The sequence below is a fragment of the Amphiura filiformis genome, chromosome 19, assembly GCF_039555335.1.
Source record: "Amphiura filiformis chromosome 19, Afil_fr2py, whole genome shotgun sequence".
NCBI lineage: Eukaryota > Metazoa > Echinodermata > Ophiuroidea > Amphilepidida > Amphiuridae > Amphiura > Amphiura filiformis.
This window is the reverse complement of record NC_092646.1, coordinates 25,574,655-25,718,833: the sequence shown is the minus strand read 5'-3', so window position 1 is coordinate 25,718,833 and position 144,179 is coordinate 25,574,655. Positions and strand designations below refer to the sequence as shown.

The 144,179-nt window shown below is 36.4% G+C and overlaps 1 protein-coding gene across 1 annotated transcript; it reads right to left on the bottom strand.

The window, feature by feature from the left end:
- Positions 1-24,721: 24,721 nt before the first annotated feature.
- LOC140140466 (uncharacterized) lies at positions 24,722-139,881 on the bottom strand. Its single transcript, XM_072162225.1, has 43 exons — positions 139,774-139,881; positions 132,618-134,341; positions 123,286-123,476; positions 121,048-121,207; positions 118,887-119,204; positions 114,691-114,792; positions 111,979-112,044; positions 106,246-106,314; positions 103,152-103,172; positions 100,049-100,090; positions 97,764-97,865; positions 94,396-94,419; positions 89,016-89,051; positions 87,454-87,471; positions 84,297-84,350; positions 81,908-82,012; positions 79,628-79,651; positions 77,659-77,709; positions 74,371-74,460; positions 72,024-72,056; positions 70,457-70,489; positions 67,851-67,874; positions 65,472-65,528; positions 63,896-63,958; positions 62,988-63,029; positions 60,943-61,023; positions 60,003-60,050; positions 58,795-58,875; positions 57,865-57,897; positions 55,519-55,551; positions 54,011-54,052; positions 50,477-50,560; positions 46,110-46,148; positions 43,559-43,612; positions 42,275-42,340; positions 41,311-41,337; positions 38,086-38,115; positions 35,257-35,318; positions 31,949-31,984; positions 30,113-30,196; positions 28,889-28,924; positions 27,146-27,193; positions 24,722-24,748 (listed from the first exon to the last, which is right to left on the bottom strand). The coding sequence occupies exons 2-40, from the start codon at positions 134,290-134,292 to the stop codon at positions 30,167-30,169; spliced, it is 4,146 nt and encodes a 1,381-aa protein (XP_072018326.1). The 5' UTR covers positions 134,293-134,341; positions 139,774-139,881; the 3' UTR covers positions 24,722-24,748; positions 27,146-27,193; positions 28,889-28,924; positions 30,113-30,166.
- Positions 139,882-144,179: the final 4,298 nt, after the last annotated feature.

Genomic DNA, 144,179 nt, shown 5'->3' with positions numbered 1-144,179 from the left:
GATCCTCGCTCCGCCTATGTTTAATCATGAACTGAAATTGGAAGCTCACATCCAACATGCTCACTTATGATTCATTTATAACTTTTTATAACTTTATAAAATGATTTCTGTATCTTTATTCTTGACAATTTCTTCAACATTCATTGAAATTTAGGGTAAGGAATAAATAATGAACAACAACAGAAAATCATATCTTTTTCTTCAGGTCTCGACAGGTCTCGAACAAAAGAACGTTCGAGACCGAGACTTTGGAGGTCCGAGACCGAGACTTTTGGGTTCCGAGACCGAGACCTTGACATCCGAGACCGAGACACTGCAAAAACAGGTCTCGAGATGGTCTCGAGACCGAGACCTGGTCTCGAGACCTACAACACTGATATTTACCATTCGGATTGTTCTGGCTACATGCACAACCTGTTCTGGCTGAGTCCACACCGCCCCAATATTCCCGTTTGGTACCATCAATTGATTCCCAATGTACTACAGTATTGGCGCCATTCCAGTGGCGACTTCGAACGCATGTACGCTTGATCTCCTGGGAACATTCGTTAGAATTAGCACTCATGGCCTTTAACTGCTCTTCATTAGCCATGTCATAGATAATCGGTTTTTCATATCTGTATGGTATATGGAAAATATACAAAGTGAAAAATAGCACAAAAATGGAGGATAGATGAAAAAATGAAGAACAATTTATATCGTTGCATTCAAGTCAACTTGGGATCTGGGAGTGACACAGATCAAGTCATTAGTAATGACTAAATGGTCGGTAGCATCTGATAATTGCATATGACCTTTTCGGTAAATCCCATAAGCCTTTACGAGAACACCTGAGATGTCGTCATTTTCAACTGGAATAGCGCATTTGATCACAAGCAATTTGTCTCTAAATCCCAGTGACCATTACCGTATCGTATTTCCTCAATTAAACGTCCCTGGGGTGTTGCATTCCAAAAGGGGGGCGTTTATTAGAGGTCATTTTTAGAATGATAATTCTCATTAAAATCATTAGGTAAGCTTAAAAACTCACACTGAAATGACGAACTATGACCTTAGGACGAATGAATTCCAGTTCACTTTCAGTTTACCATCAGACTTTTCATCACAGAAACTGTTGGGGGCATTTATTTGAAGGGGAGCGAGTATTCAAGGAAATACGGTAGTATTGTATGATACAGGTATAACAAAAATTTAATCATTTTAAAGCCTTAATGTACAATCTTTTTCAGAATATACCTTTATTTTTTTCAAAACCGATTTTTGGCGTAATACTTACACATGTTCCAACATACATCTATGAGCAAACTGCCCTCCGCAAATGTGGAGCCAGTAACCAAACTGGCTGCGTACGAGACTAACTCTGAGGCCGCACTTGGTGTCCTAATCCAAAGAGTGCAAGATATTTCGAGTGATAGAGGTGAAGTTTATGATTTTGTTTCTTTGCAAATTTACAATGTTTTTCACGTCCAAACGTATTGGGAACTTTCATAATGATTGCATATTAACCTGAGACCATAATACCTATCATCATTTTGGAAGAAAAAAAGGAAAATCTAAAAATTTAAAAAGAATGTACATTAAGGCTTTAATCCAGCTACGTGAAATTTAGCAGACCTACATACCTTGCTTGTGTATTAGGTACAGGAGTTGGATCCATAAGATCGTGACCTATCTCAGTTGATCCTGTTGGGTCAAAGTATGCAACAATTAAAATTATCAATGAATAGGAGGGGTCACACCCCTTGGGTGATAGTGTTCACGCTCAGCGTTCGAAATAGGGCCGGTCAGCCGGCCATTGGCCAGTAACTTTTTGGCCTGGCCGGTAACTTTTCTGACTGGCATCTAGTTGCCGGCCCAGCTGGCCAGTAACTTTTTAAGGTCAAGCTCAGCTGGCCTGTAACTTTTTGAGGCATATTTCGAACACTGTTCACGCTCCTGGCTCCTCCTGGCTAGCCTACCGGGACAATCTTTTATAATTTTTATTTTATGGCATGCTTTGTATGTGTATCTTTGATGTATTTTAGCCAGTTATGTAAATATCCATCAAAAATATATCAATTACTAACTGTATAGTATAGTTTATAGTACAGTAGTGTTTTTGATGAAATCTGAATTATTACAAAACAGCTGTAAATATGCCAATACAATAGATTGTTATGTATTTGCTCAAACTTAATAATGTTATACATTATCGATATGGCACTGGTATTAAATTAGCTTTCATCCAAAGCATTCTATATGCTTGTAGACAAGGTTTTACGGTGTATATAATAGGTGCAAAAAATAAGACTCAAAACAGCTTTTGTATTTATATAGAATGGTGTGAAAACTTTAGTCTCTTCTTGTTTTGAGTTCACAGAACATATTCAAGCATTATTTTTAGAATTTAGCATATGCCACAGCCATATTATATCCCAGGAGCAAACTACCCATCCAAAATGACATGTGGATGGGTGGCTAGCTAACACTTTGCTTCTGACCGGTCCACCCAAAGGATAAGGATGACCCCATTTATGCTAGGCTATATACAGTCTGTCCACCTCGAAGTACAAACCAAATCTGTGGCATTGGGGGTCGATGCTTTGCGTCACACGCACTGCGTGTTAAAAAACGTGACGCGTAAAGAGCGTGGTGCGCTCGGCAAGTACAAATCGCGCAGCAGTTGTCGCGTGAAAGAAGCATTTACACACGCATTGCACTCTCATACCTCCAGTTTCCGAGGTCTATTTACTTTGTACTTCGAGGTGGACAGACTGTAGTGAAGTAAAAAAAAAAAAAACCAGGGGCGTAATGATCAGCCCTCATGAATATGCAAGAATTCACAGCATATAAAGCATGGGAACTTCACCTGTTGATGAATGGTCTGTATCTCACAGGGGTTGATGTACATAGACCGCTTGATCACTTGTTCAAAAAAGTTAAAAAAAAGATAACTAAGTCGAAGCCAACCAATTTGCATGTACTATATGAACGATAATTGTACAAGGATTACTTGGCGACTTGAAAATTTGAAGAAAAAATTAAGCGCCGACTTAAAAATCCGGTAAAACTTGAAAATTTATGCAAATTCAGCCCAAAATCCAAGATGGCGGCCATAAAGTGAAAATTGTCAGAAGAAGAAAACTAAATCGAAGCCAAGCCATTCAGTTCAGTTCAGTTCAGTTAAGGATTTCCCGCCTTTTATTTCAGGCGCACCACCAAAAAGGTGTAGAAAGCTGATGATAAAACATCAGTAGTTTACATCAAAAACATGTACACAGATGGTCACGACTGAGCACAATTTACAAATTCACAGGTTGTGCCAGTACATAACAAATTACGTTCACCAATTGAAGCACGATGATGACGAAACCACAAATCAATATAACTGACGTAAATCACAAAAATCCACCAATCAATACTATGCAAATTATGACAAACAACAAGTGATAAAGTTGCAGTTCAGCGAGTTTACATGAAAGAAGACAAAAAATTATGGATTCTTTCTGCAAGCAAAACGATGGGCTGCTTTCCAATGCTCTGCTTGGCAATCTCGGCTGCAATAAGCTGCTATGTTACACCTTGTGCACCTTTTAAGTCCTCCAGAAACTTGGGTTTCTGGCTTTAGACACTTAGCGTTATAGCACCATCTTGCGTAGATAGCTTCATTAATTTCATCACTATCATATTCCTCCTCGGCTTCTCTTTCAACAGCTTGATACAAATCAAGCAACTCAATTTGGTTGTTCTGGATTGAAGCTAAGAGAGATTTAGTCGCGTTAGGTTCAGCTAAATATTCCTGCTCAGCTTCTTTTTCCAGTTCAACTTCCAATGCCTCCTTTTGTCTTTCATTACAGTCAGAAGAACAAGACCGGGGAGTAAAAGGATAATCCAATTCCAATTCCTTGTCGGGTTCCTTGTCTATAACTTCAGTCCTCCTCAGATTCAGTTCTACATGAGATGAAAATATCTCGGGTTCAATGTCTTTACAGCTATCATTACTAGGTGGGGTTTTGTCTCAGTAAAATCTGGCGCACGATGTGGAGACATTTTAAGTTTCTTTCCTTCTTTCCATTTGTTGTATCTTTCCTTATCTCTCTTTCTAGCTGATGGTGACTTTCTTTTCTTCCTTTTTTCGTGCTTTTTACCGACAGTAACAGTACCTTTTTCTTTAATCGTAGTCGTAGCGATAGTTCCTGGGGAAGTAGTTGGTTTAGTCTCCTCACTCCTACGCCCGGTAAACCCAAGTTGATTGCTTGGTCGCTTCGCTACCGCTGGTTCCTTTGTTTAGATGATGCGCGTGGAAATTTGAACTGCGGTTTGTTCCATACTATATCCAGACGAATATTTCCTCTGGTTTCCTTTAAAGTCCAAACTGGTTCCAAGTGATGTGTATCCAGAGCATTTAGAACTTGGTTTAGTTGTCGGCTCAGTCCTAAGAAATTCTGGGATGATTTTTCCATAATTTCTTGGCATTTTCCTGGAGCTCCAACAACGTACGTCTTATCACATCGCCATCATCATATAGTGACCTGTAGTATGTGCACTCACTTAAACAATCTAAATCCACAAACTTCGCAGAATAACATGTCTCACATGATAGGTAATTGCATACAGATTAATTGGGGACTTTAAAAAATGAAGAAAAAATTGGTCTTTGGTTTCAAAATGCACAAAATGGCAAAAATCCAAAATGGCGGATATACGAACAAATGATCAGGGCCAACACCTGTGATCTCTTTAGTCTATGATCAGCCCTCATGAATATGCAAGAATTCTCAGCATATAAAGGAACTTCACCTGTTGGTGAATGGCCTGTATCTCTTTAGTCTATGGTCACAGTTTACTCCCAATTCTGGTTCTTCTTTATTGACCTCATCTGGATTTATTTTATAATTTGAATGACCTTTAACCCATATTCTACCATCTTCCCTGTCACAGTTCACTATCATAGCAGTCTGAAATGAAAAGACTAGTTTGTGTCTGGCGTCACTGTTAATCAAATTCCCAACGATCCTTGATTGGTTAATAGTGCGTAAAAAGGAAGGTCGATTTATCTGGTGCCGATCAGGAGAAAAGGAATAAGAGAAAATGGTGAACAATGACTTACTTTTACAAGGCAGAACGCAACTTTTCTAGGCATTGTTGACATGGTGCCTTTGGGAAAAAAGTTTCCGACTATAAAGACTCAACTTTTCAGATGGTTTGTGTGTTTGAAGGTGCAAAATTAACAATAAGGCGCCCGGTTTTACCGCTGCATTCAGCAACTCATCATCACGACACTTGTAAGTAAACAAACTGTGCTCGAGTTTGATGGACAGATGACATCACACGCAAACTAGTCATTTTATCTTTATCTTCAATTATACAAATGTTGGTTCTCCTTCAATAACCTCCTCTGGATCTATATATTATACAAATGACGTTTAACCTATTACCTACCATCTTCCATGTCACAGGTCACTGGTAATGCTAGTTCTCCTTCACTGACCTCATCTGGATCTAGTATATACTTGCCCGATTCCTTCAGCATACCCATTGTTTGCATCATAGCACAGGAAGTGGGAGCTATCAAATTCAAAAAACAAGGTCAAAGATCAGCAATCACAATTGACAGTTTTACCAACTTCTCAAGAAGAAAAAAAACCCTGTTCTATGGGCGGACGGACCTTTCAAGTAGGGTCGGTTGATCAGGCTTTTTGTTCAAAATCTGGGTCGGTCGGGTCGGTTTTCATTTTTCATCGCCTTATGGATATAAATTTCGTAAGTAGTGTGACAACTCTATGTGGTGTGCATATAGGTAGCAAAAATTCCATTATGTGTACATGTATAATTGTATTTATTGATTTGTTGTTTGAAGTATGAGTGTTTTATTTATAACCCTCACTATTACATAGAAAATGGGAAAAATAATGATATACGATATACTTGTTTGGCTTATAGTTGGCGTAAATTGTTCAGTTATTGTTATTGTGTGCATCAATAAAGTACCAACTTAGCTAAAAGTACGCTTTACAATAGGTGTGCCGTGTGACGCGTTATGCATTCGAACAATTTACGCCGACGCCCTGCGCCATATATAGACATTGTATGATTGCGCGCTAGTGTGATTGGTTGCTAGCGGTATTTCCTTATTAGGTTATTTGATTTTTAACAGGGGAAACCAAAGATATAGTTGTGCTGTTTTCAAATTTAAACGAAGAGATTGTGATGAAAATTGAATTAAAAAAGTGAAAAGTGATGATTAGGAATGAGGTTAATAACTTTGCCACAGTTATTTTTCCGGGTATTGTGAAATACCTAAACATTGTGCTTTGGACCTCGGAATATCCCTCGGTCCCAAAGTACAATGTTTAGATATTTCAAAATACCCTAAAAACAACTGATATGCAATCATTAACCTCTAAACAAAACTGTCTGCACCATTACTGCTCATTTGGATCCTTGAATGGGTGTTTAGCAGTTCTGAAACCTGAACCAGAACCAGGTGCTGCACCCCAATGAATGCACACTGTTCTAATGATTTGGTATCAATCCACAATGTTATTATAAATTTCATTTGAATGAACACAGCTGCCAACAGCTGTATGCGATCTGATCATGATCGTATGTCAAGTGTTTCAAAGTACAATGCGAACACACGATCGTGGATACATAATGAAAATACTAACCAATCATGAGTGAATGGGCATGGTTGGATTCACTTCTGTATTTACGCACATGCAGGCGATCATCACACAGTGTACGCGGAGAATTGTCACGCTGTTGGCAGCTATAGTTACATACATACATACATACATATACAATTTATACCGCGCATTTTATCTAATTAAAGGTCAAAGCGCCATTACAAACTACAGCCAAGGCTGGAATAGAAACAAACAAAAAAAAAAAAAAAATCGTCTTCAATAATTATAAAGTAAACAAAATATAATATGCAGAAAATTTTAGGACTTACTCAAAAATGTATAGCTTTCTCCACCCCTCACAAACCGGGTGAAAGGCAGATACAAGATTGTGTTTAATACTCCATTAACCAGCATATTGAAATCTAATCTAAACTGTTGTTGTGTGAATGGATCTGAAAAGGATAAGACGATGTGAAAACATAAGATGAATTTATTATATTATCATTAACACACACCCTCAAAATTAAGTGACACTACTTATTGAGTTCAGTATCAATATATATGATATGGGAAATAACATAATGACACTGGACCAAAAGGCAAATTTATTACAAATTTACGTAATTCTGTTTGTATAAAGAAACAAAGTGGGTAGAACTTCATTTTGAGATGACCGTGTGATCGGCGAATACACCATCTGACAAAAGTAATCATTATTTATTATCATTTATATGTGAAGTTGGTGTTTTGGATCAGCAGCCAACTAAGAAGTAACACTATAATGTTTAAGATTTTCTGAAAAATGACTGCATGTAACCATTGCAAACACAACACAAAAAGATACTCCTCACTTACATAAGGCCAAGAAAAAAAAATTGTTTGCTTGCCCTCAATTGAATTTTAACAATTGGGTCGGTCGGTTGGGATTTTTTTTTTTTTTTTTTTTTTTTTAAATTACTAACCAACTCTACTGTTTGTAATTAATTAAGGCTCAAAATATGAAAAATCAGACAATTTTGGTGTCAAAATTAATCAACTAACATTACAAAACAACTAAAATGTTGAACAAAAACTCTAAAATACATTTTTTTACATCTTCAGAATGCAAAAATTTGAAAAGAAAAAAAAAACTTTTTCAGGAATTTCCAAAATTAGGGTCGGTATTCTTTTGTACAGTAAATAGAAAAAAAAACCTTTTTTCTGATTTCCAAAATTAGGGTCGGTCGGTTGAGGGCAAGCAAACAACTTTTTTTTTTGGCCTAACTCGTCATGAATCTAAACCTGCTTATGTTATGACTATTTGTTTGACACGTTTGTGTGCAGTATCTTGTTAGCTCCAGTTTGATACCGCATTGGAATTTTGAGTAATGTTAATTCAATGCATTGAAATTTGAATTTGAATTGAAATGAATTTTTGGGCTTTTCATTTCAATGCATTGGAATTGAATTGGAATAAAAATAATTTGGCTTGGTCATGAATTGAATCGGATTGGAATTGAAATAATTCTGAGCAATGAAGAATTGAATTAACTGGCATAGTGCACGTTAGAATATGACCGTTATAGGTCAACTGGCTCACGCTTTCATTGTTGCGAGCCACTGATCGAAATGATCACAACACAAAGCCTATGGCATATCAAAATTCGGAACAGGTGTATGAGTCTGGGCTTGAACTAGTAACCAATGGGTACTAACATGCACTACGGCAGCAAATCGAATTGGAATTGAAATCAATTTCCTGGAGTGAAATAACATAACTTACTAGTTTTACTGAAGAGAACGTCCACTTTTACGCCATACACTGCAGCATCAAACGGCATTCTAATCACATACATCTTACCATCGGCACCTTGGATAGTGAGAGGGATACTGAATGCACTGTTTGTAACACTGCTCATATCTGTAAAAAATAAAAGAAAACAAAAGTGCAGTGATTTATAGTGTGCTTCACACAGGCCTCAGCATATTCTACATGAATTCGCTGACCACTGTGGCCCGATATTCCTAAACTATTTAGCAACAATCAAGGAGCCACAATGAAGAACATACCTTAATCAAACCATAAAGCTGAATTTATACTCGATCGCCGAGTGATTGTGATTAAACGCTTTTGGAAATCGATGGGCAATTGCCAAATTTTGCGATGCATCGCCCGTCGCTTTTGCATTTATACTTATCACAGTGATAGCGATTGCAGATGACAATTAAAATATTCTAAATGCCACAAAATACATTTTTAAAACATCAGTTGCTGTCAATAATTATTGCTTTGAATTAATTCATCATCAAAAGTTAATAATCGAGAAAGGTAAATTAATTAGCAAAATAATAGATCCAGTTGGTTGAAAATGATTGGTTGATGCAGTCACGTGTCAAGCGATATCGCTGGGAAGTTGAGATTTCTTCAACTTTCAAAAGCGATGTCGTTTTTGCCTCAGCGATTTGAATTGATTAATCGGCTTGACGCACTGGAAATGTAAGTAAACGCTGAGCATGTGTGAGAATCGCTATTCTGCAAAAGCGATCGAGTATAAATTCAGCTTAATACACCATTGGCAGCTACGAGAAGCTGATGATTTCTAGTTTCTTGTCCAAGGGAATTTTAATTTAGTTCAATTATATATGAGAATAACCAGAGACTGCACCAGACAGGGTTGCCAAAAGATTTCAGCCCGAATCGCGGGTCAAATAATCGAAAAGTCACCCAATTTTTCTCTTTACCATTGGTTTCTATGGGGCTGGAAACTATCGGAAGTCGCGGGAGCTAAAGTTGAAAAGTCGTCCAATTTTTTTTTTATCATTGGTTTCTATGGGACAGGAAATCGTCAAAAGTCGTGGCAAAAATCTTCAAAAGTCGCCCAATTGGGCTACCAAATCGCGGGTTTGGCAACCCTGTCACCAGGTGCTTGCAATGCCACACAGCAATGCACCAATGTCTTACGCATTAACGATTGAGCTATCTTAACGGCTTTAAATAAGCAGAAACAAACATAATGTCTTAGGACAAGAATTGGTATCTTTTCTAACTCAACTATTGCTGCAGTCAAGGCTGCAATGTAGGCCTATATAAATGTATATATAAAGCAAACGGACAGAATATTTGTACCTTATTGTAAAGTCAGGTTTGGGTCGATCCTTCATATAATTATTGCATGTAAGTTAAAGCTAATCCTAACTCTGAGCCTAATCCGAACCTTAACCCTCAAAATGTAAGAAAACAACAAAATATTTTGACAAAATACTTTTTTTAGCCCATTTTTAATGTGACAACATAACAAAATATGTAATCATTAGTCATGGGAACCATACAAGTGATTTGCGCGGACCTTTTTTCTACGCAATTGGCTATATTTTTCCTAACGGCAGAGATACATGATTTGCACTGAATGAAGTTCTGTGCAATTGGCTATTTTTTTTTTTTAAAGTTTTTTAACCCAAACAGCTACAAGAAGCAACTAGATAAGATTACATTAGGTGGAATTAGAAAATAAAATAAAAAATGAGCATAATTAGGCTGATAGCCTGTTATTATAGTAGGTATATCACCCCAAAAATAAGCGCAGCAGAAACATGTTATTTGACGCTTCTAATTGAATCATCGTTATGAATGCTTCAAAAAACAAAAAACAGAATTGAAATCGGATAATGCAAAGTGATGTAACGTCAACTTGAAGATACCCGGAAATCGGGTGAAAACCTGCCACAAATGGCTATAAATGGCAAAATGGTAATTTTTGGGATTTGTAATGCTTATTCGGACACTTACTTGAAAAGGTAGCATTGATTTAAGTATCACAGATTAATTGCATATCTTTCCGGACTTCGTTAAAGAAAACAAGATTAAAAAATCTCTCCTCGAATAAATGTAATAAATCCACCAAATATACAATTTTAGCCATTTTGACCAATCTGCAGACAAATAAAAGCTTAAAAATTGACTAAGTCCAGCTAATTAATATGCAAAAATAATGCCAACAGAGAACCGTACATGATATGAGGATGCGGTTTTTTGCACACATAAGTACCCAAAGTTCTTTCATTTGGTAACAAAAATACACAAAAAGTCATTAATTATGCAAATTAGCTAATTACATCTAATTATATATTTATGCCATTCTTATGTTAATTAGGCATATGTAATTTTTACTTTTTTCAATGTTTTATTTATGTTTTATTCATACAGCATGATTTTGTCAAATATGAACCTGCTGTGATGTTGAATAAAGAAACTGCAGTTAATTGCCTAAGTGCATCGAGTTTTCAATTGGTAAAGGGAAGTGTTTCACTCATTGTCCAAGGAAAAAAAAATACATGATAACAAACACTGGTATTTCAGACCGGTGGTACTAGGTCCTCTATTTCGAGAGACCTATATTTATTGATTTATGGACGATCTAAAAAATCCATAAAACAGGTCTTAACTCTTAAACTAGGCAGTGTTTAATTTGGCGGAGTTGATAGTGATTTAGGAAATGTTTCACCTACCATATATTAAAAAGACAAATTATTGTGATCAATGAAACATAACGAGGAAATCGTTTTTTTGACATGTATGTTTTCAAAATTGGCCAACTTTGATCCATGCGCTTTTTGATTCACTGTTATGTATGCGTGCACAGTATGACAGAATTATTGTGCAGCCACTGTGACATACCTAATTATAGCATGGAGGTATATAAATAAATGGAGAATGATCTAGCCAAGCATCTTTTGTACTACGTTGGTTATGACCAATTATTGTTGAATAGGCAATTTCAGGGGATATTGATTATGTTAAGCTGATTACATTGTTAAGTCTGTTTCACTGGTCATTTATTTCATTGGGGTGCTAAATGCAGTTACTTATAATGTTTATTGGAAAGTGCTCATGTTTCAGAAAATTTAATATCAAAATGTCATTTTCGCCAAAAAATTGCATTGAAATCAGTCTTTTGAATAAAATAAACACCCTATCTGTAGGCCTATATCTGTGGTCATATTGTGACCCCTACATTTGGTCATGATTCTTGACAAATTAAATTAGGCTATGACCCCTATTTTTCTTTCCAAAAAGTTATGACCCCGGTATAGGCCTATTTGGAACCCCCCTCCAAAGAAAATGATGGCCCCTAATTAATTATATTAATAATCATTTAGGCCTAAATACTGATAATTATTTATTATAAAATGAGAAGTTTAATGATGATGAAAAGATTTTAGCTGAATTCGAAGTACTTCCGTAAATTTTACTCGCTCTTAACTCAATTGGCCCAAATTGGCCCAACATAATTTTTTCACAATCGGAAGGTAAAAACGCGTTTTGCTTTCATTTGCACTATATTTGAACTCCCTCAGACCCCTTAAAAGCTTAATATATGAACATGAAAACTAAGTATATTTGTCAAGTTACGGCACAACTAGTGTTGAAAACAGTTTCATAACTTGAGAACAGAACATCCAAATTTCATCGGGTTTTCGCACAATCATACATTGAAACTATAAGCTATCAAAACTGGCGACTTTGAACAGCTAATTGACTAGCTGACGTCATTATACAGTCTCTTTTACAAGCCTTCCGCACGGGTCAATGTAGGGTCAATTCCTATGAGGAAATTTTGGGAGTGACGATCAATGAACCATGGTAGAGTCTCATAACCATCGTGGAGATCAATAGCTTGGCTGAAGTGGCTAGTCATTCAAGTTTGGTGACTCATTGAATAGAGGTAATCGGATAATCTCCACTTAAGAGATTAGAATTCTGGCGATCATTCTCCATTTATTTATATACCTCCATGATTATAGTAATAGTCAATGACAGAATATGTACATGCCTGCATTTTCCAGTAGGATTAGCCAAAATAATCAACCAATTTTCTTCATGAGAGTGGCTATAGTGTGAACAGATTTTTTTTCAACCCGGGACCCCGGTAAAACCCGGGTTAACTCGGGTCCCGGGTAAAAAATTTATATGTGAACATGACCTTAGTGTTCTTTTTATGGACCACCAAGTTGAAAAATATACTGTGGAGGAGCAAAGCCATATTTTAGTTCCCATTTGTCAATTTGTTGCCCCATGGGGGGGGGGGGACATGTCAAATTTTTGTCCCCACCTGTCTATTTTTTCATCCCATTTTAGTCATTTAATGGCACTTTATTTACTCTTTGCCATCCCCATTTTATCCCTAAAAATTTTCTGTGGGGCAATTTGCCCATGGCTTGCCCCTAGCTACGTCACTGGGGAAATTGTCCATAAGCTGGTGACACCACCGAGTAAATGCACTGATTCAAATCTGCAACTGCAAAATCCAACATGGTGTTACTCTCAACTTGAGATGAGACACACTATATCCGAACAACACCCAGTACTACAATCAAGATTGTCACCTAACTTCTTTCTGAAACTGACTGTAACATACTTTAACTCTCTTCAGGCGGGTGTCGACTGCAGACGACAAGTTTCAAAATTTTTGTAAAAATTCAAAAATTTTAGAAATGTAAATTTTCATGACCATATTTGGAATCAGCGTGAAAAATGCATTAAAATGAGTACAAACAAGCCTAGTATTGGTTCAGTGGTTTTTGAGATAGGTCCTGATATTTTGATAAAATATCTCAAAACTTGGGACTTCTTATAATGTTGAAGCCTATGGCTAGCATGCAAAGCATTAACATCCATTCCAAAGGATGGAATACTCTCTGCATATTGAAAAAGTGCACCTTTTTGAATTTGGAACTTTTGGACTTGGAAGGGGGGGCAGATTTTTATAGTAGAACATAATTTCTGTCACTAAATGTTAGCATAGGCCTCATAATGCGATAATAGACATTGCATTTTCCATTTTTAGTGAAAAACTCTGTCACTAGAAATGGACCAAATTGCCAATGTCAAAAATTTAGGCATTTTAGTTAATTAGCTATGCAGATTTATGTTTCTACTGTGAACAAATATACCAAAATACTAGGTGATCTTAAAATTAAAGCCATAATGTGTGATTTGCTTCACAACAACGCCCTCAATTTTATTCGGATTTCTACTTTTTGCATAATTTTAATGTCCAGTGGTATACTAAAATACCATGTAAAAGACTAAGCCTGAAGTGGTTTAATAACAGTAAAATTTAACTTTTTGTATTAAAACCGGGCCCGGTTTTATTCAGAGTTCAACTATCGAGTACTTGATAACATGTGCCGTGGATGTCAGCTTTTATGTACACATGTCGAGCGCGATGCTCCGTGCAGTTACATGTAATACGATCGGCGAGCGTAGTACACACATTGTAGGCGTTGGAATGAATCGCAATTTTCTTCGTTATACCTCATTTGTTTGGCTCGAAATAAAAAGGGGATAATGTGATCAGTGAAAACAAACATTTAAATAAGAATCTATTCTTTATGCAAATCACACATTATTGCTTTAAGCTGAGCAAAATGTAGCTGATGAGATTAATAAAAAGATTAACTAAATCTTAATTACCATTAATCGAAACGCGTCCTACGATAGCTTTCTATAGTTTCTCAAAAATAGAGAAACTCAACTGTACCCCTTTTTTACATCAGTAAGTCAAAAAAAAAAAGGTTTGTCTCAAAGCTCACGAGTGGTTTGAAAACAAATGCAAAATGCGATTTTTTTTTTTTTTATTCCGACTTTTTTACGGTATTTTGAGGAAAAAGTCTGATTTTCGCTGATTTTTTTTTTTTTTTTTTATTAAAAAAATTTTGAAATAAAAAAAATTCCGCATTTCTTTTTTTGTCAAATTGTGCGATTTACAAATCGCGCGTGCAAGCTTTGAGACATTTTTTTTTGGCTTAATGATTTTATCTCTTACCTTGTTGATCTATTTGTTGCGCTTTCAAATGTCTGATGTGATTTTGTCCATTTTGATTGACACCTAGTTGGTAGTCACTCGTTGTTGTAGCTTGGTTTCCTGAAATCATAAGAATTAATGTCAATAGACCTTTTCAAATCAGGGTTGTTGATTTTTTTGATTTTTTAAATTTTTAAACTAAGCAACAGAGGAAAGAATTTAAATTGAGTTTGGTCAAACCTGACTTTTTTGGCATATTTGTAATTGGATTTAGCATTGTTTAGGACAACGGAACAAATTTGAATTAAAGTCATAATTATGACTTTAAGAGAACACCACACTTAAGCTGTTAAGGTACATTTGTAGTAATTGAGTTTTCTTTCATACTGCCCCATCAGTTTGGCTTGACCCCAAGAGCACTACCTGCTGATCTAACATTGCCTCTGATTGGTCAATTATGTGATATCTTCCCTTAAATCACCGATCAGAATGGAGCGTTGCAAATAATTCACCCCAATTTTTTTTGTGTGGTGAAATTATTCTAACGATGTTGCTGATTGGTCCAATTGATAATGAAAATATCTTTTTGGCTAATCAGCAGGTAGTTCTCATGGGGTTAAAATGACCAGAAAACTATCCTAACAGTTGTAACTAATAATATTTTATAATATTTGGCAAAGAATAACCAAATTAAAATTTGCAAAATATTTCAGGGACAAATCATCAATGTTCATTCTCAGTTGAAAAATTAATTTAATAAGTAAATTATGTATATCCACCCCTTATTCTAAACTGAATGAAACTTGACATCTTCCTTTGCAACTACTGTAATCGTGTAAGCATATTACACACTACGCATGCAGCTACAATGCGCTACATATGTGACATGTCATGTCAAAAGCATACACTTTTGGGCAGGATCGTAAATGGAGAAATAGCCAAAAATCTGCCCGGGAGTGATTTTTTCACAATTTGGGTTTGTTGCCAATTTGTGATGTTATTAATGTTAAAAATATTGTCTGATAGTTTCAGACCGGAATATAACTGGCATCTTGTATTTTTGAGACATTTTTCAAGGTAATTCCTACTCTCAACATTGTCAATAATATTTTTAAAGGCCGATATCTCAATTTCCAATTTTATATTACCATAACTTATTTAACTCATTATCTTCCCTTAGGAATGTCCGATTTCATTGGGGAAAATGGCGTTATGGAGCAAAATATCTCTATATTTAAGATATGTAAAAACCAAAAAATTTATAACCTGCCTAAAAGTGTCTGATTTTGACATGACACATCACATGTAAACACACATGCCTCAACAAGCATGTTCAGTGACAACGTGGCTACTGTCGTCTATCACCTGATAGTTAACCTCTATGAACCAATGAAATTTACTGCTTACAGGCTAAACCAATGCAACTGACTTAAGCAGGGTTCAAATTCATTTAAAAATTTTGTGTAGCAGTTTTTGGCTAATTCATTAATTCCATATACTAAAGCACTATACAAATGCAAAATTGGGTAGCAGTTACTTCAAAATGTGGTATACAGCCAAATTTGAACCCTGGACTTAAGCATTGCCAATAATATTTTGAGCCCTATTTAATTCAATTACAGGCATTATTTAGAGGTTGTGCATGTGAAGGACCTCTCAAATGCATTTCAACAAAAACATAATTGCAATCTACCGTGACAGTTCGTCTCACACACATAACAAATGCACTACGATCAAATAGGTTGATGACAACATTTGATTGAATGGACTGCACTGCGCCATGATTACGGTGAAGGACACCGGTTCAAATCCTTTGCTTGGAGCCAATCGATAAAAGCATGCAGGGCCTCTATTATAAGAGCAAATGCAGTCAAGTGTGACACAATCACTCACCTTGCATATTGTATGGGAACATCCGACTGACTTCCACGCCATTAATTAGATATGGCCCCATTTCTATTTTTCTATTTACATCTGTATGTGAAGACAAATATGTGTAAAAAGTCAATTAACGTAATATAAATAATATACTGTTTAATATAAATAAGCAGACATGGATATGCTCATGTAACTTTCCACTTACAGTGATATCACTGGAAGTGGTCGCATATTTCTTTGCGAAAATAACAACTGTGTTGACTCTAAGGCTGGCATTTTTGGGCGGGCTAGCGGGTACCCGCCGAGATTACATTACCCGGTACCCGAAATTTAAAAAAAAAAAAAATGTGGTTTTTTTTTATTTGTTTTTTTAAGTTTTTTATTTTTTAGGTTTTGTATTGTCCCTGGACCTAGACCTAAATGCTAGGATCATTCATGGTTGACCTAAAAAAAAATTTCAAGATGTTTTGTATTTTTAATATGAAAACTGATAATTTGTATTCATGTCATAGTCTATTAATGATTTCAAAATGCATTGAATTTGATTTTTTTTTTGCAATTGCGGTACCCGTTACTCCGCCCGAAAAATGCACGGGTACCGGGTAAAAAATTACCGAAAATGCCAGGCCTAGTTGACTCAAGACTTCCATGTACAGGTACAGCCTCTTTGTCATGTTCAGCATGCTGTTTTCTAAGTTTTATATTGATTTGGACCTGTACAAGCATAGATAGATTATAGACCACTTTACAGTCTATAATATCGAATTGATTAATTCGAATTAAACAATTTGTTGATGTTAGCACTGGGTAGTAGCCATTACTGCCAGTAGACAGGAAGTCTAGAAAGTTGACCTCAATGCTGTGGGTGGTCTTCCTGTGCTTTTGAATAGGACAGCAGTAACCGTGGCCAATTTTTAGACCAAAATGTTGGATTTTTCAGATTTTTTTGTAAGTTTGTGAGAGCTTAACAAGACTATCCGTCGATGGATTTTTATTTCCGTTCGTGAATATTTTCTAAATTAAGTTTCTCGTAACATATTAAAAGGGCAGAGACCCCTGCTGTATAATAAATTAGCTAGGTAAGTTTTGAGTAACCTTGGTGAAAATTATCAAAAAAGTGCCTATTATATTGTGTGTGTACGGTCCATCACCTGTCACTTGGTAGTCTTGTAACATGTCTAATGGCGCTGCCCATGGCCACTCGATGAATTGTTTAATTTGAATTAATCAATTCGATATTATAGACTGCTTTATGTGCTGTTTCACTATATGAAGAGCTTATTTCCAAACCGTGTAAGTCCACAAACACATGTTTCTTATTTACCTGTGCGATATTGCAATGTGTTGTGATGCTATAGGTATAGTAATTTCAGTTGGATGCACCATTACAAAGCAAACAGTGGATGGATGCACACTAACAATACTGTGTGAGGCCTTGGATTTCATTGCATTGTTATTCTTGTTGATGGTACAACTCATTGTTGCTAATGTCAAACTTGTCAAAGTAATTGTGATTGTATCACACAAGTAATGAGAAACATGTGGTTGTGGACTTATAGATTTGGAAATAAGCTCTTCATATGTAGATCACCTGAAGTGGTGTATGAAGTAAATTCGGCACCTGATTAACATATAAATGGTATACGCACTTATCTCCTGAGATTGTTACTTTACATACCACCTTAGGTGATCTAATGGGTATGTAATGTAACTTGTATGACCATTCAACAATTGAGAAAATATACACTTTTATTGCAGGAAAACCTGAGACTAAAACAGTCTCTGGTAAAACCATTTCTATTATCTGTTCCAACTTTGATGACATCTCTCGATTTCAAAGAGGTATTAGAGTGGTTTGATGAGACAGGTGCCCTGTTCAATCCCTAGCAAATCAAGGCTGTATTGATTGCAGATTGAATACTTCCATTTCTTTTACAACCACAAATCTCCTCTGACAGTGAATGGAATTTGTCCAATGTGACGTCAAGACGTGTTACTGTAGCTGGAACGTATAGATGAGTTAACCTCAATGTTTATCAACAAAGGCAAGGGACTGGTATATCGATATGCTTGAGTGAACCCCATGCAACCACTACACAGTTCAATAGTGGCGGGAGTTTTGAAAACACAAGCCCTGAACAAAATATGATGCGCGTGCATACTGACAGGCAAAAAACAATGGAAATTGTGATGATGCGTGCGTATACTGCCAGGCATTGACGTCAGATGTCAACTCATCTATAGGGTCCACAACTTATAAGTTTCCCCCTAATACTTTTTAAAATAAATAGACAAATATAGTACAAAATTTAAAAATGTAAAAAGTTAGGTGTAGCCTTATTTGCTTTATACAAATGTGGACCAATTTATAGAGTCACACATCATTGCACTCGGTCACAATAGTTAATTGTGTAAAAAACAACACCGTTTTAAAAGTTGAATCTGAGTCCATATGCTTGCTAAGTGATGTAACAACCAGATTAACTACCATAGCAATAGGTGAGAACAATTTTTAAACAAAGATAAACCATGCTGCACTGGTACGTTCATGCGGTACCTCTGCATTGAACCATTATCATGCCGGTCACTTGCACAGGCCTGTAAGATTAGTATCTTTGAAAAGATCTGTATTATATTCAATCTATGATTGCAGACATACACAGGTGGTGAGTGCAACCTGCTTGTAGTGCAGGGTGATAATTTCAAAAATTGTATTTATCTATTGCTATGGTAGTTAATCCTCTTATTACGTCACTTATACAGCGAATTCATATTTACCTGTGTTATAATTGCTTAAGATGTTACCCAGGTTCAGATTGTTGCCACCTACTTGCCTATCCGTACGAATGTTAACCTGTTGATTGACCACATTCTGTTGATTGACCACATTCTGTTGATTGACCACATTCTGTTGATTAACTAAATAATTATTTAAAAAAAACACAATTAGATTTGAGCTTTTCCATTTGTAATCCAAACTCCCCCCTGTGGATGATTAAGCTAAAGCCTTCCTATGAGGGAGTATGGGTTTCACATTCAGTTTAAGAAACATAATTTGGTAAATCATTTAAATGAATGAGAAAATTCGGGGGTCACTTTCGATACCAAAGTGGTATACATGCTCGTCCCCAAAAACATCGAAAAAGGGTTGATTTTTGGCCTTGTGGCGGCATCGACTTTTTTAGAAAAAAGGGTGCTTTTCAAGCTTTTTCAGGTAAAGTTTCGATGTTTAGAGTATATTTTTCAACTTCAGTGGGTTTGTTTAAGAATTTACACCATTTAGGGGTCCATTTTAATTTCTTACACCGAATTACTCCATATTTTAGGGGTAAGGGGATTACGCCATTTAGGGTCCATTTTTAAGGTGCTGGGACGAGCATGCATACCACTCTGGTATGCGAGTGACCCTCCCCCCGGGGTGGCATACCACAAACAGTTTCAGTAAAGTCTCAAATACTAGTAGTCCCATGCATTCACTTAAGTATATTGGGTGCGACCAGGAAGATAAGTAAACCATTTCATACAATATTCACCTAATTTATACATTTTAAGCTTACTCCGTAAGATATTATTGTTCACAGTGTCAAATGCTTTCTTACATAATCCAATCAAATCACCTTTAATCAATTTCATTATACCAGTCCTTTGTAAGGGAACAAACCAAAAGATTGATGACGTCCTATAAACTAGTTTCGTTTACGGGGGAGGGGGTAAAAACATCGGCCTGAAGAATGTGTCATTATTATTATCATTATGCCAAAATTTGGGAGAACAGAGTCTGACATTGAATGATTCACCCAAGTTAAATAATTGAATACATGAATACAAAAGCCACCTAAGTCCATAGGAAGTGATTTTGAGAGAAAAACCTGTGTATCATTTTAATTCCTTCAGTTAGATTTACCTGGTCAATATGGTAAGTTTTACGTGCAAATGAGTGGATTAACCTGTATTAGGTATGACGATTAGCATTTCAGGGACTTCGTGGGGTTCATTTTAAATTTTGGACTTAGGTGGTTTTTTGAATCATATACAAAGACAACAATGTTAGAAAGAGATTACCACTAGTAAGATAATACAAAATAAAGCACACAGGTATGTATAATGTTGATAAGCATTCTGCCATGTAATATAAACCACACACTTTCCTTTATTAAACCCATTTTTTGTTCAAAAGTCACTCTCTAGCAATGAATGTGTTACAAGTGGACTTTTATACATACTGGATCTCAATCAATGTGTTACAAGACTCAAATCATGGAATTGGGTGATTCTTTCATACATGCTATTTTTCACATGCTTAATAGACACAGAGAATGAATTTGAGTTGTTCTTTCATACATATGACAGGCCTATGTATAGCAACAATTTCCCATGCTTAACTCAATTTGGCGAAGTATGGACTTAGGTGGCTTTTGTATTCATATATTCAATTGGTAAAAAACATAAGGACTATTCTGATTGTAGACAATATGTGACCAACTCCAACAAAACTTGGAACAAGTCACCAGGAATGTTTTTGCGTTATAGACCTTTAAAAATGACATTCCCGTAAAAAAAAAATTTTGGAATTCTTAATTTTGTAGTATTTGACTGTGGTACTTAGTGGCCTTCCAAATCCTTGAAAGTAGTTATTAAAAAGAGGTTAAATTTAATCAATAATTAACAGTTGAATTATGATAATTCCTATTCAATCACGTAAGGCAGGAAACTAACCAGAGATAGTCTTATTCACTACCAATTCGGAAAAAATATCAAGGTATCATTTACAAAATTATTTTTTGAAAAGTATTGATGCTATATGTATATAATTTTGGTATCGTTTTAAAGCCTTGTACTTACATTTTTATTCAAATCATGAATGTCAAAAATGCGACTTGTTCCTGGTTTTGTCAGAACGGGTCACATATATCGTCACAGCATCACCATTTGCTGAAGATGCTATATGTGATTGAACACCACGAATCAGCCGTAAACTCGGCCCCCGGTCAATTTTGTTTTATTTCGTGTTTAGAAAATATATATCATAAGCTTTAAAATTGTAAATCATTTGACTTCAAACGATATCCAGAAGCGGGGTTATGGTTTGTTGAACTCTGTTGCTTCAACAAAATTGTATTTTTTTCGGTTCTACGTGAATCTCTTTTTCCACATTTCTGGTAATAAATATCAAACAGTCATAATTGGCGGTCATTTCAAATCATCCCCAAGTCAACGAGGTTCAGGAATGTCCTCTCATTGTTAATTGTTGGTTATACAGACCTAGACAAAATACAATGCTTTGTTATCCACCACTTGAGCAGGATTTATCCAAAGCAAACAAAGACAAGATCCATTTCTATAGAAATAGGTAGAAGCTTATTATCCTCTTCAGCAATAGCATTATTGATTGGTTTAAACAGTGTTTGATAAGATACTTGTCGCACCGAATTGAGATACCTATGAATACGACTTTCACACATATTTTACACTGTAACTCAGAATACAATTTGCCGAGTTTACGGCTCATTCGTAGTGTCCAATCACATATTACACATAGCTAGCGGAAACATTCCAGGTGAGCAAAAAAGTTAAACGCTTTAATTATTTTCATCTACCATTATACGTAGGAATCTACTCGTATGGCAAAGATAGTTTTTCAAAACAACATAAATGTCAATCTTTCACTTCACACTAACCTGATGTTTGTTGTCCTGTTTTTCTTGTAATTGTTGTTTCTTTTCTCACAGCTGAATATCCTGGTCCGGCTGCAAAGGAAACATGATACTTTGATTATTCAACCCCCTGAGCACTACCTGTCGATCTAACATTGCCTCTGATTGGTCAATTACATGATAACTTCATTTTAATCACCAATCAGGATGGAGCTTTGCAAATAATTTACCTCAATTTTTTTATGTGGAGAAATTATTCTAACAATGTTGCTGATTGGTCCAATTGATAATGAAAACAATTAGTGGGTTTTTAGCGGGTTTGTCGTCGGACAAGTTTAGAACTGTCAAGCTTTTGTCAGGATTAGCTCAGACTTCTTCAGGACAAAGTACCTAAGAATGAGACATGTAGACTGCCCCTGAAGACTGTCCCTTGTCAACAGAGAACAAGCAGATCTCGCCTACTTGCTAAATTTAAAGGTTTGGTGGCTCTGAAATGAGCCGTTCACTGAAGACAGCCCCTTGTCAACAGAGAACAAGCAGATCTCGCCTATCTGCTAAATTTAAAGATTTGGTGGCTCTGAAAAGAGCCGTTCACTGAAGACTGCCCTTTGTCAACAAAAAAACAAGCAGCTCTTTTCAGAGACACCAAATCTTTAAATTTAGCAGATAGGCGAGATCTGCTTGTTCTCTGTTGACAAGGGGCAGTCTTCAGTGAACGGCCCTTTTCAGAGCCATCAGTAGACAAGGGGCGGTCTCTTTCTTAGGTACTTTGTCCTGAAGATGTCACAGCTACTCCTGACGAAAGCTTGACAATTCTAAACTTGTGTGACGGCAAACCCGCTAAAAACCCACTAATTGTTATGAATTCCCGTCGTTGAAAGTCTAGCCCACAATTTGATAATGAAAACTTTTTTTTTTTTGGCCAATTTGGCAGGTAATTCTCATGGGGTTAAGTTCCATACAGTATTTGACCTGTACACCCTGATATTAGGGTTAGTACTTATTTTATTGTCAGCATATTTGCAAATGACAAATGTGCTGCGATCAAGCTAAATGAGTCTGATGTCAATCAAAATCAAAATTCAGTCTTTAATTTCATTACATGAGCTATTCTCAGAGCTTTATTTGCTGACAAACCCCATCATAATTAGACTTACCATATACCAGAGATAAGACCATTTTAGTGTTGCTCAGTACAATAAAATACACAGCAAGTTGAATACTATTAACCCCATGAGAACTACCTGCCGATTGGCCAAAAAGAAGTTTTCATTATCAATTGGACCAAACAGCAACATTGTTGTAATTTCACCATGCAAAAAAAATTGAGGTGAGTTATTTGCAAAGCTCCATTCTGATTGGTGATTAAAGTGAAGATATCATGTAATTGACCAATCAGAGGCAATGTTAGATCGGCAGGTAGTTCTCAGGGGGTTAATATTGGCTATATCTCAAAATCAAAATTTCCAACATGCTCAATCGCATCACAAATTTGGAACTGAAAACCAAGATAAAATTTGACAACGAAAATAGAGTTATAATGAAAGTACAAGAGAGGGGCAAGTGTGAGAGAGGGCGGTATACAAGGAGAGAACAGAAGACAGATAGATATTTTGGTGGTCATTTTGAAACCGCCCTCTATAGCGGGAGTTTCCCATATTTCCCCAAGGTTGGACACAAATCTTCTTACTCAGCACCCTCGAAAGTACAAAAGCTCAGTCGAAATGTCCCATAAGTGAACTATTTTATGGCTTGTCATTTAATGATATTTTGGTGGCCATTTTGAAAAAGGTCCTCTAGCCGGAGTTAATTCCCCACATTTCCCTGAGGATGGACCCAAAATTCATGTTCAAAACTTCTTCACCTCGTTAGTCTCATGGGGTCCCATAGCAGAAAGAGAAGACAGGGAAATAGAGTAAGCAGAAAGAAGGTAGAGACAAAGAGACAAAAAAAACCCCATGAGATGGAAAAAGAAAGGCAGAGAGTAGGAACCACAGAGAGCACAGAGTGAGAGAAAGAGAAAGGACATACATCAATGTACCTTGATTTGTCTGACTTCCTATTGCTTGACCCGCAAGCCCCTTTCGACCTGGAAAGGAATGCAAACAAAAAATAAACAAATTAAATTACTATGATGCAGTGGCAAAGATCATGCAATAAACACATCATATACCAGCTGATTATCTAGAAAACCTTGGGATGGCACTGTTCCTATACCTTGTGTTTTTGAGATTCTGATGGGTAATTAGTGCAATTGTTTTGGGGCAGGCCAGCCCCTGTCAACTTTCTTAATATATATTTTTGATGTTTTCCTTTATAAACTGCAATAATATTCTGTTGTATTGTGCTGTTGTTTAAAATGCCTGCGGATGCGGTCGCACCCCAAATTTGAGAAAAGTTTAGGCAACACTGGAGAAAAGTTTTGGCAACACTGGAGAAAAGTTTTGGCAACACTGGAGAAAAGTTTGGGCAAAACTGGAGAAAAGTTTGGGCAACACTGGAGAAAAGTTTGGGCAACACTGGAGAAAAGTTTGGGCAACACTGGAGAAAAGTTTAGGCAACACTGGAGAAAAGTTTAGGCAACACTGGAGAAAAGTTTTGGCAACACTGGAGAAAAGTTTTGGCAACACTGGAGAAAAGTTTGGGCAACACTGGAGAAAAGTTTGGGCAACACTGGAGAAAAGTTTGGGCAACACTCGAGAAAAGTTTAGGCAACACTGGAGACAACAAGAAGTATCATAATATATTTACATACCTCGTCCAAGTTGAAACTTTGTGCTGCCAATTTTATTTTGTATATTTTTGGTAATTGTCATCATGTTATCTATGGAAAAAGCATACATACAGGTTATTTAAACAATAAATGATACAAATTTTTATTGTTTAATATGTATGTTGTCATAGGGGATGGGCAGGTCCAATATTTTGGCGATATCCACTACAATGAAACAATGGTCATGCCTATGCATGGTGCAATATAAATGCGTGTTGAGTTGGAAACTTAATATTTGTGTGCATCTTAATGAAGTGCATGCAGCTATTTTAATTTGAATGCACTTCTGTTTATTTTTGTTAAGACTTTCCCGCTTCAGTATCTTATGTGAAATCCGATACGAGAAGGCACCATTGTTTTATATAATTATAATGCATGGTACACAACCAGCTTACGCTGGACAGATAGTGGCTGTCTTGCTGGGGGGGACTCATATATAAAAGTTGTAAGCATGGGTGTGAATGCACTTCAGAAAAGAACCCTTAACAAGGACAACCATTGTGTCTTCAAAATGACCCTTGGTTTGTTAACCATACCCGTCCCTTAACAAGGACAATGTTACAAGTGGATTAAAACCCAACCCTTTTCTCATAATTTATAACCTCATTAATATACGTAGCAAGTGCGATCCAATCAAAAGATATTGATTGCCTGACCGCTCACTAATTGCGCGGCCATTAATAACTCACAATGACTCCTGACGCGCTACAATGACTTCTGTGTGTGTGTGTGTATACACTAAGCGTTATCGCAACGAACACGCCTACGCAATGCCTCGCACTTCTGTGATTGGTAGCTCTTGTTGTCGGCACAAATGGTAATCGGCCTAGTCGATTTTTTTGTAGGGTAGGTAATAACAATAATTAAAACTGGTTATATTTAACAACGTTTTATGACATAAAATGCCATTTTGATTTGTTCAAAATATCAGATACGATGATAATGAATGTCAATAATAACTTTGCACCATCTATTTTAAGTTCATTGTGTGAAATTGTCAAGTTTCTTTTTGGGCCTCGGAAAAATACCTCTGCCCAAAACAAACTCTCCGATTTCACAAAATGACCTCAAAATAGATGGTGCGCAGTAATTATTGTCTAATTTTTGCCTGCTTTATTGGGCAATATTATCTTATTATGACGATTGCAGGGTAAGAATGTGATTGGATTTAACTACCTTTAGCATGGACACATGGTGTCAAAAAAGACACCCTTATTTGCTATAATCAATGATTTTGATACCCTTAACACGGGCTTGCATTTCAGTAGAAAAATCCACCCTTATTCTATGTTTTTGTTCACATGCATGTTTACAACTTTTTATATGAGTGGCCCCTGGGACATGTTGTAGCTAAATCAGGAAGATTGTTAATACAGCGATTCGCAAACTGTGGGTCACAACCCTTGTGGGAGTCGCTGCCTCTTCCAAAAGGGGTCGCGGGACTTGCGGGAAAAATAATATATCTCTGTGCATTAAAGTGCAGGGTACCCTTGTATTGGTCATGTGACCCCATTTTGACACATTTTAGCATTCAAAATTTTTGCGCACGAAATAGTGGGACGACTCGGAAATTGTACCACCCCATCCATTTGGACATTTTTCCCAGTATACCACTGATCAGATTCGGTAAGTAACAGCATCTCTATTATGCTGTGGGTCGCGCCATATTTTTCTTACAAAAGTTGGGTCACAATAGGTAACCTTTTGACATTTTTCCTATGACCTTTCACCTGCAATATGGCACCTATTGTTTATTTTAGACTAAAGTTTACTGTTTACGCAAAATGGAAAAATCACACAAAATTGGCAATTTTGAAAATGGAAAATGGAAATCTGCAATATGATAAAGTGGTAAAAATAATAATTAAAAAAAATATTGGACCAATAAAAAAAAAGAAAAAATCAATATAGGAATAAAACAAGTGTCGCGTCTATTATTTAAAATGCAATTTTAAAGGATATACAATGTGAATAGTTATTTGCCCATAGACCCATAAAAATATTATTTCTAACATATTAGGGCTGACTTCAGTAAATATGTTACTATAGTTTTCAGCACAGAATTTCAGCAGTCGCCAAATTGGCACAGTTTATGGCGTATACGGAAGTGTGGTTCTGATTGGCTAATTGAATCACGTCATCATCACATCGGCACCTCATTTGCTGGTCAAGCTGTGCAGCAACGCGTGACCTAGTTCTTTTTACGCGATAATCAGACAGGGGAGATGATCACTGCTGAAGTAATTTGCTGAATTGTATAGATACTAAGGTTTGGAAATTGTTTTGTCATTATGTATGCACCGCCACAAGGAAGGACTTTTGTTGTATTGGGCCTCTGTGTTGAAATAAAGTCTATTGAGCAGTCAAGTAAACAACTTTCCACAAAATACTGATCTCTGCATGTCAGGTTTTTTTTTCATAAAAAAAATGTGTTTGAATAAAACTTACTTGAGAAAGCATCCTTATCAGCAGTTGGAAACGTCAATGCTGGTATAGCTGGAAGGGAAAAACCAAACAAGTGATGAGTCCCAGTTCAAAATGCAATATATACCATCTTTGGGCATCAATCCGGGGTGTGGAGGCAGCAGGGAAACATGTTGTTCCAACTTTTGGCAAAATTACACATTTTTTTGTTCTTTTCAGCCAATTTTTGACAATTTATGCCCCCCCACATTTGAAGCCGGATTGTGTTGCCGTAATTAAAAAAAAATCTTATTCTAGAAACACTAAAAAACTATACAAAAACACAAAAAATATCCAGAAAGACATATCTAGAAAAATCAACACCATCCGGTGTGAAGGCAGTCAGCTAGTCACTACTGCCTGATGATGATAACAGGTCGTTACAGAAGGTAAATGGAAAGACTGTTGTGGGTTCGAATCCCCAGTGTCAACGTGTTGGAAGGCTCTTCACCCCTATAAGCCCAATCGCAATTCTAACTTCCAGTTTTTGAGAGCAGTTTTGGGACACTTTGACCTCTGACAAATTGACATAATTGTTATTAATTTTCTTGTTATTGTCATAATGTTGATCATTAAAAATACTAAATAATTAATTCATAAAATACTAATATCGTATAATATTGTTTTAATCATTGTAAAACATTTTAGATTATATTTTGTACATACAAAAACCCAATATTTCTGAATTTTCTGATAGGTCAAAGTGTCCCAAAACTGCAAAAACTGTCCTACAATGCATTGCAAACTTCAAATGCTGATTTGGCATATTGCCTCTCCCCACCCAGGTGTACACGTTAAGTGGGTCCCAGCTCATCCCCTTTACCGTTTTTATGGGTTATGTTTTTTTTTAAATAGTAAAACAAGCTAAAATTGCAGACTCATGATTATTCATCCATTTATTTTTAATTGTGTCTTTAGCACACTCTTTTCTTGTATTGTTTTTCTGATAATAACTAATAATAAATAGGATGGCTTTCACATACTAATGCGCAGAGGGGTGTCATAGGGGCACATGCCCCTCCCCCAATCAATTTAAAAATTTAGAAAATCACATAGGAAAATTTCGGAAAAACAACTTGTTCCCCCAAATCAGGTTCGGTGCCCCCTCCCCCCAATAAGATGACTCAAGCTACACGACTGCTAATGCACATGAGTTTATTAACCCTAACACCCCAAAAATTTTACAAAAGTCATATATACACACAGAATCACTGGCTGGGCCAGCGAAACCCCAGTAGCTAAGGAGACAAGTAGATGGGCTATTTGCAGGGAGGAGATAAGTTTATGACCACTTATAGGTTCAAATACCAGCCTAATCATGAATCTCACATGGCCGAGTGGTGAAGGCATGGGTCTCATAAATTCAAGGTCCTGGGTTTGATTCCCAGCTGGGATCACTTTTGCTACTTGTCTCCTTTATTATTTGTGATGGTGAACCTGGTGAAAAATGATGCTTATTAGACAGACATACAGTTGAAAAAAGACAAACAGCAAGACAGACATTTAATCCCCTGAGCACTACCTGCCGATCTAACAATCCTTCTGATTGGTCAATTACATGATATCTTCACTTTAATCACCAATCAGAATGGAGCTTTCCTAATAATTCACCCTAATTTTTTTGCATGGTGAAATTATTCTAACAATGTGGCTGATTGGGCCAATTGATACTGAAAACTTCTTTTTGACCAATCGGCAGGTAGTTCTCATGGTAAATACAGAGCATACCTCCTCCACCTGGTTGAGACAGACTTGTCATTTGTGCTGAAATTAGATATGCAATCAAAAAAATTGTTGAAAGAAAATTAAAATTTTCATAATGAAGGAAATTAAAAAAAAAGAAGCAAATATTCTGTCTTACAAACAGTGAAATCCATTTGCCTTGATGAAGCTTCTATCATTTATGATCAGCTCATATTAGGTGAGAATTTTTCGTTTTTTTAAAGTCCTTGCGTAAATTCACAAAAGAATCAAAACAAATGTTGAAAGAAAATATGTAATTCTTTTCATATATGAAGGTAATAAATACACAACTATACTCTGTCTTACAAGTACAACAAAATCCGTTTGCCTTGGTGAAGCTTTTTATCAAGGTGAATGACATGACAAAAGTTGCATATTTTCTTATATCGATCACATTTTGGAATGTTTGTTTTTCAGTTGTCACCAAGACCCAGTCCGCATTTTTTGTCATTGTGTTGTAATTACCAGATTATGACACGATTATGATAAATGTATGATGAGAGCATAATCAGCACCTCGTCAATGTGTCATAATAAATTCTGGTTATACACAAGCTACGGCAATTATGAAGTCCATTGAGTAAACATGAATAAAATGACTAAATGTGTGTACACAGGTAATTTGCATTGGCAATTATGACAACATCATGCTATAATACCGGCCCAATAATGGAAATTTTCATCATTTGCCAATGATGACACGATTGTTGTATGCCGACGACATTGGGCGGATACACAAGACTAATATCATAATACGATTATGATACAATTGTAATAGACAGGAAAAAACACATTTATGTGGACCGGGTCTAATGCCGGTTTCATACTTTCCTGCCGCTTGCCGCTTTGAAGATGATTTTGCTTCACTGTGCAGTCCCACCAGGAATGCTAACAGTGACCAGCAGCAAGTCGATATATCGATCACTCCACCGCTTCGCCCAAGCGGCAGTATCGCTGGGAGTTGAGTTCAAGTCAACTTGGAGTGCAGGTGCAGCTCTGATGTATTAGAACAAAATACGCTTTTGGAGTGGTACTGAGCGGCAACAGCAGCTTTCAGATGCCGCTGCTGCTCAGTGGTGTGCTGCTCCGCTTGCACGGCATAAAGCGTCACGCCACTCAGCGGCAAGCGGCAGAAAGTATGAAACCAGCATAACACAAAAATGCTTAGTCGATATATGATTGAAGGATGGAGTCTAGCTCTGGAACTTACCTCCCATTGTGAATCTTGCAGCACCGAATTTGCCCTTCGCTTTTTGTCCCAAATTCATCTTTCCTCCTTGATTAGCTGCCTTATCTAATTAATGAAAGATATTTCAAACTCATTATACCAAATGTTGTTGGTATTCATGATATTGTTTATATGTGACCCCTCGGCACAACTGAGCCCTGAAGTCGCCAATCATCATTTTTGAGATATTCAACCAAAATATTCTGCTTGAAATTAGCTTTAAAATGATGTATATCATGTCTATAGTACTTGACATTTAAGTAGTGAAAAATCAATAAAACAGTCAATAAATCCTTTGTTTCCTATTGTTTATTGTTAAGTTTGATGGAGCATATCTCAATAGTGGCACTGGCGACATCCGGGCTCAGTTGTGCCGAGGGGTCACATATAGCATGTCAATAAGGCCTAAAAAAATTGTTTGATTGGCGTAAGGCCAATGAAAGTCAATTCTTTGTTTCCCGTTACACAATATTTCATGACTGTGTAGGTGACCATTTCATTTTTCATTATTCATTATTTCATAACATTTCATTATTGCATCTGTTACAGGTGTAAAACAATAACTACCCATGTATACATGTGATAAATCACAGTTTGTAGTTTACAGATGTAGTTTACAACCACATGAAGGTGATTGTACAACTATTATCAAAACTTTCACAATATTTTTTACGGGATGAGATCAGAGCAGATCAAAAAGTGCGGGACAGAGAAGTGAGTAGGTATTCATTATTAATTCATTATTAACCATATACCATGCTCCTACTGCAAAGAAAATCCCTGAAAATCAACAAAAAGAGATTTATGATATATTTAAAACCACAATTATTTATTGGTATGTTAAAGTTTGTTAGAAATCAATGTTTTATTCAAAATAATGAAATATTTGGCCAGCAATTGGTTTTGTGCGGAGTAGGGTAACGGGAAACAAGGAATCAACTTTCATTAGCCTAACATAAATTTCTTTTTTATTATTATTTTTTTACACACACATTTATAAGCTGTAAATTGCATATGATATATAGGCCATGGAACTTTCTTCTTTTTTTTTTAAATTTTAATTATTTTGTTTTAATTATGGAAATATTTTTTACAAAAGGAAAAAAAAGTCTAGGGTTGGGCCTATTTTTAGGGTCGGTTGGGTTACGCCGATCAAACAATTTTTTTTCAGACCTAAGTTTTATTTGTAAGGGACGTTTTGTAGATTTGGTATGTGTTGCTTGCATTTTCGTTCTTTAGACCACATGGCCTACTTTAATGACTTCATGACATGCACTTCGTGACTTGCACTGTGCTGTGTGTCAACTCTAATGTTTGTCAACCCTATAAAGCAAGTGTTTCCCCTGAAGTGGGGCAGTAGTGGCCATGAACAACACCTCCAAACAAATCCAGCAGCGTAACCAAGAGGGGAGGGGACAGAGTGCCCCCTGACACACAATGAAAGAGAAAAGTGGCCCCCTAAAAAAAAATTGTGAAGGCAAAAGGAAAGAAAAGAGCAAAGGAGCCCATTTCCCACCAAAAGTTACCCCCCCCCACCATGGGCCAAAATAGTGTAAAATGCCAATGTGCGCACACTGTCCTAATAAAGCCTTTTTTGGAAGCTCAGAGACTTTACATGTACAGTCTCTCTAAAAAAAACCAGGATATGTATATATCCTATCAAAAATACAGAGTAAAAATGATGCAACCGGGAATATTTTTTTGTTCCTTGACCCCAAATTCTTATTTTGCCCCTTCTAACCAAGAAAGCTGTCTACACCCCTGAACAAACCACTCCTGCACATTATTTATATTTAATAACAATTTTTTTCCACTTACCTTTACCAAATTGGGCACCAACACCACCTCTAAAACCTTTAAGAACAAAGGAAAACAAAAGCTTTAATTTGTTTGTATACTTTTAGAATCTACGTTCCAAATATGGTTATAGGTTACACCTATTTTATCACAAATATAAACTGAGCTCAAAAAGAAACTTATAATTTTTCACAAGGTCATATCTTGAAATCCTGTCCATCAAATTGAACCAAAATTTTGCACAGGTTTACTTCAATACTCTACTCTTGACACATGTCAGTAACCAAGCAGTTATCCAACTGACACAACAGCAAAATGCACTGACATGGAACAGCTTCCTGGACCACATTCACAGCCCAGCCCTGTTTCATGAAAAAAGTGTATGAAAAGCAGAAAGCAGCACCGTTTTATCATCTGTGCAAGGATCTTGTGTGCATTCTCACAGATTTTTTTGTGCTGTGTGTCAAATGTTGGGCTGTGAAAGTGGAGGAAGTCCAGGAAGCTGTCCCATGACAGTGTATTTTGCTGTTGTGTCAGTTGGACAACTGCTTGGTTACTAACATGTGTTTTGAGTAGAGTATTAAAGTAATCATGTGTGTAATTTTGGTTCATTTTGATTGACAGTATTTTAAGATATGACCTTGTGATTCTAAGTTGTAAAAATATAAGTTTCAAATATAAGTTTCTTTTTGAGCTCAGTTTATATTGTTGTTGGCAGGGTTGTCACCAGGACCAAAAAAGTACTGGTTAAAATATAATTATATTGAAGGCGAAGCATAGCGAGCGAAGCTCTCGCGCCTGGCACTATCTTTTAGTGAACGCTTGAGATCGGGAAAAAGGCTTTGAGGGTACCACCCCCCTAAAAAAAGAAGATTTTTCCCGCAACTTTTGACAACCCCTGTCCCATAGAAACCAATGGTTAAGAAAAAAAATGGGTGACTTTTCAACATTGGCTCCCGCGACTTCCGATAGTTTCCTGTCCCATAGAAGCCAATGGTAAAGAGAAAAATTGGGTGACTTTTCGATTATTTGACCCCGGTATTTGACCCGCGATTCGGGCTGAAATGTTTTGGCACCTCATTGCAGAATTTGTACCTGTCGATAGGTTGTAAGAGGGGATAGTCTTCTGCTTGATAAATCAATATAACCTGCCAGGAGTGAACGAGGCCATAATATAAAAAGGTTTTGATACTCCACAACGCAATATAGGTAACAAACTTAACCAATGAATTAAGAAAAATATAGGCCTAACAAGTATAGGCTATTTTGGGACTTTTTTCTGTTGTTGTTTTTGTGCCTGTTTGTATGTCCACTCATAAAATTTGCGTAAATAGAACCCTCGTAAAACAGCAGCGCATATAATAATTGACATTTGTAGGAACAGGATAAGTCTAGAAATTTCTCATTAAGTAATTATTTCATATGATAAATTAAGGGGGAAGAAACCAGCAATTTTGGAAAAAATGTAAAGCAGCATGCATTTCCCAGTTGCTGTAGTCCATCTGCTTGAGCATGGATTTTTTCATGTGTCCTGTTCCAAATATAGAATAGAAAAGGTGGTTCTCGCACCACAAGTGCAATGAACTTTGGCAACAGAAGTGTTGTTGGCAGTATGAAAAACTGCAGTCATAATTGGCTCAATTGGGCGACTTTGAAGATTTTCCCCGCGACTTATGACAATTTTCTGTCCCATAGAAAGCAATGGTTAAGAAAGAAATTGGGTGACTTTTCAACATTGGCTCCCGCAACTTATGATAGTTTCCTGCCCCATAGAAACCAATGGTAAAGAGAAAAATTGAGCGACTTTTCGATTACTTGACCCGCAATTCGGGCTGAAATTTTTTGGCAACCCTGAACACAGTGGACCAGATGAGGCCGTAAGTGGTGAAAGTGTAAGTAGTGAGTACTCATTGGATTAGGCTATTCAATTTGAAATCCACACACCCCCTATGGAAGACATGACCTTAAAGCCATAATGTGTGATTTGCTTCACAGTGACGCCTTCAATTTTCCTCGGATTTCTACTTTTTGCATAATTATAATGCCCAGTGGTGTACTAAAATACCGCGTAAAAGACTAAGCCTGAAGTGCTTTAATAACAGTAAAATTCAACTTTTTATATAAAAACCGGGTCGACCGGTTTTATTCAGAGTACATCGATCGACTGCTTGCTAATATCTCCTGTGAATGACAGCTTATATGTACACACAACGAGCGTGATACTCCGTGCAGTATTACATCTTATGATCGGCGAGCGTACGTAGTACATGCATTGTAGGCGCCGAATGAAATCACAATTTTCTTTGTTATACCTCATTTGTGCCTGGACACCTCGAATAAGCAGTAAAGCCCCCCTCTGGTCATTTTTACTTTTTTACATATTAGCAGAGAGCATGTTTTAGGGATTAAAATGACACCTCAATGAACTTCATATGACAATCAGAAGCAAAGTTATGGCTTGTTATAGGTTGTCATGAATCAAAACGCGAAACCGAGAAAAACGCGTTCAAAGTTAGGGAAGCATAATGACCATTCATCAGATGGACCTCAGAAAATGTAGATTATTTCATATTTCCACTTATTTCTTTAAAATAAAACTTTGTATGTGTTTAGAAGAAAGCTTAAACATTTCAAATCTGCAAAAATCTCAACTTCGCCAAAATACGAGATTTGCATATATTTTCACCTGTAGCTCGAAATGAAGTTTGCCGAGTTTACGGCTCATTTGCCGCGTCCAGCCACATTTGTTTGGCTCAAAATTTAAAGGGGATAATGTTATCAGTGAAAACAAACATTTAAATAGGAATCTATTCTTTATGCAAATCACATATTATTGCTTTAATCACCCTCACACAAGGTGTAGGTTTTATATAGTGTCACCCATTCAGATAAGCACAAAACTCACACTCCTTTTGTGGAAGATTAAGGTTGTGTCTTCCATAGGGGTGCATGATTTCAACTGGAATAGCTCATTTCTAGAGCAAAAATGTTTGAATTATTAGCTGTACAATAATACAAATGTATTTCATTTTATAGCAAAGAAAGTTAATGCTCTGCGTGCTATGCGCTTCAACTGAAAAAGTTGAAGTTTTGAAATATTTTCTCAAAATATCAAGAGCTATCTTAAGAACTACTGAACAAATACTAGGCTTGTATGTATTCAATTTAATGCATTTTTCATGCTGATTCCAAATATGGTCATGAAAATTTACATTTCTGAAATTTTTGAATTTTTAACAGTTTTTTGAAACATGTCGTCTGCAGTCGACACCTGCGTGAAAAAGAGTTAAACAGGAAGACAATTAATTGTCAGTCTCTTTCATACCAACCTTGTTGTTTTTGTCCTTACGTCTTGTTGGCTTTGTTGATTGTTGATTGACAAATGCCATTCCTGCAAAGTAAACCAGAAAGTCTTGATTATTATAATTCCATTTAGTGTTTCTGAGTAGACACCATGATATGACTGAAATTCATCAAAATTCCAATGGGGAGAAGGGGAGGAAATCTGTAGAAATTGGTAGTACATAGTGACACGGTCTGGTCCATGGGGGCAAAGGTGGCAAATTTGAAATAGAGATAAAGGTAAAAATATGGAGGAAAAAGAAACAATAAAATGCATCACCATGGAGGTATATGGAGGTATAAAAATTATACACCTCCATGATACGAGGGGCGGTCAAAAAGTTCGTAGAACTCGGTATGCTACTTTGTCGCACGGTATTGAGTTCGGTCTCATTTGAAAGCTTGTTTCTTCAAAACATTACGGCAAAGATATTAGATTTTTGCATCACTGTATATGGGCAGGACACTCTTCAGAGGAAGCCTGCCTCCATGAATTCACAGGTACTAGCAGAATTGAATACGGGGTCATCATGGAAATTCCTCCGGACGGTGGTGAAAACTCATATAAAATTTAACAATGTACAGTTGCTGTAAATGGTGATGAAGTCCTTGCTATTCAACAGCAACGAAATGGTTCTTAGAGTTCAAGAATGGAATGAGCGTCCTTGAAGATCATCATAGGTCCAAAAGACTTGCTGACGTCACCATTGATGATATACGGGCTGGTACAGTGACATTGGTAATAAATAAAGAACCAAACAAGAAAGATGAGATAGCCACAAACTATAAAAACTCTGATGAAAGTGTTTAGAATAAAATAAATTAACATTTGGGTATTCCAGGGTGTCTTCTAGACGGAGGTCCGTGAATCTTCATGCAAAAAACTTATACCAGTTGACTTAATCGGGTCCGCACCTGCTATACACCTAGAATGAGGACCGACACAAGTTTCATATGTATTTAGCTAAAGGTGATACGACATACATTAATCACTAGAATTATGAGTCCATTCAGTGGAAGTACCTGGATCTCCCACCCCTAAGAAGATCATCACTCGGTCACAGAGGTCAAGGTCTTCATCGCAGCTTTCTGAGATTCAGGGAGAGTCTTGATGACAGATCATTCGCCAAATGAACGTATAAAAATAGGCACATATCATACAATTTTGATAGCAAAATTGAGGCAAGCCATCAAGTGAAGAAGGTTGATTGTAGGAATGGGTCTGTTCTCGGATCGTGTCCTGTGCATTATTCTCAGTTTGTCAGGCTGTCATTCACGACAGAGAGGTCAGATGACTAAAACAACCATATTGTGGTCTAGGCATGGCACCCAGTTAACGAAACATATTTTAGAATTGTAAGTCCAACCTTCATAATATCAGGTTGGATGGTGATCAATACTGGTGAGCCTTCACTGAAGAATGGCTCATGGAGCAATCGGAAGACTTCCATTTAGATGACATAGAATGTTTCAAGAAAAATTGAGATGGTTGCATTAAGGTATGCAATGACCATGTTCAAAAGTGAGATAGAAATAATTTGGCTAGTACTCTTTCAAGTACCTTGTTCTACGAACTTATTGACCGCCCCTCGTATCACAATACTTCATAACATTCGAACCAAGTAAGCTTGACATTAGCTCTTTTCAGTACATGTATATGATAACCTAATGTTTATAATTATAGTAACTCAATTTTCAAAAATGCCTCCTGTGGCCCCCATAGAGCAGATTGTATAAGTTGCCAGTATGGGTCGCATTTTCACCCCTATAACAATGGGTCATTGTTTTGACGATACTATGTGCATGGGTAGTTTTTGTCAACTTGAATATTATACAAACTAGCGGTCACCAGTGCTTCGCGGTCACAATCTTTAAGGTCAGATGTTCTATTTAATGCGATTAGTTTCGTTAGTGAGATTATCATTTAGAAATACAATAGCGAGGTGCATTGTTTGTAAAGTACACATCATGTAGCAAAAAGATACAATCACAGTCTTCATATAGGTGTAGATGACACTACTCAGAAAAAGATGAAAAGATGAAATTACTCATGAAAAGTTGAGAGGAAAGTCCTCAACAGCCCCTCAAGAATAATTCAATATAATCATTGTCATCATGTAATTGATAGGCATAAACAGTGACCACTCACTCCATGCAGTACGACCAATATCATTGTCATTTTGTAAATGAGAGAATGGCCACTATGATACTCAAACTCATGGGTCCCGGGATTGGGTCACATACATTGGGCTATTCCATTTAAAATCCACACTACCCCTGTGGAAGATTTTGGAAATATGTTTCACAGAGGGAGTATGAATTTCATATGGAATTAGCACATTAGGCAGCTCCATTTGAATTTCATACACTCTCTGAGAAAGATTCAACATGAATCTTCCACAGAGGGAGAGTGAGTTTCAAATGGAGCAGCCTAATGTGCTAATTCCATTTCAAATTCATACTCCCTCTGTGAAACATATTTTCAAAATCTTCCACAGGGGTAGTGTGGATTTAAGATGGAATAGCCCATTGTATAATGTTCAAGGTGTGTACCTGGTCAATATTTTGTAGCCATTGGTTAATTTATACTTTTTCAAATTGTTTCCGCCCCTTTTTCTTTACTAATTCTTTTTGCCACCCCTTCTTCTTCCGCCGCCCCTCTTTTCGCCACCCCTTCTTCTTCCGCCACCCCTTTGTTTTGGCCGCCCTGCTTTTTTACCCGGGGCTCGCACCCCAAAGCCCCCCCCCCCCAAATACGCGCATGGACAGACACCCCGACAGACAGAAATATAATAATATTAAAATACAGAACATACCTCGTTGAGGCTCACTTGCTTGTTCTGAAACTAAAATACAATAAAAATATTGTTGAAAGAATCATATATATAATGAGGTCATTCAAAAAGTAGCTACTCTCTGTCTAAACACAAACTGCAAAATGCTCTTTCCCTTGGTGAATCTTTCTATCAATTTAACTGCATCTATATGGTCTATCCTGCAAGACTACTCCCCGCTGCAGAAAAATACAGCACTATTTTGTTTTGGATTATTTTTATTTATACTTTCTTTAAGCAGGGTAATCCCATCAATGAAAACACTGATCTTCCTGGGGGCCCTGCAAGAGCCGTACATTTACAAATTAAAATACAACTTAAATAATATTTATAGTATTACATGGGGAAAAATATACATAGTTGAATATGAAATAATTATGAGTACATTATGAATTAAATTATCTTGATTGAGGTGCACAATGTAGCATTCTTAAGCATGGAGAGACTCATTGTATTATAGTTACTATGAATGTTAGATGGAAGATCATTCCATATTTTAACAGCTCTAACATTAAAAGTACGTTTACCAGAGTTAGAGTTCCATTTTGGTTGATAAAGCATATTTGAAATTTGGCCTCTAGTTGCAACATTATGTACAGAATGTGTAAATGTAAGGTTAGATGATAAGTAGGAAGGTGCTTGATCTTTAATACATTTTAAAACAATAACTAACAAATGATTGTACCACCTTTTGTCAAGCTTAATCCAATTTAACTTATCCATCATTTCATCTGTTGGTGTTCTAATATCAGCTGACAAAATAATTCTTGCAAGTCTGTTCTGGAGGATTTGGAGAGAGTTTGCAAGTTCTCCAGAACAATTTGACCATACAGGGCTGCAATAATCAAAATGGGGTAGTGCGACTGAGAGCATTTGCCAGCATGGTCAGAGTTGACTCTGGAAGGTAATACTTAATACGATTTATGACACCACAAAAAATTATTATCCTGTTTTGCCAAATGAAACATAGCTAAATCCTAATCCTTTAGTTTTAACTGGCATTAAAAGTCAAATCTTATTATTTTTACATTTTGAGGGAAAACTGTCCAAAAACATGCACTTTGCATGTTTTCTTAGAATTATAGTCACAAAATTGTAAGACTTGACACAAGTCTAAGAATTCAAAATCTAGAGTATAGGGTAAGAGTTAGCTCATCATTTTAATATAATATGTTATTTTTGCTAATTGGTTATGAAAAAGATTGCAAAATGTGTTTTTCTAAAATTAGAATGCATAACTTGAAATTAGTCTTTGTTCAAGTCTTTGGGCTTAATTGTCACAGAATACGAAAAAGGTAAAAAAACACCCTAAGAATGCATGTTTTTGGCCCCTTATTTATGGTCGATATTCATTTGTAAAACATTTTTGCAAATTTTACAGACTTAAGTGAGCCGCAGAGAGCCACACAACAAAACAACAATTTACTAAGTAAGTTTTAGTCAACACAACAATATTTTAAAAGAAGTCAACTACACTAAGCCAAAAAGAAACTTATAATTTTTCACAAGGTCATATCTTAAAATCCTCTCCATAAAATTAACAAAAACTGCACACAGGATTACTTCAATACTCTACTCTAAACTATGGTCAGTAACCAAACAATTGTCCAACTGACACAACAGCAAAATGCACTGACATGCAACACCTTCCTGGACCACATTCACAGCGCAACAGATTTCTTTGGCTGGGTTCCAATTATTCGCCTGTACATGAACAAAAATTACACACAGGATTACTTCAATGCTCTACTCTAAACACATGTCAGTAACCAAGCAGTTGTCCAACTGACACAACAGTAAAATGCACTGACACGGAACAGCTTCCGGGATCACATTCACAGGCGAATAATTGGAACCCAGCCAAAGAAATCTGTTGCGCTGTGAATGTGGTCCAGGAAGGTGTTGCATGTCAGTGCATTTTTCTGTTGTGTCAGTTGGACAACTGCATAGTTAGTGGTATGTGTTTAGAGTAAAGTATTGACGCAATCCTGTGTGTAATTTTGGTTAATTTTGATAGACAGGATTTTAAGATATGACCTTGTGAAAAATTATAAGTTTCTTTTTTGGCTTAGTGTAGTATGAACTTTTCTTTGCAACTGTAATGACTATAACAACTAATTGGAGGTCAAAATGCTTGAGATAACTTCCGGGATAACTTTGTATTAAGGCTGAACTCAAATGACTTTTGTCCACAGACCTGATATGCGAAAATTTGAATTTTCAGAGCTTAAGAGTATGCGGCTGGTTTTAATTTTGACATACATGTTTAGGATATACAAGGTGAACATAACTGGTACCTTAAAGCCATATTATAACATTTTCATACAAAATAGATTAGCATTTCTTTGCTATAAAATGTTAGTTTTTACTGTCCCCTTTTATTCTTAAGCCGAACAACTACGGCAAAGTAAAGAAAATTGGAATTTACTACCAGCGCATATGTCACCAATACGTACCACTCCTTCGGTCATGTTATGGTACGACCCTTTGTTGTGTAGATCACGGTGGCCGCCGTCGCATTCATGAACATCGTGTATGCGTTCAACTAATAATTCCATCGTAATAATAAAACGCCGGTACCATTGTTTTATTCAAAATCTCCGATTTTGACAAAACTACAGCACCTAGAGTTTTGTTTTTTGCAGGGTATATTGGTTTAATAAAGTATAATATAATCGTGTAAAAAATGAATTTTAAAAAATCAGTGAGGGCGTCTTTCTCAGCAAATGTTATGGCTTTAATTATTTTGCTGTCTGTATTAGGCAAAAAAAAAATTGTTTGTTTGTCCTCCACAGCTTTGAAAGAGGAAGTCTTGGTAGGCGGATTTTTTTTTTTTTAATTTTTTTTTTTCGGATTTGCGTATTTCTGGACCTTGATAGAGCTAAATGCTACAATCATGCATGGTGACTTAAAAAAAAAAACATTTTGTTTCTTTAATATGCAGTTAAAGTTATAATTTGTGTTCATGTCATAGTCTTTTAATGATCTGGTGGACTTTTTTTTAATTTTCAACCATGAAAGAGGTCCAGAGATACTCCAAATCTGGAAAAAAAATTGAATTTTACTTATTTTTATTTAAAAAAAAAAAAATAGAAAAAAAAAAAATATTGGTCAGGCCTTCATCTGAGGAGCGGGCGGTGGAGGACAAACAAACAACTTTTTTTTTTGGCCTTATGTATGTTGCAAGTGTCCTCATATTCTACTTACCTGACGGGCCCAGTGCACTCATTATTGCTGAAGAACAAGAAAAAAGAAAACGTCACAATACAAAGCATACCATCATATTTTGTCGGCAGAATGCAACACTATCGTTAGAGCAGTAGAATGTAATAGCTGCCTTTTGTAAAACACCTATTGTTTGCAGCACAATCCTCTCATCACGCTCATTGTAAAGTGTTGATGTTTTGTATATTTTTCTGATGGCCACTATTAAGCTAACCCCAAGATATTACCTTTACATGTTGGGTGATTTTTCTAGTGTTATTGGTTAAAAGTAAGTACATTTATTGAAATGTTGCAAATGGCAGCTATTGCATTCTACTGCACTTACGATAGTGTTGCACTCTGCCGAAGATTTATTTCCCACATAATCTCTAATAAATGTCACAAAGAAATTTTTTAGAGAACTAAGTAAGTATAATAATTAAGTATAATAATTTTCAAGAAATTATTGTTTCTAAAATGCAGCGTATGATATATTAAAGCTATTAATTTCAATCAAAACAATATCTATAATAAATTACTGTAACTGGTGAATGTCTTATTAAGACATTAATTCAACATTGCTCTGTTTTCCTTCAAGCATAATGAATTTGGCTAAATCCAATGTTAAAGGTAGGACATGTGTAACTATTACAAATACGGTTTTTTTTGACACAAGAGACAAGAGGCAGACACTGTTAACAAAAACGTTATTTGGAGTTTGAACAACTATATTAATGATAAAGGCGGCTGTACAAACATGTATATTTGTAAGAGCAATCTATTGCAATGTTTTTGAGAAGGGTATTGGCCTTTCATATCTTTCGTTAAAAAACCCCCTCGTTTAGAGGCATATATGCTTCTAGATGGAATTCTACGGTATGCCAAAAAATCAGGTTTGAAAAAAAATTAACTAAATTCATTTTAAAAGATCGCACATTAAGGTAAATACATTTAAAAAAATACTCACATAGTCTCTTGGAAATGAACCTGTTTCTTGCATTCAAAGAATTCTTATCAAGTGTGATTTTTGAATCTAAAATGAAATAAAATATTGTAATAAGTTAAAATAATTCATTGGTTGCTGTGTTTAGACTGTAGGCTGGCTGGATGGTAGACTAACCATACATCTAGCCCATATAACTCAACTCCCCCACTTCATTTCACCTGAGTTTCCTTGCCAAGATTCTAGTATCAGACCAATCGCTTTCACAAGATTTTTATAAAACTTTATAAGTGCTATGTGTCACTTCTGTATAATTCTCATAACTTGTATTATGCATACAAATTTATAGCGATACACATTTTTGTTGTATTTTAGATACCGTATTCATTCCAATAAGGGCCCATACCCCAATAAGCACCCACCCAGGGTATTTTCAATTTGCTAAAGGGTACCACTGAAGTGACTAATAGACGCTGATACAGTGAAATAGCTTGAGGATTTGAAGTCCTGTGTAAACTTGCAATACATTTACTGCATTAAAAGCTACTAGAACGTCTCAGGACCGTAATGTAACGTAGGTAAATTTTTCTCTAATAAACAGCCTTTAAGAAAAAATTAGGTAAACCAGGTAAAAAAATAAGCGCCCACCCAAAATGACTTTGTAAAGTGCCCAGGGCGTTTATTGTAATGAATATGGTAGTTTGTATTTTTAGATAGTCATATCTCATATCTAGATACATGTAGAAAAGCTACATCTCTGCACATTGATATGAGCTAAAAAAAAATTGTTTTCTTCAAGTTCCTTCACAAGTCCCGGAAGTTAAAATTAGAGAATAAAGGTATTGTTTTTAGCCGCTGGAGTGCATCTATCGTCTCATATAACACGGGCGACATCATTATTTTAAGTAAAACAACGAGGTGAAGCCGAGTTGTTTTACGCCAAAAACAATGATGTCGCCCGTGTTATATGAGACGATAGATGCACGATAGCTGCTAAAAACAATACCTTTATTCTCATTCTTAAACACTTCAATTCAAATAAAAATATTATACAAGTTTTAATCAAATTAAATCCTACATTTTGCAAGGAATTACCTAGGGCTTAAAATCGATCAGTCCCGTTGTTGCTGTGCGCCTCCGATTGGTCCAAATAAGCGTCACGCATATCGCGTCGGCCTTTGCGTGCTGACCGTGTGATATTGTGTCACATCACACGGGTAAAGCTGGGTAAGAACCAATAAGATGGCAGGAGCGTTCTCAAGTGTTTAAGAATATAACTGAATTCATTGAATGAAACATCACACTTACCAGCACTGCCTGGTACTTTCACTTGCTCAACTTTGTTTGCAGAATATTTTAGTCCTGTAATTCAAAGATAAAAAAATCATGATAAAGCATCAAAAAAGAAAAAAGATTAGATTGCTTGTGGTTTACTGATTCAGTTGTCATGTTCTTGTGACACTGATGGAGGTCCAAATGATCAAGATTTTCCATTTTCTTAAAATAATAATTTTGTTTGCAAATATTTGTCAGACTTTTCAAGCTTTCTGTGATTTGTTGTGGGTCATTTAGCCTCTTCCAGAAAAGAACAAAAACAAATCCAGACTGATAGACCCTTCCTGGGAAAGTTGGTCCACCTATAGACGAATCCAATTTCACACATTCCTGCTCCTTAATGGCAGCCATTAGCCGTGACAGGTACCCAACTATCCCACCAAAAATGTGGGATGATGCGGCCTTGAAGGGTATTATAAACTGCATTCTATCACCCGTGTTATAGACAAAAGAATGATGACAGTTTACAACACAAAAGAAACTAACATCAAATTTTAAGCAGGTTTAATCCACCCAATTGGGTACTCAAAACACCTGTTTGGTGCATGCGGGTAACCAAATATGGCCAACCAAATCCTGACCATGACTTGGCTTATTGGATTCGTCTATAGAACAAGGATTTTCTTGTCACCCGAAGTATTATTATTTATCCTAATTCTCTCTCCCTGTCCTCCCTTCCTCTCCCTCCCTCTCTTTCTCTCTTCACCATTCTCTGTCTTTCTGAGTCTGTCTGTGTCCCTCTCTTATCAATGAGCTAATCCAGTTGAAATACATTCACCCCCATGGAAGACATGACCTTAATCTTCCACACAGGGAATCTGAATTTCAAATGGGTTACCTGATAGGTAAATCCATATGAAATCTACAATCCCTTTGTGGGAGATTAAGGTCATGTCTTCCATAGGTTGTGCATGGATTTCAACTGGAATACCCCAGTGTTTGTTTTATTTCTGTATATAAGAGTGTAAGATCCATCATGGAGATTAAACCCAGAGAGTCTCAACTCGGTCATGTTTGTGTGTCACTCATGGAGTACAACCTAGTGTACCTCCGGATTCAGTGCCACATGTCTGATTAAACCTGATTTGAAGTTTGTGCTTGTTTACGCTGTGCCAATATAGTGCATGCACTGTGCAAATAACATGCACCAAGCATTACAAGACGGAAATTATCATTCAATATCTGGCTCTTGGTACACTACTTTATTCTCCATGCGTGGATCAAGACTGCGGATTTGCCCCAGCCTTAGGCCTAAAAAATATTTTAAATTATTTGAGTGGCGTAGCCTGTGACTTACAAAAGTCAAAGCCCAAGCCTTCAAGTTACTTGTCCAACAACTTCTAAGAGTATAGTTGCTCAGTCTTGGACCCTCATACTGATCATCTCACTAAAAAACTTGAGATGGTCCAGTGCGGCAGCACCGTGCAGCAACAAGATTCACATTACACAAATATCGTCGCACCAACAGTGGAACTGGAATGCTCAAAACTCTGATCATGGCCCTAAATATAAGCCCAACCCTGACTTTTTTTGGCAAAAAAAAAGTTCAAAAAATCAAATCAAAATTTTGAAGGGCTTTATGAAACGCAATTTACAGCTTTGAAAGTAAAAAAACCACCCCCCCCCAAAAAAAAATCCTACCTACCCTAAATTTTTTAATATTACACTAATCAAACAAGTTTTTTAGTCCTTATGCATATGCAATTTTAAGTCGGTATTCTTTGGGTCTTATCTCTTTGGTAATTTCATAGTGTTATGATCCTTTCATAACAAAGTTTAAATGAATGAACAAATGAATGAGGCACATGTTTTGAATGGGACACAATTCAATTCGAAAATTGAATTTTACATTCGCATTTTCATTAGTAAATTAAGTTCCAAGACCAAGAACAAATTCACATATCATGTGTCTGTCAAAGAACTATTCCATTTAAAATCCACACCACACCTGTGGAAGATTTGGGAAATATCATCCACATGGGGGTATATGTATTTTAAAATATACTGAATGCATATAGCAGCTCCATTTGAAACTCGCCCTCTCTCAGTGGAAGATTCGGGTTGAATCTTTCTCAGAGGGTGTACATGAATCAAATGGAGCTGCCAAATGTGTTCATTCCATTTGAAATTTATACTCCCCCTATGGAAGATATCCCCAAAATCTTCCACAGGTGTGGTGTGGATTTTAAATGGAATTTCCCAACAGATCCCTTTTTGTAGAAAAATCCACAGAATTAAAACCTGAAAACTAGGATTTCCTTTACCACCAGGATCTGTTCCTGCTGGGGGAGGGAGGGGGGGCTCAGAGGGGCTTTCGGAGTTATGCAGGGGGCTTTTTTAAGGGCTAAAATCACCCAAAACGGCTGATTTTACATGATTTTTAACAAAGTACGGGGGAGGGGGGCTTCAGCCCCCAAAGCACCCCCTGGACATGCTACTGTTTACCACCATGTGCAACAGCGCAGTCACCAATACATGCGCAGTGTAGACAATGAAGAATTCAGTCTATGGGTTGCATTCTTACCTTGTTCCTTCTCCTTTTCGGCATTATGTTTAAAGATGTCTGTAAATAAAAAATGAATATATATCAATCAAGTGACCCATAAGTCTATATGGTTGAATAGAGTATACCGTAAAACCCCGTCTACAAGCATATAGTGTGCTTCTGATGAAAGCTACATTAATCCAGTCGCCATTATGGAGTTTGAGCAAATAAATTAGTATTATTTTAAGACCGATCTATTGTATTGGTATATTAACGCTTGCTTCGAATTAATTAAGCTTTTTTGAAAAACACTATATATGCTTGTAGACGGGGTTTTACGGTATGTTATTAAACCTTTTCAATGCAATTCAAAGAGACGTGGTGCAATTTTTTATATTCTGTTTTGTACCATTCCTACCATTAAATCAATTTGTTTCCAAATTTTGAGTTGCACTTTTGCAGCGGTTTTGATATAAGAAGCAGAAACATGTAAAACAATACCCATTTAAAGCCATATTATAACATTTTCAAACAAAATAGATTAGCATTTCTTTGCCATAAAATGTTAGCTTTTACTGTCAGATATATCCCTTTTATTTTGAGCGAACAACTACGGCAAAGCAAAGAAAATTGGAATTTACTACCAGCGCACATGTCGCCAATCATTACCCTCCTTCGGTCATGTTGTGATACAACCCTCACTGTCCCACACGCCGTGTACGTACTGTGTGTTATGACCATCGTGTATGCGTTCGACTAATAATTCCATCGTAATAATAAAGCACAGGTTCCTGCGTTTTATTCAAAATCTCGGATTTTGAAAAAACTACAGCGCCTAGTGTCTTGATTTTTGCAGGGTATATTGGTTTAATAAAGTACAATTTAATCGTGTAAAAAAAGGAATTTTAAAAATTCAGTGAGGGCGTCTTCCTCAGCAAATGTTATAATATGGCTTTAAAGGAAACATATCTCACTGGCGTAATGAGAAAATAATATGAGCTTTCTTGTGATACCAAAATCTCAGTTTTGATGAATAAAAATGGGACATGAGGCTGTCGATCAGGTCACAAACCTTTAAATATAAAAGTAACCTCTAACAAAAGTGACTTAATTAATTAAAGATTTCTTCTATGCAAGTCCAATTGAAACACTTACTGTATGGGACGTTTCAAGAGCTAAGGTCTGCTCTTCTCATCAGCCAGATGATGCACTGATCTGCTTGGGTTGCCAGTTGACTTCTTGTTGGTATTGATTGAAGTAACACTGTCATCACCAGAAATCAATACATCATAAAGGTGGCTTAATTTGAATGTGCCATGAACTCTGTTCATAGATTGGACGCCCCGCCTCCGGATCCAAATGGATTCCTTGACCCATCTTGTACACTTGTCATTTTCAGTTGTAAGTATTGCGCTATCCTCCCAGCCTCGTCGTCGTCGAGGTTATTTTGAGCTACGTGCTCAGCTAATGCAGAAGTGAGAAATTCTGATTCAGATGCTTTCCTGTTTGCCCTGGTAAAACTGTTTTTGGAAGTTTTTTCCACCGATTTGACATGTTCCTGTTTTCTGGTACCAAACGCTCTGCCCGTTTCTCCAACATATGTAGCTTCACAACCTTGGCATGGAATTTCATACACACAATCTTTTGTCCTTGGGATGTACCAGAATATTGCGCAGAGTGGTCATGGGCTTCATTGCTGTGGCAATATTGTGTTTTTTGAAAATCCGCTGTGCTTTTTCTGACAGACCTTGACAGACCAATCTATGAACAGAGTTGATGGCACATTCAAATTAAGCCACCTTTATGATGTATTGATTTCTGGTGATGACAGTGTTACTTCAATCAATACCAACAAGAAGTCAACTGGCAACCCAAGCAGATCAGTGCATCATCTGGCTGATGAAAAGAGCAGACCTTAGCTCTTGAAACGTCCCATACAGTAAGTGTTTCAATTGGACTTGCATAGAAGAAATCTTTAATTAATGGAATACTACAGTCCTGATGAACTTAATCAAGAACAAAAAAAAAAGAAAAGTGACTTGTTAGTGATGCAAATACCATATGTGTACATCCATATCAAAACGATGCACTTGTCGGCTGCTACATGTGTCTCATTTCAAATAATAAATACCAGACTCATCTCAAGTGGAGTTCAAATCATCCCCAAGTCACATGAATAAGGAATGTTCTCTGTACTCGTAAACCATGTGACTTGGGATGATTTGAAGTGACCTCCACTTCAGTTGAGTCTGGTATTTATTCCTAGCTATTATTTGAAATGAGACACATGTAGCACCCGACAAGTGCATCGTTTTGATATGGATGTACACATATTAGTGCCGAGTTTGTTACAGATTACAATTTCATTTCAGTTCAGTCTTACACAGAGTAACGTGCATTTACTTAGCAGTGGCAGTTTCAACTTGTGTGCACTCGTCGCAATTTAAATGTCAATAACTGCAAAGTCAAAGCCCAAGCCTTCAAGTTGCTTGTCCAACAACTTCTAAGAGTATAGTTGCTCAGTCTTGGACCCTCATACTGATCATCTCACTAAAAAACTTGAGATGGTCCAGTGCGGCAGCACCGTGCAGAAAGATTCACATTACACAAATATCGTCGCACCAACAGTGGAACTGGAATGCTCAAAACTCTGATCATGGCCTACTCTGTCACAAAGAAGATGGAATGCAAAACTTTCAATGTTTTATAAAATGCATAACAACCACGTTGATGTTGACCCTAGTCAGTTTATCACATACCAAAAACCTCGCCACACCAACGCGCTCCGAAAACACACACTCGCTTTCCACATACCACACTCCTGTTCTGATTATCATAGAACCAGATTCTTTCCCCGCATCATCCGGGAGTGGAATCTTCTACCCGAAGCAGTCGTCAAAGCACCATCACCAGCAGCATTTAAGGAAGCCCTAAAGAAGTTGGACTAAATAGCACACCGCACACACTCCGTGTCTGAGCCTTCATCAATGAAGTTGACACAAACTTGGAAGAAGAAGAAGACTAACCCAATGATGCAACTACGTAAACGGACAGAGAGGACACTTCACAGAATCAAGATTATAACATATAAGAAGTCATTGTGCAAATGGACTATTCCATACACTCCTATGGAAAACATGGCCTTAATCTTCCACACAGGAGTTGTAGATGTCAAATGAGTCACTCAATCAGGTAAGGCCAAAAAAAAAAGGTTCGTCTCAAAGCTTGCGCGCGCGTTTGTAAAATCTCACGATTTGACAAAAAACAAATGCGGAAATTTTTTTATTTCAAAAATTTTTTTTTATAGTTTTTTAAAAGAAAAAATTGGCGAAAATCAGACTTTTTTCTCAAAATACCATGAAAAAAATTCAGGAATAAAAAAAAAAAAAATCGCATTTCGCATTTGTTTTAAATTTCTCGTGAGCTTTGAGACAAACCTTTTTTTTTTTGGCCTAAGGGCATTTCATAATCACACTCCCTGTGTGAAAGATTAAAGTCATGCTTTCCATAGGGGGATGGATTTTAATTCGAATAGCCCAACAAGGAATTGATGTGTGATTGAAGGAATCATAGGAGAGGCCATGGGAAGCCCGATACCTTGGTGCGGTATGTAATCTACGGTTGGCAGGAGATTGTTAATTTAAAATAGTTGAAATGAAAGAATGAACAAATGCATGAATGAATGAAAGAAAAGAAAGAAAGAGAGAATGAAACAAAAGAACAAAAGACAGAAAGAAAGAGAACGGGGGAACCGATTGCAAGACATTGTGTCCAAATTAGGTAACCTTTTGACCGCCATGTGAAATTTGATATATTTTATGGAACATTTATCTTGTTACCCTTGCCCAAAAACATGGGTGTGACACAACTAAGGTCTTATTTTCTAAGTTTGATTTTCAGTCGTTGGTATAAAGTGAAAGATGCAGAACTTTATGCAGGATGCATTCTAATTCTGGAACTTTATGAAGGATGAAGTCCAATTCTGGAATATTATCGAAGACAGATAAAAAGATTTTATCGCGTCTGACGTTACTGTCGATTACGATCCTTGATTGGTTAATAGCGCGTAAAAGGAAGGCCAATTTATATGGTACCGAACAGAGAAAAGGAATAGCAGTAAATTGCTAAAAATTACGTACTTTTACAAGGCAAAAAGCAACATTTCTAGGCATTGTTGACATGGTGCCTTCGTGAAAGAGAGTTTCCTACTATAAAAACCTAACTTTTGAGATGGTTTGTGTGTTTGAAGGTGCAAAATTAACAATAAGGCGCCCATTTTTCCGCCATGTTCGATCAGCAAGTCATCATCATGACACTTGTAAACAAACCATGTTCAAGTTTGATTGACAGATGACATCAGATGCGATAAAATCTTTTTATCTCTGTCTTTGATAATAGGTACTTACCGTTCAACATGATTTTTGTAGTACCAAATTTGTCTTTGGTTTCTTGATCCACCTTCATACCTCCTCCTTGATTACTTGCCTTCTCTAATTAAAGATAATGTAAAACTTATTATAATTTGGTTCACCTCAAGTTCGGTAGTGACGTCAATGCTTTTTCGCGGTTGCGCCGCAAGTGTGCCAACAAACCACCTCTGTACGCCTGCATGTACACTCAGCGCATTTAACTTTACGCGCGTGATTCGATACTGATACTGAAACTTGAGATGAACCAAACTATATATCAGTGTGGAAAATTCAGCAAAAATCCAACCAGGTAATAAATAAAGATTGGGAAGTGTCACTCTATATAAAAAGTAATACAACTAGGGAAGCCGCCATTACCAAGCCATCGCGTAGGCCTGGAACACTACCATGATTTCTACCGGCTGCATCGCGCCCATGCTCCGCATTGCAGTAATGAAAATAACCCGTAAAATCGCGGTTTGCTGCATCCACGGTTAGATTTTTTCAAGCCTGCTACAGTGCATTTTTTTTTTTTTTTGGACAGCTATTTTTAATAAGTTAATGACATTTTTTTATTGATTACATCCAAACGACCAACAATCCCGCTATCCTGGCCAAGATATACAAGAAAATACTGCTTCAAACACGAACATTAACCCTAATTTACACGCCTACACGTAAGACTTGACAATAGTCTATTTAAATCGTTCTTGTCAAGCTCGAGGGGATTGACCCCCGATGATTGACAGTTGGGAACGCGTAACTGTACGCGTAGCCATGGTAGCGGGGGTGCTAACGGACGCGCTGTTAGCACCCTATGGCGGCCCCCATACATATACGTGTGTCAAATTTTGTGGTTCGCGGCAGCATACCGGAGCGTGCAAATTTGGCAAAATTTGGAGAATCGGCGAATCACTGTCAACCCCTGATCCAACTAAACAGCACGACAGGCTAGACTTGATAGCCTGGTCCCGTCACTCACTCCAACTATCGGATACATATGCTCGTGGCAAGGAATTTAAAACACCCCTTTTTGTGTGTTTAGTGTGTAAAAATTGCTCATTTGTATTGCAATTTTTTGGTGATATAACAACTACTTTAAATATCTTAATATATCTGATTTTTAAACAAAGACACAAAGTTCATTAATAGCTCTGCTAAGAAATTAAAAATTAATAAACCAAGATTGTGTTCTTAAAATGCTTTCTGACCAAGATTGTATTTTTAAGATGCTTTTGGACAACAGACCTGGACAAAATATACCCCTTAAATCTTGAGAACTTTAAAATAAAAAAGTACCCTTCTTTTGGATTTCATAAAAAAAGAAATTCACCAAAAATTGATAGTTTTAATCACCCTTTTTTCACAAAGTTTTTCACAAGCATGTGCAGCCGACAGTTTGGAGACTGACAGGATCAGGGCAGGGCTGTCAACTTTTTGGAATTGCTTGGCGTGAGACAGAGGTGTACCAGGATTTGCCAACTACAATGTTCATTTTGACCCGTGATTATTTGAGCCACGGCCCTCAAGAATCTAAAAGGGGGGGTAGGGACAACAAACTATTTTGACGATGCATGAGATTTTACTCACTTTCCAGCTTTTTGCGTGAGATTTACTACCTAGGCGTGAGATTATAATACCTTGGCGTGAGACCATGAGAAAGTGACCCAATGCGTAAGACTCACCGCCAATGCGTGAGAGTTGACAGCCCTGATCAGGGTTGAAAGTTACCTGTCTGAACTGAATGAAATGAGCTTCCATGAGGCCAGGGGGGGTGCTCAAGTTTGGTTTTGGTAGGGCTGTGCTGCTGAGAATTTGAAAATGGACCCATACAAATATACAAATTTTTCAAGAAATTTGGACCTTTTGATATACCGAAAGTCACAATTTTCAGCCAAATTTAACCCAAATTGTCTTTGTTTTTACAAATTTTCCCAAAATTTTGACTAGATTAAGGAAAAATTGGGCTATTTTCTAAAAAAATTGAGAAATTGTGCAAAAATGACCCTTTCATATACCAAAATAGGCTTTGAAAAAGGGGTCATTGATATATCAAAAGGCCGAAAATGCTACCCATATTTGCGGCACATCCCCGTATGGTCATTTATACTGAGTACCCCCGGGCTATGAGGAAAGAACCCTCTATAAATTTCTTCTGTACCAGTCCCAGGACCAAAGTGGATAAAGCAATTAATGTTGGAGGGTGACTTTCTCTTTGGCATATCTTTGAAGTTGAAATTCTCAAGTTTAGCTTCAATATGGCAAAAATGTTCTTGTGCTTCTGCGCACATTTGTACCATAAACTTAAAATTTTTTCCAACCCTACCCCCAATGTCATAAAGAAATCTATAATGCCACTGTTGGTGTTAATAAAGAACAAGTCAAGATCGAGTAGGGCTCACATCTAAATGGATTAATTGCTACATGTACAATATATAGACTATCGTCTTCTTTTTGGCATTTATTGTAACATTATTTCCGGGAAAAATTCTGGCTTGTAAAATTTATGTCAGGCGTGTCACTTTTTAGAGTTAAACACCCAACTGGCTAGTGCCAAAAAAGTTAAGATCCAGCCCTGTACATGGGTAATCTCACCTACAATCCTGGTGGAAATTTGATGCCACACCAGCCTTTGCTGGTGTTAAAAGCATGCAATCGGAGCTAAATGTGTGATCACCTTGGGGCGGACATTTTAAAAATGAATTTAGAAGAGCAGCAACGACATCACTTGCATTACATTCCAGATGTTAAATCTACATCATATGCAAAATTTGAGGAAATTCGCACGAGTCCGTTTTATTTAAGGGCCATTTGTCTAGCTATAACTGGTCTTAACATGTAGCCCTATGGGGAGAGAGCCAGTTGAGGGCGCTATAACCCCCATTTTAGGAACAAAAATGTGATTAAAAAAAAAAAACGGACTCGTGCGAATTTTCTAAAATTTTCAGAGTATGTAGTATGAACATATAGAAATATAATCAAGTACGTAGTTGCCCTACCTGCTCTTCTCCGAAAAAATAAAAAGTCCTACATACCTCAATGATAATGAAACCTAGGTGATATAGTTCTTCATTATCTTTCAGCTACACTCTTCCCTTCCCCACCCCCATTTTTTAATGTTGGGAGACTGTAATGTAGAAATTATGACGATTTTGTCCAAATCAACATTGCAACGGGGGAGCCGGGAAAGATGTTGGCCAATTAACGCTCTGGTGTGGCAACATTTTTCACCAGGATTGTAGTCATGATTGCATACTCTCTCACTGTGTCTTTTTAGCAGCCAACTCTGAGTTAATGTGGAGATTTCACAACACTGCATTTTTCTCCTTCACATTTAAGCACGACATGCACCCTGTGCTGTTTGTCAAACCATTGACCCAATACCCCTGAAAGAATAAAATGACAACCTGGATGTTTCCCCTGGAGTGGGACACGATGGACATGTATAACACCTCAAACCAAACCATTCCAAGCACATTATTTAGGTATAATAATAAGGATTAGTATATTGTACAAGTTTTTTTCACTTACTTTTACCAAATCCGGTACTTGCAAAACGGCCTCTGAAACCCGCTTTAAGAACAAAGAAAAACAAAAGCCTTACACTCTTAGACATCAATGTTCCACATATGTGACATGATTAAGAGGAATGAGTCAGATGTCGATAATATTGTTTTTGAGATATTGGCAATGAAAATGTTAAAATTCCTTTGTTTTATATCGTTTTCAGCAATTGATAAATTGACGTAACTTTGCAAAGAAAATCCGTATCAACATGGGGTTTTCAGTTTCTGAAAGCTCCAAATGTCCTCTTTTACTTCTTGCATCGATCCCGAGATGCGACAAGAAGTATCTTAATCAACATCGGAAATGGTAAGATTGTTCGATGTACAGAGTCTGAAAGAACTACACCATAGAGTATGGGGAAACTGATTATGGGCAGTACTGCCCAAGTTAACCTTTTGACCTCCATCTGAAATTTGATTATTTAAAAAGTCAGTGTTCACCTGGAGTGGGGCAGGAGTGTCCATGGCAGGGCTACGAAATCACCGGTATCGTGGTACCGGCGTTCCCAGAAAAAAATTCAGAGTTGCAGAAAAAAATCAAGACGGGAAAAATAATCTTTAATATCATTTTTCTGAAGCTCTGAAAATATTCTGTGAACACGATCACTCGTGAAATATTTTCTGCGAACTTTCTGCGACGATAACTGATAAATAAAACTAACAGGAATGAATATAGCATAAGTAGGATTCGTTCCCCAGAAAAGCAGGTTTTTCATTGATTTGCCAAGGGAAATAATTTTGTTTGTTGCATATTGTTTTGGAAAAACTTCAACTGTTCACATCTTTGGAACTAAATTAATGTTCAATAACTAGGATTGTTGGTCCTAAAAAGGGGGGATGAAAAAAAATTCAGTCCTTAATAGAGGGGGATCAAAACAATTGAGGGTAAAATTCGGAGTAAAATGTACAAAAGGCATGTACATTCCAAAATTTTGCACGCTCCTTGCAAGCACGAATGTTAAGTATTCAATTTTGTAATCTCAAGCTACAAATCAACAAAATGTGCGCACTTTACAATTTGGGTGTAACACTATGACTCCAATGAGTAATAACTCCAAACAGTCATTTTTAGCTAATGACATAGGGGTAGATCCGGGGTGGGAGGGGGCATAAATCCCCCCAATATATTGTTAGGGGATGGTCCATACAATCATCCCCACAAAATTGACACCTGTATATGGGTTTCTAACCAAAATTAACCCCATATTTGGTCATTTTTAAATAAAAAGTGCCAATTTTTGTGCGCTTGGCGCTAATTAATTCTAAGATCATGCTGGGGCTTTGCCCTGGACCCCACCTGTTTAATAATTGTGTTCATACTCGCGCTCCGGCTCCACGCTCGCAGAAAATATTTCAAACAACAGTTCACGTTCCCAGAAAGGAAATTATTTTTCGCTGCCCTGGTCCATGGACACCTAAACAAAACATTCTTGGGCATTATTTATGTTTAATAATAACTGTTTTTTCACTTACCTTTTCCAAATTTGGTACCACCTGTTAAACCACCTTTAAGAACAAAGAAAAACAAAAGTAATTTGTTTGTATCCTAGTAGACATATTTATGTTCCAAATATGGTTATAGGTTAAACCGATTCCGACATAGTATATTTTACTGGAAGTAATGATTTTGTTTCCAATTATAATTTAAAAACCGATGCTTGATATACCATACAATGCTTTGTTAGTTGTGATTTCTTACGACTAGTCCAATAAAATATCCACTTACTTGCAGGCGTTTGGAAACTGTCAGTTTCCTTTATCGATACTATTGATGTAATTGATCTGTATACAGCTGATGTTGACTGCTGCTTAGCAACTGAGTTGCCAGTTGCTTTCTTGTCAGTTATCAGATCGTCAAAAGCGTGACTCAAGTTGTATTGCCCTCGTCTCTGTTCATGGTGTTGCCCCGCTTTCTGATGGTAATTGCCTCTTTGATCCACCTTTTATATCTGTTGCTCTCTTTGCCCACGAGAAAGGCATCACAGTCTGTCATCCACAAGTCGGCTATTACAGACCATGTGGTTGAAAACAATCATGTAATCGATTGGGATGAGGCTAAGATCGTGGGCAAAGAGAGCAACAGATATAAAAGGTGGATCAAAGAGGCAATTACCATCAGAAAGCGGGCAACACCATGAACAGAGACGAGGGCAATACAACTTGAGTCACGCTTTTGACGATCTGATAACTGACAAGAAAGCAACTGGCAACTCAGTTGCTAAGCAGCAGTCAACATCAGCTGTATACAGATCGTCATTACATCAATAGCATCGATAAAGGAAACTGACAGTTTCCAAACGCCTGCAAGTAAGTGGATATTTTATTGGACTAGTCGTAAGAAATCACAACTAACAATTCTACTATGAACAGTCCTGATGAATTTGTTCAAGAACCATACAATGCTGTATCCCATTAACGGTGTTATGCTGTCAACTTTTTGGAATTGCTTGGCATGAGACAGAGGTGTACCAGGATTTGCCAACTACAATGTTCATTTTGACCCGTGATTATTTGAGCCACGGCCCTCAAGAATCTAAAAGGGGGGGTAGGGACAACAAACTATTTTGACGATGCATGAGATTTTACTCACTTTACAGCTTTTTGCGTGAGATTTACTACCTAGGCGTGAGATTATAATACCTTGGCGTGAGACCATGAGAAAGTGACCCAATGCGTAAGACTCATCACCGCCAATGCGTGAGAGTTGACAGCCCTGATCAGGGTTGAAAGTTACCTGTCTGAACTGAATGAAATGAGCTTCCATGAGGCCAGGGGGGGTGCTCAAGTTTGGTTTTGGTAGGGCTGTGCTGCTGAGAATTTGAAAATGGACCCATACAAAATAATATACAAATTTTTCAAGAAATTTGGACCTTTTGATATACCAAAAGTCACAATTTTCAGCCAAATTTAACCCAAATTGTCTTTGTTTTTACAAATTTTCCCAAAATTTTGACTAGATTAAGGAAAAATTGGGCTATTTTCCAAAAAAATTGAGAAATTGTGCAAAAATGACCCGATTCCGACATAGTATATTTTACTGGAAGTAATGATTTTGTTTCCAATTATAATTTAAAAACCGATGCTTGATATATACCATACAATGCTGTATCCCATTAACGGTGTTATGCTTAATATATAGTCATACTGTAAAAACTTAATAGTTAGCATATGTGCTTACTATCAAGCGTTTTTGAAAACATGAAATTGTACTTAAGTCCGGTGCTTTACCAACTGAGCTGATGGGGTTGAGACACAAATTTGCAGATTGTGTATCGTTGATTTGCTCAAAACTCTTTACACTTTTGTTGATGATACCAAAATTAAATAAATAGCATCAATACTTTTGAAGATATGAATAAGTCTGTAAATGAGACCTTGATATTTTTGCCAAATTGCTATTCTAAGTAATGGACCAATTAGTTTCCTGCCTTACACAGGATTGAATAGGGATTATCATAGTTCAACTGTTATTTATTGATTAAATAAACCACTTTTTAATAAGTACTATCAATGATTTGAAAGTTTACTTAGTCCCACTTCTACTTCTTGCATCGATCCCGGATGCGACAAGAAGTATCTTAATCAACATCGGAAACAGTAAGATTGTTAGATGTACGGAGTCTGAAAGAACTACACCATAGAGTATGGGGAAACTGATTATGGGCAGTAGTGCCCAAGTTAACCTTTGACCTCCATCTGAAATTTGATTATTTAAAAGCCAGTGTTCACCTGGCGTGGGGCAGGAGTGTCCATGGACACCTATAAACAAACCATTCTTGGGAATTATTTATGTTTAATAATAACTGTTTTTTTACTTACCTTTTCCAAATTTGGTACCACCTGTTAAACCACCTTTAAGAACAAAGAAAAACAAAAGTAATTTGTTTGTATCCTAGTAGACATATCTATGTTCCAAATATGGTTATAGGTTACACCGATTCTGACATAGTATATTTTACTGGAAGTAATGATTTTGTTTCCAATTATAATATAAAAACCGATGCTTGATATATACCATACAATGCTGTATCCCATTAACGGTGTTAATTATGCTTAATATATAGTCATACCGTAAAAACTTGATACTTAGCATATGTGCTTACTATCAAGCGTTTTTGAAAACATGAAATTGTACTTAAGTCCGGTGCTTTACCAACTGAGCTGATGGGGTTGAGACACAAATTTGCAGATTTACTTTATCGTATGTAACTATGTGTATCATTGATTTGCTCAAAACTCTTTACACTTTTGTTGATGATACCAAAATTAAATAAATAACATCAATACTTTTGAGGATATGAATAAGTCTGTAAATGAGACCTTGATATTTTTGCCAAATTGCTATTCTTAGTAATGGACCAATTAATTTCCTGCCCTACACATGATCGAATAAGGATTATCATAGTTCAACTGTTATTTATATTGATTAAATAAACCACTATATGGTACTATAAGTACTATCAATGATTTGAAAGTTTTCTTAGTCCCACAGTCAAATACCATATAATTAAGAATTCCAAAATTTCATTTTTTTTTTATGGAATGTCATCTTTAAAGGCCTATATTTATATAACTCAAAAACATGTCTGGTGACTTGTTCCGGGTTTTGGGGGGAGCTGGTCACAAAAATTTTCTTGTGTCCATCACATTTTGGAATGTTTGTTCTTCAGTTGTCACTAACAAGCATAACACAATGACATGCTTAGCTGGTAGATGATAAAGCAGTCTAAATGGGGAACAGGTACTTACCTCCCATTTTGAATGCTGTAGAACCAAATTTGCCTTTGAGTTGATCCACCTTCATATCACTTTCTTGATTAGTTGCCTTAGCTAATTAATGAAAGATAATGTAAAACTTATTATACCAATGTGGGAAATTGAGCACAAATCCAACTACCGTATTTCCTCAAATAAACGCCCTCGAGGCGTTGCATTTTCCAAACAGGGGGGCGTTTATTTAAGGTCATATTTAGAACAATAATTCCTGTTAAAATCATTAGGTAAGCTTAAAACTCAAGCTGAAATGACAAACTATGAACAAGAAACACTGACTACCAGTTCACTTATATCGGCATTTTTGAAACATCTTGGTTGAAAAAAGTGGTGGGGCATTTATTTGAGGGGGGGGCTACTATTCGAGGAAATACGGTATACAGCAAGGCAGGCTTGACTTGAAAGCCGGTCCAGTCACTCTACCAACTATCGGATACACATATCTTTAGAAAGGAATTAAAAACACCCTTTTTTTGTTTTCTGTGTGTAAAAACCACTCCTTTGTATCGCAAAATTGCAAATTTTGGAGGCCTTAAAATGTCCCAGTTTTTCACAATATAACAAATATTTCTAATGTATCCCTCTTTAAACAAAGACACACCAAGTTCATTAATACACCCTGTAAAGAAAATGTGAAATCAAAAATTAACAAACCAAGATTGTATAATTACAATGCTTTCTGACCAACAGACCAGGTCAAAATATACCTTTGTTAAAATGTTGACAACTTTGAAATTAAAAAAATTACCCTTCTTTTGGATTTTGTGAAAAAAGAAATTTGCAAAAACTGATCTAGTTTTTTCACAAAAGTTATCCACAAGTATGTGTATCATAGTTCAACTGTTATTTATTGATTAAATAAACCACTTTTTAATAAGTACTATCAATGATTTGAAAGTTTACTTAGTCCCACTTCTACTTCTTGCATCGATCCCGGGATGCGACAAGAAGTATCTTAATCAACATCGGAAACAGTAAGATTGTTAGATGTACGGAGTCTGAAAGAACTACACCATAGAGTATGGGGAAACTGATTATGGGCAGTAGTGCCCAAGTTAACCTTTTGACCTTCATCTGAAATTTGATTATTTAAAAAGCCAGTGTTCACCTGGCGTGGGGCAGGAAGTGTCCATGGACACCTATAAACAAACCATTCTTGGGAATTATTTATGTTTAATAATAACTGTTTTTTTTTTTTTTTTTTCCAAATTTGGTACCACCTGTTAAACCACCTTTAAGAACAAAGAAAAACAAAAGTAATTTGTTTGTATCCTAGTAGACATATCTATGTTCCAAATATGGTTATAGGTTACACCGATTCTGACATAGTATATTTTACTGGAAGTAATGATTTTGTTTCCAATTATAATATAAAAACCGATGCTTGATATATACCATACAATGCTGTATCCCATTAACGGTGTTAATTATGTTTAATATATAGTCTTACCGTAAAAACTTGATACTTAGCATATGTGCTTACTATCAAGCGTTTTTGAAAACATGAAATTGTACTTAAGTCCGGTGCTTTACCAACTGAGCTGATGGGGTTGAGACACAAATTTGCAGATTTACTTTATCGTATATAACTATGTGTATCATTGATTTGCTCAAAACTCTTTACACTTTTGTTGATGATACCAAAATTAAATAAATAACATCAATACTTTTGAAGATATGAATAAGTCTGTAAATGAGACCTTGATATTTTTGCCAAATTGCTATTCTTAGTAATGGACCAATTAATTTCCTGCCCTACACAGGATTGAATAAGGATTATCATAGTTCAACTGTTATTTATATTGATTAAATAAACCACTATATGGTACTATAAGTACTATCAATGATTTGAAAGTTTTCTTAGTCCCACAGTCAAATACCATATAATTAAGATTTCCAAAATTTCATTTTTTTATGGAATGTCATCTTTAAAGGCCTATATTTATATAACTCAAAAACATGTCTGGTGACTTGTTCCGGGTTTTGGGGGGGAGCTGGTCACAAAAATTTTCTTGTGTCCATCACATTTTGGAATGTTTGTTCTTCAGTTGTCACTAACAAGCATAACACAATGACATGCTTAGCTGGTAGATGATAAAGCAGTCTAAATGGGCAGGTACTTACCTCCCATTTTGAATGCTGTAGAACCAAATTTGCCTTTGAGTTGATCCACCTTCATATCACTTTCTTGATTAGTTGCCTTAGCTAATTAATGAAAGATAATGTAAAACTTATTATACCAATGTGGGAAATTGAGCACAAATCCAACTACCGTATTTCCTCAAATAAACGCCCCCGAGGGCGTCGCATTTGCGAAACAGGGGGGCGTTTATTTAAGGTCATATTTAGAGCAATAATTCCTGTTAAAATCATTAGGTAAGCTTAAAACTCAAGCTGAAATGACAAACTATGAACAAGAAACACTGACTACCAGTTCACTTATATCGGCATTTTTGAAACATCTTGGTTGAAAAAAGTGGTGGGGCATTTATTTGAGGGGGGGGGGGCTACTATTCGAGGAAATACGGTATACAGCAAGGCAGGCTTGACTTGAAAGCCCGGTCCAGTCACTCTACCAACTATCGGATACACATATCTTTAGAAAGGAATTAAAAACACCCCTTTTTTTTTTTTTTTTGTGTAAAAAACACTCCTTTGTATTTCAAAAATTGTAAATTTTGGAGGCCTTAAAATGTCCCAGTTTTTCACAATATAACAAATATTTCTAATGTATCCCTCTTTAAACAAAGACACACCAAGTTCATTAATACACCCTGTAAAGAAAATGTGAAATCAAAATTAACAAACCAAGATTGTATAATTACAATGCTTTCTGACCAACAGACCAGGTCAAAATATACCTTTGTTAAAATGTTGACAACTTTGAAATTAAAAAAAATTACCCTTCTTTTGGATTTTGTGAAAAAAGAAATTTGCAAAAACTGATCTAGTTTTTTCACAAAAGTTATCCACAAGTATGTGTATCCGACAGTTTGGAGAATGATGTGACAGAGGTTGATTTAGGGATACAATCATTTTTACACCAATGCCTAGGCATTGTCTGCATGCTTTACTTAGCAAGAGCGAGTGATGTAAACCATATCATGTAGATGTGCTGGAGCGAGTTGTTCAAAAGTTGTGAACATCGATGAAATATGATTTAATCCCTTTCAACAACAAAAACAAGCTTACGATCACCTAATTCAATGATTATTTCATGAGGAATGTTGGTTTTAGTCATTACCACTCAACATTACAAGAAGATCGATGATTGATCTATTGATCAGCAATAAAAGTACAGAATAAAACAGTAATAATTAGCCACTTTCTCCAAAATAATGCAACATATAAGCATGTATAGAGGAATCCAAATTTGCACATTCCTACACCTGACTAGCAGCCTTGAGTTGGGTAGCCATCAGCTACAATGCACTCAAAATGTGAAATGATTCGGCCTTGGCGGAATTTTAAACTGCATTCCATCACCCGTTTTACACCTTCCACGAAAACACAGGCAGACAAAAGAATAACACAATACAATTCCCTTCGACAAAACACACAGCATGGTCTATTCGCTGTTGAAGTGACATAATAATCCGATTAACTACACGCGGTATCTATGCATTGATGTACTTGCGAACAAAAGGACTATGTATTCTATTAACCCTCCTCATCCTTGCATCTTCTCTAGGTGTTAGGCGGCTTTTATTTGCACAATTGGACGCTCAAAACACCACGTTGGTGCTAGCGGCTACCCAAAGATGTCCGACCAAATCATGACCATGACTTGGCTCCTTGGATTCGTCTATAGTTCCAGTCATGACAAATTTCACACGCTAACACGTAATGCATGCTACTGTTAATTTGTGTTTACATAAGCTCTTTTACAAGTGTAGATTCATTATCGATTATCAATGGTTGGCTCTTGTACAAAGCAGTGGCGGCGGAAGTATTAAAATTTAGGGCATTATCGGGGGACGAGCATATTTTGTCCCGGTTTTTGTGGGACTATTTTGCAGACTATTTTAGCCCCATATGAAGGTGTTTGTTGTTTGATGGAAAGTGTGTGCGAAAACTGCCCCCAGGAGTGGCCAGCAGGGACGTATACCACTTTCAAACAAACCACTCTCACATATTATTTATATTTAATAGCACTGTTTTTCACTTACCTTTACCAAATCGGGTAGTACCAAAACCACCAAATTTCCCACCTTTAAGAGCAAAGAAAACAAAAGCCTTAATTTGTTTGTATACTCTTAGACATCAATATTCCATATGGTTAGGTTACACCTATTCTATACTCATAGTTTAGACATTTCACCTTCAATGGGGTTGCTGCACCTCCTCCGGCAATACTCTTATTACTCTCATCCCCAGAGTGCACACTCAATTGCAATGGCTGACTCATACAAACAAACTTGATGGTTCAGACAAACAATGTGAATCAGAAAGTGGGGGATAATGTTATCAATTGCAATTAAGGCAATTAATCAATACAGACCTGAAACTGAAAAAAGAGGAAAATGCTTTAAAAGAGAGGAAAATAGCGTAAAATCATGCTAAAAAGGCTCAAATTGAGCTGAAAATAACAAATAATGGTAAATTTCAGGAATAAAAAAAGAGGAAATCAGCTAAAAAGAGGAAAAGTTTCAGGTCTGTCAATGAGTCACATACGATCAGCTACTGCAAGAAACAACACACTCTGGGGATGAGAGTAAGAGGATTGCCAGGCGATGCAGCAGCCGGATTACTGATGAAATCTTCAGCACGAAAGATGAAATGTCCAATCTGCAAATATTAAATACTAGACTTATTATGACAAACTTTCCAATTAATGTATGTATCAGCTAGTATAGATTTATTCATCTGTCTTGTTCCAAAATTCTTATACAGAATTTTCAGTAGCATTCAACAATTTATTTGTTTACTTGCGAAAGTGTAGCCATGGGTGGGAAAGGATCAATCAAAGGTCACACAAGGGGTCAAATTTCAAAGTTTCTCAAATTGAATTTTATTAAAAACCATAGCAAAGTATTCCTCTCATCCTAGTCAGTAACTTGGTTCAATCTGTACTTACCCAAATTAAATCCGCTTAATTTAGACTTTGAATCTGTTTGGTCTATACCTCCGTTCATACCACCTATATTCAAAACATACACAATATGACAAAGAATTCATAAGACATGCATAGTTTCAAATTTTGTACAAGGAACCAAAATATTTCAAGTCTACAAATTAAAGTGACCATAAAACAAAAACCAGTCCCAAGCACTATCAGTGGCGTAACTAGGGGGACAAAGAGGGGGGGGGCAACGTGCCCCGGGCGCTACCATTAGGGGGCGCCAAATCGCCAAATCATAATGCCGATGCCAGTCCCACACCCCTGCGTCTAAGATATTCTCGGGTGGGGGTTGGGGCACCAATTTTGTTTCTTGCCCGGGGTGCTACCAACCCTAGTTACACCACTGAGCACTATGAAAATAAAACACTAAAAAGTTAACGCAATAGACAGCATCACTGAAAATAACAGTGAAATAGTTCTTTTGTTATTGTGTATACAAATGGCAATTGTCTAATCACACTGAAAAATATACTGAAACACCTCAAAAAATCATTGGCCATTTATTAATCCCACTGAAATGGATTTAATCACACTGACATGGATTTATGGTGTAAACACTATATTTGATTGTATCTTCAAAAGTTATTATATCACTCATACATAAATTCTAGACAGTTCATTGGTTGATTACCATTTATCATTTTTACTATCACCCTCTCCGTGTGATAGTCTTTACCATCATGTGCTCTGCCGTAGTGCGCCTGCGCCAAGCCATGCGCTGACTCTTGGACTCGCCAATGTAGTTAGGGGGTGGACCCCAAAATGTGAAGTATATCATGGCAAAACATGGTGTTATGTTGAAAAAAAATGTATTCCTACCTTAAATAGTATTTTAGTAATAGAATTTATGCATGAGTGATATAAAACAAATATTAACTGTCTTAAATTTGTGTAATGGTCGAAATATAATCACTTGGTGAAAGATGTATTGTTCCATTCCACTCGCCGTTCTGGCTCGTGGAATGGAACATTCGTGATTATATTTTGACCATCACACTCATAGACAGTTAATATTTGTATACTATCAAATGTTTCATTTAGTCCAATTGAATTCAACTTAGTCCCTATCAAATTGCATCTTTTGCTAACAATCAAATCAAGAGTTTTTCATGCTTGTTGGCCGAAATATGAACACTGAAAATTATTTTTAAAATAGTAATAGTAAAAATAGTAATAGTAAACACTATATTTGATTGCATCTTCAAAAGTTACTATCAAATGTTTCATTTAGTCCAATTGAATTCAACTTATAATCTAACAAATTGCATCATTTGCTAGTAAAAACAATCAAATTTATATGAGTTTTTTTGGCTGAATGAATGTTGAGAATTATTAAAAAACATTCCCCGAATAAGACTTCAATTTAAGTGGTAGTGAAAGCACCCACTGATTCAAATTAATTTTTGGTAATTCTCTTTTGCAATCACTATAAATAGAAATCGAATTGTGACATTTTTCATATAATTTAAACAGGATCCTTTGTCACAGGCTGGTTGAATTAAAAAAAAATGAACAGAATTATGACACTTACTTTTACTTTCTCGTGTAGGGGCCCCTTTCGGCACCTTAAAGGGGCTAAATCCGGGGCCTGAAAAAGAAACCAAACATGCATTGTGTTACTATAAATAGTACTAGAGGGTACCCGCGCTTTGCGTGGGCCCCTGCTAGATGAGTAAACAGGAGCGGTTAGTAAACGGGAGCGGTTAGCATAAACGATGGAAATGGTAATCATGGCAATTGGTGTAAATTTAACAGCTCAATTATTACGCGGTCAGTGATGTGGTACCATTTTTTGCATCCATTTGGAAACGATTTCCTTTAGCATATATTTTTTCGTAATTTTTGTACCAAACACCCTTTTGACTTATTTTTTCTTTGTCTTTCCTTTTTTCTTTCAGTTTTTCTCTCTATCTCTTTTCATTTCTTGCTTTCCCGTTAAGCTTGTCCGTAGCAACGAAGCAACACGTTAACGAACCGTATAATAGGCCTATAAGAGCTGGTCCACCATTGGTCGATCCACCAAAAATATCCAAATAATTATTTGTGTTTATTAATTTATCTATCTATCTACCTATGTATTTACCATTCATCTGGAAATGCTAGAACTTATTTATTTATCTATCTATTAATTTATTATTCATATATATTATCTGAGTATCAATTATTGGCAAGTTCCTCTTTAATAGTATAGATACATTAAAAGAGAGGAGATCATCTAATTTGGTTGATTTTAAAAAGATTGGAATCAATATGCAGCACATTTAAAATTTCTTTTACATTTAATCAGTGGCAGGGAGGAGGGAGTCAGAACTCTTACCCCCCCCCCCCCCCCATAATGCCTCCCGAAAAAAATTCCTGGCACCACCACTGCATTTATTTAATGTACAACATTTGCATTTGTATTTTGAACAAATAATAAGGCCTATATATACATGCATGTATCAATGAATTTGATTCCAAGATCACAAGTTAAATTAAAAGCAGTATTCCTTTCATATAATGTGTGTACTTGAAGGGTCCAGTGCTTTAACCCCCTGAGCACTACCTGCCGATCTAACATTGCCTCTGATTGGTCAATTGCATGATATCTTCAATTTAATAACCAATCAGAATGGAGCTTTGCAAATAATTCACCCCAATTTTTTTGTGTGGTGAAATTATTCTAACAATGTTGCTGATGGGCCAATTGATAAAACTTCTTTTTGGCCAATCGACAGGTAGTTCTCATGGGGTTAAACTACAAAGTGCTGCTGATTGACTACTATATGGCAACAGTATGAAGCCAATTCAAAATGGTAATGGCCGATGGTGAGCAAATACACCTTAAATAGGAACCCTTTATGATATTTTAGTGGGATCAAGACTGTGATCATTCGGCCAAATAAAGAAATAAACAAGTGTAATGTCCCCTCCCGCTTCATTTTTTGAGGTTTCTTCAATTATATTTTTATTTTTGAATTTCAGTTATAACTGTTCAAAAATCATGTCTAGGAAGTTGAGATGCTTTCTATAGCCTTCCTTATATACAAGAAACACTTTTGGAGAGATCATTAGAGGGGACCTACCTCTCAGAACAACAAAGTAAAAAAGGCCTCCTTTTTCAGGCATTATTGTATACGCTAAAACAACACCAATTTTGCAATAAAAAATAGAAAATAAAAAGTCCTCTCTTCCTCCTTTTTTTCAAAAACCAAGATGTGAAACATAATTTTTATTTTACTTGACCTAATACAGAGTAAGTAATATTATGGGTTAAATGAGAATAATTATATTTGATTTGATTTTAATGAGGATAGGCGAGATGCATTGAGCAAACATGATGTAACAACATATACAGGACCAATAGTGATACAGATGAAGCAATCATTCTTTGAACAATCACAAACGAACGAACGAAAGAAGGAATTAAAAGGGAGGGAGGGAGGAAAGAGGGAAAGGAAGGATGGAAAGAAGGAAAGGAAGGAAAGAAAAGAAAGGAAAGGAAAGGAAAGGAAAGGAAAGGAAAGGAAAGGAAAGGAAAGGAAAAGAAAAGAAAAGGAAAAAAGAAAAGAAAAGAAAAGAAAAGAAAAGAGAAAAGAAAAGAAAAGAAAGGGGAAGAAGGGGGGAAGGAAAGGAATGGAAAGGAAAGGGAACGGGAGGGAGAGGAGAGGAGGGGAGGGGAGGGGAGGGGGGGGAGGGGAGAGGGGGGGGGAGAGGAGGGGAGAGGAGAGGAGAGGAGAGGAGGAGAGGAGGAGAGGAGAGGAGAGAGAGGAGAGGAGAGGAGAGAGAGAGAAGAGAGAGAAGAGAAGAGAAGAGAAGAGAAGAGAAGAGAAGAGAAAGAAAGAAAGAAAAATGAAAAAAAGGAAGAAAGAGAGGAAGGAAAGGAAAGAAAGACAGAAATATTTTGATCAAATGCTGATGTAATCCTTACCATTTGGAGCTGGTGTGGTAGTTAAAAAAAAGTAAAAAAAAACAATGCAAGATTTGATTTAAGGAATCATTTCAGACAATGGGTAATAAAAGAATTGCATCCAAATGTTTTAGTTTACGAAAAATGTACTCCAAAGCTTTAAAGTTTGTGGTGATCTTCAAAGAGCAAATATAATGGTCAAACCCTGTCTATCCAAATAAACCTGTTCTACCAATGGATTATACCACTGCGGATGTTTTATGTCAGAGTTACCCCAATGAAACCATTGCAGATGTTCGGTGCGAGAGTCTCCCCAGGAATTGTTTAGGTTGCCAATTACCAGGAGGATGGGGGATAATCCCCCCAAATATTTGATGAGGGCAGGTCCACACAATCATTTATCCCAATATTGCACAAATTAAATGCATGTGTTTTTTAAACAAACTAACCTCATGTTTGTCTGCTTTTGTTTTAACAATGTGTTCAATTTACCCAAGAAATGGATATAACCAAAGGTTACAGAAGTTCTATATTAGAATTTTCTCAAGGAATAGACATAAATCATTACAAATCTTATATTAAAATCTCCCTAGGAATGGGCATTCAGATACCAAGCAAACACAATATACTTTTTCAAAATTTCAAATATGGGCTCCCAACGGTTGTCAGAAAACATTTTAATGTTGGGTTATACAAGGTGTCCCATGAAAAGGTCACATGTAGAAAATGAACTGCATTTTGTGATGGTACAAAAAACAATGTCATTTTTTCAAATATTATTTGTTCATCGTTCTTGTAATTGTCTGCTAAGTTTCAGCGCTGTATCTTTAAAAGCAACTTAACTTATGAGCGCAACAAAAGTTGAACATAAGTAACCTTTGGTTTAATTTTTTCCCTTTTATTTTCCTTGGTTGAACACAAAAGAAACATATTGAAAAATAATTATATATTGTACACTGAAAATAAATCGATTTAGAGCTTCCTGACTCTTGGTGGTAACAAATTAAAAAGATGATCATTAGAGAATAACACGTTTTTGGTAAAGGCGTTTATGCACGCTGTATCTCCTGTCATCAACATTGTGAAATTAATAACAATCTTTGCATTTAGGCTTTGTTTGGGTTTTGTTGAGTTCAAATAGCTATGTGTTGTGTTAGAAGCAAAGAAGCGAAGAAAAATTATAATGTCGTAATTGAATATTTTATTACACAAATTTTCGGGCCTCGCCCTTCTTCAGGTGACAAAAATAGTGTTGTGAGGCCTACACAAGAGAAACATTTAAAACATGATTAAAACGCGAAAGCGCAGGTGAATGGTGGGAGCGACACATAAGCGACACATGAGCGACAAGCGGTAAAGCGTATACAAATCCAGCGCGTTAAACATGTTTAAGTTGGAAAACAAAACGCAGCAAGACGGAAAAAAAATAATTATAAAATGCATAAACGCTGCATTGTGCGAGTACAAAAAAAAAAATTATAGGCGTCGCGCAAGCACAAGCGTAAGCCTAGGTAAAACGCTAAAAGCGTATACAAAAAAGAGCGTTAAACATGTTTAATTTAAAAAAAAAAAAAAAAAAAAATGCACGCAAAACGGAGAATACAAAAAATATATAAATACATATATATATGTGTTGTGTTATATATTCTAAGAATATTGTACATTGAACAATATTGGGGTAAAAGCTGAACTTGTTTTCTTCTCTGTTCATCATAATGAAATATTGCATCTGCCATGCTATGGCTGGGCCTACTCAAATACCCCACCAAATGCATGGTGGCTGTGATGATTGTAATGAGCCTCCGGTGTGTTGCATTATGTCACGTAAACAGCTTGCTCAGGAATGCGGGCTAAGTATCCAAGTTGCAAACTTGACATTCACAGGGGTACTACAGGCTGAGTCAAAAAGAAGTATACTCATGTTTGAGGGGCTGTAACTAGAGATCTGTACGGAATCTGCTAAAAATAAAAATACAATTGGAAAGAGCAAACTTTACACGTCTAAAAAAAAAAAAAAGAATTGTTCCAATTACTGACAGCAAAGTCAAGTTTTACTCATTTGAATACAACCACCCATTTTTATAGCTTTACACAGTTTCACTTCCCAAGAACCTATTATACAGGGCCATCACTAGAGGTGGGCTGTGCGACATTTTCAAAAGAGGGGGTGTTTATTAGGTCTTTTTTACAACAATAATTTCTGAAAATTTTGTTAGGTAAGCTAAAATAACTATGAACTTAAGATCAATGACTTCCGATTTGCAATGTCATTTTTGGCAATTACCGATCGTGTGTGAACAGTGGTAAGCTTACTAACACAAGATAGCATATCATGGAAATTTCACAATTTTTTTAACATTTTAATTTTGGTAGGGGTGTCAGTGGCATGCAGCCATTGAAAGTGGGGGCCAGGTTGTTCAGTTCCCCGAATGGAGTCTGATTAGGAGTGTAAAGGGTGAAATCAGTCATTTCGGAAGAAATGACTTATTTCCCCCGAATGACCAACAAAAGTGGGGGGACCGGGACCCCCCTGCCCCCCCTCTGCACACGCCACTGAGGGGTGTTTATTAGAGGGGGCAACTAATAGAGTAAATACGGTAAGTGATCAATGGACTTTGGATACTTACTTTTTTTCCTCCTCCTCTTCTTCTTCCTTTTTTCTAGAAAATAAAATCGCACAAACAGGTTAAATGTGAGGCAACCGGCGATCCTTTCTTTTAGACAACTAAATTATTACTTTTGCATAAAGGTTATTTTCATATATCATGGTTAAACAGTTGCCAAATACTTTGGAGTCAAGGTTTAATGTATTGGAAAGAGAACCGGGCTTAAACCGGGATAAATTAGGGAAATTATGCAGTAAAAAACAAGGTTAAAACAAGTGAAAATGGCAATCCAAAATCAATTTTAAAAAAAATCAGAAGACCAAGAAATGCATCTCATAAAAGCAGCAGCACTTCCATCGCATGAAAAGAGTGACAATAAAGTAAAGGTAAGGAGTCGAACCTGTATTTTACAGGACAGAGTTCCCATCTCTCTTTCATTAGCAATTAGGCCAGACTACACCGTGAAATGTGTCTGTGGGGAGATTGCCACACCTCCTCCACAGCGAGTCTGTTACCTTCCGAGCATTTAAGAATGCCGGTACCCATTTACACACCTGGTGGAGAAGAGTAATCAAGATAAAGTGCCTTACTGAAGGGCACAACACAATGGCATCGTTGGGGCTCAAACCCGCAACCTTCCCAATTATGAGTCGCAGCATGTTCCGCTCGGCCACCGTGCAAAGAATTTGAGAAATGAGGGAAATTTCTCAGAACAAGGCAGTTTTTGAACCACAAGTCTCGCCTGCTTTTGCAATCAATTGGAACATTATAAAGCCAAGTTTCATAAAAATCCAACATCATACTATAATACTAATTTGACCTCAAATGATCGCTTATGATCCTGAAATGATGTGGAGTATTAAGTACCAGGTTTCATGAAAATCCAACATTCTTGACTAATTTGACCTCAGATTACCCTTTATGACCTTATAAAAGTCCATATCATCAAGCTTGATGAAAATCCAACAATTTTTGCTAAGTTGACCTCAGATGACTCCTGATGACTTTGGAATGACCTTGAAAAAATTGCATATTTTTGAAGTAGAAGTACCCAGTTTTATGAAAATCAAGCAATATTTACAAATTTGACCTCAGATAACCCTTGATGATCTTTGAATGATCTTCTGTTCACAACTTCATTAATTTGACCTCAGATGACCTCCACTGACCTTGAAATTCCCCATAATTTTTACCTCCACCCAGTCCGAGTTGAAGATCACCATATATGCCGGAGGTTTGCTTGTAATGTGATGTGAACTTTCACCTGAGAACATTTTATTAATATTTCACTGAACCAAACTTATTAATTTGACCTCAGATGACATCCAGTGACCTTGAAATGACCTTTAAATTATATTATTTGACACAAAATCATAACATGAAGATTCCCATAGTACACCCACGACCCAAGTTTGCTTGCAATGAGATTTGAACTTTTCACATGTGAACATTTAATCAAAACTTTACTAAAAAAAATTGATGCTTCTTAAAATCATGCTTCTGAACTTCACAGCAAAGTTATAAAAATAAAAAGTTAAAAAGTTACACAAAGCACATTAATGTCAAATTGTTGGTGGTGTGTACATACTTGGTTCTGTATGACCTTTTGGTGCTCCATGACCTGCCAAAAATAAACACAAACACAAAAGAAAACAAATACAAATTAATTAATTTCGAAACTAGAATTACACGGTTCATAATTAAGATGGACCCCACACACAGGTGCGTAAATACAATTAATATACAATATGCAAATAAGCTCATTAATAATATTCATAAATATGCAAATAACACGGCATAAAACTATACAGCACATATAGGCCACCATATACTATCACAATACCAAGTTAGAAGTTGATCGGTTATTGTGTTTAAGCTGCAGAGTAGATTTGTAAAAATGTAGGCAAAATATACAAATCAGCTCATTAATATTCATAAATATGGAAATAATATGACACAAAACTATACAGCACATCAAGCCACCATATCCAATCACCAAATATCCAATCACCAAACCAAGTTTGAAGTTGATTGGTTATTGCGTTTAAGGTGCAGACGGGATTAATGAAAATTTAGGCAAAATGTAGGCAAAATATGGAAAAAACTCATTAATATTCATAAATATGCAAATAACATGACACAAAACTATACAGCACATCAGGCCACAATATCCTGTCCAATCACCAAACCAAGTTTGATATAATATTGGATGGCTGAGCATGATACCATAACATATCGGATGAGTCATAAAAATATCGGACGAGCCAACGGCGAGTTCGATATTTGTATGACTTAATCCGATATGTTATGGTATCATCGTAAATAAGCCATCCAATATTATCATTATTAGGCTTTCTTAACTCCTAATAACCCTGAAAACATAATAATGAAGTTGATCGGTTACTACGTATAAGCTGGAGAGTGGGATTAATGGATATTTGTGCAAAATATGCAAATTAGCTCATTAATATTCATAAATATGCGAATAGCATGACACAAAACTATACAGCACATTAGACTACCATCTATCACCATACAAAGTTTGAAGTGGATCATGCTAGATCCTAAATAATAAGATATATTTGATCTTAATGCTCATTGTGTTAGCCACAGACTTCAACATAAAAAGTCCAATTAAGTGTTGAGATATTTTCTCAAAATATCAAGGGCTATCTCAAGAACCACTGGACCAATGCTTGTTTGTACTCATTTTAATGTATTTTTATTGCCGATTCCAAATATGGCCATAAAAATATACAATTCTGAAATTTTTTAATTTTTAAAATAATATTTGAAACTTGTTGTCTGCAGTCAAAACCTGCGGTGAGAGAATTAAAGAGGACAACACATTTGGATTCATTTAAACTGGGCTCACAAGAAACTTATACATTTTTCACAAGGTCATGTCTTAAAATCCTGTCTATAAAAATGAACCAAAATTACACACAGGATTACTTTAATACTCTACTCTAAAAACATGTCAGTAACCAAGCAGTTGTCCAACTGACACAACAGCAAAATGCACTGACACAAAAAAGCTACCTGGACCACATTCACAGGCGAATAATTGGCACCCAACAATAGAAATCTGTGAGAATTCGTATGAGATCCTTACACAGGTGATTATTTCCAAAGAGTAAGTGGAATAGTGTGGAACGGGACTGCTTCTGCTTTTCACACACTTTCTTCAAAATAAAGGTCTTGTTCCACACTATTCCACTTTCTCACAGATTTCTTGTGTTGGGTGCCAATTATTGGGCTGTAAATGAGGCACAGGAAGCTGTTCCAGGTCAGTGCAATTTGCTGTTGTGTCAGTTGGACAACTGTTTGGTTACTGACCAGTGTTTAGAGTGGAGTATTGAAGTAATCCTGTGTGCAATTTTGGTTCATTTTTATGGGCAGGATTTTAAGATATGACCTTGTGAAAAATTGCAAGTTTCTTTTTGAGTCCAGTTTATTCAAGCAATATTGTATTGTAAGCAACATTTGCTGAGGAGGAGGCCCTTACTTTTTTTCAAAATTTCAATTTTTACATGATTGTAGTGTACTTTAAGGGTGGTCTTAACCCTGAAATTATGGAAACTTTGGGGTCTCATAACTTCTAAATTGTTGCTATATAAAAGTATACATATTTAGAATGGGAACAGCTTGATAGTCAAACACCTAATTGATTGAGCTAACTTGTATTTCAATCACCAAGGGCCGGTTTCTCGAAGCATGGCAAGTGGTCAGGCTTCCTAAGCCGTCAGCCATAAGCCCCATTAGTCCTATACTAGTGCTTAAAATTTCACACCATATAGGCCTACCTAGAAAGATTAATCAATAAAACGGAAACACATTGGTAGGGCTAGCCTACTGGCTTAGGAAGTCTGACCACTAACCAAATTTCGAGAAATCGGACCCAAAGGTCTTTTTAAAAAACTTATATTTCTTACCTCGTTCTGGTGCGTCATCTTCATCATTGGTACCATGACCTTTTTCACCTGGTGCTGGTGTTGTTTCCTCAGATCCCCCTGAAGGATTAGCTATAATTAAACAATCATTTTGGAGGCTAATTTGTCTTACTATAATGAAAGACAAAGATAGAAAGACTAGTTTACGTCTGACGCCATCTGTCAATCAAAGTCGAAAGCACGGTTTGTTTACAAGTGTCGTGATGATATGAGTTGCAAAACACAGCAGTAAAACCGGGTGCCTTATTGTTAATTTTGCAAGTTCAAACATACAAACTATCTCAACAGTTAGGTCTTTATACTAGGAAACTTTCTTTGGCAAAGGCACCATAACAACAATGCCTAGAAAAGTTGCTTTTTGCCTTGTAAAAGTCATTCGCTGCCATTCCTTTTCTCCGATCAGCACCAGATAAATCGACCTTCCTTTTACGCGCTAATTAACCAATCAAGGATCGTAGAGAATTTGATTGACAGTGACGTCAGACGCAAACTAGTCTTTTTATCTTTTGTCTTCAATTATATAATGGTCAAGGGCTGAAGTAACAAATTTTGCGCACACTCTTCTATGGGACATACACATGCAAGGTTATGAATATTAAAGGGGCAATTACTGGATGTTTTAACCCCCTCAGCACTACCTGCCAATCTAACATTGCTTCTGATTGGTCAATTACAGGATATCTTCACTTTAATCACCCATCAGAATGGAGCTTTGCAAATAATTCACCCCATTTTTTTTGCCTTGATGAAATTGTTCTAACAATGTTGCTGATTGGTCCAATTGATAATGAAAACTTCTTTTTTGCCAATCGGCAGGTAGTTCTCATGGGGTTAAAGGCCAATTCAGTGATTTGCTCATCCAGAAAAATTCAAAATTTTGGTTCCTTTGTGATTGTCATAGATGTGCTAACATAGCCTGCTAGAGGTTAAGCCAAAAGCCATGAATTTAAGGTAAAATAAGGCATTTACATGAATCTGTAATTTATATACTGAGGTATATAAAATATAGCTACATGTATTTGAATGGGGCTTCAACTTCATCATTACTGCCGTTTTCTTCGTTGTTTTTTGTTTGCAAAATTTTTAATTTCAAAAATACCAAATAACAATTTGAATGACTTATCCTTCACTTTTAAGCAATTTATAAACACTTTCATTTTTTTTACACTTTTGCTGGGATCACTGAATGTGTCTTTAACCAAAGAGTTTACACCCAAAGAGTCCCAACTCAGAATTGTCTCATGCATAACACTATGGTTACACACCATATGCAAGTAATGTGCTCTTTCTAGTTGAAATCCGCACAACCCCTGTGGAAGATTTTGGAATACATTGTATCTTCTACAGGGGGAGTATGTTTTTCAAATATAATTGGCCAGAGGTCCCAGGCCAAAGGTAATCATTTTGAAACCCATACATGTACTCCCCCTGTATTATGGCTTTACCTATATCTTCCGCAACTGGAGTGAGTATTACAAATGGAAGTTACCAAATTGTCTATTCTATTCAAAATTGATACGCCCTCTGTGGCAGACTTTAGCTAAATCTTCCACAGGGGGAGTGTGGATTTTAAATGGAATAGCCCAATATTGTCCCTCCTGCATTTGTTTGTAAAAGAGCAAAATCAAACAACAAGCATCATTTAGGCCAAAAAAAAATCAACTTTGCCACAATCAAACTTCATCTTTTGCTAAAATAAATCTTCAGTCAAATTTACATGTGTTTTTCATGTGTCTTGGCCGAGTAAATATTTAAAAATTCCTTGAAATTAACTGATTCAATTTAATATTTAATTGGATAATAATAACTACATGCTATCTGTTTTGAGGTCATTGCATGAGAGGTTTGTTTTGAGCAGAGGGAATTTTTTTCCAGGGAGCATGAGCTCCCAAGGAAAAATTTTGAGGCCCAAAACAAACCCAGAAAATTTTATGCAATAAGGCCAAAATAAAATTGCATTTGTTTGCTTGCCCTCCACTGACCGACCCAAAATTGGCCAAAATCAGGGTCGGCCCTTTAAAAAAAAAATTTTAGATTTTGTTTATAATTTTAATGTTTTTTTTATTACTCTTTCTGTGTGTAAATTTCATTTCAAAGCTAAATTTGGCCAATAACATTTTTTAAGAAGAAAATCATTACTGTAAACCCATTTTAACATAATTATATAATTATCCATTCCTGCATCAATGTTTCCAATTATTGGCTCACAGCTGTAAAAGTATGCAGTCATTTTAATTGAATCCATTTCTATGGTGTATATTGTGTATTGAAGGTCTGAAGTATTGATTTATCTAATTTCCACATGACCAATGTTAATTGCCTACAGGCCTATACAGTAGCGAGTCATAAAAGACAAATTTCGAATCGACCGACCCACCCCAAAAAATCCCACTGGAGGGCAATCAAACAGTTTCTTTTTTGGTCTAACTGTAAAACAGATGGTGCAACATTATTATTGTCATTAACTACCGCCATTTTAGACATTTGTTTTGCAGTCAAGTTTGGGATATTAGCAATAATGTGTGATTTGCATAAAAAATAGATTAAATGTTAGTTTTCACTGATGGCCTACTGATCGCATTGTCCCCTTTTCATTTCACGCCAAACAAATGAGGCCAAACAAAGAAAATTGGTATTTCATTCCAGCGCCTACAATGCGTGTATTTTAGCTCATCGATTATTATTATCTTGATTATCGGGAGCTTCATGCAGCTGATAGAATTCAAACAAGAGGTATAAGACAAATAGCGATATACACACAGTTTATGCGTCAAGTCAACGTACAGCACCTACAATGCGTGTATAATCTCGCCAATCATATTATTTATCATGATTAGTGGCATAGTTACACGCAGCTGATGGGATGTACAAACAAGACGTACTATAGCGATATGCATACAGTTTATACGGTACGTCACTAACTACTGATTCAATATACACAAGCAGGCGATGTATTTATTCAGCACTCGATCGGTGAGCTCAGAATAAAACCGGGGAGACCCGCTTTTATTATAAATGTTGAATTCTACTGTAATTAAAGCACTTCAGGCTTAGTCTTTCACAGGTTATTTATGTACACCAATGGCCATTACAATGGTGCAAAAAGTAGAAATTAAAAAAAAATTGAGAGCGTTGCTGTGGAGCAAATCACACATTATGGCTTTAAAGACCCGCATTTGTGGCCTGTGTTTACAAATACTACACTATGATTGGGTCACACATATCACAGGCTGGTTGAATTGAAAAATTAATCTGAATTATGATACTTACTATCTCTATCAGGAGATTTCTTCACCTCATTAACAGGACTAAATCCCTGGCCTGAAAAAAAGAAACCATTCAGGCTTTGTATTACTATAAATGATAATGGTCTATTCATACATACTCACAATATAACAACATTTCTGATTGGATTTGGGCCCTTTTATTTTGCTGGTCATAAATTCTGTTTATGACCAGTACGCAGGGCATTAAGCTGCGTCACGCAGCGTTGGAACCCAATTAACACGATCCACGATTTGCTAGTGTTGCGTACACGCGCATGTCACCGCGCCCATCTCACACGGAGTGCAAAAGATGACGCGTAATCACGCGTTGACTCCCGGCCGTTGACCTCATGAGCCGAGCTGCTTCATGCAAGTAGGCCTACTCATTTTCTTCCAATTTATAAAGGAAAACGGTATGGAAATGTTATTTAAACTTGTAAACCTTTATTATTTTCATCTGTATTGAATTGCTAAGAATGTTGGGTATGTATGAACGGGGCATGATCGGGCATGAACGCTGTTTATGCCCTCGGCTCACGCCCCGGGCATAAACAGCGATCATGCCCTCAATCCTATGAATAAACCCCTAATTCTAGTTTAAATCTATACACCCCTATATGGAAGACATGAATCTTCCACACCCCTATGGAATCTATACACCCCTATGGAAGATATGACCTTAATCTTCCACACAGGGAGTGTGAATTTCAAAACTGAATGGGTGATGCAGGGGTGATGACTCCATTTGAAATCTAGGTGAGGTGTGCATCATTGGCCCCTGAACATGTTTAAAGCAAAACCTCCTCCTTTGTAACCTGTTGCCAGTTTGGTTTTAAACATTTTCAGGGGCCACAAGAACATAGGAGGTTTTTCCTGCCCAACAACGATATGATTTTTGGCTAGTTATAAAAACTGGCTTACACATGAAATAAGTAACCTGGCAAAAATTGGACAATTTGAAGCATATCTGGAGGTAGCACAATTCGCCTGAAAAATTGAGAATATCTGACAAATTTACGCATCGCGGCACAAAAGGGCATGTTGAGATGTTCATATCGTTGTTGGGCAGGAAAAACCTCATATGTGTTTGTGGCCCCTGAACATGTTTAAAACAAAACTGCCAGCCGGTCACATAGGAGATTTTGCTTTAAACATGTTCAGGGGCCAATGACACATGGGAGATTTTTCCTGCCCAATGATTATATTCAATGAAGTGATATCACTTCAAGTGGCAAGTTATATATGACATCGTTATGCAGGAAAAACATCCTATGTGTCATTGGCCCCTGAACATGTTTAAAGCAAAACCCCTTAAGGGATGGGGGTATGAACGTTTAGACAGTATTTATTGTGGGACATTGGAGCACATCAGACGTATCGAATTGCATTCTGAATACCAAGAATGTCCTTCTGATATCAAATAATTTTGATTTTTTGAAATTCGCAATGTAATACACATTTTATGGCAAATGATTAAAAATTGATATTTTTGCTATTTAACAGTACTCGAAGTACAGTACAGTACCCAAAACACCAGGAAAAAATTAGGCCTTTTTGGAAAATATGAAAGGTCAAAATTTTCAATTGATCGTCGGCTTTTCCTCCCAGCTACATACACTTTAAGAATATATCATTAGATTTATAAAATTTACTTTGAGGACTGTTATATATCAAAAAATGTGAAAAATATCAAATTTTAATAATTTGTCATAAAATTTGTATTATACCGTGAATTTCAAAAAATTAAAATTATTTGATATCAGAAAGACATTCTTCGTATTCATAATGCAATTCGATATGTCTGATGTGCTCTCATGTCTCACAAAAAATACTGTTGAAACGCTCAAAACGCTCATTCCAGATCCCTTTTAAAAAGTAACTGGTTGGCAGTTTTGTTTTAAACATGTTCAGGGACCACAACGACGATGAGCATATCCATGTCTGCATATAATGAATTAAAACAAAGTACTTACCACCAGGTTGGGTTGGTTGATCACCTGCAGTGAAAAAAAAACAGAGAAAAATGGAAATGTATAATAAAACTGTTCAAAATCAATCAATAATCAATCGATCGATCAATCAATCAATCAATCAATCAATCAATCAATCAATCAATCAATCAATCAATCAATCAATCAAGCAATCATCAATCAATCATCAATTAACCAATCAAGTATATAAGCAAGCAATATCATCTTTACAATTAGTCATAAACAACTGTTGCAACTTCAAATTTCCTGGGCACCGAAATTGCCTGTGGCAAAGACGCCCAGTAACACAATGAAGGCTGACGACAATTGAGCACAAATAAGCATGATGTCATTGCCACAGGCAATTTTGGCACGGGAATTTTGAATATTGCGTGTTAAGAGCCGGCTGTTTTTATTCATTTTTATGGACAATATGACTTTGTTTTAAATAAAACCACATGAATCGTGCTTGATGATTGTTTTTCTAACATGTAAGGCATATGTTGTGATTGCTGAAGACTTCCTTTAACATCTACAGGAGGGCACTTCAAATCACACACCTACAGCACACGTTAATGTCTTGAGGAGTGCAACTCATAGCACACCTGGAAATTTCAAAGGACAATGTACCATACTTATTGCTTCTACCAGTGACAAAGGGATGGGATGAGGTATAAAATCAGTCTATATTCATGCAGCTATATATATATTATGCATTCTCCCTTTCTTTTCAGCCTCGTACATGTGGTGACTCATGTTAACTTTCTCTTGACCAACAAAGTGTTTTATTTTAACTATCAACAATAATTCAAAATCTTCCATATCATTGTGACATATCATTAAACACTTCAGAATTTGATTAAATAATTCTATCTAAGTCTGCCTATTTTATTGCCTGTTTTTCATGATTGTTTACAAAGGGTAGACTAAAACTTTCATGACATCACAAAAATGGGGTGTTTTAAAGCCAAAAATAAGGGCATTTTTTAAAAACAAAAATTCCAGAAAGGGTGCTCATTCAATTTTTTTTCCAACCAGAAAATAACAGCTACTTTCAGACAATGTGGATTAATTGTTTTAAACAACTACCTATATAAAGACACAGATAATAAGAATTTATCGCGTCTGACGTCATCTGTCAATCAAATTCGAGCACGGTTTGTTTACAAGTGTCGTGATGATGACTTGCTGAACACGGATTTATAAACGGGCACCTTATTATTACTTTTGCACCTTTCGACATGCAAACCATCTCAAAAGTTAAGTCTTTATAGTAGGAAACTTTCTTAACCGAAGGCACCATGTCCACAATGCCTAGAAAAGATGCTTTTTGCCTTGTAAAAGTACGAAATTTTTCGCCATTTGCTGCCATTCCTTTTATCCGATCAGCACCAGATAGATCGGTCTACCTTTTACGTGCTGATTAACCTGTGTTAACCAATCAAAGATCGAAATTGACAGTGACATCAGTCGCGATAAATTCTTTTTATCCCTGTCTCTAATTATAGAAAAGGAGAAGGGAGAATTCTTTCCAAAAATATGAACTCCATTTATACATGTAGCTATATGTGGTTGTAGTACAGTTTGGAGTCATACTTGGAGAATAAAGGTATTGCTTTTCGCCGCTGGAGTGCATCTATCATCTCATATAAATAACATGGGGCGACATCATTATTTTAAGTAAAACAATGAAGCGAAGCCGAGTTGAAATAAAACAACGAGGCAAAGCCAAGCTGTTTTACGCCAAAAATAATGATGTCGCCTGTGTTATATGAGATGATAGATGCACGACAGTGGCTAAAAACAATACCTTTATTCTCATTCTTAAACACTTTAATTCAAATAAAAATATCGTAAGTATTACAAATTTTAATCAAATTAAATCCTACATTTTACAAGCAATTACCTACATGTAGGGCTTAAAATTGATCAGTCCCATTGTTTCTATGCGCCTCAGATTGGTTCAAATAGCAAGTAGGTGTATCACGTTTATGCACACATGCTGACCCATGTTTTATTGTGTCATATCACACAGGCAAGAACCAATAAGATTATTGTAGGAATGTTCTCTACTAAGAATTCTCTGTTTAAGAATTTGTTTGCAAGACATGTGTATGCCAAAACGACAAAACAATTGCCCTCTGTAGGGCCACTCCCTGATTCGGACTGTTTTTCCCCCCGAGTTGGTGGCTGCAGTAGGATCCCTGAATATATTAGTTATACGAGTCTCAGGTCTCCGTCAAGCACAATTTGTGGAAAAATGTGCAAACATAAAATGCCTACCTATGTCACCGAAGCCACCAGCTTCATTCTCTGTCGATGATTTCTTAAAGCCACCCATACCAGTGAAGTTTGGGTTATCTTCATTGCTCTCTTCCTGTCCATTTGCTAAATAAATGACACAAAGAGAAACAATATGCTATTATCCATTCCACATTGACCTTGTGCAGAGGATGTTTAACTCTTTCCACGCTGGTGTCGACTGCAGACGACAAAAAAAAAAAAATGTTCATGCCCATATTTGGAATCTGCATGAAAAATGCATTAAAATGAGTACAAACAAGCCTAGTATTGGTTCAGAGGTTCTTGAGATAGCTCTTAATATTTTGAGAAAATATCTAAAAGCTTTTAAAGATTGAAGCCTATATGGCTAGCATGCATAGCATTAAATACATTGCCATAACCCTATGGGGTTTCTGGCCTTGGTATGTCTGCCTTTTGTACACATGTGGCATAGTTGACCATACCTTGCATTGGGATTGTGTGCAAATGTCTGGTGTTTTCATCCTTTTATTTAACATTCAAAACATTGAGACTTATGAATAAAATTAATGCAGTGGGACAATATGAATGTTTTCTATAAGAAAATCAAATTGGCTATTAGCTTATTGGCTGCAATTTTAAATTACTACTTTGTGTGTGGTATAGGGACTTTGCCTTTAAAATTAGGTTATATTGATCAAATTTCCCAATCATACACATTGTGGGAATGTATTTAAGCCTCCTCTGGCCCTTGTGGAATATAGCTCAAGTCTCCTGCAGAGTAAGTATAAGTTTCAAATAGAAGAGACAATTTGGTAACTTCCATTTGAAATACACCAGTTGTGGAAGATATAGGTTAAGCCATATACAAAATAATTACATTTTTTTTGTAACTCTAGCCAATTCCATTTGAAAAATAGACTCCCTCTGTGGAGAACTTTTCTTAAATCTTCCATAGTTGCCAAAACATTGTAAAATGCTATATCAGTGATGACAAATGATATAGAATGTTTTAAAATGTTTTCATAGTGCTTTATACCCAACATTTTATAGTTTTTAAATACAGTAAGCCAAAAAATTAAGGTACCAGTTATATTCACCCTGTATATCCTAAACAAAGACAGATATGTCAGAATTGGAACCAGCAGTCAATGGCTGCATCTTTTAGCTTCGAATTCAAGACCTCATTCGTTGAAATTGTTCAAGAAATAAAGACACGGCGATCCCAAAACCCAAGGAAGATACCAATTTAAAAGTTGCAGTTTGCTGTGTTAAATGCCCTATTGATTTGTACACAGAGCGTTCGTGAACAAGAGAACCAGCGCCGGGCTTCCATATTAGCACATTAAAACTAGTGTTGTGCTTTCATTGATTAGAACACAAAAGTGCAACTTTTGATTTAGTTTCTTCAGTAGGTTTTTAGATCACCGTTTCTTTAATTCTCAACCAATTTCAACACATAAGGTCTTAAATCAGAGCTAAAGATTACAGGTATTAACTGCTTGTTTTAATTTTGACATAGGCCTATTTGTTTTTATTTAGGATATACAGGGGTGGACATAACTGGTACCTTAAATCTTTGGCTTACTGTAGATATCCAAAGAATTTGAGTCAAACAGGTTTTCCACATATTATGTGCCCGCTCTGACAAAACCAGGGACAAGTCACATTTGTGACCGTACACCACAAATGAGCCGTAAATGTCCTCAATTGTATTCTGAGTTACAGTGTAAAATGGGCATGAAGGTCATAATCATAGGTATTTCAATTTGGTGCTTCCAAGAACCCCTGCTGGGATCACAGCTGTAATTGCACCTTTTATTGGGTGTACCTATTAGGGCTCAACCGATTATCGGATCGGATATCGTATTGGCCCGATATCTGCAATATCGGTATCGGATCGGATATCGGAAAAAAAAATTCAATTTTTTAATTTAAAAAAAAAAAATTTCAAAGTATTCGATGACTTTAGAGTACCACTGGACCTATTCTAAAGTGCTGGGATCACTTACAGGTACTTTGAAAAAATATGAAAAATTTACCTCTTTTATCTATCACATGTTATAAATGCATGGAAAACCAATGCATTTTTAATATGTGACAGATGAAAAGGTAAACATTTTTTTTTCAAATTAACTGTGAATGATCGTAATGATCTTAGCACTTCAGAATAAATCATTCTGTTAATGTGCCTATAAACTTGAAAAAAATTAAAAAACATAAAAAACATAAAACAAAAAAATATTTTGTGTATGCTTAAGTATTCAATGGCAGTCATCCCAGACATAACTTGTGATCAATGGCTATTCATGTTGAAAGTGATACCCCCTGTGTGGGTGATTAAGGTCATGCCTTCCATAGGGGGTGTATGGATTTCAACTGGAATAACCCAATAGAGTTGGCTACTTACGTTTCTTCTTCTTCTTCCCCTTCTTCTTTCCCCTCTTTCTCTTTGGCGTTCCATCTAAAAAATAAAATCACACAAACAGGTTGTATGTGATGCAACCAGTGACCATCGCTATACAAGGACTAAATTATTACTTTTGCATTTTCATTTTCATATATTATGGTTAAATAGTTTTTCTTTTTCTCCTCTGAGATTCATCTAGTACAAAACATCACACAAACATGTTGTATATGGTCGAATCCAACGAAAAGTGTACACAGCATGTTCAGGGCCATAAAAGTATTAATCAATTGGCATTCGTTTTTGTATTGTGTTTATTCGCCTTGATCATACGCTTCGCGCCATATATAATAAGACCCCCTTCTGTGAAAAACTTAGACACAGAGACCCCAAAACATGCCATTTTTACCCATTTTTTCAAAAGTATTTTTAAAAACATCTAAATCAGTTATGAAAAGAAGTCATTGGATTGAATCTAAATTGATTTCCTGAAAGGTGTGTATTCAAAGATTGCCTGTTAAATTTTTCACATATTTGTACATAATTATGAATTTTTTGTGATAATTTTTTGAGTGGTATTTTTTACATTACCTACGAATACAATTTTTCATAGCACTAGATATATCTTTAAAAATGGAAATCAATAATAAATGCTTAATTGATACAAGCTTTGATATGTCCAATACTGAAATGCATTGCATTCGGACATCTTTATTATTGTGTTTAGCTGCCAGAAATTCTAAATGGCACAAAGGTAGGTTTGGTAAAAAATATGCATTACCTCCGAATACATGTTAAAAGCTGTGCCATTTCCACAAAGTGAGAGAATAGTAAACAATAGTTAAGCAATAGGTGCAGAGTAATACACTCTTTATTTCTACCAAGTTTCAATAACCTGCGTTTAAATATTTCTGAGATGTCAACAATAAAAGCAAGTATTCGTAGGTAAATTTCGGTAACCGAATGTTACCTACGAATACACTTTGACATCATGACAGTATTGTGAAACACCGCCATTCATGCCAATGCCCACATTGGTACATAACGAAGGCCTGTATGTTTGCTATCAAATCATATGTCAATGAAAGTTGCGAATTCACATACATGCCCACCATACAAAACTGAATACGGCTTAATTGGTGAAAAATATGTACTGAAACAGGCGACGGTCTGCTCATTTGAAAGAAAAATCAGATTCAAAGAAGATTAGAAGGGATAAATACTTGGATTTGTCAACTGTCATGTGTGCTTCATTTTAAATGTTTACCGACCTTCTGGTTTCTGAGTAATTTGTGTCCAAATTGATTTATTGAAGGTAACTTTTGACGTTTTTCGCTAAGGTTACCTACGAATACCATGGAAAAAACGACTGTTCTCATTGTCTCATGATCTAGACAACACATTGATGGACCCTGGTATAAAGCTAATTGTAGTTGCCCTCAAATGAAAGGCCACAAGACGTAACTGACTCCAAGATGGACTTCACAAGTCTGCAATAACGGTTTTAATCGATTTGTGTGCAATTAACAAATTAAAGTCACTTTAGTGCCTTTGTTTCTTACTTCAATCCTCTTTCAACCGCTGTGAACCGACATTATTAATACATGATAGGGTCTAAAGTATCAATAAACGCATTATAAAGATAATAATACATTCAAAGTGCTTTATAAAATGAAGTTTTTGATTGCGATATCCACCAAAAGTCTAATTCTTACCTACAAATACTGAAATGTTACTTACGAATACAGCATAATACATGACATGTGTAATGAAGTGTCCCTACCAATGGAAATTAATTGTCAAAAACTTTAAGCGGTACCCCAGGACACTATTATTACCCATATACTGGATTCATTCAACAATTATTTATTATGTAAAATTGCTGATTAACTACTTCCATATCAAAATGAAGTGGTCAAAATCTTGCTAAAAGCATCAAAAATTTTGATTTAAGGTAATAGCATTTATTCATTTGGACGTACCATCTGAAAGAGATCTAAAACTACCATTTTATTAATTCATTACCATAATAGCCAAATTTAAACCTATAAACTCAATATAGATATTGTTAAATCGCTCATGTTACCTACGAATACCCGGGTTTCTTCACCTTTTCATTGTATAAAGCGTTAGGTGTATGCGTATAATTCCTAATATTCTTGAAAACATATATCATACTCGTTCTTATACAATGTGTAAATTGATTCATACTCATTTGATAAATACAATACAGAAACTGACCTAAACTTCATTTTCAAAAATAAACTGGCATAAATTGACTAAGATCATATTGATCGCGTTATAAAAATAAAAACAAATATTTTCTGGTTGAGCTAGCATTTTCCTGACACCCTGTGGTCTACATTACACGAAAAAAGCGTTAATGGGAATATTCCATTTGTTTTAGGTTGATTAGTATTGCGATAGTGAAAGCATCCTAGTGGTATTCGTAGGTAACATTGGGTTTTGATATCACATTTACTATCACACGTCCTGGATTTATTTTTCAAGATTAGTAATGGCACTTTTGGTTCCTATAAGGCCAATATGTCATCAATCAATGGGCAAAAGGAAAAAATTGTGGAGACATTTTTATTTCGGACTTTTATTTTTGGCCCGTGGACACTTTTGGTTGGATTCGACCATATGTGTGACACTACCAATCAAGTGGAGTTATTTGTTGCTTGTGATTTTTCTGGGGGTGGGGCAAGAACATTTTATTTTGGGTCTAAAAAGGCTTTCTTTATGTTTCTTATTTGACTGGGGTAAGTTGGGGAGGGGCAAATCACAAGATGGTGTGGGGTCAAATGCACCTCCCCATGGGGACATCCACTGATAGTCGCAGAGAATAACTTTTGCAATATACAGCACCACAGAAACATTTTTTAATTTCTTTCAACTTTAATTGTTTCCAGCAACAGGAAAATATTCCCATCTCAGGAACTATAAAGCCAATTGACAGAAATTTTAATTAAAAAACAGTCAAAATCATCCTGGGGTCAAAATGCAATTAGTTTAGCTGATATTATTTATAAGAAAATCATAATCAGGTTCATCTATCGTCTCATACACGGGTGACATCATTATTTTAAGTAAAACAAGGTAAAGCCAAGTTGTTTAAGAATTACTCATTAATGACAAATTATTGGTGTATACATACCATTTGGTACCCCATTAGCTGTCAAAAAAAAGCAGAGAAATGCAAAATAAAAACGATATAATTCATTGATTTGACAATTCAGAGCACAAGTTACACAGTAAATACAACATGTTTTGAGGGAAGTAGTCAAAACTACTGGTCTCGAGGTGTTGGATGATTTGACTACTTCCCGACGCATCAGCGGGAGGGAAGTAGTCAAATCACCCAACACCGAGGGACCAGTAGTTTTGACTACTTCCCCGAAATGAAACATGTTGTATTTATTTTACTATACCTCATAAATATTTTCACTATCACAGTAAAATTGTAAACAAAAGTCAAAACACACACCAGTCAATGAGCCAGCCGGCATGGTATATAATATTTTGCTTACATGATTTTATTGGAGGATTTCTGTTCAATCAATATTTACATTTTGACCTATATTATTCTAATTTTCTTTTTAACTTTCCATAAATAACATTTTGTTTCATAAAACATCAAATTTGTGTGTTAGTATCCATCAGTAATCTCGGCAAAATAACTGCAGCAGACGCCATTTTCATGATAAACGCATCTGCAGAATCGCTGTTGTGTTGCATAATGCTATGTCTGAAGCAACGGTGATGCACAGGGTCGAGACATCATGTGGTACTAGGGGTACGGAAATTTTTACTACTTTCCCAGGTGCCCGTATAATTGCACAGGCGCAGGGAAGTAGTCAAAATACCGTACTCGGAAGCTGGCGTTATTAACCGATAAGATATCTGGATTACCTAATAAATATTTATGAGGTATAGTAATAATAAATTACCATAACCACGCTGTTATATGTCTATTTTCCAAAATATTCTAGAAACAATAGGGTTCTATTTATGCTGGATATTGAACACAATAAATGTGATCTGAGTCACAAGCAATCAGATATGAAGATGCGCTATACTATGGTGTCCTTTAGGGCTATAGTTTATTTCAACTGAGTTGGTAGTGATGTCAGTGCTTTTCTACAGTCCTGCCACAAGTGAGCTTACAAACCACCCTTGTACCTGTGTTGTTTTAAATGGTTTATGGAATGATTGGGGCTATACAGTGGTCAGCAACAGTCTGTAAAATGTGTGTTTGGCATAGTACTATTCTGTCGGTCCAGCTTCTAGTCTTTATGGCTCAAGCTTCACATGGCTCACGGTTTGTAATCAACAACAGAAACCGGCTGTAAAGGAGACTATCAATGTTGTCACTTAAGTCCAAATTTCCGAAAAACCAACACTCGGCCATGGAATTTAATTGTCGGTTTGTCATTATATAAAACGATAAATCAAGTTAAGTAATTTCCACTCTGTTAACTTAGAAACTTGTTTGATTCCACTGACTATTTGCGATGGAAATATACACAACACCAATGACAGAAATCATCAACAAAAAAACAAACCAAGGACTTTTGTTTCACTCAAATTTGAGTCGCATCATCAACCGGAAGTGACGTGGCACGAACCGACAGAATATATCATGCATTCTAAATACCTGTATTCAAATCATGAAGGCAGATTAAAAATAATATGTTAACAATTATATCTCTTTCTTACCTGGATTTCCATCTTCTGGTTCTTCTGGTGCCTCAGCTATAAATGAACCAAACAATAATTTTTGATGTTGATTTTTCTTGCTACAGTCAAGGGCATAAGGGCACTCTTCTAAGAGGCAATCTTCTGCAAGGTTATGGACATCAAAGGGATGACTTACTAGTCACTGGGTATTCAAATACTATTCTTAGTCAGTGGGAGTGGTCTATTACAAAGACACATAATCTGATTGGACAATCGCATGATTTTGGGTGTCGTCTATCAGGCCGTAGACGACCCCACTTCATCATGAGTGTTGACAACGCGTAACACGCTCATAGAGGTATCAGCGTGAGACGCAGTGCGAAATACTCGCACGAGATAGCAGTAGGCGCAACAAAATATGTGAAGTTGTAAACAAGTTTCGTTCATTTTATAAAAAGGCGGAGTTTTTATGACGGTAACTTAATTTTTGCTTTAAAAAATAGTTTACAGTTATTAAAATAATATTTAACTGACTAAGAATGAGAATAAGCGATAGGAATTTTTATTTTGACTATCCTCTACCTATGATAGATGACAGGCAGGTCCAATATTTTTATCGTAGTCGCCGGCAGCCACTACTCAAAATATTGGACCTGCCTGTCGTCTATCACATGGTAGAGGATAGTCAAAATAAAAATTCCTATCGCTTATTCTCTAAGTGAACTCCTGATCACCTCCATATGGATGCATACCATTGCAGATGATATGTCAGAGTTCCCCCAAGGAATTACATATACCATTACATATGTTCTGTGTCAAAGGTTTCCCCAAGGATGGACATATACCATAACATATCATCGGCTGTATTCCATAGTGGCGTATAGTGGGGCACCACAAATAAACAACTTTTCGAGAAAATTAGGTTTTAAGAAATGCTAATTTAAAATCGAGTTGTGTAAGTCAGACATTCATCATATTTTGTAAATTATGTGAAATTTCTGTAGTAATCTAAATAGATTTTATTTTTATATATTTTTCAAAAGAAATAACTACATAATATTGCTGGCAAACTGAAAACAATAAGTACAAAACTATATGTCACTATGGTGTGATGTACCCTGTATAATCCTATGTCATGAAATAGGGGAAGTTACCTTTCTAATCATGCAATTAGTTTGTTTATTATGACATCACGGGGAAAACCCAGATGACTGCAATAACAACATCATTAATCAAGACTATTTATGTCAAGGGAAAATCCCTGATATCAGAATGTTGCAATAATGCACAATGGTCAGTGGTAATGTCTATTATTAGAACATTTGGGAAAATCCCAGATGGTTTGCTATAAAACATCTGGCTGGTAGTAATTCTAGGCAGACCTGTATCGATATGATTGTAATGTGAATGGATGTAGCTATAGCTCTCAAAATGAGAGTATTTAATGTTAACCAGTTAAAATCAGGATACTCAAGGAGTATATTACTGAGTGTGGCCATGGAGATCATGAGTTTCCTACAGTGCTATTTAAAACCTCTGAGCGATGAAGATTATGTTGATGGATCTCGTCAAGTGCGGATACGTTGTTTGCCCACAGGGCTATTATTTGGACTTCACCGACATGCTGGAAATATGGTTATTTCAAAGCTACGAAAATGGACCAAAGTAAGACATAGAGTCTACTGCGGATTGACACGAACTTTATGAAATTATGTTACAATTATTATCATCTGGATACAGAGCTGACAGGCAGCCATAGCCTTTATTATGGCCGAGATTTCAAGACAGAGTGTCATGGGAGATTGTAAACCTCCACATGTGTGTGTTGGTCTTTCGTGCTTCAAAAAAGAAGTACATTTTAACCAGATTACATAGCCAATAATTGAGCTATTTTAATACAGCAACGAAGGAGATTTATGAGTACACGAATGTACTCTTCCTCATCGAAGGATTAAAGTTCTTCTGTCAAATTGCTGGAATTTGCTGGTATTTTGAAAACAACACCTCTGTCAAATACAGCGGAGCAGAAAGAAGCCTGTTCCCTGGAGAAAGAGCGATTGGTGAGCGAAACACCATTTTTGGAGAAAGCAAGCGCAAGGAGATATATTTTGGAGAAAGCAGCGTAAGAAGATAAATGATTGGAGAAAGCCGCATCATTTTTGTGTGAGGATTTCATACGCAAGGATATTTATAAATGCAAGTGTTCACTGGACTTCGCTGATTTTCGCAGGACAAGTGAATAAGGATATATTACATCAGTCGTCCAGAACATTGCAAGAACTTTATCACCAAGAAGAAGAATGCTGGCTAAGTACTAAATAGATAAAGAGTGTTTATATTTTATTATTGTGTATGAGCATTTGTTGTCATATATTGTATCAATCATAACGTGCTTTCAATTAAAGACTTAGATTTTGTTAGCTTAATCAAACAGTGTATTTGTGTTGTGCATTCGTGTGAGTTCGGGTAAAAGGTGATTTTGGCCTTGAGTCAAGTACGACTCGTAACAATGGAAAACCCGCAAAACGCAATACCCTAACCTAACATTAACCTCACTCCACCTAGATCGCAGTGTAATCGCTATGGCGTTACTTTTCGTCAACTTCATTCCATAGTGGCGTATAGGTCCGATACGTCATGACATGCGAGGTGTATGCCACTATGACATGCAATGTTTTACATTTTTGCCGATATTTCTTAATCATAAAATGTGCATAAAAAGTGGGCGTATGGTCGATACGCCACTATGGAAAACACAAAATTTCACTTTGTAACTATACCTTCGTGGTAATTCAAGATCAACAAGTCGATGCCTTCACCACACACATAAATAACATTTCGCCTTCCATTAAATTTACCATCAAGCACGAGGAAAATGGACAAATCGCCATGCTGGACACCATGATTAGCAGAAAGGAGGACGGTACTCTCAAGATCACTATCTACCGCAAGCCGACACACACTGACACACAGTACCTGTCTATGGACTCACATCATCCACTCCAGCACAAACTAGGCGTTATCAGAACTTTACAACATCGCGCGAATACTTTGGTGTCTGAACCAGAGGACAAAATCGCTGAACTGGAACACATCAGACAGGTACTGGGTCATATAGTGGATACAAAAGGTCACATTTCGCGATCGCGAACTCCAACAACCCTCAAACTCGTAAACAACCTGACTCTGTACCCTCTAGCAGGGGTCATATAACCATACCCTATGCAAGAGGGGTGTCCGAGGGATTGCGACGTGTGCTCACTAAACAAGGGATTCAAGTCCATTTCAAGCCCCGCATCACTCTTCGCGAACTTCTAGTTTCTCCTAAGGACAAGATCAGAAAGGAAGAACGGTGCCACACTGTGTATAACATCGCTTGTCAGTCGTGCAATGCCACCTACATCGGTGAAACTAAACACCCTCTAGGGGTAAGAAGTCGCAAGCACAAACGTGAACCCTCTCCTGTAGCGCTACATGCCAGGGATACTGGACATAACATTCCTACCGAATAGGTCAAAATCATCGACCAGGATGAGTCATGGTTTGGTCGTGGAGTTCGCGAAGCCTGCCACGTCAGAATTAACAAGAGCGACCTCAACAGGGATGCCGGGAGATACTACATTTATACCTGCCCGCTGTGTATAACTCTCTTCTGAGCCGACTGACACCCTCTGGTGTCGGTGGCTCAGAATAGCCAACAGCGCCCCCACGTGCCAAATATTGGGGCTGAAGACGTCCAAGAGAATACTGGATGAAAGCTTCCCTCTCTGTAAGCAATTTTCAAGTTTGTGAGAAATAAGAAAAGTTTTTAAAAATCTGAAAATGTTTTGAAACATTTCGAAGTCACTCCAGCAGTGGAAATGACCTCAATATATTAATGGAGTGGGCTACTTACGTTTATTCAAGAAACTAAATGGTTTTCTGGAATTAAAATCACAAAAACAGGATGTATATTAAGACATAAATTTCTGCCATTTCTTTACTTCATGTGCAATAATATTCCTATCTTTTCAATCTTCTCTGGTTTCTTTTTTGAAATTTTTTTGCAATATGATGAAGGTAGCAATGTCATTTGCTCAGTTTTAATATTAGCCCAATTATTTTTACTTTATATGTATACATTTGTTTTACTATGAGATTTTAACCCCATGAGAACTACCTGCCGATTGGCCAAAAAGAATTTATAATTATCAATTGGCCCAATCAGCAACATTGTTAGAATAATTTCACAAAACACAAAAATTGGGGTGAATTATTTGCAAAGCTCCATTCTGATTGATGATTAAAGTGAAGATATCATGTAATTGACCAATCAGAGGCAATGTTAGATCAGCAGGTAGTGCTCAGGGGGTTAACACATTACAGAAGCTAAAAATATTTTCAGTCAGGTCTAAGGTTGCATTCTTTGATCTAAAATGGTTCCTTCAAATAGTCATAAATGCCCAACTACTGTTAGAATCCATTTAACTTCCTCATAGAATGAGCGTCAGTACTTTGTTGGAGTTATTTCCACGTGTAGAAATGTACCAACTTTGATCGTGCATTTGAGTCAACACAGGCAATTTAATTATAATACGTATTGGAACACATCCACTGGAACTTGTCCATAAAAATGGGTGATAAGGCCAAAAAAAAATAATGGTTTGTCTCAAAGCTCACAAGTGGTTTGAAAACAAATGCAAAATGCAATTTCTAAAAAAAAAATTTTATTCCCGACTTTTTTCATGGTATTTGGAGAAAAAAATTTGATTTTCGCCGAATTTTTCTGAAAAAACTATAAAAAAAAATAAAAAAAATTTTGAAATAAAAAAAAATTCCGCATTTCTTTTTTTCCAAATCTCACGATTTTACAAATCGCGCTTTGAGACAAACCTTTTTTTTTTGGCCTAATTAAAGCTTGTTCGACTTATAATAGACAAAAAACTAATGAGACTCATACCAGAAACAAATTTGTTTGATCTTTGGATTGACCGTCGATGCTGCTTTGATTCGTGATATTAATGAAATAGCAACTAATTAATCAGAATTAATGCTAAATTTATATTGGTCAATATCACTACAGACAAAAATCACTATGTTATCACAATTAACAACAGTAAATTAATTGATTTCATAAATAATAAGGATCGACCAAGCATCGGTGGTCGATCGAAACATCGAACTAATTTGTTTCTGGTGCCTAGCATCGTATTGATATAGAATCGCATGTATGCAGTTGGGCGCAGCACTTACGCTTAGTCGACGTTGTGTAATGGGTAACTGGCGAACGGCGCTTGTGTGAATTTATGTGAACGTATGTTGGGACCTTATTGATTGAGCCCAGTAACAAATCCAGAATAATTTTTGCCTATTATAAGCCAAACAAACTTTAGTACACTAAATACACACTGATGTTAAATTGTGGTTGGTGTATACATACTTGGTTGTGATACTGGTGAATGACCTGCCAAAAATAAACACAAAAACACAAAAGAAAACAAAGAAATAAAACATCAGTTAATTTCTAGAAACAATTACAGGTGCTATAATGCTCTTTATCATTCAGTAGACATGAATAACGACATTTCATTGGTTAATAGCCAAATAATATAATTTCGTATTGTTCAGCGTTTATAAATTACTGTACAATATATAGCTGTATTATTCAGCTCTTAATCAGTACCGGTAATTAACGGGCCTGCATACTCGCGTTGTACACTGTGCTGATCGCGTATGCGGTAGAGACGGCAATTACGCGCTATCTCGCATCGTGTGCTAAATTGCGTCATGCGTTGGCGATGGCGCGCTGTATTACATGGCCTGGCGGTAGTTGCATGATAGAAAACTGTAAAGCATGCATGGAAGAGTTTGGAGTAGGCCTATAACTTTATTATTTTTATGATTGTGGTATTATTTATTTATTTATTTATTTATTTATTTATTTATTTATTTATTTATTTATTTATTTATTTATTTATTTATTTATTTATTTATTTATTTATTTATTTATGTTAAATTCATGTCTACTGAATGATAAATTTGTTACAAAAGGTTTGGAGTAGGCCTATAACTTGGTCAGTTTATAATTGTGGTATTATTTATTTATTAATTAGGCCCTACATTGTATTTATTTATTTATTTATTTATTTATTTATTTATTTATTTATTTATTTATTTATTTGTGTTAAATTCATGTCTACTGAATGATACATTCGTTACCCCTGTCTGTTCATATGCAATCTGAAAAATATCACTGAACAAACAGGGGATAACTAATAATATTGAACACAGAAAAGGTGATCGGAGTAACAAGCAGACAGATATGGAGATATGCTATACTATGGTAGCCAAGTGTTATTTTGGGCTGTATTTTACATCACCTTGAGTTTGGTAGTGATATGTCAGTACTTTTACAAGTGAGCTTACAAATCACTGTAGTTACCTGTGTTTAAAAATGGTTTATGATTTCACACCACCAAATAGTATATATGGTTGTGCGCCCTTGAATTTCACTTCTCAGAAAAACCCATTGATTGTGAATTTAAGCATTAATTTAAGCAGAAATTTGCATAATATTAGCCAAATTTGGATTGGTCATGATTGGTAATATTAATTCCTGCAAGTGTACCACAGATGGGAGAGATCGAATAACTTTTAATGATTTTAAGCAGCCTTTTCTTTACAGAAACACCGGCATGGTTTTGCCTGAAAAATAGGAAATTCCCAGACATCGTAGACTTTGAGGGCCAGTCGTAAAAAAAATGATGGTCAACTTATATTTTTTCCCAGCCAGAGGGATCAGGCAAGGGCTGATTTCAACCATCATAGCTGTCGCTTAAAACTGAGTCGCTCCTGTGAAGAAAAAATGACGTTTTCTTAAGGCCAATTTAGCACATATCTCTATGGGACTCTGATTTGGTGGTGTGAGATCTGAATGGAGCTGTGTGTGTGAGTCTCAACTTTTGATTGAGCAAGTTAGCCCTGTGCCTAATTCGTGTTTGGATTGACCGAAGAAGTGCATTGACTGAATTTATGTAATTAAAAAATTAGGCTAAAATTGAAGAGAACTGCAACATTTGCTACTAATATACCAGTGCTAAGGTGAGTTTATGACCCAAAATGTGTGTTTGAGTGAAAGATTCCATTTCGTAGAGTGACTTAGGCCCATGCAATGTAATGTAATCATAATATTTTGTAAGCTTACATCATCAATGACTCAGTGCCAGATAGAGAAGACATTGCAGTATGGTGCTAGGGTACTGGTCGGAACTCATGAAATAGGCGCCTGGATCAGGTAAGCTTACGGTTTGTGTGTTGGTGGTGGGGGGGTAGGCTAAGCTTATGATTCCACTACTGGTAACCCAGGTAATGTTTACAATCATGATGGTATGCAATGACTCAGTGCCAGATGTAGAAGACATCAGTATATGGTGGCACGTGGGCTAGGGCACTGGTTGGAGCTCATAAAATGTGTCCATGGATCAGGTAAGCTTATGGGGGGGGGGTAGACTTAAGATTTCACTAATAGGCCATGTAATTCAACACTTATAATTCAGACATTGTGGTCATGTTCTTCTTTGTTTTTGTGTGCCTGCCTGGTTACTTGTCCCTCTTGACTGTAAATTGCTGAAAGCCTAAGTCTTGGTGAATTTTTAACATGGTAATCACAATGCTATCTTCAGTAGATAGCAGATGTCACAGACACAATGATTCTACATGAAAAAAAAATTTAACCAGCTTCTTGCTCAAATTATGCTAAAAATAAGTTAATTAGATTAAAATAGTCTGAAATTAAGGATAATCAGAAACATGTTGCATCATTCAGATTTCACACCACCAAATAGTATATATGGTTGTGCGCCCTTGAATTTCACTTCTCAGAAAAACCCATTGATTGTGAATTTAAGCATTAAAATGAGCAGAAATTTGCATAATTTTAGGCAAATTTGGATTGGTCATAATTGGTAATATTAATTCCTGCAAGTGTACCACAGATGGGAGAGATCGAATAACTTTTAATGATTTTAAGCAGCGTTTTCTTTACAGAAACACCGGCATGGTTTTGCCTGAAAAATAGGAAATTCCCAGACATCGTAGACTTTGAGGGCCAGTCGTAAAAAATAATGACGGTCAACCTATATTTTTTCCCAGCCAGAGGGATCAGGCAAGGGCTGATTTCAACCATCATAGCTGTCGCTTAAAACTGAGTCGCTCCTGTGAAGAAAAAATGATGTTTTCTTAAGGCCAATTTAGCACATATCTCTATGGGACTCTGATTTGGTGGTGTGAGATCTTATGGAATGATTGGAGCTACAGTGGTCATCAACAGTCTGTAAAATGTGGGCATAGCACTATAAAACATGCATTATAAATCCCTGCATTTAAATCATGAAGAAAGTTTTGAAAATATTTATATTAACCGTTTGGAGATTCCACTTACATATGTGACATGATCTGGTCCATGGGGGCCAAAGGCGGCAAATTTGAAACTGAGATAAAGGTTAAAATATGGTGTAAAAAACAATAAAATACATAAGAAAATAGACATCAACAAACTTCGTAACTTTAGAACCAAGTATGCTAGACCTTTGGTATTTTCAGTAGATGATAGCCTATTGTATGTATAATGTAATAATTACAGTAACTCAATTTTCAAAAATGCCTCCTTTGGCCCCCATGGACCAGATTGTGTCACATATGTTCTTACCATTACATCTTTGTAAGAGCACTATAAATCATGCATTATAAATCCCTGCATTTAAATCATGAAGGTGGTTTTATTTAAAATGATATTAATCTCTTTTTTACCTGCATGAGGTCCATCTTCTGTTTTATCTTCTGTTTCATCTTCTGGTTCATCTTCTGGTTCATCTTCTGGTTCTTCTTCTGGTTGTGGATCATTAGGTATAGCTATAAGTAACCAAAAATATTTTGGATATTGATATTTCTTGCTATGGTTGTAAGGGACCATCTTCTAAAAGACAATCTTCTCCACATCAGGGTAAAAAAATTGAATTTTGGTATATCGATAGGCAGTTTCAAAAACGAATGCAGAATGAGGATTTTTTAAAGATTTTTATTTTTTTAAAGATTTTTTTGAAATTTTGAATTAAGATGTCATTTTTGAGTGTTCAAAAGTACACTGCATAAAATTGTGGTTGATTTACACAATTGAAGTCCAAATATCAATTGTTTTATACCTATAAACAAGTGCAAGTATCGAATCCAGTAACTTTTCTTCCAAATTTGTCACAGAATTTCACGATTTTACAGCAAGAAAACAAGACGGAAAAAAATGAATTTGCCGTTTCAGCTAACATGGACGCACTAAGAAAAACTAATGCGCGCGTGGGCTTTGACATAACAATTTTTTTTAGCCTTATAACAGATTTCTTTTGAACAAAACCAAAACTTTAACTCATATTAGGCATGTTATCGACTGTTGTATGTGTCGTATTATCGTCGATATGACCCTAAATCCGACATGTCAAAATAAATTGTCCTTTTTCGAACACTTCCATGCTATTTTGTTCGAATAAGCTTACCATACGATCAAGTTTTCATCAGAAAGTCAAAAATTACCTCCTGAAGTTAACCCGAACCCGGAAGTAGAACGAACCAGGAAGTATGTTTACACCGGAAATCGGCAATGTCGCCGTGATTTTAAGCTTATTTATCGATTTTTTTTCCAGCATTTTAAAATCTCATTACGAGTTTATGTGTCGATTGTCATATTTTTGTCCCCGATGAAGTGTTGAATTAGAAATCATGTGTCGATAACAGGCCTAACTCATATTGATGGTTTAACCTACTATGTTTGATAGGCATAATCATCAGAATGATGATTGTTGATCCTTACTTCCGGTTGGACATATCCCGACTGAAGAGGGTGTGTCTTCACCCAGGAAAGGATCATACACATGACTTATACTTTGATCAGCTCATAATCGGCGGAAATTGTTAGGCTTTTTAAAACTAGACCCACATTAAGAGTGATATAATTGACCTTTCTGGTCTATATTGTACGTGTTAAATAAAGTAGACAAAGTTTGGTTTGGGTTGGGTGTGCTGCTCGGAATTTGAAAGTGGACTCATCAATATACCTTTTTTCCAAGAAATTTGGGCCTATCGATATATCAAAATTCAATATTTTTGGCCAAATTTAACACAAATTGCCTTCATTTATACAAATTTCAAGAGCTTCTCCAAGAATGTTGTTTTTTGACATATGTTTACAAAAATATATTCAAGAATATTTTGAGTTTGCTAGGTATTCAATGTCGATCAGCCATCCCAGTTGTGGGCATAACCTGACTATACCGTATCGTTTGTATTAAATGCCCTGGGATTGTATTTTTCCAAAATGGGGTATCTAGAAGTGCATTTTCAGTGAAAAAAGCTTAAAATTGGCTACAAAGTTTGGAAGAATCACTCACTTCAAGATTGCGGCGCCCACAGCATGGGCGCCAATCCGAGGGGGGGCAGGATTGATGTGTCCCCTCCACCTTTCAGCAAAATGGTAAATTTTTTGGTCTTTTCATTCACTTTTTGACAATTCAGGCTGATTGCCCCCTGGATTGGCGTTAATGGCTCACGGAACCACTTGGAACATAATATTTTCGCAGTAAATACAACAAAATTAAATCAGTAAGTAATCATCAAACAAGAATCGGATGAAATTCTAATTATTTAATTAGGCAATAAACTGGATGGATGTTTAAGTTGAGTTATTATAGGTTTTGTCCATGCAATTTAGCGATGGTCACATGACTGATGCAAATTTTAAGCTCATTTACATGATATGGCGTGTAAATTTTTGCATTTTTTCAATTTGTCATTGAAAATGGGTAGGGGCGCTTATTGGAGGAGGAATGTTTAAAACAAACAATACAGTATGTGATCAATGGGTATTCCAGTTGAAATCCATACACCCCCTTAATCATCCACACACGTCGTGTGTATTTCAAACGGGGTTACCTGAATATGTGCCTCCATTTAAAATATACACCCCCTGTGTGGGAGATTAAGGTCATGTCTTCCATAGGGGGTGTATGGATTTCAACTGGAATAGCCCAATAGAGTTGGCTACTTACGTTTCTTCTTCCTTCCCTTTCTCCTCCTCTTCTTTGGCGTATCTAAAAAATAAAATCACACAAACAGGTTGTACATGATGCAACCGGTGATCCTTTTTTTAGACAACCCTTGCTATACAAGGATTAAATTATTACTTTTGCATCAAGATTTATTTTCACATACCATGCATGATTAAATGATTATTTGATGGAGGACAGGGCAACGATACATTAAAGGAAATTATGTAGGAGAGGAAAAGAATGCTTTTCACATCTACACAACTACTGCGAAAATAAAAACAGACTATACAATATGTTTATTCATGCAGAGGTCTATATGTATAATAACTCAAAATCGCAACTTTAAGAACAAAGCGCAACAGTTCAGAATTGCAAGACATGAAAAATTACAAGTACAATATTTTAGCCATGTTATATTTTTTACATAGATTTTTACCTTTCTGAACAGTTATTGGTTTGTTTTACTCATGCTTCCAAATATCTACACATTCAGCCCTGAAAATATTTTTGCTGGCTTTTAATTTGCAGTTGTGAACTTAAGGGATTGGATACAGTGCCGCCGAGAGCCATTACGGGCCTGGGGAAATGTGAAGCACGGGCCCCTATGATCAGTGATGACGGTGCAGGACTTCATAAGTGTGTGTGTGTGTGGGGGGGGGTAACAGTGTCATACATTTCTGTGTAACATTGGGGAGAGAGGTTGGTGTAAAATCTTTGAACATATGTGACCGTACAGCACGAATGAGCCGTAAATGTCCTCAATTGTATTCTGAGTTACAGTGTAAAATGGGCATGAAGGTCGTATTCATAGGTACCTCAATTTGGTGCTACGTGTACCTCATTTAATGAGATACACGTAGCACCAAATTGAAATACCTATGAATATGACCTTCATGCCCATTTTACACTGTAAGTCAGAATACAATTGAGGACATTTACGGCTCATTCGTGCTGTACGGTCACATATAATGTTGCAGCGGAGCGAAAGTAGCATGTTTAGCTGCCAAATATGAACATTGAAGGAGACAAATGCGCGCAAATCGCACACAAATTTGCAATTTGAACGGCATTTTGCTCACAGATTAAGTTTCTCTTAACAACTTCAACGCGAAGTGCAAAAAAATTGCCAATTTAAAGCAAATTTGAAGCTAAAATGATCCAAATATGAACCGTGAATTGGACAAAATGCGGCATAAACGCACAAAAATTTGTAATTGAATTAGCGCTTTTGCTCCCAGATTAGACTTATTGAAACAAACTCTGTGCGAAGCGCGGAAAATTGCCAATTAAAAGGTAAATGATCAAATAATAAAGTGAAAGGCATAATGTGAAAAATTTGCAATTTGTGTTCCCACGATTAAGCTGCACTCCCCTGACTTCTCGATGATTTCATTATATCGAGGATGATAATTTTGGCAAAAGCAAAGAGTTAATCCAAGTGAAATATTTACTAGAGTGTATCAGGCTATCTTGTATTTTTTATAAAATGCACGTCTCTTTTCTTTGTTTTTTACGGGCCCGTTACTTTTGTTTGCTTTTTATGGGCCATAAGAGAGCAAAGAAAACAGACCTTATACTTGACCCGTAAAGGCAAAGAAAATAGACCGTAGTGGGCCCGTAAAAGCAACGAAAAGATACCATAGGCCCGTGAAGGAAAGCAAAGAGACCTTAGTGAGTATGTAAAAAGCTTAATAAGCAAAGAAAGAATACATTAATGGACCAATAAAAAGAAAAAAAAGAGACCTCGGAGGGCCTGTAAAAAGTGAAGAAGAGATACCTTAGGCCTAAGAAAAGAGACCTTTGTCAGCCTGTATAGAAAAGCAAAGAAAATATGCCTTAATTGCAAGGTATCTTTTCTGAACCTTTTACGGGCCCCTGCGTTAGTAAAGTATCTTTTCTTCACTTTTTACAGGCCCCGGGCCCTGGGGTAACGCCCCCGGTTACCCCCCCCCCCCTGTCGGCGGCACTGCTTGGATAGCAATATGTTTGCACAGTATTTTTGTGGGATGTGATAGCACATCAAATTGAATAATGAATAATTTTGATTTCTTGAAATTTGTAATATAATACAAATTTTATGGCAAATTATTAAAATTGATATTTTCATATTTAACCATTCTAAAAGTAAACTGCTCCATATACACACTTAAAGTACATACATGTATCATTAGAAGTTTACTTTGAGGACTTTTAAATATCAAAAATATCAAAACTATCAATTTTTAATTGAATACATGAATCCAAAACCCACCCAAGTCCATGGGAAGTGATTTTGAGAAATAACCCGGTGTATTATTTTAATTCCTTCAGTTAAATTTACCTGGTCAATATGGTAAGTTTTACGTGCAAATGGGTGGGTTAAACTGTATTAGGTATGACGATTAGCATTTCAGGGACTTCGTGGGGTTCATTTTAAATTCTGGACTTGGGTGGTTTTTTGAATCATATACAAAGACAATAATGTTGGAATGAGATTACCACTAGTATTATAATACAAATTAAAGCACACAGTTATGTATAATGTTGATAAGCATTCTGCCATGTAATATAAACCACACACTTTCCTTGATTAAACCCATTTTTTTTCAAAATTCACTCTCCAGCAATGAATGTGTTACAAGTGGACTTTTATACATACTGGATTTCAATCAATGTGTTACAAGACTCAAATCATGGACTTGGGTTGATTCTTTAATACATGCTATTTTTCACATGCTCAATAGACACAGAGTATGAATTTGAGTTGTTCTTTCATACATATGACAGGCCTATGTATAGCAACACTTTCCCATGCTTAACTCAATTTGGTCAAAGTATGGACTTGGGTGGCTTTTGTATTCATATATTCAATTATAAGCAATACAATTTCTATTATATTGCGAATTTCAAAAAATCTAAATTATTTGAAATCAGAAGGACATTGCTTGTATTCAGAATGCAATTTGGTGTCTGATGTGCTTTCAAGTCCCACCAAAAATACTGTGCAAACGTTGCTATCTGATTCCTTAACTGCAAAAAGCATAAAAATAGAAGCCCTGTGAAATCCCTGTATACAATACACTACATGGACATTGATGTCCAATTGTTGTTGGTGTATACATACCCTTTTTGACATCACTATGACCTGCCAAAAATAAACACAGAAACATAAAAAGAAAAAAAAAAAAAGTCATTAATTTGAAAATCACAAAGTTAATAATAAATTAATTTGATATAACAGCACTGATATATGTGATGTGATTAAACTAAATAAGTTTGATGTCAATCAATATAAAAAATTTCAGATTTCAATATCTGAACATTAATGCATGGATTTTTAGCAAAATATTGGCAAAAATTACATATTAATGAGCCTTTGCAGTCATTTTAGCTTATTAACTATATTGATTATTGACAAAAACAATAAGATACAAAGAAAATATATATTGATGTATTATGAAAACCGTATGTCCGATTTGCTTCAAACAAAAGGCATATTGATCAGTGTACTTTACTCTACTCAATTAATCTGTTTATAACATGCTCAAAGCATTTCCTAATTTGTAGAAAATACCTCCATTACCACCTTAATATTCAACACAATTTGAGACTGATCTTTATTCTTCGTGCGGTACCCCTAGGATTTGAGTTCTTTCTAAAGAGCTTTGGTGTTGTTTTTGTTTTCCTCATCTTGTTAGCAAAATGAGTAGCTTTTGCCTTCTAAATATGTCTTTGCACTTTATTTCTAATTATACAGTGACTGGAATACAGCTCAGGGTCTTTCTTATTTTTAAACATGTGCAAAAAATTGTCCCGAGCTCTTATGTCAGTAAGAATTTCACTGGACATCCAAGGCTCAGTTCAATGCTGGATATTGAACACATAAAAGGTGATCTGAGTTGAGTTACAAATAGTTAGATATGAAGGGGCTCATATAATATGTGCCCATCCACCACAAACTGGTCGTAAAGTCGGCATTTTCCATTTTGAGATACAATCAAAAACAATATATGGATTTCTATGTAAAATATATAAGAAATGTGACCTTTGATGAACCATAACTTCACTTCCAGATGACAGATGAAGCTGGTTGCGGTGTCATTCTAAAGCTGAAAGTACATTGTTACAAAATCTGCAATAAACAGAAAATGGTCTATAGCCGAATTTACTACCACTTTGTGGTGGATGGTCACATATGGTAGCCAAGTGTAGTTTAGGGCTATAGTTTATGCCTGGAGTTTATGTCATCTCGAGTTTGGTTATTACATCTGAGAGCTTTTCTGTAGTCCTGCCACAGGAGTGCTGACAAACTGCCTTGTGCATATGCTCTATAGCATTAGGTTATCATGCACCCATTTAATGGATTTATGCTGTTCTTTTAAATGCATCCTGCTTTCGGGTCCCACAAAAAATACAGTGCAAACGCTATCTGATTCCTTAATAAAAGTACATATCATTTGATTTTATAAAGTTGATGACTTTTAAATATCAAAAATATTAAAACTATCAATTTTTTAATAATTTGCAATAAAATTTCTATTATATCGCACATTTCAAAAAATCCAAATTATTTGATATCAGAAGGACATTCCTCGTATTCAGAATGCAATTCGGTGTCTGGTGCATGTGCTTTTGGGTCCCACAAAAAATACTGGGCAAATGTTGCTATCTGATTCCTTAACTGCAAAAGCATGAAAATAGAAGCCCTGTGAAAAATCCCTGTATACAATACATGAACATTGATGTCAAATTGTTGTTGGTGTATACATACCCCTTGGTCCTCCTTGACCTGCCAAAAATAAACAGAAACATAAAATAATAAGAAAAAAGTCATTATTTTGAAAATTACACAGTTAAAGTCATAATGTACGATCTTATAATATGAATTTGGTTAATTTTTTTCAAACCTGATTTTTTTGCATATTTGTAATGTTTACACATGTCACAACTTGCACCTAAATGGAATCAGCCAAATTTGTTGTGTTTGTAGGTAAACAGAGCAAAGTTCGACATAAAGTCATAATTCAAGAAATTATGACTTTATGTCCTACCATATAGAACTGTGTGTTAAACGGCCAAAATAACAAGCAGTGTTTCTTTCACGTTACCTCGTTATTTCAGCTCAAAATGGACAGAAACCATTCCCGATCATTATATAGTATTATTTCAGCATTTTGAGTATAATGACAAATTAAAAATTTGAAGGAAATCGTACATTAAGCCTTTAATTATAAATTGCTATAACCGCATTGATTATGTGATGTGATTAAACTAAATGACTTTGATGTTGTTCAAAATAAAAAAATTCAGATTTCAATATCATTACACAAGCCATTCTTAGAGCTACATTTTGCTGAGAACCAAATAATTAGACATACAGTTCCAGAGATATGGCTATTTGGGTTGCTCAGAACAAAAAAATACAAGGAAGTTGAATACTATTATCATGGTTATATACCAGAATTTTTTTCAGGTGGGAATTGGGGGGGCAAAGTGACTTTCAGGGGTGCAAAATCGACAAATTTATGTAAATTTGGGGTTATAGCTTCCTATGATCTAGCTGGCTCTGTAAATCCTCAAAAGTCCTTAGCAACAAACTCAGATGATTCAAATGACCATTCTTTAACAATTTCGGGAAAAGTTGTTTTAAAACATTTACTTTTCGTACATCGATGGGTCCAAATTTCTTAGGAGCACACCCTATATATCCATACCAAGCGTTGAATGGAGCGGTTCATATTTAACCGAATGAAAATATTCTTTCCATTGAATGAATGAATTGAATGAATGAATGAATAAAAACATTTAATATTTGTTTGTTTTATATAACTCATATTTTAATTCCTTTTCTTCCATTTAATATCATATAAATCACCAGGAAAAAAAATATATGAACTATATTTAACTGGCCAGTTGAGGTGGTCACAGCGCTCACTATAAACATGCGTATATCACAGCATTGCCATGGTAGCTGTGTGTGATTGCAATAGTAAGTTCACTATTGCAATAGTCTTTTTCTAAAGAAAGCAAAAATAATCAATACTATTTGATCAATCAAATGACAAGAATTTTTGAGTTATAAAATAATTTTGACCAAAAAAATAAAAAGGTTTTTTTTTTTTACATTTCTAGAATTAAAAAAAAAATTGGAGGTAGGACTATACTCATGTCAGTACGGTATACATTGTATTCACAATAAATATTCATTTCTTTCTTACCTCGCTGAGGTGTGCCATCTTCACTTGGCACAGTATGACCTAGTTCATCTTCATCAGGATTAGAACCACCTAATTAAGCAGATAAACATTGATATTATAATAAATTGATACGTAATTATTGATAAATGATCCTAGGACCGCGTTTAGACTATAGAAAAGTCAAATTCAAACTTTGACGTCGAATTCGATTAAGACAGAGGATTTGCATAAATTAATTCGTGTTTGTGGTTTTTACTGGGTGTTTATACTATGCGACCGAACCAAAATTTGACTCGTTTTCAGTCCACATTTTACCCAGAGTTTGTTGAAGTTGTTGGGAACCTTGTGAAGCCATTTCAATTTCAGGTCGATCAATTTAAAGCAAAATTAGCAAAAATCAAAAAAGATACGTTCAGACACTTGCATGATTGTGCATGGATGTACACTCACTGCAGTATGCTGCGCATGTACGAAAATACATAAGAACAGCGGAACCTTGCCAGGTCAGCGACACGCATGCAAAAGTCGAATTCAATTTGACTGACTGTTTAAACCAGGAAAAGACGCACTTCATAAACCACGACAAGGTTGAATTGAATTCGACTTAATGAACCTCAGGAGCATTGTTGAACAACGACTTTTGAACTTGACTTCAGTCGTACTTGAACAACGACTGTACCTGTTTAGACCTGAATTCGACTGAACTTGACTTCAAAAAAGTTGTTGACTTTTCCCTAGTATAAACGAGTTTTTCATAATCAATAGAATCACTCAAAACAAAGCTGAACAAACATTCAATCAATATAAGTGTGAATACAGATCTATATGCCTTGGAAATATCAATGTTAAAAACAAGAAGTGGTGGTGGGCGACTGTTTGTGCATGACACATTTTTGGAGGATGGTCTTGAGTCCTTTTTTCAAGGACCGGTTTGGACTTGGTTTTGCAGGACTCAAACTCTGACTAATATTTAAATGGTGTAATTTTTACATTAAAAAACAACAAAAAACCCTCATGTTTCAATATTACACCCGTCCCAGGGGGGGCCACTGGTTATTGACCATGGGGTATAATGTGTGACAAAAGATTCACGTAAAAAGGGTCTTTTTCCATGATCATGTACACTGTACGTACGTATCATGAATAGGGTATCTAAAAGTGTGGGGGTGTGTGTATATGGAGGGCTGATAGTTTGGGTGGGGGTGTATGTAAGGTGTGTGTGGAGATATAGGGGTGTATGAGCTGTATGAGTGAGTGTGAGATTTTGCCTCAACAAGTGCAATTAATTTCTTTGAGTAATTTTATGGTGTTTTTATATTTTATATGTGTTTTTATGTCTTTTAATGTAAACAATGCAAATGTAATATTTCATGTAATTTGGTCTACGGGCCACGAATTTGAAATAAATTTAATCTGAATCTGAATCTGAATCTAAAAGGAAATTTAAGAATAAGGGTATAACTTGCACAATAAATCACAGTGTTTTGGGTCCTTTGAGACAAATGTAGCCTGGAATAAAGAAGTAACAAACTTTTGAATTTGCATTTTACCAGTTGTTGTAATAGGTTTTAGGGTCAACAAAATGACTGATTTACTTGCTTTAATGGGGGGGGTAATGCCAATCCTTGTTTAGGGTAGGAAATTACACTTGTCATACTTGTTTAGGGGTGCATTTTCAGACCTCACTAATCCCAAGTTGTTTAGGGTGCTATTTGAGACTTGATGCTCATGCATGATATCCCCTTGTCAATGACCCAATGACCCCCTTCCTTCCTTCCTTATACGTGCTTACCTTAAATGGTTGAGTATCAACGCACAGGCTTTACGTGCACAGTTTTACCTATGCACGATCCTGGAACCTAGGATTGATTGCAGATATCAGAACCGGGGATGGTCCCCCTTCTCTTTTCGAATAGTTCTGACACTTATCGTGCACAGGGTTTGACTCTTCCTGTACACAGGACCAACGGCTTTACGTGACTTCCGAATCACGGACGAAGCACATACACTACCTATATCTGCACGTGATAAGCAGTGTATGGGGGCGAGAAGAAATTCTTCAATTAAATTCTGAAATTAAATTTCTGAACTGAATTGAAGGATTTCTGACCATATAGGAACTTTTTGGGAGGAAGAGAATTTTCACCCAAGGCAAGCCCAAGGCTCGAACCCTCGTCGATCGTATCTCCCGGCCATGTAGATGAAACAATGAAAGCATATGACTTGAAGTTACTTTTGGTATCAGGGTCTCAGCATCAATACTGTATAACATTGGTTGATAAAGCCTCTACCAACCCTGACATATTTGATGCAAAATTTTCTAGATGCAAATGCCACTTTGTTCACCTGAGCTGCTCCCAGGATCTGCACCCAGATGAAATTTTCATAGTTTTTCATGATGTGATGCAATCAGCAAATCAGAGAAACCCACTTCTGCCATTCTTCTCAGCAAGCAAGTTTAACCCCATGAGAACTACCTGCCGATTGGCCAAAATAAATATTGTGTCCAATTTTGAACCAATCAAGGAGGATATTAATAAAATCATCTGCAAATGCAAGTTTGACTATGAATAGTTTAAAGCCTAGTCATAAAGGGCAATTGAAATGAGCATTTCAAGTTATCAACCAATCAGAATTGCTGTTAGATGACCACAAGTCTCCAGGGGGTTAATTGTGATATGATCAAGGGGAATGAGTCACATGTCGACCCTGGTCAAAAATGAGTTTTACACAAGTTTCTAAAAAGGACATTTAGAGCTTTCAGAAACTGAAAACTCCATGTTGATACAAATTTTCTTTGCGAAGTTATGTTAATTTATCAATCGCTGAAAACAATATAAAACAAAAGAATTTTAACACTTTCTTTGCTAATATCTCAAAATCAATATTAGCGACATCCAACTCATTCCCCTTGATCATGTCACAATTGTGTAATGTGTCTGATGGACTGATATTTGACTTCCGGATGTGACACATTGCTCTAAAGTAATAGGAAATCCAAAAAACTTTAATACAGTGTTTGATTTTTACATTGAGGACTTGTACTCGGGACTTGGATGCCAAGGACTTGTAATCAGATTAGATGGTGAAGACTGTCGACTCAAATACGCAGGATTCTTAGTCAGTGGTCTAGTTTGTAGACACATAATCTGATTGGACAATCGCATGATTTCAGGTGCCTTTTATCAGGCCGTAGACGACCCCAAGTCATCATGAGTGTTCATAATGCGTAACACGCTTGTACAATTGCGCGCATGTATTGCGTTATATGCGTAGACTAGTGCAGAATATGCGAACATGCTAGCAGTACGCGCAACAAAATATGTGAAGTTGTACACAAGTTTCGTTCATTTTATAGAAAGGGAAGTTTTTATGACGGTAACTTAGTTTTTGCTTAAAAACAGTTTACAGTTATTAAAATAATATTTAACTGAATAAGAATGAGAATAAATGATAGGAATTTTTGTTTTTACTATCCTCTGCCTATGATAGACGACAGGCAGGTCCAATATTCTTATTGTAGCGGCGCAGCCGGCATCCACTACTCAAAATATTAGACCTGCCTGTCATCTATTACACGGTAGAGGATAGTAAAAACAAAAATTCCTATTGTTTATTCTCTAACTCATACACAGGACTCGACTACAACACTGGTGTGGGGGTGTGTGTGCAGGGGGGGTGGGGAAGATTTTTGCATCTCAAAAGTGGATTTTCCTTGTTACACACAATCAACCTTAGAAATCCAGTCTTTCGCCTACTTTAAAAGTTAGGTTTCATGCCAGCAGTCATCAGCCATGTGAGTGACTATACAGCTTTATTCACTTCTCTTTTATCTTGACACAGCTGGATATGGTTTGTATCTATGACCCTGTTCACATTAGAAAATTTCTTCATTCGACAAAGATAAGTTAATCTTGATTAACTAATTAAGCATGCCTACACATTATGCTGAACAAAGACCGAATGAAGACATTGCATTGTACACATTTCATGAAAATTAACGAAGTTATTAACGCCCGGCTATTATTAAAACCGGCGAAGGTCACTTGTCACATGATCACTTTCCTTCGTTGAACGAAGCGAGCGTACACATTACAAAATTAGCTTTGTCGAACGAAGTATTTCTTTGTCGAAACAACCTTTTTAGCTTTGTTGAACGAAGCAATTTTAATCTTCGTCGAAGGAAGAAAATTTCCTAATGTGAACAGGGTCTATGGTGACAACAGGACACAAACATAAGACTTCTTATTGATTAGATTTTTAAATTTCTTTCGCATGATTTCAATTTGTTCTTGTTTTAACAGCATAAATTGCATATCTTGATTCACATATTGCTGATTTTTCTCAATGTCCCATTGTATGGTTATTTGTTGGAGTCCAGGGTTCTGTCCCTGGGATGGACTAAGTCAGCCTGATGGTATTGACCGGTTCTGCTGTCATTTTACCCCCCACCAGGTGGTCATGTGACCAGAGGGGTGTAAACATTAATTACGCTGAATGAAGACGCCGTGATGGTGTTGCAAGCTACGTACGCTGCTGTTCAACACTGACTCTGGATAGGTAACTTGTTTAGCAAATGTCAAAATAAGTTATTAATGTGCAAGTTGTCCATTTTAAAGCAAACTAGATACTTCTAGGCCTGATTCCATAAAAATACAGCTGGAATATATAATAAAAATATTATCCTTTTTTGACAAATAAAACATAACTATAATCCGAATCCTTTAGTTAGACCTAACTGGCAGTAAAAGTCCAATTGTAATATTTCGTCACCCTGCTACGATAATTTTGCCTAAATTACTTTTCAGCCAAAATCATGTCTTTATTAGCATGTGCACCTGCTGTAGTAATGACATTGCCATAAACCTATCATAAAGGATATTTTGAGTTAGGCATTTTAACACCGGAATTTATGCCTAACCCAGCTGTTTGTCTGAAGATTTTGTTCTGATATTTGCTTAAGTCTACACCCATCGAATGTGTGTCATCAGCCCTCAGATCGGCCCTCAATATGGACATGGTGTACAGCTATTCAGTACACTGTTTTCCATGGGTGACTGTAGGAACCCATGGATTCGATCCATGTAGCTTAAGTCACAGGCCAAAGTCACTGAAATTCACATGTATCAGTTTTGATAATTTCTTTAAATTTGTCTCATTATTATTTGTTCTTGACCAAAGATTGGTGAATAAATATGTTTATATACATGCTAAACATATTTTGCACTTTTTCTCAAAACTACATCCCAGCATAGCACAATCACAAAAAGTGCATGTTTTTGGCTCTTATTTTCAAAACTTAGCATAATATTGCAATTGGAATTATTTTTATTATCAGTAACATCCAACTACAGTATTACAATTTAGAAATGTTTCATTGGCAAAACAGGATACTGTTTTTGAATCCCAAAAAAATTAGTGCTGTAGGACAAGGAATCTAAATGTTCATTTGGCTATTCCACTTGAAATCCATACACCCCCTATGGAAGACATGACCTTAATCTCCCACAGTGCAGATTTCAAATAGTCACCCATTCAGGTATTCCCATTTGGAATTCTCACTCCCTGTATGGAAGATTAAGACCTGTCTTGTCTTCCATAGGGGATATGAATTTCACCTGGAATAACCCAATTTTGAAGGCAAGTGCCCTATTTTGATGTGATGAGTCCTGTGAAAGGGTTTACATAAACAAACAAAAAATGTGCGAACTCAAAATCACTAAATGTCCTTTTGAAGACATGATGATCACTCACCTCCCCAGCCACCGCCTCCACCGCCGCCGAAAAGGTCATCTTCTTCATCTTCTTCTTCTTCTTCCACTAGATGACAAAAACAGAAACAAAATTATAAAACATTTTAGGTCCTAGAATGTAAAAACAGTTTTCTGTTCATATGGCAAATTGCGGATTTCTTTTAGAATACCCTACCACTGTAGATTTTCAATGGGGGTCTTTTATGAACGACCCATACACATACACTGTGAATGTAAAAAATGGTAGGGTATTCTAAAAGATAGCCCAAATTGCAAAAGCATTGGATTTTCTTTAGCTCCACAGCTTATAATTTGGCCTGATTTTAGTTCACAGATCTCAAAAAGAATGTGGAAATTTCAATCCAGCAAGCCCATATATAGTTCCATAAGTTCAGCAGTTCAAATTAAGTGCCCCTGCACCCCTGTAAGGCCAAGAAAAAAAATTGTTTGCTTGCCCTCAAATGAATTTTAACAATTGGGTCAGTCGGTTGGGATTTTTATTTACTAGCAAACTCGACAAAATATGAAAAATCAGACAATTTTGGTGTCAAAATGAATCAACTACATGTAACATTACAAAACAACTAAAATGTTAAACACAAGCTCTAAAATACATTTTTATATCTTCAGAATGCAAAAATAATAATAATAAAAATTATAATAATAATAATAATAATAATAATAATAATAATAATAATAATAATAATAACAATAATAATAACTACCACCACTAAGTCCACTATAATGTATGCGAAGACAAAAAAGTTATCATAAAATAAAAGCTCATCAGAAATATTTTTAAAAACTTCATAAACTTATACTATTCAGTTCAGCCGCTTTCATTTAACAATGTTTGTTCTTCTGTTTTCTATGCCCTAGGTGTTGATAACATCTGTTTAACACTTTTGTTTCAACACCTTTGCATTGTATGCATACTTTGATTACAGTTATTGTTTTTCTCATAATCAATAGAATCACTCAAAACAAAGCTGAAAGATCCATACAAAAACCTTGAAAATATTATTGTTAAAAACACACATGCAGCTGTCACAAAATTAGATGGTGGTGTGTGACTGTTTGTGCACAGTAGCGTGTGGGGGTGTGCACAGGGTGTATAAGACTTTGAAAACTGTGGACACACAATCAACCGTGGACATCCATGGTCTCTCACCAAACATAACAGTTCAAATGTGCAAAAAGCCTGAATGGGCTATTCCAATTGAAATCCACACTACCCATGTGGAAGATGTTGCAAATATCTTCCACAAGGGGAGTATGTTTTTCAAATGTAATTGGTCAGAGTAAATCAGTTTGAAACCCATTCTCACCCATTCTCCCCCTTTACCTATATCGTCCACAAATGGGGTGAGTATTTCAAATGGTAGTTACCCAATTGTCTATTCTATTTGAAACATATACTCCCTCTGTGGAAGACTTTAGCTGAATCTTCCACAGGGGTAGTGTGGATTTTAAATGGAATAGCCCAATATATTTCAAAGTGATTCATCTATCAGCCCACAGCTGACTGGGTGCAAACCGCTTAGGTCAGAAACCGCCCTTTGACAGTAAATTACTGACCTCATTTTTTTGCTTTTGTATTTCATTATAAGGTTGACAGGTCTTACCAGTGGGGTTGTGGGTATATGTGTGTATCTTTATATGGATAAGGCCAAAAAAAACATGTTTGTTTCCTGTAGCAGGTCAAATGCAAATACGAAATGCGGTTGTTTTTTAAATCCATGTCTTCAAATGAAAAAAATAAACACCTTTTTTGCTGCAAATTGGAATGGGAATTTACAGTGGGACTCTCCGACACAAAAAAAATCACATTTCCTCATATTCAAGAATATTTATGATCCCCTTTCAACCTGCAGATTAAAAAAGTATTAAAAAATGTATGATAATTTTCACTACGCTTGTTTGTTGTGTAATGTGTAAATATTTACTCCAGTAGTGTTTTATAGTATTTTTTTTTGCAATTTTTCCATTTTTGAGGGGTTTTTTCTAATGGGCAAAATAAGCCATCAAGAATGTAATACGAGCGCGCTACAGGAAACAAACTTTGGGGTTTTTTTTGCCTAATAGGTCATGTATGTATTACGTACGTATTATATTAATCAAATTCAACAAACTGATTAATTTTCCATCAAACAACACAAGTTTAAATAGTTTAAAGCCTAGTCATAATTGGCAATTGAAATGAGCATTTCAAGTTTTCAACCAATCAGAAATGATGTTAGATGACCAGTAATGTCCAGGGGGTTAAGAAACATAAGTGTAAGCTCTGTAGATTAACGTTCACATGTCACCAAGTCCCAGGCATTAACTATATTCAACACCACAACCACCAGAAAGGAAAGCTATGACCTGCTATAATCAAAATGTGTGAAATGTTTTGTAAATTTTAGCTCGACATTGGGCTATTCCATTTAAAATCCACACTACCCCTGTGGAAGATTTAGCTAAAGTCTTCAACAGAGGGAGTAAAAAGTTTAAATAGACAATTGGGTAACTTCCATTTGAAATACTCACTCCAGTTGTGGAAGATATAGGACAAACCATAATACAGGAGTATGGATTTCAAAATGATTTACGATGACCAATTACATTGTACATTTGAAAAACATACTCCCCGTGTGAAAGATGTTTCCAAAATCTTCCACAGGGGTAGGGTGGATTTCAACTGGAATAGCCCATTCCCATGATTAATTACCTCCAGGCTTCCTCTGCTTCCTTGGTCTTCCTCTTGGTCCACCATGCCCTCGTCCACCTCCTCCTCTTTCATAGTCCTTATTGTTTCTAACATCTGAATTACCTTGAATGTACAAAAGTAAAATATGAGTAGTCAAATAAAACTCCCAATACAATTGGTCTTAAGGCTTTTATTAAAATAAACAGTGATTCTGAGTATTTCATCGCTAAAAAGAAAAACAAACTCTCTTGCCATTTTCGTAAATGGAGATTTGACATCTAGATTTCTGGTATTTTTGTTTTATTTATAAAAGTTTGTAGACTATATGTTTCTGGATTACTTTGTGACCTTGTGCATGTTATAATTGTGACTGGGTAGAAGTGACTGCATAATTTGTGTAACCATTTTTGCTACTTTTTTTTCTATTGTTTTTTTATGTGTGATTTGTTGTTAGTTGTCTTAATTCCTACTTGTTTCTGAATAAAAATCAATAAATATTGAAAGAATATGAGTAGTCTTCTACATGTTTATTTTAATTAATTGTAAGTAAGTTCAAATATTTATAGAATTAGTAAATAAGTAGGGTTTGGTAAAGCGCATGCTTTTATAGTCATTAAACATTATTTCTCCAAAATTGAAAGTTCTGCAAATGGTGTTGGCGTTGACTTCTCCATAGTCCACTTGTCCATACTCTGGCTATTACATTTATAAAGAACATTCTGATTTGTGTTAGGCCTAAAAAAATTGTTTGATTGGCGTAATATAAAAAAAATTAGGGTAGGTAGGTCGGCAATTTTTTTTTAAATTTCTTTTTTACACACATTTTAAGCTGTAAATGGCGAATGATAATGGTTTTGGAACTTTTTTTTCTTTTTCTTTTTTAAATTTTAATTAAAAATTTTTTTTATTCTTTTTTTGCAAAACAATAAGACAACAAGTTTAGGGTCAGGCCTATTTTTAGGGTCGCTCGGTTACGCCAATCAAATTTTTTAGGCCTTAATTTGTGTACAATTGTTAGATTTTCACAACTGATCTTTTCAGTCATTATAATCCCTCTTTTTGCTAGGTTCCTATTTGGACTACTGACTTTAGATTATGGATTGCGGTTAAAGTGCTTAACATCTATGGAAAGCTGGCCATTTTCTGGACTATCAAATTAGCCATGAAGTGATGCATCTTTAAATGGATCTGGCTTGTGATTGGTCCAGATCCTGTGATATAAATCCTGCCGGTATGTGCCATTACCACTAATTACAGCGTACACAACTATCTGTGGAATTTAGGGCACTTTGTGTTGGTGCAATAGTTAAACTCTCACTTGGTGCACGGACGTATGTCTCATACTTCCATGCTTGGTGCTTTTGGTAAGATTGGATTGATAACAATATAAAAATAAACAATGAGAATGATTGACAATGTGTGTAAAGGACAAAGTCCCAGGGCAAATCACATACTCAATTTTTACTCGGGTTTTGTGATCAATAAAACTGGTCAGTGCCATAGCAAAACACTTCCTGTTTCCATCGGGACATGCACTCGGCCGTTGTTTCGGGATGCCTGACCAGAATGCAATTCACGCGTACCAACATATTGGCTTCCTAATTATTCAAATTTACGTTGAAATTGTTCCCGTTTTCTCACATAGATGCATAAAGGGGATGATATTTGACATTATATACCTCATATATAGATTCCTGTCATCTGATTGGTTGAAAGTGCAGTCATTGAATTAACTATGCCCGCAAAATGAACTATGGACCGGTCCATGGAAATGAACTATGGACCGGTCACGTGCGTCCACGATCAAACTGCGCGCGTTTTTCCCAGCGTAAAATGATATTACGCGCGTTATTGTTTTCACAGCGCTATAAATACATAAAAATCGCAGATTGTAATCTGTGTGCCGTTCGCATTGAAACTATTAATTTCTCTTCCCAAAATCGATGCATTTAACCAAACAGATGACAAGAATCTTAAGATTTGGTATATAAAACAAATATTGACTGCTTTTTATTAGGGCATGGTTAAAATTATAGGCCGCGATGATCTCAAAACCATGACTATGCCCCTCGGCTGCACGCCTCGGGGCATAGTCATGGTTTTGAGATCACCTTGAAACCTATAATTTTAACCATGCCCTCATAGCAGTCAATATTTGTATATTGTATGTAAGTTTGAAGAGAATCCATATCCTAAACCGATAGGGTTACCCACTTTAATAACATATTATCTTATCAAATGAACTATGGCATAGGGCCAAAAAAAAAATTGTTGTGTTGCCCTCAACCGCCCGACCCTAAATCCTGGAAAATCAGGGGTGCAATTTTTTTTTTTTTTTTTTGAATGATGATTTTTACAGATTTGTTCAAAAAATCAAAGTTTTCACTTTAAATTAATATTTTATTTAAAAACTAGTCATTAATTGATGTCCAACAGGTATCCAGAAGTCAAAATTGACAAATGTCTCCTAATTGAAGAATTAGGGATTCAATCATGTTTCACCGTTGTTCATCACCGTTTAACAACGATGCGGCAGCGTCGTCTGCGTGGTTTACCCGCAGAGCGAGTTGTTAAACGGTGATGAACAACGATGAAACATGATTGAATCCCTTTCAACAACGAAAAGGAGCTAAATATCGTATAATTCACGATTATTTTACGAGGAATGTCAGTTAATCATTGCCACTCAGCCTTACAAAAACTTTGATGATTTCTCTTTTGATATCAGCAATAAAACTACAGAATAAAATGGCAATGTTTAGCCGCTACCTGAAAAATACTGAATTCAACTTGTAAGCTGGCATACGCACACAAAGGTTCCAGGCCTGACGAATTTTACGCGCTCTCGCGTAACGCGTAGTCTCCCTCGCGTTCGCGTATACGCTACAGTAAAAGTGTGGGTTCATCACAGTTTAACAGGTTGGCTCCTGTACAAAGGTATAGGAAGAGTTGTTGAAGTATTATTTAATATTTGAGGGGATTTTTAAAAACTGAAGGTTTAAAAAAACCAAAAAAAAAAAACAACTAAATCCGACCGTCCTACCCAACTTTCCCATTTTCCCACTTGAGGGCAACACAACAATATTTTTTTGGCCTAGTCTACGACTGGCACAAAACTTTATTTTTTTTTGCAGCATGAAACTATTATATTATTATTATTATAAACCTAAACCGGAGTTTGTTTTTTTAGTTTTGGAGTGTCCTTGGACCAAGAGCTAATTTAAAATGCTAGGATCATTCTTGGTTATCATTAAAAAAAAGGGAAAAAAGAAAAGAAAAATAGGCCCTAGTGTTTTTAATATGCAAGGTTATAACTTGCGTTCATGTCAACTCTATTAATGATTTCAAAATGCACTGAATGCCAATGCCAACATAGTCTTCATTTTGAAATCATTAATAGAGTATGACATGAACACAAAATTATAACTTTGCGTATTAAAAACAGGGCACATGTTTCTTTTTTTAATGTCAACCATAAAAAATCCTAGCATTTAGCTCTAGGTCCAGGGACACTCCAAAAGCAAAAAAACCCCTTTTTTTTTAACATTTAATTAAAAACCGTCATTGAGTTTCCTAAACGGATAGTGCAATTTGTGGTCGGTTAAACGTGAAATGTGTAAACATAGACAGTCCTACTGCAGAATTCTTTCACATAATAGAGAACATGATATTTTTTCAATTTCTTCTTGCTTTTCTAACATGCCAGAAGGCTTTTGCAAAGCATACAATGTACATGGTAATTAAAGCAGTTTATCCAGTCGCAAACACACACTTTGCGGGTAGAACATCATTTGAGATAACCATAATCTGCTTGTTTCTACTGGGGAACGGTTGGTGGGTAATGTGGTTTAGTTTAGATTGTTACTGGTTAATGTGCTCAGTGTAATCAGATCGGTTCAGAGTGATGCGGTGTGGACACCCGGCAACCGTGATCCACCTTATGAGGTACACCATGTGGTGTGACAACCAGTATTTCTGTCAGTGGAAACACACCGGTTAACGGTTGCTGGGTGTTGAACTTCCTTTATGTACATTTTATGTATCACATCGTGACCTTAAAAGCAGCTTGGGGTCAGGTAAATATTTTCAGTACTTCCGGTACACACCACAACCCTTATAAAAGCATACCAGTAGAAACGTGCTGGTTGTTGCCTGGATCGGATTGTGGGTTACAAGGTAATACCGGGTAAAAATACAGAGTGCTAAGTGAAACTTACCTTGCTCATCCTCTGTGAGTGGATCAAAACACCTGTACCTCACTGAGAGGTATTTATTCGTTCCGGCACAGTTATCGCCAAAGATTTCTGAAGAAGCAAGCATCTCGCATTCATGTTTTCCACGGCAGCTCAAACAAAGCATCTCGTATGCTTTTGCATCACTATCACAAGCCAAGTCATCACCAGGCTTGTACTCACAGATGTCAGAGCCTTGACGACCATAGTTGGCATCGAGGATTTTGATGACTTCGCCTTCATTGGGACATTGGATGTTTAAGGGCTGTCCTTCGCATGCATAGGCATCTATGTATGGCACATCTGTTCAAGAAAAGTCACAACAATTAAGGCTTACATTAAGATGCTAACATTAAGATGACTAACCGGACTAAAGATGACATTTGTGCAACAGAAACATATATGCAATTTTGTGGAGCAAAGTACAATGAAATTCACTTTGAAGAGATACCGTCATACGGTCATAGTGGCACATAGTAGAGTCTTATGTGATATCATCTGGTCTAATTGGGCCAAGAACGGCATTTGTGCAACAGAAATAATTATAAAGGCAATTTAATTTGGGAGCAAAACACAATAAAATTTACTTGGAAGAGAATTGGCTTTATAGGTCATCACTTTACAATCACATAATTATAATTTAAAAGGGTACATTCACAGATTTAGAGTTATAATTTTTCACACAAAATTTTCAGGTACCCCTATAGTGTACCTTAATGTTCTCTAAACATGAAAGTTGCAACAAGATTAACAAAAAAAGCACATAACTATCAACAACTATCACAGGAACCACTGAACCAATACTGCAGGCCTTGTTAAATTGTACTCATTTGAATGTGGTCATGAAAATGTACAATTCTGAAATTAATGATTTTTTAAAAGAAAATTTAGAACTTGTCGTCTGCAGTTGACACCCATGTATAGAGGGTTAAGGATTTCAACAATAGAACTGATGCTATATTCCAGAAAAATACAGAACTAATTTTTTGGTATTAATAAAATAGTATCCTGTTTTGCCAAATGAAACATACCTAAATCCTAATCCTTTAGTTAGTCCTAACTGGCAATAAAAGTCAAATTTTAATATTTGTGAAATTTAAGGTAAAATGGTCCAAAAACATGCAATTTGCATGTTTTCTTACAATTGTAGCACAAAATTGTAAGACTTGGCATAAGTCTAAGCATTCAAAATCTTGAGTATAGGCTAAGAGTTAGCTCATAATTTTAATATTATATAATTTTTTCTAATTGGTTATGAAAAAGATTGGAAAATATGTTTTCCAAATATTAGAATGCATAACTTGAAATTAGTCTTTGTTCAAGTCTTTGGGCCTGATTGTCACAGAATACGAATAAGGTCGAAAAACACTCTAAAAACAAATGTTTTTGGTTCTTATTTCCAAAAATTAAAATTTGACTTTTATTGCCAGTTGGGACTACCTAAAGGATTAGGATTAAGCTATGTTTCATTTGGCAAAATCGGATAATATAAAAAAAAAAATAGTTCTGTATTTTTTTTTGGAATGGTTAATAACTGCATAACAATTGAAATGGCAGCTTTATTCTAAGATGACGGAGGGACAGGTCTCTAGTTTGATTCCACAACCATTCATACTTATCACATGTTTTATTGTATTATGCAAAATACCCCATGGAGGCCTCGATCCTGGTTGACAGCATTTTATTTAATCACAACCATTCATACCTATCACATGTTTTATTGTATTATCATTATTCACTCCCAAAAGTAAACTGCACACTCCTAAAAGTACACTGAAGCCTATGTAATAACTCGCAAATGCAAAATCAGAATCAACTGACATTTGGAAGCTTTTTTTGTGGATATCAACTGATGAAACATTGCCTAAAAAGAGAATGCGAGAATCACAAAATGCTTTTAGATCTTAAAGAGGAAGTCCTGCCAGAGCAGTTCTTCTGGGGTGAACCAAACCTGCCTGGTTATCAAATTAATCAGTTAATCTCTGAATTTAACAGGTGCTAATTGATACAATAACATTAAAACATCAATGTCCAATTCAGAGATAATCTTATCACTGATTAATTTGATAACCAGGCAGGTTTGGTTCACCCCAGATGAACTGCTCTGGCGGGTCTTCTTCTTTAATGATAGATATAGGTAGCTTACCTTTTGTGTCACATTCCTTTGGCTTTTCATATCTACACTCGTAGAATATCTTCAAGTATTTATTGGTATGAGGGCATGGATCACCCAGGTAGTGATTGCTAAAATAGTCTACAGTTGCTGGAATCTCACAATATTGTTTGGATTCACATGCATGCACAACCTGCAGTAAAGAAAGTTAAAAAAGTCATAATGGGGTATTCCATTTAAAATCCACACTACCCCTGTTGAAGATTTTGGAAATATCTTCCACAGTGGGTAGTGACCCCGGGGGCACTCAACTGAAATTTTGGTATGGGAGTGCGGCGAAATTTGGGAACTAAGAACTGATTTTGGGCAAAATAGGAGCTTGATGAACTGAAATTTCAACATTTTTGATGGGTCTTGTGAACTAAAATTGGGCCAAATGATAGGCTTTGGACTCTTTGGAGCTAAAAAAATCCAAAATTTTATCAATTTTGATTAAAGAGCTACAATTGTTAGAGTTTGAGGCTCAAAGAACTGGAGCATGATCCAAATGTGGGTCTTAAAGAACTGCCCGAGAGCCTGAAAAAGAGACCGCCGCACATACCCATACCACATTTTCATGTGAGTACCCCCTCCGGGGTAGTGACACTCAGTGGTTACAGCCTTGGACTCATAATCTGAGAGCTTGCTCGACATGCATGGGTTCGATTCCCCGTCCCACCACCGTGTTGCGCCCTTGGACAAGGCACTTTGCCTCACCCCACCCAGGTAGTCACAGTCGTTGTACTGATGGCAGTGGCGTAACCAGTGGGGTGGCCGGGGGGGGCAAGCTGCCCCCCCGGACACAAAAAAACTGGGAAGAAGAGCAACAAAGTAGGAAGGGGAAAAGGGGGGAAGAAGAGAAAAGAGGGAAGAAAAAGGGAAGGAGAAGAGAAAAAGGGGGGAAAAGAGGGAAGAAGAGAAAGGGGAAAGAAAAAAGAAAAAGAGGGGAAAAAGGGGAAGGAGAAGAAAAGGGAAGGAGAAGAGAAAGGGAAAGAAAGAGGAATTTGAAATTTGTACTCTGAAACACTGATTTTTTAGCTTCTAATATGCCAAAAACCAGGAGCTTCAGGCTTTGCCCCTGGACCCCACCCGTTTAACGCTTCGCATCGCCGCTCGCGACTTTTGCTCAAGAATTGGGAAATTTTTTCAATCTTGCCCCCCCGGAAGGTCAGGTCTGGTTACGCCCCTGACTGATGGACCCTGCACCACTTGTAGGCTGCAAACGTGGTTTTGACATATTCCACTGACGGCGGAATAAATGTAAAGCGCTTTGAGGCTGTTTACGGCATAAAGTGCTATATAAATATGTACATTTATTTTTTATTTATTTTGACAATTTCATCAGATAAGGATGTAAAATTCATGAGGTCCCATTGCACGGTTCCACCATATGCGAGGAGAACCTCGATTTGGCAGCATGCATGAATGGGAATTGAACCAGTCATATAACATTGCGTAAAGATACGCAATACTTCCTTGCATGTCTATTGCCAGTCCAAGGCTCTTCCTGCATATGGCAGAACCGCATGCAACAGGTGAATGTTATTCGTTCCACCACCTTTTACTACCATGTGCCTTACCAGTTCCAAAAAATATTGCTCGCACATTTTGATTTATGCAAATGAGCTACTTAAAAGTTACCCAGAGAAGTGATTTGTAGCTTCATACCCCCTTCTGTTATAAAATTATGAGGATATAAATATGCAGCTTTTCAGTGACGGAATGCAAGAGAGCAAAAGAGGGAGGGTCCTGGCAAAATTTCCAGAGGCGGTAGCACAAAAATGGGCATGGACTATCAAGTTGCCTTTTCGGTGCATTCATTGTCATCAAAATGGAATACTTTGATGGAGTAACATCAAATTCTGAAGGGTCACCTGCCAACCATTGGATGAGTTGGCATACATGTAGAATGGCTCTAGTGGAAACTACCCATAATGTTATCAAACATTATCTGAGCAGCTTTTTGATTGGCTCAATACATGATATAGCCCCCGTTGTAACAAATAAAAATTGTTCTTGCTTATTTCATAAGCAACAGCTTAAAGACAAATATTAGGCGTAACCCATCCGACCCTATAAATTTCTTCTTTTTTTTTAATTAAAAAAAAAAAGTTCCAAGGCCTTTAACCCCTACAGCTTAAAATGTGTGTGTAAAAAAAAATTATTAAGAAAATTGACGACCGACCTACCCTAATTTTTTTCAAACAAATCAAACAATTTTTTAGGCCTTACCTTAAACTGTGACAGATCTGCTCGACAGTTGGTGTTCTTCATGTATTTACGAGAATGAGGGCAGTCATGCGAGTTTCCTCTACCAAAAAATGCTCCCACGATATGGAGGTATCTGTTCCCTTCATCATGCGGGCATTCCAAGCGTAGGGTCTGATCCTGACACACGTGTTGACTTGCTGTTTCAACATATCCTATGGAAACAGACAACAATGTAATTTGATGAGTCAACTGTATCTTTTGAGTAAAGATGGATAACTGGAAAGAAAAAACCAAGGTACACCAACTTGATGTGGGGAACAAGTAAAATACAGACTAGACAGAACGAAGTGGGGGAACAAAATAGGCATTAGAAGAAAAATTATACTAGAACAAGTGATGAAAATCACTGAGCACATAAGTAGACAAAAACCAAACAACCAATGTAGGCCTTAAAACAGGCAAAGTTCGGTGCCGAGTGCCAAAGTTTAATGGCCAAAAATTGCCAATTCCAGAACCCAAAGAGGTGTCATGAAAACAGTACAAAAGTACACTGGAGTGATGAAAATCACTGTGTACATAGTAGACAAACAAAACCTAACAGACAAAAAATCAACCGACATTTTGAGCAGATAAACTGCTCTTCTTCAGGGACAGACGACAAAATATTAAATTAAACAGCGAAAACTACATGCTGTAGTTTAAAGATGGATAGTATTTTGAACAGTCCAAAATTTTGAAGTGTGATTTTAGCAACATTTTTGATGTGATCGCCCATCGTGATCAGCTGTTTACTTCTGAAGCTTTCTGAACTTTTACATGATATCATGCTTCAGCAAATCCGACTAGCCTTGAATGTGAAGCTCATCGGTGAGCAAATTTTTGGCTAGACTTCTCGGACTCAAGCAAGTTATCACTGGCCTGTGGTTGGATTGAGGAACTCAATCTATTCTACTACAGCCTAGGACTTGCTCGAGAAGTCTAGCCAAGAATTTGCTCACCGATAGCTTCACATTCTAGGCTAGAGACCATTGCATTCAAAATATAGTCGGAAGTTCAGAAGTAAACACAGCCGATCATGACAGGCGATTGCACCAAAAATGTTGCTAAAATTACGCTTCAGTTAAATTTTTGACTATCCAAAATAGGCAAATTTAACTCAAAAAATACAGTTGACTCATTGACATCGAAATAACTTTCATCCAAATTTCCACATTTTAACAGAATAAATAACCTCGGGTGCAAAAAATTGCATCGCTGTCCAACCGAAAAACCATAGCAAAGCACTCTAGCATAAAATGCGTAACTATGCAAGTTCGAAGATAGTTCTCGAGTATTGGACATGGACAAGGACAAGGTGTACTAGCCACCTTGGTCTGGGGTGGACATTTTAAAAATGAATTTAGAAGAGCAGCAACGACATCACTTGCAATACATTCCAGATGTTAAATCTACATCATATGAACTATTTGAGGAAATTCGCACGAGTCTGTTTTATTTTAGGGCCATTTGTATATAACTGGTCTTTACATGTAGCCCTATGGAGAGAGTGCCCGTTGAGGGCGCTATAACCCCCATTTTAGAAACAAAAATGTGATTTAAAAAAAACAGACTCGTCATGAATTTTCTAAAATTTTCAGAGTATGTAGTATGAACATGTAGAAATATAATCAAGTAGTTGCCCTACCTGCTCTCCTCCGAAAAAATAAAAAGTCCTATACCTCAATGATAATGAATCCTAGGTGTAGCTCGAGATACCCTATCTAAAATACAGGTTTACATTTACTATCTTACATTATCTTGCTGTATTTCAGCTAAGGCGCCATAGACAGAAAACCGTAGCTTAGGTGTACCAGACGTGGTCTAATTCTACATAAAACCGGGCCACGTTATTTCTATAGATCTGCTGCGCATTCAAATTGCATTGTATTGCATCGTAATTTCATTTGATGCTAATTATGTTTACACAACATGAACTCACATGTTTTCAAGCAAATTCGCCGATAATAGGTGATCAAAAGCGATCGGAATGTTACAAAAGTACAGATCGCATTCTGCTTACTTCATATGAGATGATCTTTGGAAAAATATGGCATAATTTGTCATGGTGCTTGCGGAATGCCATGCAGTAAAATACTAAAACCTTGCGGCAATTCTATATCTGGTTCCATACAGCAATACGCAGTATTGCTGTCTGGTAAGCAGGTACAATTGAGACGTTGTGAATTGAGGCGTCGGAGCCGGTCAAACACAGAGGACTAGCCTACATCCCGTATCCTACTATCACTCAAACAAGCAAATCTCTTCACGAATTCACTCACCTTGCGATCCTACATCATCAGTTGAAACAAACATCTAAGTTTCCAAAAACAACTTTGTCATTCCTCAAAACTACAAGTAACTTCAAAAAAAAAAATTGAAATCATACTATTACCCGTTATTGAAAATTTTGTTCGATTTATGTGAACCAAAAGAACGCATACGAGTCGAGTTCAGTTTACCAAAATGGTAGCTCCTGCCTCCTGGTCACCTCAGATATGGCGTCAGTATCAAGCTGCTTATTAAGCGGTGGATCGGATTGGTTGAAATCAACGCCACGTTTTTGACCTTACAGGGGTCAGAGATATGCATATTCATGTATGAAAACAGTGATGCGGATATAGTATCATCACCGAGAACTGAGAATTGCGACATTTTCGATGTTTGTACCGGGAATTTCAGACACGTAGACTCAGCGGAGATTTGAAAAATTCGTCAAAGGTAACCAAAGGGTTGGGGATCGCATTTTAACTATCACTAAATGTTTCGGAATTGAGGTCGGCTAAAAAGTAGACGATTTTGGGGACTGTAATTGGTGTAGATGTCACATTTTGAACAGTGAGCGATAAGTGACCAATTTCATGCTCAGCACAAGTGACTATCTTTACACAGGGTACGGCAATTCATGATTGACAACTAAAAATCACCATGTCGTTCATATCCTCCGCTGTCAATTTCTTATCCACTCACTAAAAGCTTTGTGTTGATTACGTAATGTGTGGAGGCAAATTGCAAAAAGTACAATGAAATAATGAGTAGGGTGGGCTCTGGGCCTGGTTTCTTCTCCGTCTTACGTAACACTCACAGTATAATGAGAATTGTTCTCCAAAAAAACCAGGAAGCGCTACATATGGCGCTCTAGCTGAAATACAGCAAGATAATGTAAGATAGTAAATGTAAACGTGTATTTTAGCTAGAGTACCTCGAGCTAAGATGTACTGTAATCATTATCATGATTTAATTCATCATGAACGTCGAACATTGTCGAATTCGACAACCACGACCATGACGACATCACCAATGCAAAGTACCGGTGCAAAGTGACGGTTCAATTAGGTACGGAAGTACTTGCTTAGAATGAGTTACTCATGTTATTATTCTTATTCAACTCTCAAAATTCTGCTGCCTTTACTTTTCCCCTAAATTTGCTCGCTGCTGCAAAGTTCCAGATATCTTCAGACAGACGCAAATTGAAATTCGACGCAAAATTAAAACTCTGTGCTTTTTAGTTATATGGAGCCCGTCGGCAAATATATCCGAAGCTGCCGATTACAAAATACAATCACTGATTGGTTGAAAGTTAGCACTGTAGAGAGTCGGCATGGGGGCGTAGTTGGCCTACTGGTATTCCCGCTGGTATTCTTACTGGTACATGTATTCGAGTCAGTCCTGGTGTAAGTGACCGTTCACAAACACTTATGGGGGGGACTGATGCAAAAAATTGCCCCCCCTTTACAGACCTCAAAAATTTCTGGGCCTCCCCTTTTTGACATAAAATTATGGGTCAACCCCATAGAAAAGCATATAGGGGGGCCTAAACTCAATTTTCCCAGGAAAATTTGTGGGTTTTTTCAGGGCCCCCCTTAGGAGGGTCAAAAAAACACATGCTCTGTCACCCGAACACCCCGTTTCCATATTATGTCCGACACCCAAAGACACTTATTTTTCAATTTGAACAGCAACTTTCATTTATCACTGATTTTGTTACTTATTTTGAAGAAACAAATAAATTTGAAGCCATAATAGTCCATGTTCGAGGTTTCTGTTGCACTGTTTCGACTCTTACCCAAAGGTTCCATTTAAAAAAAAAGGTCATGTTCTCACCCAATGACCCCATATTTTTTACATTTTGCTTTCACCGAATGCCCCTTGTTGTGTCAGGCCTAGTACACCTATATTTGTATATCCATTTCATATTGAAGTGACCCCGGGGGTTAATAGTCTATAGCAAATACAGACCTATGCAAAAGATTAAAGATACACAAGCTAGGCTACTAAGGCTAGCCTATACTGGGATGGAAAATTTCCCTTTATACTTTGATTAGCGGGAAATGTCAGGCTTTTACCACTACGCCGAAAAGTAAACCCACGTTAAGAGTGCTATTAGTTCACCTTTCTGGCCTATATTTAGTGTGTTAAAGGAAGTAGACAAAGTACAGGACTTCAATTAATATTTTGTGATGCTTCTGGCGAGATGTCACAAGACAATTCTCAAAATAAAAAATCATTGATATTAATCCGCGATGTTATAAGGCCCACCGATTACGAGCTGATCAAAGTATAATTTCACACGTATCAAAACGGTTTTGAACTCCTTCTTCGCAAACCAGGCAATTTTTGACCCCCTCCTATGGACCTAGGCCTATAACGTTGAGTTCCCCTCATATAAGGTCCAAAATCTTTTTGAACCTCTCGGCCCCGGCCCCGCGCCCGGCCTCTCCCCCTTAACAGCTCATAAGTTATTACTTGCATGTAGTTTATTTCAATCTGATTAACGACTAGAAGTGTGATATTCACCTTTAGAGTACTCCATAAGAAACTTGCTATTTTAAAAAGGGGTGATTTCTAGATTCTGAAGCAATTAAGGCTATGCGCCATGTCAGTACTTAATATACAATAAAAATACGCGACAATCTTTAAAATCTTTAAAATTGAGGGCACATGAGCTTTGTTTCTACATTAACCATAGAACTACGAAGAAGGGGGTACCAACCCCCTAAGATTTTGTATCCGTCATAAAAAAAAACGCGTGTGTTTACGCTCAAACGACATAAGCTAATCGTAGACCCAGCAAACACAAAAACGTTTTAAGAACATTTTAAATAAGTTATATTTTGGCTTTTGGTTTAGGTAAAAACGTTTTAATAACATTAAAATGTCGGGTTATATAAAGGTCATGATAACGTTTTAAAACGTTTTGTATGAAAACACACTACAACAATATTTTTAAATGTTTTCAAAAATGTTATTGTAAACTATTTTTGCAAACATTTTTGCCAAATATTGTGTCAATACTTAAATAACATCATGTTAAAATATTTGAACCCAGCAAACACAGAAATGTTCTTAAAATGTTCTTTTTTTTTCAAAACCTTTTAATAACATTTAAATGTCGGGTTATATAAAGGTCATGAAAACGTTTTTAAAACGTTATTGAAAATATTTTTGGCAAACATTTTTCGCAAAATATTTTTTCAACCCCAAAATAACATTCTGTTTAGAACGTTTTGTATCAAGTTTTCAAGAATGTTTTTGGAATGTTATTCAAACGTTTTTATACCCTTTATATACATGATATAACCCGACATTTAAACGTTTTCTGTAAAACATTTTTGTTTGCTGAGCAGTAGATAATCAAAAAATGTCTTTTAAGGTTATGAAAACGTTTTATACTCTTAATATACCCTTTATATAACCCGACATTTAAACGTTTTCTGACAACCTTTATAACCTTTTGCGAATGATGTCGAAAACGTTTTGTGTTTGCTGGGGATTCCTCCTTTGCGCTCGTTTTAGTGATAACATTTTACCCCAGCACACGGGGGTAGGACCAGCTATCAAAAATGACCATAGAGGGTTGGTGAGACCCACCATTGGTTTCTACAGTAAAATACATGATTTTCATTCCGCTCATGTCAATTTATCCCACGAGCTACTGACTTTTTACTTGTTAGTTAGCTTGAAATAATCATTTCCTTTTATATAGGGTCCACAAGTTGCCCCTAACATAATATGGGGGGCACTCCAATTTTGGAGGTGACGCGTATGTAGGGCTGTTAAGACTCCCTTTTTCAGCATCGCTGTCACCCAAAGACCCCATGATATTTTTTTACGAACACATGCTCTGTCACCCAAAGACCCCTATTTTTCCATTTGATCTGTCGATCACCCAAAGACCCTTACAAGTTCAATTTGAACAGCAACTTTCATTTTTCACTGATTTTGTTGCTATTTTGAGAAAACAATGAAATTTGAAGTCATTTAGAACTAGAAATTTGATTTTTAGGGTTTTTGTGGCGCTGTTTCGGCTCTCACCCAAAGATTCCATTGAAAAAAAAGGTCATGTTCTCACCCAATGACCCCATATTTTTTACATTTTGCTCTCACTGAATGCCAAAAATCACGCTCTCACCCAATGACCCCATATTTTTTACATTTTGCTCTCACCAAATGCCCCTTGGTGCGAAAGTGCCAGCCCTACACCTATATCCATTTCATATTGAAGTGCCCCCCCCCGGCCAGAATCTCCCAAATTTGAATGGACGCTCTCACATTATGATGTCATAGCGACATTATGTAGGAATGTTTGTACTTATTTTGGTATCACTAGATAGAGGAGACCCATAGCTATACATTGACACCAAATATAATGGGTTTTTTTTGGGTTTATTTGCACCCCACCCCTTCGTAGTCCGTGTTACAAAATATGGCTCATAGTAGTTCCAGGGTAGTAGTTCAAGGTTGCTAAGGTTAATAAGTTGCTATATCCAGTGTACACTGAGCCCAGATTTAATGGATGGCAAATGAAAAATATAACTGAAGAACTGTTCTAATTGTTCACTCTATAATAACATAATAAATATGCGCGATGTGTGTGCAATTTAAATGCTAAAATTTAATTGGATCTTCAATGGGGGTTAATTTTGGCTTAACGCGGCTGTGTACTATAGACATTGTTTCTTTCGCGAAATTGAGTTTTTTTGATATGTTTGTACTTTGTTATGTTTTTTATAAATACAAAGAATGACAATCCAGATTTGTAAACTCCAACTGCAATATTTTAAGGATTTTATTTCACTATTCCACTCGTGTTTGAAATTGAAAAGGAAAGAAAATCTTTGTTGTACCAGCCAGGGTACACGCGCGCAACAACGCATCGCGTTGGGTATCGCGCAACTTGTTAACGCACAAATAAAATGACGATTTAGGTACACGATAACTCAATAAATACAGCATCTATAGTTAAGCAAATATGATCATCGTATGAAGCATGATCGACTCAAGAAACAGTTTTCCCATTTTTTTATATTTTGGTCTATTTCCGATTTTAGGCATCATTTTGTGCAAATAGGCGTTTGTGAATTTTAAAAGTTCATTTTGATGCCTTATATGGTCAATATCTCAAAAAATAAGGCCATGATGTACCGAACAAATATTGCCAAAAACTCTTTTGTGAATTTTCTTCATAACTGTTGTTTTTACACCAAATCTGTATTTATACTGAGATTCATTGATGTCTTGCCTTTATAAAAATGTATACTTTTATATGTCTTGCGTGAATAATTACAAAGTTATTGCACTTTTACTACATGCATGTCTGAGAGTACACAGCTGCCTTAAAGCAGAAGATGCTGGTATTTTAAGCTCTTTGTTAATTTTGTCCCAGTATATTGAACTAGGTGGGCAACTTGACCCTGACTACCCCGACGGCACGCCACTACCGTGACTCCACTGGATATTTTAGAAAGTCCACAGTGTGCAAAACATGGACTGTAGAAGAAAAATTTCTATTTCCATTTTATATGAACCCCGTATGAGCCTGGTATGGCTCCCTCAGATGGGGCGTTTGATACTAGTCGGGCGGGGGGGGGATGCTGCACTGTTACCATAGGTAGTTGACATCATGGGCTAGACAAAAATGTCTGATAGCAATTGAACCGGAGTAGCTTGGGGAGGGGGGAATATCATTAAACTTCACACAAGGTCAAATTTCAAACTTGCTCAAATTGTGTTGAAAAACGTATAGTTTGACCTATCTAGGAAGTACCGTTCTTGAGTTATTAATGAAAAGGTCAAAGGTCACGTTTTTGGCTCTATGGAGGCCAAAAACATCAAAGTGCTCCGATTTTGACAAAAGTGGTGTGAATATGTTCGTTTTGATCAAACAATTCAAATAAGGATAGAATTGCACAATCTAGGATGTTTTGTCACCTTCCTACGTAATACGTCAAAATAGGTCATAGTCAAAAAGGCCTCAATGGTACCTGACCTATATGCTCTATAACCTAGGTAACGAAACACCCTAGATTAATCCTATCCTTATTTGAATTGTTTTATCAAAATGAACATTTTCAGCATTGTTAAAGATTTTAACAAAATAACCCCTATGTGACTTTTGGCCCTTATCTGTATGTAAGCTTGGGGCAGTGCTTCTTGTGGCCAAGTTTGATATGAAATTGGATTGATTGAGCCCATATTCATTGGTCGAGCTATGAGTTTTACATCTCGTCCAATATTTTAAAACTCACAGAGAGACCAATAAATAGTGGGCGTAAAGCATCCAATTTTATCATTATTATGTTTTGGATCCAATAGTTTCACACACTTGGACTCATCAAAACATAATAATGGTCAAAATCGGTGTAAGCGACTGGAACTAGCAGCATTTTATCGTCCTACTCAGAAGAAAGAAGAATGATTTTGGAGCGTCAAAAGATACAGGTGGTGTACATATAATCGTGATAATGAAAATCTTTATCTTACACATAACTGGACTAATTTACGCATTTCTGTTAAACAGGTGACCGATATGAATGAAAAGTTAAAGTCATGTTATAACATTTCCATAAAAAATACATTTGTATTTCTTTTCCATAAAATATTAGCTTTTACTGTCATATATGTAGTCCCCTTTTAATTTCAAGCTGAACAACTGAGGTAAACCAAAGAAAATTGGAATTTACTACAAGCGCCGATGTCGTCATTGCGTGTCACTCCATTCGGCTGTGCTACGATACAATCCTTTATGTGTGTCGCCATGTACATGTACGTACTGTGTTATGAACATCGACTTATATTTCCATCGTAATAATAAAACGACGGTTCCTGCGTTTCATTCAAAATCTCGGATTGTGACTTAACTACAGCACCCAGAGTCTTGATTTTTGAAGGGTATGTTAGTTTAATAAAGTACATTATAATTATGTAAAAAACAGAATTTTCAAAAATATTGAGAGCGTCTTCCTCAGCAAATGTTATAATATGGCTTTAACTGTTGTTTAAATAATAACATAAATCTTCAATAATTATTTACTTACTATGTTTGTCGTAGAAGTGCGTAGAAGCCAAACCTTCTGGTTTATGCTTTGCTTGGAAGTTATGAAAATGACCAGGTCCTCTGTGGTGTAGTTGAGCCTCCAATGCTCCTTTGTGCTTTTCCTTACACTTCCTTGGTGATTGCAGCAGGGGATTTACTGGTGCTAGTGCAGGAGCATAGTAGTTGTTTCCTGCTATTCGTTCAGCCTTTTGTGGAGCATATTCTGCAGCAGGTGGGTTTGCCACATAGTGCCCTGATGGTGATGGAGGTCGACCTCGAGGAGGGGTTGGTTGGTAACTTGGCTGCCCATGTCCCATTTGTCCACCCATAGGAGGTGGTGGCTGTTGTCTGTTATCGTATTGTCCCGGATATGGTGCTCCACCCATGGGAGTTGGTGGTTGAGGTATGTATTGTCCGGAAAAATACCCGGGTACAGCCATAGCGGGGGGTTGGTTATTGTATTGTCCGGAATATTTTGCGGAATACCCGGGAATACCCGTAAGGGGTGGTGCTGCGTGCACGTGATGTTGCGTTAACATGACTGAGGGTGGTGGGTGATAAACAGGTTGACCATACACGTAAGGCACAATATTATAACCATATTGGACTGGATGTCCTCTGTATGGGACTGGTGATTGAGCGCCGCCTGAACCATACATGGTACTAGTAACAAAACTAGGAATCGCCGAATGATATGCACCAGCTCCGCGGGCTTGGTAGTACGGTTGTTGAGGTGGCATATAAGCTGGTGCATGTACGACTTGAGTATGAGAATACACTTCTGGATGAGGTCCATATGCGGGCAGTGCAGCTGAAGCGCCGTGTACTGAAAATGCTCCCCCTGATGGCGGTACATGAGCTCCTTTAGTACCGAATAAAGATTGGTAAGACCCTGCTAGCTGAGGTCCATATGCGGGCAGTCCAGCTGAAGCGCCGTGTACTGCATATGCTCCCCCTGATGGTGGGGCATGAGCTCCTTTAGTACCGGACTGATATGAATATTGGTAAGACCCTGCCGGCTGCAGACCTGGTTGATGTTGATCACTACCTTTACTTCCATAAGAATATTCATAATTGTATGATCCGCCTTTAGGAGCGTTTTTCATAAACTGCTCATGCTGATCCCTTAATTCTGTGGGCATACCACCAGGGGGCAGTTGTCCTTGGCCTCCTCTCTTGCCACCCATGGCAGCTCCCTGTTTTCCACTGTAAGAATATTCATAGTTGTATGATCCGCCATTTTGTCCCGCATTCTGTGGCATACCACTAACACCTGACTGAACTTGATGCTGAGCACTCATTTCACTCCCCGGCCGGTGACCTGATTGATGCTTCTCACCACCTTGAGATCCGTAAGAATATTCATAATTGTATGATCCGCCTTCAGGAGCATTTTTCATAAACTGCTCATGCTGTTTCCGCAACTCTGGTGGCATACCACCAGAAGGCGGTTGTCCTTGGCCTCCATTCATGCCACCCCTGGCAGCTCCCTGTTTCCCATCGTAAGAATATTCGTAATTGTATGATCCACGATTTTGTCCTCCCACATGCTGTTGTTGGTTTTGTTGCGGGTAGTGTTGACCAGGCGGACCTGGCTGTGAAGTTGTCAGAAGACTATTGATTGCAAGGAGAAGCAAGAATAGCGCCTTGGGCGCCATGCTCTTACTTCCCTGCATGATAATTAGCTGCAGCACGAAGCCTCCGTGCAGGTTATTTGTGTCTGGCCTGAAAAACACAAAGAAAACAAATGCTATTCATAATGTTGATTAAAACCGAACAAATAATAATCTGCTCTTGTTGTTGATTGTTTTTCTTTCTTTTTTCGTAACTCTTGTATCATTTGATCTTACTTCAATGCACTAAGTTACACGTTATTTTTTAGAGTAGAGGGTTTGTTTAAAAAGAGAAAGAGAAAAAGACAACATGCAACTGTTAGAACAAGTGTGTAATGACCTGCAGTCTGTGAGCCTCATCAGATATGAACTTATTTTGGCATCGTTATGTCGACGATACCTTTAGCATGATCAAATCAGTTCACGTTCACTATCTTACATGATCCAAGTGAAAAAGTTCAAGTACTGAAAACAGTACAAGTGGCTGGAACAAAGACTAACAATCAAAATCTTGTCACAAGCGCTTGACATTTAGTGGTCATCGGGTTTTATATCTAAAGTCTGCACAAAAACTAACTCAGCTGTTATAAATACGCCTATAGCTTCAGAACTAATAATTGTTTCAACAATATTTCAACATAGAAAGAAGGACGATTTACTTACGCGCATTTTGATACCCCGTTTGTCCAATTTCGTTCAATATTAACATCACAGCAGTGTTTCAAGAAATTACCCGAATTTAAAAGTTGCAGCTATTTGTATTGATTTGAAGTCAGCGCGAAGATAAATGGAGGGTGTTACGTGCCACAATGCTTGCGTAAAACTCATAGTGCACTTACGTCCACGGCGAATTCACCGTGACCTTTCCAGCCATAAACCCGATTATTGAACATGTTGAAGATTAAACCGATATATGCAGTACTAAACCATTATATAGTAATCTATTGTCCAATGCAAATTTATTACCACCTGATAATATTGATCCAATGAGCGACCGAATTGTCCGCTACGGACGACTAATCCAATCGATAATGACTCTATTGACATGTACGAACAGAGCCCCACTGACCGAGTTTTAGGATATTTTTCACTGGTTTGCAGCTGTTTGCTGTCATTTACTCATCAAGGCGGAGTACCGTTATTATAAGGACTATGCCAATTATTTAAAGATTGACATGTAGAGAATAAGCCATAACTGATTGACAGAAAGTACTAAATTTGTACCTGACGGTTTTATGACGCCAATCTTCAAAATACGATCAAAAAATGGCTGCCCGGTGAAGTAAAATGTGCATTGGAATAACACGGCGAGTTTGGATAGATGGTAGGATTTCTTTTTAATAAAATGTATGTTCCCCGTTATTAAAGCTTGTACCGGATTGAAGATTCAGATATTTGGTAAGTAATTTCAAGTAATTGAAACAGAGAGAAAGTACTAAAATCATAGCTTTTATACTTTTTGATATATGATACTAACTAGTTCATCCCCAATAGCTACGATACAGCGCTACCAGTAGGGTTCAATTGCCTACTGTGAGTGTCCCTGTGTTGTGTGCATACATGTAGTTAACAATAACTGCATGATGTGCAACTTTTAAATTCGGGTATTGTTCTTTAAAAGCACTACTGTGTTGTTAATATTGAGCGATATTTGACATATGGGGTATCAAAATGAGCGTAAATAAATCGTCCTTCCTTTTATGTAGAAATATTGTGGAAACAATTATTAGTTCTTAAGCTATATGCGTGTTTATAACAGCTGAGTTACTTTTTGTGCAGACTTTATACAGCATGCTTTTAATTTTGACTTAAAACCAAGGTTAACATGCCGCTTAAAATTAATTGTATTTCAGTGCTTCCCAAATAATATGTTTGCCAAAAACAAATATGTTGATAGATAAAGAACTACTACATCCACATATCATGACTTTACTTTCAAAATAAGACTTTTTCGTGGTGAAAATTAGGCACGTTGCATGACCTGTCGTGACGCCGTAAAAATGTCAAATTGAACGTGGACCGCGCGTATATACCGTGCGTTTGTATCAAGAAGGCAAATCGCAATCTATTTTTATACGTTAAATCTTACACGTATTTCAATGGACAATCTGTACGTACTCGTATAAGTCAAAATTTTGAATAGATCGATGGGTGTACGATCACGGGGTTTAGAAACCGCAAGCTCTCATTTGTAGTTATTTTGATACTCATATCAACAAGAAATATTATTATTGTTATACTTCACGTAGAGAAATTGTGTACAATTAGTTTCATTCCGAATAATTATTTTGTTTTCTTTATGTTGTGATACAAGACAAACGCACAAAATGCACCGCACCTCCCATCAAACACAAAATGTTTTGAAACGTTTTCAAAACGCTGAAAATAATATTAGAAAAATATTTTAAAAGTATAGTCAACATTCCTTTGTTTTTCACTTTGGTTTCAGGGCTAGAAAAATGTATGTATCTGAGAAGGACCCCCTCCCCCCTCGACACCAACAGAATGACCTCAATAAAACTATACACCTCGACCAATTTGGGATAGCTCTCTCCTTTTCAAAAACCTGGCAAACCGCGCCTCGGGAAAAACGCCTGTCTTTGTACTCATGTTTGGATCACGCTTTGCGACAAAATAAAGCCATAGACATATCTAGACCAATAGCGGCCCTTAGATTTTGACGAGGTGGCTGGAGGAATATGCAAATTAGGAGACTGATATTTACACATTCGTGACGTCGTTTTTATGCAAATTATTTGCATTAGGCGGAGGCGCCCTATCATATAACGTTAGCTTTGGACATTTAATTTTTTTTACTTAGTCGAGTGAAAAATAAAGAAAATCATTGAATATCCATTGAATTCTCCATTTTGGAGGTACCCCTTTGATTGTTTTCACGGGTGTCTGAAAACATGTCGCGTAATGACATGGGGCACAAGCTTAACTGCCTTAGCAGAAGCAGGGCATAAACTGAGCAGTTAAGTTCGTTATAGGACAATAGGCTAGTCAAATTATGAAATCACCCACCACTAATTGCAACAGAATCCATTTCACATGCGTCATCTCACACAAAAACATGAAAGTCCCCGAAAATCTAAGTAGTGAAACAGTTCCCAATTTGCATAAATCCAAAATGGCCGCTAATGCAGGGGTTTTCATTTTCTCTGTTGGTCAGAGTTGGTCAAACTTTGTCAATAACAGTACGATACCAATGTATTCATCTCGTCATAAGGGTTCAGAAAAGGTATAGTTTAACATATCTCCGATGTACAGTTCTTGAGTTATAGGGGAAAGGGTCAAATGTAAAAATTTGTATTCAACAGGGGACAAAAATTGCAAAATTCTCCGATTTTGATTATAAAAAAGGGTCTTAGATCGCTCCGCCTGCAAAAACATTAAACAAAGAATAGTTTGCCATATCTCAGGTGGTTTGTTACCTTGGTAACGTGGCAAAATAGTTCAAAATAAGAAAGAAAGAAAGAAAGAATGAAAGAAAGAAAGAAAGAAAGAAAGAAAGAAAGAACCAACGAAAGAAAGAAACGGGTATTTTCAGTAATCTTTACTCCTACATATTACACATACAAAATAACACCTGACACTTTCATTCCCTGGTTTATACTTAAACACACTAAAGTGTTATAAATGTTTATAAACACTACCGATATAAACGCTTCCTTAAACACAATGTTAAAGTTTTAAACATTGTCAGTGTTTAGAGTTAATCTAATAGTGTTTAACTTAAACACTAATAATGTTTAAAATATTGTTTTAATGTGTTTTCATACAAAACGTTTCCATGACCTTATATATATAACCCGACATCTAATGTTAATAAAACATTTTTATCTAAACCAAAACCCAAAATATATCCAGCTTAAAACGTTTTACAAACATTTTTGTGTTTGCTGGGATTGTTTTACAGGTAGTCGTGTGGATTCGCACAGAGTAGTGTGAATTCGTACAAAGTATATAACCTACGTTTATTGTATAAATTACGGCTATATTTTAAATTAAGTGATAGGAAAAAGAACATCACCATGAACAAATAAGAAAAATAACGACATTCAAAAATTATGAAACCATTTTACAAAGTAAAAAAGGCCTTTGTATTCGTATATCCAAGAATTAACAGTTTCGCGTGTATTCGCTATATTAACGTAACAATTGTCAAAAGCTTTAAATAATATGCCCTTAAGGGGTCGGTCACATACCTTTGACCATATTTTTGTGGGGTCTGAGAGCACATCAGACATATCGAATTGCTTTTTGAATACGAAGAATGTCCTTCTGATATTAAATAATATTATATTATTGAAAAAAGTACTACCTTTTTAAAATTATAAAGTAGTAGTGTTTTGCATGCGATGTAGTTAATTACCAAAGTATTTTAGCCACGTTGGCCATGTTGGCTATAATACTTAATTGGTAATACGCGTGGGAGAATTTAAAATGACAAATGGTGCATAATTGTCGAATTCATAATTTGTCATGAACCCAGTATCACCGAAATGTTAAACCGTTTGACCAAAAACATTAAAATAAAATTTTGAATTCCACTAGTTAAGTATTATAATAATTTTAGTAATTCATTGCTGTATTCATCAACAAGAAATGAACATCTCAATAAAATCGCGCTCGTGTTAAGGGATCGGATAACAACGTTTGCGTAAGCCTCTTCGCTTGTTTGTTTGCACAGTATTTTCGTGGCACATAAGAGTACATAAGACATATCGAGTTGTATTCTAAATATGAGGAATGTCCTCAACTGATATCATATAATTTAGATTTTTTTTAAATTCGCGATATAATACAAATGTTATGGCTAATGATTAAAAATGGATATTTTTGACATTTAACAGTCCTCGAGGTAAAATTTATAAATCTAAAAACATTTACTTAAAGTATGTGTAGCTAGGAGGAACAGCCGACGATCATTTGAAAATTTGGACTTTTCGTATTAAAGATATAAAAAAATTTCCAAAAAGACTTAAAAAATTTAGGTCTTTTTTAATATTAATTTTTAATATTTTGCCATAAAATGTGTATTATATTGTCAATTTCAAAATGTCACAGATATCAGAAGGACATTCCTCGTATTTAGAATACAATTCGATATGTCTTATGTGCTCTCATGTGCCACAAAAATACTGTGCAAACAAACAAGCGAAGAGGCTTACACAAACGTTGTTATCCAATCCCTTAACACGAGCGCGGTTTTATTGAGATGTTCATTTCTTGTTGATGAATACAGCAATGAATTACTAAAATTATTTTAATACTTTACTAGTGGAATTCAACATTTTTTTTAATGTTTTTGGTCAAACGGTTTAACATTTCGGTGATACTGGGTTCATGAAAAATTATGAATTCGACAATATGCACCATTTGTTATTTTAAATTCCCTCACGCGTAAGACCAATTAACTATTATAGCCAACATGGCCAACGTGGCTAGAATACTTTGGTATTTAACTACATCCCATGCAAAATATTACTACTTAATAGTTTTAGAAAGGTAGTACTTTTTAATATAAAGTCCACTTACCTTATGTCCTTCTTGCTTTGTTTTTTCCCCAAAATTCAAGAAAAATATCGACAAAATGTTATTAAATGAAGACGAGTGTCTCATTCATTTTGCACTCGCAGTTGTATTCCAACGAGACACGGAATAAGGGCAAAATGATAGGATAAATCGATAATTAATTAATATGCAAAATATGACAGATTTATACAAATTGATCGAAATTGATTATCGTAAACAATAGAAGTAAAACAAGAGTTGCTGACGTTGTTATTGATTTTCAATAAAATCGGGTGATTAACAGAGAACTAAACAGATTTTACACGCAATTATTGTTGAACAGGAGAAGAAATCTATTGATGTAATTCACATGCAGAATTGTGAATAAACATAAAGTGTTGACTGTACTTCTGATGGTTACCACTGCTGTATGAGCCACTTGGAAAAGTTACATCTCTTGAGAACTTTTGGTGGGATTTTATCTTCACCTACGCTTTTTCTGTCATTGATGACTTTCTTTGCAGCCTACTACTCGCCCTGTCCAAAGCTACGCCCCAGCAAACACAACACGTTTTCGACATTATTCGCAAAAGGTTATAAAAGGTTGTCAGAAAATGTTTAAATGTCCGGTTATATAAAAGGGTATATTAAGGGTATAAAACGTTTTCATAACATTTTGATAATCTACTGCCCAACAAACACAAAATGTGTTACAGAAAACGTTTAAATGTCGGGTTATATAAAGGGTATAAAACGTTTTAATAACATTCCAAAAACATTTTTGAAAACTTGATACAAAACATTCTAAACAGAATGTTATTTAGGGTTGAAAAATATTTTGCGAAAAATGTTTGCCCAAAATATTTGCAATAACGTTTTAAAAACGTTTTCATGACCTTTATATAACCCGACATTTAAATGTTATTAAAACGTTTGAATAAAACATTTTAAGTACATTTCTGTGTTTGCTGAGTGCAAATATTTTAACATAATGTTATTTTGTGTTTGCAAAATATTTTGCAAGAAACGTTTGCGAAAATAGTTTACAATAACATTTTTAAAAACATTTAAAAGATATTGTTGTAGTGTGTTTTTATGGATGGCGGAAACCTTCAAAATACGCCTAAGAATACGCCTAAGAATACGCCTAACCTTAGACGTCTAAGATGCAATCTTAGACGTCTAAGATGCATTCTTAGGCGTCTAAAATGCAATCTTAGGCGTCTAAGAAATTCGCGGTAGACTTAAATCAACGAATCACAGGACCAGAAATCCCAAACAACCAATCATCTTAGGCGTATTCAATTATTGACCAATGAAATCTTAGACGCCTAAGATTTTACACGCCTAAGAATTCTTACACGTCTAAGATTGATATTTTAGTGATGGACGGTATCACCAATGTGATTTTCTCTGAGAACTTGCAGCAAAATTGATTAATTGGTTTGATTTTATTTTCGTTGGTTTGGTGTGCTGTTTTGGTGTGGCTAGTAGTAGTCAGGTATTAATGTTGATGAGCATGATGACGGCGGCGACGACGACGACGATGATGATATGATGATGATGATGATGATGATTATGATGATGATGAAAATTAATACACAAACAACAAAGAGGAACAAACATGCCTAGCATATATTTATATACCTCCATGATTCTATTTTTAACAAATTTGACCTCTTGTCTTCTTGCACTTTGCAGACTGAAATTATGCATATCTGATCTCTTCAATTAAGACGATTTGGCCTTGGCCTGGGGGCCTTGGTGAAAATATGTCACACGCTGTTCGAATTATAAAGACATAGTTGGTTGACCTTATAATGTTTGTGCAGTAATAACTTGACCTCTGAACGTATTGGATATAAACGCATCATACCCTTCACCGTCAGGTTAACTTTCTTGTTGAATGGAGGTATCGAGGTCTCTTAACTGTGTATTTTGGCTCAGTCATACGTCATAGCATACGTGTTAAGAAAAAACATACATGAAAAGTGAGCAGGGTGACACCATAGACACGTGCTCTTTGTTTAAACATTACAAGTAACATGAGTGGCAAACATTAATGTTTCATATTGCTTACAACCCCTCCCCCAATCAATGTTGGAGCCAATACTAGTCCGTTCCTATCTCAGTATCAAAACAACATTGGGTAGGTGCTGAGGGGGGGTGAACATATTCATACTAAATTTAATCCATCACTGCCATCATCATCACCACCACGACTCTAATAATCATCTGACATCATTTGTATTATCCATCATCATCATCATCATCATCATCATCATCATCATCATCATCATCATCATCATCATCATCATCATCATCATCATCATCAACAACAACAACAACAGCAACAACAACGCCATCATCATCATCATTATCATCTTCATTTACACTATAGCCACACAAATAGAAATCTTACATTAACTGCAAGTCATCAGAAAAACAAAATATTTAAAACAAATTAAAGTTTTATCAGTTTGAAACAACAACATCAACTGCTTGATTATGTTCAAATGAAAAAAAGCCTATTATGTAAAAATACATTGTTCCGCCTGAGTTGTCAAAAAGTGGCTGAAAAGAACAAAACGATGGGCCATTGTGCCGAAAGGTGGGAGAACATGTACCCTATCCCCCTCCCACCCCCTCCCACCCCATCACCCCTTTCTCTTTGGGATTGACGCGGGTGGCTATGGAGAGAAAAGGAGTTTATTAAAAACACACCACCCAGCCCTGAGACCATATGGTCTCAGACCCAGCCATTGTTCGAAATATTCTCTAACGCACAGCGTCCGTTGTACGTTTTGATACCGTCCATCACTAGTCACGGTCAAATGGTCAATCTTAGACGTGTAAGAATTCTTAGGCGTGTAAAATCTTAGGCGTCTAAGATTTCATTGGTCAATAATTGGATACGCCTAAGATGATTGGTTGTTTGCGATTTCTAGTCCTGTGATTCGTTGATTTAAGTCTACCGCGAATTTCTTAGACGCCTAAGATTACATCTTAGACGCCTAAGAATGCATCTTAGACGCCTAAGAATGCATCTTAGACGTCTAAGATTGCATCTTAGACGTCTAAGGTTAGGCGTATTCTTAGGCGTATTCTTAGGCGTATTTTGAAGGTTTCCGCCATCCATATGTTTTCATATAAAACGTTTAAACGTTTTCATGACCTTTATATAACCCGACATTTTAATGTTATTAAAACGTGTTTACCTAAACCAAAAGCCAAAATATAACTTATTTATAACGTTTTTAAAACGTTTTTGTGTTTGCTGGGGCGTGTCAACTTCCTGATACATCTACATTTCTTATGTCTCATTTAGGCAGGGTTATGTTTAAGTATTTTGCTGTAGGGGTATGTTCAAACTTTTTGTACCCTTTCAATTGTGAATTTCCTCAGAAAGGATATAACACATTGCTCAGGGGATATTTGTTATTTTATTTTGGAAGACTGTTTTAACAATTTGTGTCTTAATTTCACTAAATCCCATGATATTATCATCATAATAACAAGAGTATATTTCGTGGTTTTTTTTTTGCGAAATTTAAATGATTTTAATCTGCCTTCATGTATGCATTTAAAAATGCATACATAAAGGCAGATGTAAACCCAATCACCCCACAATTTGGCGCTTATAAGTTGGTATTGGTAATCATAGGCCTGGGGGGGGGCATCAAAAAATTTTGGTGGGTATGTTCCCCCGGAATTTTGAGGTGGTGGGTCTTTGGTAGCTGACGGCGTACCGGTAAAAGGGGGTCTTTTGGAGCTGCGAACAGTCAAAATCAAGGGTCTTGCTTGGCTTTTTGGTTGAAAATCGCCTGCAAAAACAGAAATGAGGAATGGGCAATTTTGGGGTATTTTTATATAGAGCTGAAATGATCAAAATCAAGGGTCTTTCAGAGCTCTATTTTTGTCAAACATAGGGGTCTTTCGCAGCTGCGAAATACAAAAAGGGGGGTCTTTCCGGGGGAGCATACCCGTATGGTCATTTGTGTTAAGTGCCCCCCCCCCCTCCCCGGGTCATAGGCATCATCAATTGTGTTTGAATGTAAAGTAAACCACTCAAACAAGTATGTTGAATTGCATGTGTTTTGTAGACAGTAGCAGGGGCGGTCAGTAAGTAATGAGAGATGACTGCCCATTATGGATTTTTTCATGGCATTTCTCTATGATCACAAAAACACACTGTACCTTTGTCTTTCAAACAGCACATGTAAACATTATATCACACACATGAATACGTAACGTCATTAGCATAAAATCAATAGTCTACAGTCACTAGCTGAAAAGTGAGTCGCTTTTTTAAGGGACATAAGAGGCTGAAATGAGATATGGTTGTATATTTTTAGATTTTTTCAGGAATTAAAGTATGGAGAGTGCTGCTTTTTGGAATAGTAGACCACATACTTTCAGCTCATACAACC

What these genes read in the sequence shown, in the direction of transcription:
- LOC140140466 (XM_072162225.1), bottom strand. Translation starts at nt 134,292, where the DNA reads ATGCAGGGAAGTAAGAGCATGGCGCCCAAGGCGCTATTCTTGCTTCTC. An exon ending in AAAGGGAAGGAAGAAGAAAC is followed by an intron (nt 97,866 to 100,048) that starts GTAAGTAGCCAA and finishes GGTTACTTATAG; the next exon opens with CTATACCTAATGATCCACAA. An exon ending in TGGTACCAAATTTGGAAAAG is followed by an intron (nt 55,552 to 57,864) that starts GTAAGTAAAAAA and finishes TTGTTCTTAAAG; the next exon opens with GTGGTTTAACAGGTGGTACC.